The sequence below is a fragment of the Alosa alosa genome, chromosome 11 (assembly GCF_017589495.1).
Source record: "Alosa alosa isolate M-15738 ecotype Scorff River chromosome 11, AALO_Geno_1.1, whole genome shotgun sequence".
NCBI lineage: Eukaryota > Metazoa > Chordata > Actinopteri > Clupeiformes > Clupeidae > Alosa > Alosa alosa.
In genome coordinates this window covers 3,103,082-3,247,260 of record NC_063199.1, presented here as the reverse complement: position 1 = coordinate 3,247,260, position 144,179 = coordinate 3,103,082, and the positions used below count along the sequence as shown (strand labels likewise).

Sequence of the window (144,179 nt, the reverse complement as noted above, 5' to 3'; positions counted from 1 at the left end):
TCTGCAACACTGTCTATGTAAGATATGCCAGTTTAAATCATACAGTATGAATCCACACAATAAGCAAAGTGCAAAGACAATAAGCAAGGTGGTTCAGTGAGTAGGCCTATAGTGTAGACTAATTATAGGCTACTGTTGAAGTAGGTCTAATCTTTTTTTTTTAGCTAGGGTTAGTTAAGTGGTCCTGAAACTGAAAAAGTTTGAGAAACACTGTCGTAGACCAAAGTATTAATGTTTTACTCCGTCTCGCTAGATGGTGATATACGCCCAAACACAACACATTCCCCAAACAGACTCTCCATCTTAGCCATAGCTAACTTGCTAGCGAACTTTCCATATTAGCTTACTTGCTAGCAAACTTTGCATCATCAGTCTAACTAGTTAAATAGTTGACATTACATGATGAACATTTTCGTATGGACATTCTGGTGGATGTTAATTTGTATGAGAGAAGCTTCAACTTCTGGGTATGTAGCATTGTGGCATAAAGCTTAGGTAGTTAGTTTGCTAACTCTGGCAGAAATCTCCAGTCTTCTTGTTCCATGTAGTTTCGTGTTGCAGCCACAGGGTTGCAGCAACAGCACGTAGACTAGCCTACAGGAAAGCTGTTGCGTTTGAACTCATTCGGAATATTTTGAAAACGTAACAGCTAGATATTCTGTCTTCTCATTTTGTAGACGAAAATGAAGAGAGATTTTATCTTAGTTTTTATTTCATGCAAAACATTTTAGTCTCGTCTTTTTTCGTCAACAATAATGCATCTTAAGATAGTCTTAGTCAGTGTTTCAGGACAATACTGCTGTCTCGTCATCGTCTTAGTCATGAAAAAAAAGGTCGTTGACGAACATATTTCCTCTCGTCTCGTCTGACGAAATTAACACTAAAACAAGCGAATCAGAAAGAGCCCTTCCCAATGAATATGAATCGTGCCTGTGTTATTTGTGGCAATAACACATCAATGTTGCATGTCTTGCCTTAAAAACAAGAGTTGAGGAAGAAATGGTTCGGATTTATCGTTGGAACACCACCACCGAAGTAGTGCAACATTAGTTCTGTGTTCCAATCATTTCGACCACACTCACTGCCTACAGTTAGAAAGTGGTTTTGCATCGATGTTCTGAAAACCTGGTTCTGTACCGTCATGATGATCGACCACCAGCTCACAGGCTGTAAGTACAAACAAACTTTTCCACCTAACGTCTGTTACAAAATAGCATGTTCATATTCTTCACGTTAGCCTGCATGAAAAGGGTACAAGCTAGGCTTAGGCTAGCCTATATTACAGAAAGCTACACAGGCACGTAACTGAAGTGTTCTGTTCGTGACGTGTAAAATCAAGAGAATGTTTAATAGGAAGGGCTCTGGTAAAATCCATTAGAGGAATTGTCTATTTTCCCGAACGTAGCCTACAGGCCACTAACACGCCAGGTGTAGCTACTTCCATTGATTAGGCCTATTGGAAGCTAATTGTTGCAGTACATAACGCAAACGGAATGCTTCAGTTACGTGCCTGGTGTAGCTAACGTTACACTCATAAGAAACTGACCACACTACCCAGAGATTTAGCTTGTTGAACCTATAATCTTCTAACCTAAGCGTTAAACCACAAATAATAATATTAGCAACAATATCTTATGCTCAACTAAGTACAGGTATTGTTGTAGTCTAAACAGGGAAATCAAAAACACAATACCCGTGCACTATTAGGCTAAGTTGCTATCACTAGAGCCCAGGTATTTACACTTTAGTCTAATTTATGTCTTCTTGCCATTATTACATTGACCTTTGTAGGCCTACAATGATGTTTTGTTTGATTACTTGCTGTTTACTTAGTGTTTTGTATGTCTTCCAGAGCACATCTTCATGTCAGGCTACACAGTTTTCTAGCCTACATTAGGTCCCCATACAGAAAAATCAAGGGAAAAATATATTCACATATATGCAGCTACATCCAGCTTATATTTAAATAGATGGCTACAATATATTTAATACATATATAGTACAAGAATGTATATATGCAAGTATATGTGGGACCCAGCAATGTAACATATATGTGGATATCTTACATGAACATATATGGTGAATATATTCAATTAACTTATTTGCACACAGGCAGTGATGGGTGGGGTTTACAAAAAAGGCTACCTTCAACTTCAAAATACGTCACTACCAACATACTCTAAGGTCGTGGAATAACGGTTAAAATGTTTGCAGCTTTTTCACTACATTAGCATAACTAACAGCTACTAGTCCAAATGTAAAACGTTTGCTCTGGTTAAGTGGATTGGCGGGGAGTATGAGGGCAAAACCAGCATTTTGCTGACTGACTGCATTAGTAAACCTAACGTTAATGAGGAAGACTTTTTCAACGGCTCTGTAACGTTATGGGACAACATCTTGCTAGAAACTAGAATGTGGTGGAGGGGAGGAAGGCAGCCAAGAGGCCATGGTGGTCAAAATTGCTGGTAAGTAGATCTTCATTGTATGCTAAATTGCTTTCATATAACATTTGCAGGAGTTAATGTCCGAATTAAAAATGGTATTATTGGTGGAAGCTGGAAGCTAACCTTTGCTACTTTCTGTAACATTAACGTTAGCATAAATTAGCCAGCGCTAGCTTTATTTTTTTTACACCTGACAGGGGTTTGAAAAATAAATTCACTGAGAAACGTTTGGACAATTAATGAAAACGACTTGTAGACAGAGTGAAATACCAATTTAACCTGTCTCCCGGCCATATTTGGATAGTTAGTGTTAATTTTGTCACCTATTTTTAATTTAGTCTTAGTCTTAGTCTTGTGACGAAATGTCCTTTTTAGTCTTTGTCATATTTAGTCATTCAAATATCATTTTTGTTAGTCAAGTTTTAGTCGACTAAAAGTCTCGTCATTTTAGTCTAGTTTTAGTCAAAAGAAAACTAAAGGTATCTTAGTCTTAGTCAGTTTTAGTCAACACATTTTAGTCTTTTTTTTAGAACAAATTATTTCTGATTCGTAGACCAGTGTTCCTCAAAGTGTGGTCCGGGGATCACTGGTGGTCCGCAAGCTATCCCAAGTGGTCCGCGAGCAGACGTGGTAAAATATAATATAGATGAGTTGTTTGCAATATAACTTGTATGTAAATCCAAACAGTTCTGCAACACTGTCTATGTAAGATATGCCAGTTTAAATCATACAGTATGAATCTATTATAGTATGAATCTAATAATGAACCTATTGTGTAGACTAATTATAGGCTACTGTTGAAGTAGGTCTAATCTTTTTTTTATTTTTTTTTAGCTAGGGTTAGTTAAGTGGTCCTGAAACTGAAAAAGTTTGAGAAACACTGTCGTGAGGGCCAAACTATTAATGTTTTACTTCCCCGCTAGATGGCGATATATACCAAACACAACACATTCCCCAAACAGACTCTCCATCTTAGCCATAGCTAACTTGCTAGCGAACTTTCCATATTAGCTTACTTGCTAGCAAACTTTGCATCATCAGTCTAACTAGATGAATAGTTGACATTAAATGCGGAACATTTTCGTATGGACATTCTGGGGGATGTTAATTTGTATGAGAGAAGCTTCAACTTCTGGGTATGTAGCATTGTGGCATAAAGCTTAGGTAGTTAGCTTGCTAACTCTGGCAGAAATCTCCAGTGTTCTTGTTCCATGTAGCTTCGTGTTGCAGCCACAGGGTTGCAGCAGCAGCACGTAGACTAGCCTACAGGAAAGCTGTTGCGTATGAACTCATTCGGAATATTTTGAAAAGATAGCAGCTAGATATTCTGTCTTCTCATTTTGTAGACGAACATAAAGGGAGATTTTATCTTAGTTTTTATTTCATGCAAAACATTTTAGTCTCGTCTTTTTTCATCAACAATAATGCATCTTAAGATAGTCTTAGTCAGTGTTTCAGGACTACTGCCGTCTCGTCATCGTCTCGTCTTAGTCATGAAAAAAAAGGTCGTTGACGAACATATTTCCTCTTGTCTCGTCTGACGAAATTAACACTAGGATAGATAGAAGCTAACTTATGATTTGTCATGCAAGACAGAAAATGTAACGGTTAACATTACTAGCCTAAGGTGTAGACACTCTATGCACTGTGGTTTAGCTAGCTAGCTGCTATTGTTGCATCATGGACAACACTTAGAGCTAACATTAGCTTTTTTTTTTTTTTAGATAGGATGTAATGTGGTAACGTTATGTGCTGGAGAGTATTAGAGTGGACGTGTAGAAATTGAAGACACAAGTACTGTGCTTAATTTCATGGAAATGGTATTGCAAGTAATGTGTTTTGTTTTTGTGCACTATCAAACTACTTTGTCATGCTTTGTGCACTGACATTCTTGCAAAACCATTCACACCCATGCTAAATTATGGAAATGTAAAAGTTGAATTGTATCGAAAAGGACCATGTATGGTCATGTAGTGCATTTGAGCACTGACACCCCTTTTTTTTAATTTTAGAGAGGGAGGCAACACTCAAGCTACATCAAGGACATGGACCAGAAGACCTGAGACCAAGACGACCCAAGCCCAACCCATAGTATGCTTCACTGACAAATGTTGATGCTTCATCATCACATAGACTAAAGGTAATCAAAAATTAATGTGTACTTATGAATATAACTTTTTTGTTAAAGGTCTATTTTCGAATGCAGAACATAACCTTTTGTTTCTGAGAATTTATACATTTGTTTGAGTAGTTTTGATCTTTTGAATGACAAGAAATTAGCTTCAAGCTACTGGGGACACAAAGTGAACTGAAAATATACCTTTCCAACCATATCTTTCTATGATGGTTGGTACAGCTTCCCTACAGTCTCAGATAGCAGTCTCGGATGGGAGACACTTAATGAGTGGGAATATCCCAGGACATTACATATTACGCGAGTATACCCTTTACCAACGCCACTCTTATTCATGCTGTATATTCTGTTCACTTGCAGGTTTCAGAGAAGGCTGGTAGAGCTCTCTATGAGTGTGAGCTGTGGGAGATAACCAAGAACTGACAACCACCTAAAGAAGAGGTGGCGATAATGGCTCTCCAAGACGAGGTTGTGAGTCTGAAGGCTTTTTATTCAACAAGTTTTGTAGAGTGTTTTCATAGATGTGAACTTTTACATTCAAATTTACATGTTTAACTTTAATGAAATAGCAGCTTCTTGGTTGTACAAGTTTAGTAAAAATTTGAGGATGAAACTAACTTTTCCTTTCAGTGTGTATCTGTGTGCTTCTCTCTTCTGTGTATATGATGTATTAGTTGTGTTGTCTCATTTAAAAGTGTTAGGCTGTCTGTGTGGACTGCTTCCCATTTTCGCCTCACCATCATAGATCTTTTCTGTGTTAGTAAACTGTAACTATTTGAGGTCCTAATTGATTGTGCTATTTTTTAGGAGGCACTTAGAGGGAATGCCTGGACCCTGAGAGGATGTAAGACGATAATTGGTGAGTTTATTTTATTTGTATGTCTTTCTCTCCAACTCACTTTGTATTTATCTCCAATTATCGTGCTAACACAACAGTGTTTCTGCACTTTAGCATCTGTATTTGTGTCACTAATATTTTGCATGTTCTATTTGTATATGTTCTGTCTTATTCAGAGGCCACCCTGAAGCAGTTCCCAGGCCAGACACTCGCTCCAGATTGCTGGGCCAGGCAATAAATGCCAAAGTGACAGAACTGAGGTTCCATAACAAAAACAAATATTTTCAATAAAATAGAATAAAGGATAACAGAAGTGTTGTGTGTTTCTTCCTCTTTATACTGATACTATGGTTAATTTTAAGTAAACAGAATAGTGGAATATTTAATGATCAATGCGGAAAATATCAAACCATAGAAGAATATGAAATATATTAGAGAAATATGTCTGAAATATATAGATCATGTGATCAGAATCTTCATCAAGGGTCATGTGATCATGCTTCTTACTGCCATATATTTAAATATATTTAATTATATGCATAAAATATAAGAAAGTGGCCAATATTGAATATTTACTTATATTTTGAAATATATTGATACATACATGGAAATATATGTATTTCACATAGATGTAAATATATTTATTTAACATAGATGTGCTTATACTGGAATATGTTCAAGCTGCATATATGTGAATATATTATTTTTCTGTATGGGTCATCACGTTAGAAGAAAAGGTTTGTGATCTAACTTTTTTATTGTTGTGCTAGTTAGTTTCTAGAAGTCTTTTTCTAGTAGGCTAATACAGGTTCTTATGTGCTCGTCAATGTTTGGGAAAGTCAATTCATGAGTTTCTTCAGGTCACTTTCCACAGGTGTATAAAATCAAGCTCCTCGATTATGAATGCAGACTGCATGGTGCTTGATTAATACACCTGTGTAAATGGACCTGATGAAACCCATGAATTGCATAACAGATAGAATTGATATTACCGAATGTCTTCTTGTGGGTGTGCTACTTAGTACATCATACACCTTACCACAGTCACTAAAATATTTTTGTTTCCATTGTGCCAGTACAGTTTTGTGTGAGATAGTGAATGTCCTGTGTACTATTTGTATCTTGAAACTTGACAGTAATACACATTTATTTACTTTAGGTACCCAAACAGAATACTTCATGAAAAGTAAGAGTATTGATACAAGCACTTCGGATACACCATGGGCATGGGGGCCTGCTATCTCTACTGCCATCAAGCCTGTTCATCCAAGGCCAGCTAGAAGACCTCGGGTTGATCAAGAGGAGGAGGAGGATGAAAGCGACATCTCCACAATAACACCTGATGGCTCCACCTATGGTCCAGCGCAATCAAAGAGCAATGTAATAGAATCATCACAGCCAACGAATGTGTTTTGTGTGTTGTCCCTTCGGATCCCCAGGACAATACAAGCCGAAACAACAACTCAGACCTTTTCCCCTAAATAATCCCAGCACCATCTTACAAAGGATCTGTAGGCCAGATGTCTGCATCGTCTGGCAAAAAGAGGACATTGTTAATTCTGTGCATAGTTTGGATGTTCTTGTTTTGTGTTTACATTATTTAGACTATAATAGACTGCAATATTACTATTTGTCAGTGTTTCACGGACCACCTAGCAAAAAAAAAAAAACAGTAGACCTACTTCAACAGTAAATTACACAATAGGCCTTCTCACTGAACCACCTTGCTTATTGTCTTTGCACCTTGCTTTTGGTGTCAGAGGATTCATATGATTTAAACTGGCATAGGTTACATCAGTGTTGCAGAACTGTTTGGATTTACATACAAGTTGGTTCAATATTGCAAACAACTCATCTATAATATTTTACCACATCTACTTGCGGAACACTTGAGATAGCTTGCGGACCACACTTTGAGTACCACTGCTGTATGTAAATATAATAAAGTTATTTATTGAAAATTGACCTGTTTTGTATATTTGTTTTAGGAGTTACATCAGTTTTTGTCCCTTTTAAGCTAAAGGTTTATCTTACCTTTCATATCTTCTGTCTCACAGAGGGCCATAGTCGTCATAGTTGAATGTTAAGTGCATTTTGAAGGGAGGACATTATGCTAAGGCAGACTGGTTCTAATCCTGGGTACAGGGTCATCCAGACAACAGGGGTACTGGTGTTGCCCATTTTTCTAACCACATGAGCAATCCCCTTACGAAAAAGTAGTATGAGAATCTTATAGTATTTGGGACAAAATATTATAGTAATCTTATAGGAATAATTGGGACATACTGTAGTACTAATAACTATAATATCCTGTAACTGCTATAGTTTTTCTATAGTAGACTTATAGTACCTATAGTATGTCCAAATACTATAGTATTCCTATAAGATTACTGTAATATTTAGTCCCCAAATACTAAGATTCCTATAGTAGGCTACTTTTTCTGTCATACGTGACAGAAAACAACTTGAATAGGCTAACCTCTGCCAATGTCAGGCTATCAAAGCCATATTATAGCCAAAATATAGCTAGGTAGGTGTGTTTGCATTTAGATCTATATATATATTGGGCTATGACCAAGTGGTCTTTCAATGATGGTATCATGGAATTCAAACCATAACTATCTATTCCGATAGCATTAGCAGGCTAGGTCAATGGCTGAACTGCATTTAGGGTGCTTACCTGTGTTGTGAAGTAAAATATATACTAGGAAGATTGCAAAGACTTTTGACTGTGTAAAGAAATAGGTCTTTATTTTAAAACGTTTCCAACTGTTTATTACTTGAAAGCAAGATGACGATTGTCACAAACGTTCACCTCTTTTAGGAGAAATTTTAAGCTGACAGACAATTGTTACCATTCTATTAAACCAACGTTCACGACAAACGATCAGGAAGCGGTTCTTCTTCCTACTCGGATACTAGGATCAAACACATGAAGTTGTATCTCTGAAGACATTTTGTGCAACAGTTTTGACTCGAGTTTTAGCCAGGTTTTAGCACTGTAAAGTTGAATATGGAGCATAGCACAGGCAGAATCGGATGAGGACGCACTGGGGGAAGCATCATAGTACTGTTAGCCAATCAGAGGTGAATTCATTAGCATGTCATTAATATTCATGACTAAAGGCAAAATCCAGTCGTTCCTCTCCACCCACCTTCCCCACCAAACTAGAACAGCATGAAACAGACGCAGGACAGCATTTTTTTCACCAAAACCGGCTCACAGGGCATTCATCAATACTACAGACCACTGCAAAATTAATGAAAAAACGATGAGATGAGACCTTTAAACTTCGGATCTAGCTTACACATTAATTCACATCACTTGCACTACTCCACTTGTACACTTGCACACTTTGCAACTTGTTGTTGTCCTGAAAACACTTCTGAACACACTTCTGCTGCTCTTACATAACTTGCACAACTATGCCACTTGCATACTTAGGTCAAACAGAACTACCTCAGCCATTTATTGGTCTGACTTTTGCACTATTATATTGACTGTCTACTGTATGCACAATTGCACAATTTCAACTCAAATTTTGCTGCTCTTATTTTCTTCATTTTATGTGCCTTCTTATTTTTACTTTTTATATTGTTTACTTGAATGTTATGTTTGTGGACCTAATTGGTAAAATATGTCTTGTCTCCACCGTGGGATAGTGGGAAACGTAATTTTGATCTCTTTGTATGTCTTGACATGTGAAGAAATTGACAATAAAGCAGACTTTGACTTTGACTTTGACATCAATACGAAAATAGAAAAACTTTGATATCTTCATGTAAGGCATAAATAATTGTAATTATTTCAGATTAGATTGTTGCTCCGTTTTTATGTTTGTTGGAAGATATATGAACATACAGTATACTTAGGCTATAGCTTAGGCTACTCGGTACATCGGTCATGCAGTTCTTTACTTGTGAGAGTCCAACTGTGTGTGCTGCCTGTGCAATAATGTTTTGTGGTGTCACTTAAGAAGACGTCTGAAGGTAAGAAATAGGGCGAGTAAGAAAGTGAGGAAATGTGTAGGCTTAGGCTTAGATTTTGACACAGCACAGATTAAATGTTCCTTTCTATGCTTTTACCTCATAGGCCTAATAAAAGAGAGCCTACACTTACACAAAGACAATGCCAAACTATTCTGGCAACATCTCGTTTCATAACTTAATTGTATTTTTGTCCACTAATAAATCACATTATTATGACCATTAAATGTAAGCTATGCTATTTTGCACGCTAAAATCTGATTCATCACAAGTAATTACAATTAAGAATGAACGTAAGTTGGATAATTATATTCTAAGTTGTAATTCCCCTGTTTGTCCTAATGGTGACCTCAGTGAGAAGTACCTGTTAAGATGTTCTTAGCCAGTAACAAGAACTCTGGATCACTCATAGATCTATGAGTGTTTACGATGCTTTGGGGAATCTCTCCCAGATCTAGGAAGACTATTGGTTGTTTCAAATCTTTTCCATTTGAGAATGATGAAGGCTACCGTGCTTTTGGGCACTTTCAATGCTGCAGAAATGTTTATCCTTCCCCAAATCTGTCTTCACACAACTTTGCCTCGCAGGTCTATAGACAATTCTCTCCAACCTTGAGGCTTGGATTTCACTCTGACATACATACACCATCAGCTGTGAAACCATAGGCTATGTTTATACGTGGCCGGTTATTTTCATAAAGGGACATTTCACCCTCTCCGTTCTCAAAAATAACATTGTGCACACCTGTAAGTTTGAACTGCAAAAGCAACAGACAAGGGTTTGCACCAACATAAATGTGATTGCTACTCTGAAATCCATGATATCCGTAGAAAATGTAAACATAGGTCGCACTTTGGTGCAGGTGCAAGTTCTGGTGCATACTATGACGTTGGCTGCCTAAAACTCTTTTCAGTTTACATGCAAACGTACACACAAAGTTTTCCAAAATCTCCACACTGGCCGGAGTTTTTAAAAAAGAATCGTTTTCAGAGGCGTTTTTAAAAAAGAATCGTTTTCAGAGGCGCATTCTCTGTTTGCGTGTAAACGAAGGTCACAACGTAGCTCATTTGTTTCCAGTGGAGCGTTAGCTGTGTTGTAACGGCATCTTTTGTTATATTCTGCTCCTTACATGTTCACCCCGACAATGAAAATATTGTTTGCCCAATAATAACAATTTTAACGCACGCCACGCATTAATCCTTTTACATCATAATGTGGTGATTCACTAGGTGCAACAACCAACCGGGTCTGTGTAGACATTTATTACATTAACAATAGCTTATAGGTACAACACTCCTTCACTGGAAACAAATAAGCTACCTAAAAAGCCTTTTGTGCATAAGGTCTATTGCCAGCATCATAACAAAGGGTCTGAATACTTATGTAAATGGGATATAAATATATATATATTTTTTTTTTGCAATTTACAAAACACTCCAAACACCAGTGTTTTGTTTGTGGACTATTGGAGCATTGTGTGTAGATTGATGGGAAAATGAATTGAATCCATTTTAAGATGAAACAAAACAAAAATATGGAAAACTTGAAAGGGTCTGAAAACTTTCGGTTGCACTGTAATATTTGATGACATGCCAGAAAAACGATTTCCCCAACATTTATTTTTGGAGTAAAACTAAATAAGGTTGACTAACATTGCTATTCCAGCTGCTTCAACTGCTTTCTGCATAATAAGATAGCATAACACTACATGTACAGGCCTACAGTAGCCTAGCCTAGCCTACATAACAATGACAATGATTCTTACATGTGTGTCAAACATAATTGATAGAGCTATATACACAACTGCAAGGCTTAGTTGTTTTTTTTTTTGTACCTTTTAGGGCTATAACGACAATGCCATTCGCGACACTCCACAAACCTGTGTGGTGTGAAAAGGCAGAATACACTCTTTCTATAGTGTTTCACTCAGTGCTTTGCAGCTTATGCGGCCGCAAGCAACACATCTCCCGCTTTACTTAGGCCTACCGGTAGCCTAAGTTGTCAAAAAATAATGTAAACCCCCTCTCCTTGCCGCGCTCTCTCTCCCTCTTCTGCTACTCGGCCAACATAATCCAAATACAAAAAACAAAGCAAGGACGCATACTGTAGAAGACGACTAGCTAAATTACTATTAAATCCGCTTAGCATCATTAGCATGCTGCACATATTTCTTTACAACTCTTGCATTCTATTTGAGTAGCCTAATACTTGTTCTCTTTGGAACAGGTAGCCTACTTTTGTTTCCCAAAAGTGCCTGTCCCAAGGAGACCAAGTAGGCCTATTGCCTTGAAACGTAATCCTCTGGTGTTCTAAGGTAGGCTATTGAATTGTTGTAGCCTATAGTAAAATGTCGAATGAGAGTTCATTCGTGTCTCGAGAACTGTCAAATATTACCAGGGTCATTATCAGGGTCAATAAGTGGGAATAGTCCATGTTCATATGATATTTTTAGGCTTTGGGATAAGTTCATATTCTCTGCCATTTGCGTGTAAAATGGTCTGTTTATTCTAGCCGAAGAGGTGATGCGCCGCATCATCAGTAGGCCTAATGGACGTCTTTTAATACATGAGTGAGCGTGACATCTCATTTCTCATATCTGCCTCCCCTTGATTCGTCCATCCTCCTTACATTCCTGTTTTCTTCACAAAAAATATTAGAAGAAGGGGTTAAGACAGCAGGACGGAAGGAATTGAGGGAGGATGGACAAATCTGCACCAGAGAATGTCTAATAATGGTGCATTCATGGCACTTCGGAATGACAAGGACCGCCCCCGTGGCTACTTTGTTTTTCCCACAGCAAGTGTTCATGTGCTTTGCCGTCGGAATGTGTGAACACGGATGCCACAACAAAGGTTAAAACAAACACTCACTAATCCTAAATAAACAACTGTATTTACTTAAAATATAGTGTAAGACGCTTGTGAAAGAAAGATATGCAGCTTTCAAGTGACAAAAACGGCAAATTCCCAAGTTCACATTAAAACTGTTGGACATGAAAGGCCACATGGACTACACAAGAACTACAACGTGACGACAAAAGTGATGACGAGCCCCTAACTGGGCAACTCTGACTCACACATTAGCCTACGTGACGTGAATGATGCGGAATGATGATGTTTTCACTGGGAAAAAGGTTTTTCTGAAGCCCATGAAGGCTAGGTAAGTTAGGTTACAACATGGCATTAGTCACATAGCTCTTAACCAATCACAGCTGAAACTGAGTTTGCCAAACTTTCTCCATTTACGTCTCTGGTTGAGACACTTTTTGTCTGTAGCACCAAGGAACCAACCTCAGCTTTTATCCATACTTGTATCTCATCCTGACCTGGTATTGCACGATGTAACATTTGTCACTTTTTGATGCACTGCTGTTGTGTGCACTCCACTGCCCCCTGCTGCTCAAGCAGTGACAGTGCAGCAGCCATTTTTGCATGCACTACCACTGTAGATGGTGTGGATCACAGCGCTGTATGTGTCCACTTTCTATTTTTACTTTGGGGTAAGGTCACAAGTTTTTTTTTTTTTAAATACTGTTCAATTCATTCTTAATATAAGATCATGTCTACTATATTAAAATGTCAGTGTGTTATAGTAGAATACCTTTGTTTGGAGGAGGAGCTGGTGGGGGTCCTAGGAGGCAAAGAGACAGAATTTGTCATGACACTTTGTTACAGGCCACTAAAAAAAGTTTCACAATTATAATCAAGTTGTTAAAGTTATTCTTTGAATGTATTCCTCTGAAGTGTGGCCAAGACTGAGAAGTACTGTACTCATGCCCCAAGTCTATTTGAACAATGAAATGACTACAGCAGTAATCTAATCAAGTCATTATTACCTCTGTTTAAGTCTGAGTACTGGTGAGAATAAGTAGTGTACAATGAAAGATCTTTTCACAAAAGAAATCAAAAGTATATATTTTTAGATTGGGTGGGATATGATTCTTAAGGGGTGTTCACATGCAACTGCAAATAACTGCAACATTAGAAGCCCTATACTTGATAAAAAGAACATGCAAGGAAACTTAAAAAACGTAAACTACTCAACCAAAGTAGACGTTTCCAAATGTGACGTTGCCAGTGGTGGTGGTGGCAGTGACATTTGTCCCCATGTTGCCTAACACGGCGATGTTGCTCGAAGTTGGGGTCTGGGGTTCAGCTACCCTGTGGCGCACTATACAAGGAATCAAACAACACACACAGTGAGGATTTAGAAATGATTTAGTTTGTGACACACCAAGGATCAACATGGATGTCTTAGTATGGCATGATCCATATGTAAGTAAAATGGGACTTTCCTGTGCACGTTTTTTTGAGTAGTTAAAAAGAGGCTTAAAAAAATGACTACTAAGTTGATATACAATACGGTTACATATTCATTCATATTTTGTAATGGAAATATGAACACTTAAAAAGAACTAGAACATCAAGTAAGGGATAATGTATTGAACGCTTGTCATTATCGGGAAATTTGATCAATAATGTCCGGCGTTACATACATTATCCCGCTTATTATATGGCTACTAGCCAAAATAATTTTAAAAAAAAACTTCACTACTGGCTTCATTCGTCCTCTCTTTACATTAATTTGTTACCGTTTCGTCGTGGCCTTTGCTGAGAAACAAATAGTTCGCAATTTAAAGACCAGCTGGAGAAAACAGATAAATACTGTACCTGTGCAGTGTTATATGGTGAGCAACAGAAGAGAGAAGGGTTACTACAGTAGTGATAGATTTCAGGTTACGCATGTAAAGCATGTTGTATTAAACTTAATCTTAAACTTAAAAAATACCATAATACATACATAGTAGATATTTTGGCATCAACTCCAGCAGATAGTTATTTCTAACTGTCTTACGAATATTATTAACAAAGAAATATGTTAAAAGCAGCAGTGCAGAGCATAGTGTGAAGAAAGTTAGTACAGACCTATGTGTTTAGCACTGGAATTCTAGAGTTCCTGTCTCTTCTTTCTCTTTGAAGTTGTGATGATGTAACTCCTCTTAAAGTGTCTGTGTGTGTGTGTGTGTGTGGGGATTACACGTGGAACAGTAACACTTACAGAAAGACCAGTCTATCAAACATCAGATCGTCAAATGCCTTTCTTAGACTTTATTTCTCTACATATGTAATGTTTCAATAGCTGGAAACTCATGGACATTACATGTCATTACACAAAAACTGAATCTGAAATCTGAATATTCCAAAGTGGTTATCAATATCCTCTAGAAAGACAGGATCAAGGGAGTTATTATACAAACATAAATATACACATAATCCCTTTTTCTGTTCAAAACCTTCCATAATACCACCAGGAGCGGGTCATTCCGTGTCAAATCAGATATGGTAGATTTTGTTCAAACCTTGTCTATATAAATGGGTCCCAAAACCAAGCTTGTCAAGTATTTCTCTTTAGGTATGTATGTATGATTTCATATTTCAGCCCTGTTTCAGTTCGGTTTTACAGCCTGGAAAACACTTTATCTGGGAAGCAATGTTTGGCATTAATATCATGAAACGTTTTATTCATAGCCAGCCAAAACATTGTTGGATGGATGGCAAACATGTTCTTAATACCATTACAAGTTTGTACTTGATGACTTCAACGATTTTTCACAAATCCCTATACAGTTGGAAGAACGGCAAAAAGAGTGACATTACTAAACCTGTTTTGTATAAGCATTTGGTATCAATCATTTTTCATTTCTGTACATACAATATTGTATTAATGTTTTTTAAGTATTAAACAAGGGAAGGTGGTGTTTTTCAGTCATTTTCATTGGATTAAAATAGTATGTAGTAGGCACATAGAAATCTGTGTGGATGTAGCTCAGTGTTTGGGCATGCAGTAGCAATAACTAGTTTTGTTTTTGACCGGCTGGGAATAATACTTTGAAATACAGTAATGCCCAAACATGGCCACCAAAATAAGGCACTTCTGAGTGTGTAAAAATTATTTTTTTTTTTTAATCAAGGATCTAAATTGACCAAAACTATTTTACAAGTCTCTTCTCACTCCCTGTAAAACAAATTATCAGAACATAATACCTTGTGTCCTGCAAAAAGAGCAGCATGTTCTCTATTCTCCTTTATTAATGAACAATTCGTATTCCAAAAATAGCATCTACATCAATGCTAACATACAAAACTCGTCAGTTCAGTTGATTTAAAAAATACTATACGTGACCCACATACTGTATACTCTTATGTGTACGTGTTCCATTCAGTATGACCCAGGCAGGTGTTGTGATCAGGTGTTAAACGTTATGCCTCTCACCAGGTTAACAACATGATAACAATCAGATCTATGATCAAATAGTGGCTTTTACTCTGCATTGCATCACTAGATGGCATCTGTAAAATTATGTTTTATAATCCTTTTAAACATTTAATGGTCAGCCAAGTTTACACAAAATGCCTTTGTATATGTACTGAGGCAACTCAGAGGCTTCATACCTGAGAACCCTCAGGAAGAACAACCTGAACAGCGACCTGCTGTTAGCCTGAAGCATGGTGGTGGCAGCATCATGCTGTGGGGATGTTTTTCAGCTGCAGGAACTGGGAGACTAGTCAGGTTTGAAGGAAAGATGATGAAAGATGAATGAACAACTCTGTGAAGTGTGGCCCAGCCAGAGCCCAGACTTGAATCCCATTGAACATCTCGGCTATGCACCGACACTTTCCATCCAACCTGATGGAGAGAGGTTCTGTAAAGAATGGGCGAAACTGGCCAATGATAGGTGTGCCAAGCTTATGGTTTCATATTCCGAAAGACTTGAGGCTGTAATTCATGCCAAAGGTGCCACAGCAAAGTATTGAGCAAAGGCTGTGAATAGTAACTTATGTACATATTATATTTTCGTTCTTTATTTCTAATAAATTTGTAAACATTTTTAAAAAAATTCATGTTGCCATTATGGGGTATTGTGTGTAGAATTATGAGGGGGAAAAATAATTGAATCCATTTTGGAATAAGGCAACATAACATAACAGGTAACATAACAAAATATGGAAAAAGTGAAGCGCTGTGAATACTTTCCTTATACGCAAAAGCAAACGCACACATGCACACACTCATTTACATGCACAAAAGTTGCAAGAGTAGGCGATGGAGATGGAGACAAGTTGACAAGCGTGATATATTTTTGCGGAGAGAATGTGCAGGACTGAGCGGCGGTCATATTTTGTACCACTTTGTGGTACATTTAATTTATTTATTTATTTAGATGTTTATTTATTTATGTATATATTTATTTGTCTTGTATTTATTTATGTATGTATTTATTTTATATTTATATATTTTTCTCTCTATCTCTCTTGCTACTTGCCCCACACCCCTCAATACAGCTACACCACCCTCACTCACACACACCATTACACCATATCCCCAAACACACACACCACACCTACAGTTGCCACATGCACTGGATTTCCCGGGATTGTTCTCTTTTTTGAGTGACTGTCCCGGATAATTAATAATATTTCCCGGGACATGAATTGTCTCCGTTTTTGGTGAAAATGAACTTCTGATTATAATTTCTGCTAGTTTCAAACGGTTTTGTTCTTGGTTGTGTTTACCGTAGATCAAATACTGTGTATGTACACAGACATAAAAGGCATGATTTTTGTTGATTGGCAGCAAAAACAGAGTTTACAATATTACCTAGCAACTGCCGGGCAACCACAGACCTAGACCCCACATTGTAGTTACACGCGCGCGCCTGTCCTAGTTGCTCTGTACGCTGGTTGTGTTCAGCTAAACGGGCTGATCATCGTATATAAATGCACTCATCATCACCACTGTTTAGCTGATCACGTACAAGTTATGCTTAAAGACCCATGTCAAAATTAAAGAAAAAGTAGTATTGATGATGTGATGAGTTCCTCACCTAGTATAACCCCTCCCCTTAAGAGAAAAGTCAAATTCAATATGGCTAGTTGTCAAGACTGAAATTTAATTTCATCAGAGATGAAGTTTCAATTGGAATTGAAGCAGTAGTCCAAGGTCTAAGTTACCTTTTGAATGAATCTCAATTAGTTGATATTCTTTTTATAAGAGAGTGATGTCAAAGCCCAACCAGGTTCATAGGTGTTTGGTGTTTTAAGCCCCCATCATCTTCCAGTCAGCACTGCATGAAGGCACTAAGGTTAGGCAAGGGTTATGGTTAGGATAAGGTTAGGGTCATGTGCCTTGAAGTTGACGGTCGGAGCGCTGCCTTCAAGTCTACAGTGGGGGCTTAAAACACCATTGAGTGTTCATACTGGTGTAGATCACTGTCATGTTGGAAGTGTCACATGTGCAGATCTACCAAGCGACCAGAGTTACATGAATGTGTCATAAACATTATAAACATTTCTGACATAACGCTTCTGTCACTGACAAGTTAGAGTTAGTGTTGGGGTTATGACAGTGTCATGTCACTCTTATGTAGAAACCTAAGGTAAAGGGTTACCTTTATTTCTACAATTATTTTATATGTTCAAGGCTCAAAATTGATTGTGTTTGAACCCTTAGCCATGTCACACTTAAAGAGTCACCTTTATCTGTGGCTCGAGTGCAGATACTGCATAATCCTTTGAATCATGGTTTACTTACAGTCTTTCTGTCAAAGCAGAGATTGATTGTCTCTGTGCAGAGACATCTACACATTTTCCCTGTTTCACACTGCATGAACTGTTCTTCTGTTGTATGTGGAGAACGTTTTGATTTATAGTGATTTTCATTAAAAGTGATAAAAGAAAGTGCCTGAAATGTGCTTCGTATGCAGGCAGCATGGATTCTCTATCCTGATATGGGAGACAAAATAAAAATGAAAATCAACAGGTATCCTGCCATAAAACACAGGCAGTATGAAACGGGCCTCACTGATGGCTTCAGGTGTCTATCTTTCATACCACTGCTGATGATATCTCAAATTTGATGAGGCTGAAGTCTGGTAAGTGTAAAAGCACACATGTTCCAAGTTAATTAGTGACTAACCATCATGACGCAAACAACTTCAATTGTCATAATGTAATACCTTGCGTCCTGCAAAACGAGGAGAATATTCTCTTTTTTCCATTTTATGTAACTGTTCAGCCTGTTGTGTAAACAAATTTGCATGAACGCTTTGCAAAAAAGGAAGTATACCCCAGGCCTTAAGCAAGAATTTTCACCTCAGCCAACCGACAGAGAAGGGTCAATAGATTGTGAAAAAATAATGTTTTAATCAGGTTTTACTACCACACATGCACAGCACACTCCAAGCGGATGATGTCTTTGTTGTGCTAATCATTAAAGATTCTGTCACTGATGTCCTGGCAGTGGCACACTTTCTCTTTTATTCCCTGACATACCCTTTGCTCCATGTTATGGTCTAAGAAGAGGTCTAGGATAAGATTTATTGCTACAATTATATTGTATATATGTTCAAGGTTCAGACTTGATTGTGATTTATAGTACAGCGGCTAAGCATTTTTTTTCAATCTTTTTTTTTGTATGTGTTCTCAATTTCCAACGATTCTAATTTCTAATTTAACTTCCCCTTGGTTTCTCTATAAATGTTACAAAATGTAGGCTACTATTACTGAACAAATGGGCTATCCCTTATTTTCAAAGCCCAATATTGACAGATAATCTGATTTCCCACACGATGAGTTTAGGCAATGTACCGAGATGTAGCGGTTTAAGTCATAAACCTGGCAGGAAAGAGCGGCACAGTCAGTTTAAACAGCCTCTCAATGAGTCTCAATGACCGAATCAGTAGATTTACCTGTTGTTGAGTTCGTTTGGGGTTATCCCCATGTTCCCCAGGTCCTATGTTCCCCGCTCGGGGTTAGGGTTAGGGTTATGGTTAGGGTTTTAAAAAAGGGTCCTATGTTCCCCGGTCCCATACAAAGCGGGGAACATAGGACCCGGGGAACATACTGTAGGTACGCTTCCGTTCGTTCAATTCATTTATTGTAGGCTAGTAGCCTATAGGCAAATATGAAACGGAGATGTAAAGTGGCTACCGGCGGGATTTTGAACTTGCATGTTTCATGCATTTTAGGGCAAACAATACGAGAACAATGAGATTGATGTGTTCTCCATTTGAAGAACGCAATCAATTGCGGATGTGCACAGACAGCTCAGACACAGAGCGCGTAGGCCTAGATTAGGCTACTTTCACTTTCTAGAGTGCGCATTAATTAGCTTCATCAAAGATGCTTCATACCAAAACAACAATCAAACATTATCAAATGTATCATGACGTGTTCACAAAGACTTACTCCAATTAGAAAATCGAAACCAAAATCATGTGTAACTGTTCTCTCATTGACGCCTGTAGGCCTATAAAAAAAACCCCGCCCCAACTGAATTAGTCCCCCCTATATGAAGCACTGAAGGGGAGAATTCCCCCCATTTTGAAAAATTAACTTTAAGCCCTGAATAAAGCTTCATGTGTTCCATTAAACATTATAACAAGTGGGTTCACAATGTGTGAGGCTGTGCTAAACCTGACCAAGACTACTTTGGCCAGAGTTCAAAGTAAAAATGTATTGAGACAAGGTAGCATCCCATCAGGGTTATCTCAGCATAGTATACTAGTCAATAATATACAAACCATAACTCATAAAAAACGCTTAATTAACTAAGTGCCTGCTGATCAGATAGGCTATGCCTATAGAGCCCTCTTGAAAGATCCAAAGTGCCAGTCAGATATAGGCTACCTTGAGTCTCACATTTTTAAAGTCTCAATGTGGAAAAATAAATAAAGCAAGCACTCAACAGTATCGTTTACTTTTTAATTGCCTCACAAACGTTTCGGGCTAACACCCTTCTTCAGTGTGAAAAATTTCACCCTTGACCCCAAGTAGGTGTGTTTAAATAAACTAGATCATCACCTTTAACCCCCACAGGTACCCAGCGCTCTCCAACAGGGGGAGACCCAGTTTCAATGTACAAAAAACAAAAAACAACAGACAAAAGACAACAAACTATAACAGCATATACATGACAAACATGAACCACCTATGTCACAGTCCTGCACATTCCAAACATTACCATATACCACACGTTACAAAAAACATATTACAAAAAACAAGACAATATAATTTCCTCGTTCATCCCTTTGGGGATGAGAGTGTCCAGGGAGTGTATCCAATAAGCCTCCCTCTGAAGTAGTCGATTCTCTCTATCCCCACCTCTGCGAGGCATTTCCACAACCTCAATCCCCATGTATTTTAAGTCATTGGTACTGTGGTTAACCCGGTTAAAATGTCTAGCCACTGATGATTTCTCATCGTGGTTGCGTATGGAACATTTATGTTCACATATTCTAGTTTTTAGTAACCGTTTTGTTTTCCCCACATAATACAAGTTGCAAGGACACTTAAGAAGGTAAACCACATACTTGGTGTTGCATGTAATTCTACCTCTCACTGTAATCTTTTTTCCTGTGTTGGGGTGCAAAAATGTATTCCCCTTCATCATAGCATAACAGTGTACGCAATTATGACATGGGAAATTGCCACTGGGATCTGTGACAAAAAATGTGTGGGCCTAGTGGCGGGCAAATCAGATTTAACTAAAAAATCCCGTAAGTTGGATGTCCTCTTATAGAAGTGTCTGGGTGGTCAAGTAAAAGCGTTGGCAATTTGCGGATCTGTCTTCAATATGTGCCAGTGTTTATTGACTATGCGTTTTACTGATGGTGATATGGGACTATATGTGGAAACCATGGCTAACCCCTGATCAGAAGTGTTCCTGGACTTAGATGTAAGCAGCTCAGATCTATGAATCTGACGCACCTTTCCCAAATGTTGGTCAAGTAAATTATCACCATACCCCCTATCTCTAAATCCATCGCACAGGACTTTGGCATGGGACTCAAACGTCTCATCAGAGTCGCATATCCGCTTCACTCTAGTTAACTGGCTATAAGGGAGGCTTCTCTTTAAAGCAGGTGAATGATAACTGCTGAAATGTAAAAAAGTGTTCCTGTCTGTCTCTTTCTTAAATAGCTCGGTATGCAAGACTGTACCCACTTTTTTAACATCCAAAAAGGAAATGCGTTCAGAACTAAATTCTAGTGTGAATTTGATAGAATCCATTTTCGAGTTGAGATATTCATGGAACCTGTTTAAATCATCAATGCTGCCACTCCAAATGAAAAATAAATCGTCAATGTACCTCCAATATGTCTTAAGGAACTTAGAATAAGGATTGTTGTTATAAACAAAGTCCAACTCAAATTTACCCATAAATAAATTTGCGTAATTTGGAGCCATTGGTGAACCCATGGCTGAGCCCCGTTGTTGCAAATAATACCGATCCTGAAATGTGAAGTAATTCTTTGTCAGGATTTCTTTAGTTAAACTTAACAAAAAATCTGTGGTGGGATCTTGTACTGTTCTTTGTTTTAAATAATGTTCCATAGCGTCCAAACCATCCTTATGTGGTATACTGGTATAAACGAGACACGAACCAACACAAACTAAACCGAACTAACGAGAATAATCTATCAATAACTCAATAAAAGAAACCTGAACGAGAACATAAACCTGACCGGAGGGAAAACAATTGACAGGACAAAATCGAATGGATTGAAGACATCCAGAAGATAAAACTGCAAAGAGAACTGCAAACTTTCTGAACTGCCTGTACTGCATCGAATGCTGGCTTCGGTCAGGTTTTTTTTTAGTGGATAAAAGATCTGAATTGATGGCGAGCCTCCCAGAATCCCGAATCTGAACTTCCCTTCACCTTTCATTTCTCTTCACACCACTGTGGTAGGACTGTAAGACTGACCCAGACTGACCTTTTGACTATTCCTTGACTTAACCTCCTGATAACTTCTGAATGAACTGAATTAACTCATTGAGTGCCAAAAACGTAATATTGCGTTTTTCCTTCCCATGCGTTGAGTGCCAAAAACTTAATATTACTTTTTTAGCTTTTTTTTTTTAAATTACGAAACTAGACACTCTAACACACCTTATATGTGATTTTGGGAACTCTGTGATGAATGTAAATGAAATATATGACGATAGAAAACTTATGAAAACGCACAATCTGGACATTTTATCTGGACATTTTATCCTAACTCGGTTGTCGCTTTGGGTCGAATCAGTGACACATGCACATCAGGTCAAAACCAGGCCATTTTCGTGGGTCTATCACTAGGTGGCAGTCTCGCCAGGTCTCGCTGATCATTCCCGGAAAGTTTACACAAGTAAGTAACAGGCAACACTTCATATTTCATGAAAGACGTTATATCTCCATTTCTTCAAAAACAGCGATTTTGATGAAAACTAGCCACTGTTTAGCTTGGGATTTCTCAGGAACAGAGGCGTGTAGAAATACACGGTTTGCACCCACCGAGAGCTTCAAGTCTCACCTTTTAATCGAGCCATTGTATGTGTTCATAGCTATAACACAGAATATGCTGTGGCTGTACAAAAATCATCAACAATGGTCTAGATTGCTGGCACTCTAGGACAAAGCTCCCGAAAACAGCTTGGCATTCAATGAGTTAATTGATTGTGACACATTGATTGTTTAACCCATTGATATTGATAAAACACTTTGTTGAATTGATACACATACATACTATAATACACTGAATATTTATTATGATCGCCGCTAGCGAAGCTAGCAAAGTGGTCATATAATGATTGTCAAAGTTTTTTTTTTTTTTTTTTTTTTTTTCCCCGTCATCTACTTCCTGAATTTTTGGTCAACGATACCCGGGACACCGAACCACCGGGGCAAATGAAATTTGGTGGGTATGTAGCCCCACTAGACTTTTACGGAAAAATTTCGTTTGGTCCCCGGGGGCCACTCCCCCACCGCGCTGGGCCCCCCGAAACCCAAAAAATGCAGTTTTTCCTAAATAACTACCTGAACCGTGGCACCGAGGATGACATTTTTTACCTAGCCCATAATCACTAATTTGTGATTTGCACCCCCCGGTAAAAAATGAAAATGCAATATCATTCTGCTTTAATCGCCCCTCTCTTCAGTTAAGATGTTCAGAACTGCACCAAATTTTATTTGTATGATTAACCTGACATTCTCTGGGGGTATGCCAAGTTTCGTAGAATTTCATCCATGGGGGGGTCTAAAAAAATTAAGTTATGTGTACATTTAGTGACTGTACACTCATTGGCCTGTAGATGGTGGTGCCCACATATACACACGCATACACACACACACAGGTACGCACATACCATCAGTATCGGCAATTACAACGGCCGATACATAATTACAAATTCAGTAGGATTAAAGGAAAACCAAATATTCATCATAATAATTTGGCTGCATTTCCAGTATTGGCGTCACATAGTCGTTTGTCCACCTGATGGCGCATCGTTGCAGTGAGACGTAATTTTGTTGAAAGTTAATCTAAAGTGGGTTGGAAAGACACTACGCTTCCTACAAGGACAAGACTTTACCGCAGAGAACGTCTAATAAGGGTAGGATGATTTCTGCATGACATGTAATTCCCATTTCTTCTTGAAGCCGAAATAAATCTGCAAATGTTTATCGGACATGCTTGGTTTTTTACTGCAGGTAGGCTACGTTAATCTTAAGTTATATCAATAGCCTAGAGTAGGTAAAATAATGTTACCGTTAGCATTGGTTGAGTGATAGAGGCCAATTTGATTATTGATGTATTTGTAGAAAGCCATAAATGCGGTTATAGGCTACCAAGAAAATTGATAACAGCACTAATTGCATCTTTCGACTGTCATCTCATTTGCTTATAACCATAACCTAGGCTACTAACAGGAGCTAAGTGAGTTAGCTACAACACGTTCGCTACGTGATGGTTTTCTAAAATATAGGCTACCTGAAAGATAACCTGATGATGTATCCTAAACACCGGCTGGGACATTTAGCTCAAAGTCTCAAAAAGCATCTGAGTCAACGTTCATTCCCAAACACCCATATAGGCTACTTCAATCCTCTATTTTCAAAGGTGATTTAAGTAAGGAAGAGCATGGCTCAAAGTGAAGTAACTAGGACTGAAACTACATAAATGATGTGCTTTGATTCCAGCTTGGTAGTAGTAGTCTATGCGATTAAAAAACACGTGAAGGATCCAAACAATGATAACGCTTTCATTATGGCTGCTTTAGCCATAGACCTTGACCCAGGGGCGCAGGAGATATTTTGAAAGTGAGGGGGACCAAATTGTGAACACAAACCCATAGTGAGATCAGATTTCCAGATATCGGATCACCACCTCTGACCCACTTTCGACCATCATATTTTAAACATGCCAGAATATTAAGATAATACCATTGATTGTTTTTAAAATGTTTTTTGATAAAAATGGTCAAAACTGTGAGATGAGCACAACACCAGATCTGCCCTCAGACCAGCTTCTTGCTATGTGCAATTCTACTTTTATTACTTGGGCCAATGGTAGAATACTCTAAAAGCAACATGATGTTGATATTTTATGAAGCCATGAATGAATCATCATGCCTATGATCCAAACATAGACTACATGATCAAATAGCCTAGTTAGGCCTACAAGTACCTAAATTGTCTATAAACCAAATCAACTCTCCCACTATGTGTCTGCAGTTAATATTTATGCAATGTTAGAACATGTTGGCTCAACAAGTTACCAGTCCAGAACAAACAGAAAATTGCAACAGAAAGTTGCCTTTATAATCAACTAGGCTACTATTTGTTCCAACAGCATTTAAAGCCCCCCTGTGTAACGTTTTCAGTTGTTTGTTAACTAAATCAACATTTACCATTCATAAATGTGGCCTCATTCATGTTTAATTTTGACCACCACCAATTTGAAGCATACCTATTGGCTTAGAAATCCTCATTTAAATCTACATAGCACAGGGGCGACTAGCCATGTACATGCGCCATGTTAAAATACCGGTGGCCAGCAAGGGACATAACATGCGAATACAGCTCAGTCTTTGGCGTCTGGATGCATAGAAAAACATTAGCTTGGATTCATCTGCAGAATTTCCCTACATTTAGCAATGTAAGTTACGAGCCCATTTTCTACAAGTCATATCTTCCTAACAGTCCGACACTGACATTGCATTTTCCAACGAAATAAATAAAGAGAAATAACTTTGTTCATGATCTGTCACCAACTCACTTGATCTCTAGTTTCTAGACCCAGAGACAGTTGACAACCTAACCTAACATAGTTATGCTAGGACTAATAGACCACAAAGTTGCTGAACGTGTTATTTCAGTTTAGTTTGCAACAATATAGTTTAACCAAAGTCCTTAGCTGCAGTAGCCTACTACCTAGCCGTTCCCATTCACTTTCCGTTTACTGTGCTAACGATAGCTAGCTTCTTTCGGTCGAAAAGAGTTGCATTGGCATTGCACACAAGCAATGGCAATAAAATAGTACACAAAATGTTATGAATATGTTGTTATTGCTTATTCAAGCGTAACTCTCGCCAAAATGCATCCTAGGGTGTTTTTGTCAATGTACCCGAGTCAAAACTTTCGTGAATGGGAGTCGTATAGCCTATACTATTTTGATGTGTCAAAATCGCTATTTTAAAACACTAAGAAGGCTCAACACAACGTGAAACTTTAATCGAAGTATCATCAGTGTCTCTACACATGAACTTGAGCATTGAGAACATTGTTAGTGTACACATAGTTTACTAAAAGAAAAGGTTTTGGACAACTCACTCCTTGACTGATGGCAGCGAGCACAAAACCCAAGTGAGTTGTTCAAAACCTTTCTTTTAGTGAACACTGTGTACACGAACAATGTTCTCAATGCTCGAAGTTCATAATAGAGACACTGATGATACCGATCGAAAGTTTCATGCTGTGTCGAGCCTTCTTAGTGTTTTAAAAATAGCGATTTTGACGCGATCATGTATCAAAAAATAGTTCCCATTCAAAACTCCACAACATGGACAAGCTTGAAAGTGGCGCTTCAGACATAATTATGCTTTTAAACGAAAGTTTGACTCGTGTACATTCACAAAACACCCTAGGGTGCATTTTGGCGAGAGTTACGCTTTCAGAGAGAAGTTTATGCAAAGATTGTTAAGAACAATCTTTGTTTATACCTCACACTGAATGTAAGAAAGGCCCATCACTCTGGGGTGTGGTAGCCTACTCTCTGGGATGTATGCACCAAGGTAACTGAAGTATCCAATTTGTGTCTTGAAATTATTTTTGAAATACATGTCTTAGCACAAAAACGTTGGGTATAGACTTGTATTTTATAGTTAGGCTAGTAAAAACGAGTTGATCAGTAGGCTAGTTGAGTTTGTTATCAATAAACATAACAGCTAATGCCATATTGAGGAGGAGACTAGGCTACCATAAATCAAAGGGAGCGGGAAGGGGGGTGCTGAGGGTGCTGCAGCACCCCCTGCTGGCAGGAGATAGATTTTTAAAAATTATTATATATATTCTTAAATAATTACTAATTCGCTGTCTGACATTATTTATATTTTTGTATGTGAAATGATGAGTCAAATAGCAAAAAAGGGTTATGGATAGGTTCAACTAAAAATGAACAGTTATAGAGATCAACGTGAATGTGAGTCAATTACTGTAAGAACCGTTGCGTGGTTTCAGCTATGTGATAGCGATCAAGTGTGTAGGCCTACGGTTGATATAGGCCTACATATTCTATGCGATTTACACGTTCAAAAAAAGCATGGATAAGCTGAAAGAAACTTTAATTGTGTTTTACAGTTTTGCAAAATTAATAAATGTATAGCTAGTGAAATCATTTCACTATCCTAGTCGCTAAGATAGAAATTATTAGGACACATACTTGCTGTGGAGACGACACACTTTAGGCTATTCATCAGAAATTATTTGCGAGCTCATTGCAGCCTGATTATGAGGCTATATTTAAAACCTAACATCTCTGGTGTGGTTTTGACGATCAGAAAAGTAATTTTCCTTAGCCATACTGAAATAGGCTAATGATGTCAAGTACGCTTCTGTGGGGTTAGGGTGGGTGCAGTGGACTCGGAGTGTTGTCGCGGAACATTGGAATTTGTGGCTGCCCAGGGCTTTTCTAAAATGTCTCGCTATCACCCGCACACCGCACTAAAATTACGTATTTAGCACTCAAAATCCGAAACATGTCCGGGCGGGGTTAATCATCAGACATCCATTATTTTTGTTATTCAGCACCCCTGGTCAAAAATAGGTTCCCGCGCGCCTGCATAAATCCTCAAATTATGCCCGGGATTGATTCTATTTATAGCCCGACAAATAAAGGCAGGTTCCCATATTTGCCTATACCATACCAACAATTGCCATCAGTCCACCAGCACTAGAAGACATGGCTTCGATTTAAGTCAATGAAATAACACCTCTTCTTAATATTTTATTATATTGTTGGTTGGATTAATAAAGTCGTTTTCCTACCATGGGTCTCCAACACACGTTCTCAAGCTTATTGTCTTGCTGCCCCTTTCGAGCTAATTGCCAGAGGCTGAAACCTACTACATTTAAACACAATTGTTGCGTGACTCAAGGCATTCCAGCCTACGAATTTCATAAAATGTAGCCTACTAAATCATGTATAATTAAACAATAACTCAATTTAGGCTACTTGGCTGCGCAAAAAGGTTTCTATCCTCGCAATAAACAGCGGTGGAAATCCAGACACTTTTTCAACTGCATGAAACATAAGAGTGAACCATCAAATATCTCCCAGATTTCAGTGCCCATCAGTCCCAACATTTAGCAATGTAATCAAACAGTCAAAAAGTAAATTAAATCCCAAACCAAACATGTTATGCTTTTGATAGCCTACCAGTATGCTGCTCCAAACGAAACGCATCTCTAATGATGGATGTTAGTAGACAAACTGGCTTCAGATATCCAACAGAGTGAATATGAGATTGTGCAGTCTTACAGTACTGTAGATAGCTGTGGTTAGTGATGTGATGCTGTTAATGGGGAGTTTTACATAGTTAGCGCAAACCCTATAGGCTATTATTTATTTAGTGTACCTGTAAGGCTTTTTTCCCTTATCAAAAGTGAGGGGGACGACGGCCGTCTCTTCAGCACTGCGGGGGACATATCCCCCACGTCCCCCGTGCCCCCTGCGCCCCTGCCTTGACCTACTGTACAGTGGGTTGGGTTCCATTTAGAAGTGTCGCTTTCCGTGATTCACACATCTGCGTGACATATTACTACTGATATGCAAAACTATTAACTTTTTCGCCAAGAGGTGGCAGCTTAAGTCCGCTTGATACTGTAAGCTATTGGTTCCCAAAGGAGATTTTATTTGGGTCGCCAGCATAGCCTAGTGGCAATTTATGTTGTGTAATAGGCCTAGCATAGGGCCTACCTTATATAGCTTATAGTTTGTTAACAGTCACGGTTTTGTCATAACTCCCTCTATGCATTTTTCCATTTAGAATTGCTCTGAAACTGGGGGCGAACACGTCGCGGGCAGGTAGGGATGGCGCCAGTGCGTGGATATCTCAATTACAAAATTAACCAATATTTCTATCGGGCGCCTACAATGGACTAGGCTGGGTGAACTGGGTGAATTCCTTTTCGATTTCTTAAAAGATTGAGCTTGGCCAGACTAACCATGGACCTCATAGTTGCAAAATGCAAGGGAACATGAATCAGCATATTATTTACACAAACAATAACGGACAGTAGCTCTTCAACTTGGCCCGTTAAAATGTGTATGAACAGTCTAGCAACGCATTTCATGAAGGCCCCTTTGGACATGTCAGTTATTTGCACCACTGGGTAAAACGGCATTTTGTTTTAGACTACTGGTATTTAATTTGTGCATTGACAATAAAGCTGAATATCATATGAACTAGATGACTAAACTTATGCATATGTAGAAGAAGAAACATTCACAAAAATCCATGACATGACCTCTTCTTGATAGCTGTTGAAAACTGCATGGAACTGACAGGGATTGTTTTGTTTAATAATAAATAAATAAATACATTATGCTGCTACCTTCTGCTTTTCCCAAATACAATGTAGCCTACAGGTGTACCTTTCATCAGTCCAGTTGCAATGGATGGACTGTGATGAACTGCCCTACTTGTGATTGTTCAGATATTTTAAAGGTTTTATAACAATGCTACAAATTTTTTGGCAAGTGCTACAAATCTATTCGCCTTTGCAGCGCCAGTAGGCTACTTTGTGTGCGGCCCGCAAACACACATTCCAAACAAGCATACCAAAAGTTTCAAGAGTGGGGGATGGAGTAGAAGATGGAGACAAATTCATTTATATGATTTATTTTTGCGGAATGGATGTACAGGACTGAGCGGCGGTCATATTTTGTACCGCTATGCGGTACATCTAGTTGTATATATTTTCATTTTCTTGTAACATTGAAAAATCACATTAAATATTTTAGAATTTAGGTAAGATAAGGGTGCACCCGAATATAGAACCGTATATAGAACATCTGATATTGTTATTTATTGCACTGCACTTTGTACATTCTATTTATTTCAATCTATTCATTGTACTTATTGTTATTTATACCATTTTATTAATTCACTCCTTTTACTTATTAAATGTCATCATTATTCTAACCTAAACTTTAGCTTGTTGCATCCATCTACCTCCAGTAGTCTTATCTAGAAACTTCTGATTCTGGTCCAAGTAACTAGACATAACCTATAGTAAATTGAGCCGAGTACAATTATTTAAAGATGAACTGAACTGAAAGAATCAACATTGATAATGTGTTGATTATGACAATTAAAAATAAATGACACTAAAAAAATTAATTAAAAAAAATCAATACATAGCCTTTTTTAAGCAACACCAAAATTGCGTTTGTTAGTATGAACGCTGCCAGTTTCAATGACGTCACTGGCATGGTAGGACCTGAGAAGTTCTATAGGCAACAGCTGCAGCATATTATGTATACACGAAAATTAGTAATTTTAATGGCATGGGTTACACATTTGAGCCTGTGAGGGACAGGCCTGTAGTGTCTTGACTACCACTAGATGGGGGACGATCGGTTTCAGGCTCCAGCTCAACCTTCAGTAGGATCATTTGGTTGAAAATGACTGTGTGGGCGCTGCCGGAGCATGGACACTGAAATCTATCTGTTACAAAGCAGTGGCGAAACGTAGGGAAAATGTTCGAGGAAGCCAAAGTGACGGGAAAAATATGTTTATTTATGTATGTGTTTATTTCGGGGGGTATACATTTTGTGCAATGTACAACATAGATACATTTTGTGCGGCACAACATAGGCTATGTAGACCTAGCCTACAGGTCATGTAGAAAACTGGACGAGGGGCGCTTGAGACAGCAACACTGTCTCTCTGTCTCCCTCCATCCCTCACACACACACACACACACATTGCCTACTGTACATCCTCCACACTCCAACTGCATACTCACTCACCACCACCACTACATTAGGCCTATGCGAAGGCTACTGTGCATATACAAACTAGATGTACCGCATAGCGGTACAAAATATGACCGCCGCTCAGTCCTGTACATCCGTTCCGCGAAAATAAATCACACTTCAATTTGTCTCCATATTTTACTCCATCCCCCACTCTTGAAACTTTTGTGTATGCTTGTTTGGCATGCCTGAGTGTGTGTGTGCGGCTGCACAGAAAGTACCCTACTGGTGCTGAAAAGGTGAATAGATTATAGAATAGCCAAAGAAGATGTAGAATTGTTATAAAAACCTTTAAAATCTCTTAACAATCACAAGTAGGGCAGTTCATCACAGTTCATCCATTGCAACTGGATTGATGAAAGGTCACTTACACCTGTAGGCTACATTGTATTTGGGAAAAGCAAAAGGTATCAGCATAATGTTATTTTTTTTTTTTTTTTTATGTATTTATAAACAAAAACATTTCTGTCAGTTCCATGCCGTTTTCAACAGCTATCAAAAACAAAGGTCATTTTTGGATGGATGGATTTTTTGTGAATGTTTCTTCTTCTACATAAGATTTTAGTCATCTTTAGTTCATGTAATACTTTATTGTCAATGCACAAATTAAGTAACAGTAGTCTGAAACGTTATTGTTAATGCACAAATTAAGTAACAGTAGCTTAGTCTGAAACGAAATGCTGTTTTACATCTAACCAGTGGTGCAAATAACTGACATGTCCAAATGGGCCTTGATGAAATGCGTCGCTAGACTGTTCATACACATTTTAACGGGCCAAAGTTGAAGAGCTTTTGTCCGTTATTGTTAGTGCAAATATAGGCTGATTCATGTTCCCTTGCATTGTTTAACTGAGGTCCATGGCTAGTCTGGCTTTCATCAGACCAAGCTCAATCTTTTAAGAAATCAAAAAAATAAATAGCGGGCAGATCAGGCTGGGTTCACCCAGCCTAGTCCATAGGCACCGATATTGTTTAATTTTCGATTGAGATATACACGCTCTGGCTATTCTAAATGCAAAAATGCATCAGGGAGTTATGACAAACGGTAACTAACAAACTAGATCCTAATAGAAAGTTGTTAGCTTCCCTAAGCTACAGGTAGGATTATAAGGTAGGCCTATTGACAACATAAATTGTCAATAGGCTATGCTGGCGACACAAATAAAATCTCCTTTGGAAACCAATGGCTTACGCCTTACAGTATCAAGCGGACTTAAACTGTCATATCGTGGCGAAAAGTTGTAATAACATTCACGCAGCTCCATGAGTCAAGGAAAGCGCGAATGAAGTAGCCACTTCTAAATGGGACCCACTACACAGTAGCTTAAGGTGTTTTGCTAAAGCAGCCATAATGAAATGAAGGTGTCATTGTTTGGATACTTCACACACACGTGCTTTTTAATTTCACAGACTACAACTACCAAGCTGTAATCAAAGCACATCGATTCCCCTCTCACACCCTGCACGCACTTAAAACAAAATAAACAGGCGTCTCAGTCTCACGCATGTATAGGCAAAACTGTATCAGACCGGTGTAACGTTGGTAAATCTTCCATTGCACAGAATGATTTTGTAGCACGTGCAATAAATGACAGTCGAAAGATACAAACAGTGCTGCTATACATTTGCTTGGTATAACCGCATTTATAGTTTTCTACAAATGCAATAAATCAAATGCCTCCACTCAACCAACGCTTAACGGTAACATTACCTAGGTCCTTATTGATATTACAAGATTAACGCATTCTGCAGTAAAACCAAGCATGTCCGATAAACATCCTCAGATTTATTTTCGCTTCAAGAAGAAATGGGAATTACACTTCATGTGAACATCGTCCTATCCTGATTATATGTTCGCTGCGGTAAATTACAGTCCTTGTATGAAGCGTCCATTGTTTTTTCCAACCCACTTTTAACTTCCAACAAAATTACGTCTCACTGCAACGATGCGCCATCTAGTGGACAAACGACTACTTCTCGCCAATACTGAAAATGCAGCCATGATGATGATGATGAATATTTATTTTGGCTTTCTTTTAATCCTACTGATTTTCACTTTTTACCGGGGCAAATCACAAATGAGTGATTATGAGCCAGGTTGATGTGGGCCCTTGAGACCAACATACCATAAAAGATTCACAGAGAACTGTGTCTGCCCTACCCTCCTTTTCGGGGTCCAGTCCAGTGGGGGCTGCAGATGAAAACGAAAAATGACGGTTCCATGCTATCCATGTGGGGTACATGCTCACCAAGTTTGTGTACCCGGTCTTTCAGTGTCCCGAATCCTTGTTGGTGTCACGTCACTAAATGTACACATAAATTATTTTATTGTAAGGCCCCCATGAACAAAAGTACACAAAACTGGCATGCATTCAGAGGGTGTCATAATGATCCTACACTTTTAATTTCGTGCAGTTTTGACCTTGTCAGCCAGAGATATTGAGATGAAACACACCTAATTTTTGCTTTTTAATTTTTAACTAGGTGGCGCTATACATGAAATAAGTGGTAATGGGATGGGTTGACATGCCCCTTAAGACCAAACATAAAAAAAGGTGGACCTCCTAGGCCCCACGGTTCTCGAGATATTCACAGAAAACTGTCTCCGCCACCTACAGGCCAGTTGGTGTATAGTAACATAAATGAATTTATTGTGTGGCCCCCCATGAACGGAATTCCACAAAACTTGGCGTGCATACAGAGGGTGTCATAATGATCCTACACTTCCAATTTCGTGCAGTTTTGACTATGTTAGGTCACAGATACCTTCAATTACACCACCTCATTTTTACTTTTTTTGTGTTTAACTAGGTGGCGCTATACATGAAATGAGTGGTTATGGAATGGGTTGACATGGCCCCTTGAGATCAACATACAAAAAAAAATGGTCCTCCTAAACCCTACGGTTTTCGAGATATTCACAGAAAACTGTGTCTGCCCTACCCTCCTTTTCGGGGTCCAATTCAGCGGGGGCTACAGATCAAAACGAAAAACGATGCTATCCATGTGGGGTTACATGTCCACCAAGTTTCGCGGTACCCCGGTCTTTCAGTGTCCGGGAATCATTAACGGAAATTTGGGCATGCTAAAAAAAAAAAAAAAAAAAAAATCTGACTAAACCTATATGACCGCTTAAGCGCCGGGCGGCGGTCAAAAAAAAAAATCTGACTAAACCTATATATGACCGCCGCTTCGCTGCGCGGCGGTCATAATAAGCTATATAACACGCATTGTCAAGGCAATGTAGGCTAACGCAGTCTGGACTACTGGCACTCGTAACAGCAACTCGCACTCCCTCCCATGAAACTGTTAAAAACTTCGTTACCCCAAGTTGACCCCAGATACACGGAGGATACATGAGTTTGCCGTTTATTTTAGGCTAATGTTAGTGGTGAGTTTGCAGATTTTTACCTTGTGGATGTTGATATTGCACGAGTCTCTTGGATAGCAGCACTGCGAGTTAAACTCCCTCGCATCAACAATCTGCCCTGAGACGGTGAACAACTGGCTTCAGGGTGAGTAGAAAGGGACATTGGATTCTGTTTACAGACCCGCTGTGGTTTAGTTACCAGCTAGTAAACGCATTATTATCGATCTGTGATATCGTCGGAGTCATGGTTTATACTCTCTATGGTCGGAGTGCTAGCTTGTGGAGTTTGACAGAGTGTTTCCAAGGTGTTAAGCTGCTAGCACTTTCCTAGGTTGGATCGTAGTATGGTAGCCTATCTAACACTGGACCTCATCTGAGGCTACTTCGAGATTATTCCAAAGGGGACAGATAGGCTACTGCACTTAACTTTAAACGATTGAACGAACCTTCCCGGACTTTGTAATTGCGACCAGTGACTGCATTGGGTGAACGAAGCCGAAGTTGAAACTTAGGCTCCATGGCACATCGGGCTCGCCCTTCTATGAATTGAAAAAGACTACAAGCTGCCCCACCGAGTTTGCGATACAGTAAGCAAGAAAAGGTTTTTTTTAAGTCAGGATATGGCGAGTCAATGGCATTTATTCATCCAAAGTTACAGACCAGTTTCCATAGTGCACATCTTATCAATAGTTTGAATGTCGTGTGTGTTTCTGCTCATTGACAAAATAGCAGTTCAGTATGATTCATGCCCAATTAATTTCCCCTGTTAAAGTGTTCGCCTTTGTTTCACTAGTTTGGTTTCATTTTGTATGAGATTTTGTGATGTAGGCTAGCCTATGATAAACGGCTTATGGCCAATATGTAACTCAGCTAGGCCTGATGTTAGTTTCCTCAGCCATGTCAGCTAGCCTCAGACTCATTATCTGCTATGGCTGCTAGTGCTAGTGCAGAGTAGCTTACCATGTCAGTGACGTAGCCGATTGTTGAAATCCAACATGGCGGCGCCCGTGTAACAACAACAACACTTTCAACGTACAATTTTATCCCTTTTAATAAATTCAGCCATTTTAATCATTGTACCAATGAGAAGAAATAAAATACATCTGTTATATCACCTTTACTTCAAATTCCAGTTCAGTTAATCTTTAAGGGGTTATTTTTCAAAATTTTCTGCCGGGGGTGCATGCCCCTGGACCCTCCTAGCCTTCCTGTGTGTGACACTGGGCTAAGCCCCCAATGTTTCAAATGTCTGGCTCCGCCCCTGCGGCTAAGCACCAGAATCGTTCAGTTTTTGTAGAAAGCACAAAACTTGTGCACCCCCTAGTGGCCGCCATCTTGAATTCAAATATGGCCATACTCTTAATAGAATTGTTGATCAACTTCAAAAATAACCAAGATAAAATTTTAAGTTCTAACACTTCATTTCAGGGTCAAGAAAGCTATTGACAAGATTTCCAAACAAACGTGATGTTGGCCATTTTGAAATCCAATATGGTGAAGTACCTATGTCATCAGTCAAAGATATCAATTCATTCATCCTCCAGGAACTGCCTGCACACTCTCGCTACATGTGGCCGGCCATTGTTGTGCACCAGGAGGAACCCAAGGCCCACTGCACCAGTACAGGGTCACACAATGGGTCTGAAGATTTCATCCCGATACCTACATGTAAGAGCAGTGAGGGTGCCGTTGTCTTGCCCGTAGAGGTCTGTGCGTCCTTCCAAGGATATGCCTCCCTGGACCATCACTGGCCCACCACCAAACCGGTCATTCTGGATGATGTTGCAGGCAGCAAAACGTCTCATGTGCTCAGAGTGAACCTGCTCTCATCTGTGAAAAGCACAGGGCGCCAGTGTCGAACCTGCCAATTTTGTATTCTATGGCAAATGCCAATTGAGCTCCAAAGTGCTGGGCAGTGTGCATAGGTCCCTCTAAAGGCCATCGGGCCCTCAGGCCACCCTCCTCACACCATTCACACATTTGACCTGCTGGAGGTCATTTTGTAGGGCTCTGGCAGGGCTCCTACTGTTCTTCCTTTCACAAAGGAGCAGATACTGGTCCTGCTGCTGGGTTAAGGATCTTCTACCACCCTGCCCAGCTCTCCTAGAGCAACTGCCTGTCTCCTGAGTCTGCTCCTGAGACTGCGCTGGGAGACACAGCAATCCTTCTGGCAATGGAACGTATTGGTGTTCCATTCTGGAGGAGTTAGACTACCTGTGCAACCTTTGTAGGCTCCAGGTACTGGCTTATGCTACCAGTAGTGACACTGACCTTAGCCAAATGCAAAACTAGTGAAAAATCAGTCTGTCTCATTGTTGTCCTATAGTACACCTGTTGCTAATTTCGTTGACATCAAAGCAGGTGAAACTGATTCACAACAACTGATTCATTATTATGACCACCGCGCAGCGAAGCATATAGGTTTAGTCATTTAGTCATAGTAAATTACTAGTAAATCATAGTAGATTTTTTTTTTCGCATGCAATTTTCTGTCAAGGATATCCAGGACACTGAAAGACCGGGGTACACGAAACTTGGTGGGCATGTAGCCCCAAAAGGATAGCATGGAACCATTGTTTTTCGTTTTGATCTGTAGCCCCCCCACACACACACACACACTGGACTGGACCCCCTGAGAGGAGGGTAGGGCAAACACAGTTTTCTGTGAATATCTCGAGAACCATAGGATTTTAGCCTATAAATCTAGACGCACCCTAGCGGCTAGTCTAGCAACTCTCCGTTGGCTTGTAAGCTGGAAAAATTAAACTTCTATCAGGCCAATCAAATCATGTATAGATGTTAGGCGGGCTTAACATAATGATTAATGGCAGAGTTGCAACAGTTTGGCTTGAATTTCCTGCTACTTGAAAACAAAGAAGATGGATATTGCTGTTGTCAAACAGCGTGACACGAGTTAAAGGAAAATTCCGGTATTTAGCACTTTGAGTCCCTTTTCTGGTTTGTTTTGGATGAACTTGAGTGGTGGACACCGAAATTTGACGATTGGTCCTGTCTCGACCTTTCTTACTCGTTTTGAATCGCCTTTGACTTGTCAGAGTGGCTGCCAAATGGCATACTGTAGGCTACTCAAACATGTCCTAAAACAACCCTTAACGTTCGTTTTCAACTGTGCAACTCACCGAGTGGTTAGTGGTGTTCGTTGATGTTCCAAAACAAGTAGCGTAGCGAAATACATTTTCTGTCGTGTTTCATTTGGCATTTTGTAAAATCCCATTGATTTCTGTTGGAAGACTCATTGCATGTTGATTTAACTGCGCCACCGTCTATGCTTCAGGTTCAAATATTGAGCGGTTGTGAATAATTCCACAATAGCAAATAAGACGGCTGGAAATCATACATTGCACCGATATATTTGCTTTTAATAATCAACGATCACCACTAACCACTCGGTGAGTTGCACAGTCTTTCACAGTCTGGTGCAGTCTGGTGCGCTCTGACGAACACAAACTCGATGAGAGGGTGCTCTGTGGTAGTGGGAGAGGGGCATGAGAGTTGTAAACATTTAACATCTTGGCCCCTCAATGTCAGACTTGCCAAATGCAGTCCCCTCAATTTGTCACACTTGCCAAATGCAATTGCAGGTATGCAGGTTTAGGTATTTTTGTAGAACTCTAGAGTCGCGATGTATTTATATGTTACTCTGCTATTGTAAATAGCAAACTTGCGACTTATCCCCCCTGTACACAATGTAAATGTTTTTTGTTGTGGAGGTGAAGGATTAACAACAGGCAAAAACTATCTCCAAAGAGTCCTGACAAGGTAATGTTTCACGATTCACACGAGATTTGGCGGGCCGCCGTTCTTGGAAGTTGCATGGCTGGTTTTCACGGTAGGGACTTGCTACGTCTATGCTGTAGCTATGCTAGGTGAACATTTCCCTTACTACAAGTTTGTTTATGAAAACAAAAGATGGTGTCTCTGATTGGAAATCAGACAAGTGTCTCTGATTGCTGGAAAGTGTTGTCTATAGCCAGTAAGGTGTTTGCCCCCAGCAATATGGCGGCCGTGTTCACCTATTCCAGATAGTAGAACTTGACAGACTTTTGTGCGTCCTCAGGATGGGGTCTCAAGTCCATGTACAAGTCCATGCAGCACTTAACAACAGATCACAGCGGTGATGGATCACTGTGCCGCCCTCATTCCTCTGTAATGTCAACTGGTGATGGTTTTCCTGTTTGTATCTGTGTAATGTGATACGTGTGCTGTTTGTGTACTGTTGTGATATATGTGGGTGGGGTATGTGGTGGCAGGGTGGTGGGTGAAGAACCGTAACTGTGTGTATCTATGTATTTCAGGTCTGTGAGGCTTGTATGGTATGTGAAAACAAATTTCCTATGTAAGGACAAATAAACTAACTAACTAACTAGCGTACCAAGTTTGGTTTCGATATGTGTACGCATTGCTGAGATATGAGCCTACTTCCTGTGATTATAGCACCATACAGTGGTCAAACTTTACCAAATTTCTTGAGCCTCCTCCTAATTGGGTCCTGAGCACATGTACTAAGTTTAGTCAGAGCCTGTTTACGGAGAGCCGGTTTACTCCCTATTAACTCCATTGTACCTGCAATCTGTTGTAGTTCAGCTAGGGGCGATCGCGAATAAGTGCAAAAACAATGGGGGTCTATGGAGCTAGCCGGCTAAATGTGTCAAATTGATTGTGTATTAAAAAATATAAAATAAAATAATAATAATCAAGATATACTAAGACAGTGGTTCTCAACTGGTCTGGCTTTGGGACCCACAATTTCCCATGTTCATAAAGTCGCGACCCATATATTGTAGCGTTCAAGCCAATGGATATTGTGAGCTACGGTAAGCGAAGTGCCTGTAGGCCTACTTGTTTGGAACATGCGGATGTTTGGCATTAGCCTACATTTGTGAAGTCTTCAACTCTTGATGTCACCTTTCAAAGTACTCGACAGGTATCACTTTGACAGGGGTGCCTTGTTTCCATGTGGCATTGTACTGTAGTTTTGATGGTTTCATGCTCTCATGTGCCAGCCATCTACTGCACACCACACAATGGGATTTTTTGTCCTATTTTGTCCTCAGTTTAAGTGAATCCATATCCGAGCCTACTGTAGGCTACTTCAAATATTCAGAGTAGCAGCCTACTTGCGTTTACCACTAAAATTATGTCTAACATGACCTGTCACATAAACATTGTCTATGTCCATGGCAATGACTGATATGTAGGCTACGAATAAAGTTGATCAAAATAAAGGTTGAATATTAGATCTGATAAGGTAGCATTTTAAATTGGCGTTTTTTTTTATTTATTTTTAACCACAAGCTCTGCGACCCACCCAAAACTGTTCCGCGACCCACTTTTGGGTCCCGACCCACCAGTTAAGAAACACTGTACTAAGACACATGCACAGTAAGCGGATTATATCTTTGTTGTGTTAATCATTATCAAGATTAGCCTGTCACTGATGTCCTGGCAGTGCCACACTTTCCATTTTATTCCCTGACATACCATTGGTTCCATTTTATGGTCTAAAAGGGGTCTAACGAGATAAGATTTATTGCTACAATTATTTCATATGTTCAAGGCTCACACTTGATTGTGTTTGAACCCTTAGCCATGTCACACTTAAACAGTCACCTTTGTCTATGGCACAAGTGCAGATACTGCATAATCTTTTGACTCATGGTGTACTTACAGTCTTTCTGTCAAAGCAGAGATTGCTTGCCTCTGTGCATTGACATCTAAACATAGCCCTGTTTGCAATTGTTTGTGTGTTGTGTGTGGAGAATGTTTTGATTTTCATTAAAAGCCTGAAATGTGCATCTTACTCCGGTAGCATGGATTCTGTATCCTGATATGGGAGCCAAAACGAAAAATGGAAATCAACATGTATTCTGCCATATATATATAAAACACAGGCAGTATGAAACGGGCCTCACTGATGGCTTCAGGTGTCTATCTTTCATATCACTGCTGATGATATCTCAAATTTGATGAGGCTGAAGGCTGATGAGTGTAAAAAGCCCACATGTTCAGGTTAATTAGTGACTAACCATCATGACGCAAACTTGAGTTGTCAGAATTAAATGTAATGCCCTGGGTCCCTAATGCCCTGCAAAAGGAGGAGAATGCCCTGCAAAAGGAGGAGAATATTCTCTATTTTCCACTAGAATATTCTCACTATTCCATTCTCTATTCCAAAAATAGTCTCTACATCCATGCTGACATACAGAAATCTTCAGTTGATAAAAAAAAGCTATGTGTATACGTGACCCACGTAGTTCTTTTCATTATGCAAAGTGCAAAACAATGAATGTAGCCTCTGATTTGCCCAGAGTTTTTGTGATCAGAATATTTAGATTCAGGAAGATGATCCAGTGCAAGATAACATGTAGGTTGCTCATCACCACACAATACACTCCCTCGCTCTCACACCAACCTCGGGTGGGAAGCACCTTTACAGCTAAATACTGTACATGTACCGTGACTAGTGTGTAGGGTGTAATACCACACTCAGCTTTGGGACACTGCCTAGCGGAAACAGTTTCTGACGCAGCAGTTTTCAGATGGCCCTTCATATGGCGGACCCTCCGTGTGAAAGCACAAACGGAGTGTAAGTGGCTAGGGAGAGGGCCAAGTCACTCGTTTCAGAAAGGCCTCTCATTTCTCATCTCTGTCTCTCCTTGATTCCTCTATCCTCTTAACATTCTTTCCTTTCTTTCTTTCTTTCACAAAATTAATTAGGAGGGGTTAGGACAGGAGGAAGGAAGGAAAGGAGGATGGACAAATAAAGAAATAAGATACAGTACAATGAGAAATGAGTCTACTAACCAGGTAATATGTCATGCAGCTAATTGTCTGTTGTCCTCATCAGCATATCTGTGATATTTGGGGAAATGTATTTGGTGTTCATGATTTTCATGATTTCACTTTTCATGATTGTCATTAATTTGATGTGATTATCTTTTGTTGCAGTTGTTTCACATTTGGTTTGACACTTGTTGAGTTCAATCATCCAAGTTACAACAAATGTAGCAGATATTTCCATAGTCTGTTCAAAACTTTAGATGAAAATTTGCTGTTTTTAGACAAAATTATACATTTGACATTGTATCTAATCAGAGATATTTAGTGATGGGGACGAGACCGCCTATGCCGAGTCCGAGTCAAGACCGAGTCTTTGAAGGGTCGAGACCAAGTCTGTTGGTTTTCAAATACAGTCGAGTCCGAGTCAAGACCGAGTCTTTGAAGAAGCAAGTCCAAGTCGAGACCGAGTCCTTTAGGAGTCGAGACCGAGTCGAGACCAAGACCATAAAAAAATTTCAATTTTAATATTCATAATTTAATATCACCCCAGTTAATAATCAACAGTTAGGCCTACAGACTAAGCTAGATTGGGAATTGTTTAGATGAGCAGTCTTAACGTCTTAATATGGACTATGCTGACCTACAGACACTCACCGGCAGCAGAGCCATAGAGATAAATAAATGGCTCTGACGGCAGTATCTTTGCATTGCACCATGGGATGTCATTTTCAAATAATGCCAGTCAACATAGCATTTTATTATTATTGTTGTTATGTGTTGTCTGTTTTTTTATATGAACATAAAAAATGCGTTGGTCTCGAGGACTCGGTCTGAAATTACAGTCCTTCTCCTCCCACTGTGGTCGAGACCGAGTCAAGACCGAGTCTTTGAAGGAACGAGTCCAAGACGAGACCGAGAAAGCAGAAATTGGTCTCGAGACCGGACTCGAGTCCGAGACCGGACTCGAGTACTACATCACTAGAGATATTATTCTGGCTTTAGCTGATTTTTTTTTTTTTTTATTTATTCAAAGTTTGTCATATTTGCATTGAAATACACACATTTAGTAGTCTTTTTTGGTAGGATATCATGTTACTGTTTCAGGTACTGTATCTTTGTATTGGTGTAGAATTAATGGCAAACAGTGTGATAATCAGAGGTAACAAACTACACAACCAAATCCGGCTTTACCTGAAGAGGATGGAAAATAAAAAATGTGAACATGAATGTCTTCCAACTCTTGCTTTCTTCTCTCTATTTCTCTCTCTATCTACCTCTCTTCTTTATTTGTCCATGTTTCTCTTACTTTCTTTTTTTATTTATTTCTGGTCTCTTTGTCTTTGCCCCCCCCTCTCTATTTCTCTCTCTCTACCTCTCTCTCTTTCTTTATTTCTCCATCTAACATGTCATCATAGTGTTCTGTTTCTTTCTGTTCTCTGATTATTTCTCTCCACTGTCCCTCTCTGGCTTTATCTCTCTTTGCTGTGCTGTAGAGAAGCCCAATCGCTGGGCACCCTGTCTCTGTTGTGGTGTATGTGTATGTGTATGTGTGTGTGTGTGTGTGTGTGTGTGTGTGCGTGTGTGTGTGTGTGTGTGTGTGTGTGTGCGTGAGTGTGTGTGTGTGTGAGAGAGAGAGAGAGAAAGAGAGAGAGAGTCTGGAAAACTCGGATGGGAATATCAGTGAGAATGAGCTCCTCAAACACAGTCCAAGGCACACGTGACCTCACACACTGAGGTGTTTACTGTGGGTCCACAGCTGCACTTGTCTGATACACACACACACACACACACACACACACACACACACACACACACAGTGCCAATCTAGTAAGAAACAGATCAAAAGACAGCAGTAAACATTGCTTTGCTTAACCTATATGAACCCTGTTGTGAAACTGAAATTATGTGGTGTATGCATCCTCTCCTGTCCTTTGCCTGTTTGCAAAACAAAGACTTTCAGAGATAAGTCCATGCCCCAAAACATAACTTACATGACTAACTCCCCCATACAACCTATCACCACGCTGTGCACCCTCTCACACAGACACAGAGAGAGTGTGTGTGTGTGTGTGTTCTGGGAGTGTGTGTCCTTCTGCTCCTCATCACTGTTCTCACATTTGGTTCTCACCTTCATAATTTCATTTGAGCATCGACAAGTCATTGAGGCAACTTAATCTGTTTGTTAGAGTACATTTATTTCAAAAGATCATTCAGTACAAATAAAATCAGCAATACAATTTACTCTGAGATATTGGATAACCTTATTCAACCTAAAGCAAAATGTAAATGCATCTTATATAGCATTAGTGTGGTTACCTTATTTAGCAATAATATTATTGATTTTGTGGTCTAAAACTAGCTAGATTTCTCACAATTGTCTTGTGAACACCATCATCAGAAAATAAGGCACTGAGAAAAGCAAACTGATACATTTGGTGAAATATTTTGCAAAGTATATGTGCGATACTGGATCAACAAGATCATTGCCAGGTTACACCCAAGAGGACATCAGCCCATCACAAAAGTTAAACAATGAAACAACAAATTAACAATCATCACAATAATTTGTATTCCTATAATTTAGAAATGCAAATTATTATTAGATCAATTATAGTTTTGCTTCGTTTGATTAAGCACTGTTTTGAAATATTTTGTGTGTGTGTGTGTGTGTTAGAGATGCGCGGATGGGTTATTATTTCAACCGTAACTGCATAGCAAAACTTATCATCCATCCGCACCAACGTTTTTTGACCAATTTTCAAAACCGCACCCGCCCGCCATCCGCTGGTTGTTTTAATGTATATGGGTGATGCGGCGCTGCTGACATGAGGCTAGAAAGCTCTTGTCTGTTCTAGAAAGACTGATCCAATGCAGCAAATATATTAAAAGGCTAAAGTCCTACACTGGCTATGTTGTAGCCTATCCCCAGAATATCAGCAGCAAACTCAGTCTCTGTCTCGCAAAACAGTAAAAAAAAAACATAGCCTACAATTTTATCATTGTAATAAAAAATGCAATTTGGCACATCATTTCAACATGCTGCTATTTAGCCTACTAATTAATGCCTATTGTACTTTATTTTTTGCAAAAAGAAAGAAATCTTCAAGTCATTCACATTATAGGCTACGCACTGTCATGTCAGGGTGACACTATGACAAGCCTGCTCTGAAGACTCCCATTCATTTTGACTGCATGGGAAGACAGCGCAATTCATTTTATACCAGCAGGCCGATCGGACAAACTATGGCGCCTCAATATTGAAACGCAGACTCTATTCATTCCGAAAGTCCACCGCACAACAGTGCAACGTGCATGTTCACATTTTTAGTAACAACCGCAAAACTCGACTTTGGCGGAAAGCTGAAGGTGATTGCTGATAGGCTGTCCCAATCAGTGGCGCCTGCACAATCCAATCACGTTTGAGAGGGAAACAACAAATTGAGGGTTTCCTAATTTTTTTTTAAAATGCGGTTAACGGGTACTCACGGTTATGGATAGAAATGTAGTGGAGTAAAGAGTACAATATTTTTTCTTAAATGTACTTGAGTAAAGTCATGAGTACTCCCCAAAAATGATGCTCAAGTAAAGTAAAGATCCCTGAAAATTGTACTCAAGTAAATGTACTCCGTTACTGTCCGGCTCTGACTATAATATTAACCAAATTGGCCACATTATAACACCTAAGGAAATGTTATGCCAGCTACCATGCCAGACTTTAAGTGATGTCTAACCTTACAAACCTGTAGTGATAAGAGTGTTCATATTGGGTGTTTACAGTTACTAGTCATTTACCAGAGTTTCTCCCACTTGCAGTTGGTGTTCTTTAACACACTGCTGAGTGCAATCGCTCCAGTGGACCCTAGGCTGTTGTCACTCAGATTGATCTCTCTCAAGCAGGAGGTCGCCAGGTTTTCTACCTTCAGCTCAGAGGAGATGAGCTCACAGGTCTTCTCTGTCAGTGTGCAACATGCAAGACTGCAGAGACAGGCAATGGAGAAAGAATGAGACAGCATTGGGCTAAATTGACAAAGAAATATACAAAGGTGATGCTAGACGCTTTGTACCTCATATGCAAAAACAATGCGACTGATTTCAGCTGGTATTCTGTCTATGATGGAGTGGAATGGAAATGTCTAAGTGACCCCAAACTTTTGACCAGAAGTGTGTATATAATATATGTAGATGATGTTGAGCTCTGTTCATATCATCTAGTCATCTACTTGGATATTGTGATTAGGTGATGAACACATATCTGTCATAAAATGAAATGTGCATTTGAGTAGGGAGAGGTGTGGCTGAGAAACCATGGCCTTCACCAGTTGCTCCTCCTAACCTCAGTCTCTCAGTCTTGCTGGATGCGTCCACTACAGCCACAATGACAGCCTTTGCTCCAGAGTCCAGTAGATAATTGTAACTCAGGTCCAGCTCTCTCAGGTGACACTTCTCAGACTTAATGGCCACGGACACAACTTTAGAGCAGCTCGCATCTTTCAGCGTGATCCCACATTTCTTCAATCTACATGGAATTTGAAATTGCGGTTACAGGACATTTTGTGTGGTAAATTAAACTATTATCTCAATATGTAAAGCTAAGAAAGATACATATGCATATTATTCAGGCACGGCAATGATGCATGGATACAAGCCCCATATATCTTCTCAAAAAATATCTTAAAGCTTTGCACTTTGGGCTTTTACCAATATAGTTTTTCCCATTAGGATTGAGAATTACAGTACGTCCCTCTCAAGTGATGTAATGTTTAGACCTACATAATATCCCAAGACTTCCTGACTTAGATGATTATACTTCCATCAGATGTTCACTGACTTACATTAACTTCTCCAGTGTGCAGTCTGCACTTGCCAAGCCTCTAGAGAGGAGCTGCTCCACTCCGGAGTCCTTCAGGTTGTTGTTGGTCAAATCCAACTCTTTCAGGGTTTGAGACTGCAGCAGCTCACCGATATACTGGCCACTCCCCTCTGTAATGTTGCAGGAGGCCAGTCTGCAGTAAGATCAGTATTACAGACTGTTAATCTACTACTGCATATAATAACAATAATAATCAGTATTTCTGATTTTTGAAAATAAAAAAAAATGTGTTCTTCAAAGGAACATGGATGCTCTTGCATTCAAAAACCAGCTGTCAAGGTTTAAAACAGTGTAGGTTGCTAATGATGAGCAATAAGATTCAATGGTAATAGTTAGCCTAGACCTACTTAGTAGACCATAGTTTCCCAACCTTGGGGTCGCCTGAAATCCAAATGGGGTCGCCTGAGATATCTTACAATTGACCAGTACATTACATTAAAATACACATAAGGGACTGTTCGTTATTTACTTAAGGGGCCACCAGAGGGATTTGAGTGCTTCAGTCAAAAGTTGCATGACCCTCCCTTGCCTGCAAGAAATGTTTCAATGACCCTCGAACAGAATTTTCAAAAAAGACACAACCCTCCCCTGCCCATTCTCAATGTCTTTAGTTAACCTACATGTATTTAAGTTAACGGCGTGGTTGTCATGAGAGCACAATTCATTTGCGCTTGCATAGTGTTCGGCTGTATGTCTACGTGCGCACCTGCCTACCATCAGGCTACTCAGCTATGAGTAGAGAATTTCCCGTGTTTGTATATTCACTCCAAGTTGGCCTACCATAACTTACCAACTCTGCATTGTAGACCATAAACTGGCTATTTATATTTTTCTGTGAAATAACCAAATGTATTTGTTCAACTTTATGAAGCTTTATGAGTTACGCACTAGGCTACTTGGAACGTAACACATTTTTGTTTGTACAGGAGAGAGAATGACAGCAATTAACAAATTGCACTTGTTGATAGTGACCAATAAATACTATATATTTTTTGCAACCAACAAAAACAGAAAGGATGGAGACAGCAAAGCTATTGGTAGATATGCTTGTCAAAACGTTAGGAGCTAACGTTACATCAAATATCATTTCTAACCTCATAGAGTTGTTCAACACACTCTCCTGTACACCATAATATTTTTTTTACCTGGTTTAGCCTTCTTGATTAGAAACTTTTTACAGATATGCCTGGAGCATTCAGCACATGGCCATTACTGTCAGCCATGTTGAATTGATGATGTCATCAAGCAGTCAATATTCCAAATATAAGATGATACATATTGTTAATATATTGCAATGGATCTATTAAAACTGCCCTCAAGTGGATTTGGAGTATATTAACATGATAAACAGAGTTAATAGTTAATAGAAATCAGAGTTAAAGTTACTGTCCACATATCATTGCGCATGAAAGGGCTAGGCTACTCTGCAAGAAAGAAGGAAATGACGGGTAAATGTGGTGTGCAGAGGGGTTCCCAAAGTGTGAAGACTGAGACTGAGAGTTACATGGAAAATATGCACCAAACAAGCCACTTTGCTGAATAAAAAAGTTGGGTGACCCCCCAGACTAAAACAAGTCGGGTGACTCTCCCCTCAACAAAGAATAAAAAGACATGACCTTCCCCTATTTTCCTTCAGTGGTCCATTCCATAAATACCAAACGGTCCCTAAACTCAATTAAAAATATGAAAAACCCCATGATATCCCAGTTAACTAACAGATCCTTCATTACAATTGAGATAAGTAAAAACAAGTAACAAGTAAAAACTGTTTGAAAGTAGCAAAACAACCAGACGCGCAAGGACATTTGGGGGAAATCAAAGTTCCACTCGTCTGGATGTTAGAGGAGATATAAGTTGCACTCTATCGCTACACGTAATTGATTGGGGTCGCCAACATTTCATGACATAAAAATAGGATCACCTGCCAAATAAGGTTGGGAACACCTGTAGAAGACGCTTTTATCCTAAATAAATGAATCATTGATATCACAATATTCTCAATGTAATGCCATGCAATGCTGATTGCAAGCAGCAATGAGACGGCCAAGCAGTTAAGCAGTTGAGCAGGAGTTGAGATTGAGATTGAATTGGACTGGACTGGACTGAATTAGACTAGATTGGATTTGACTGGACTGGACTGTATTGGACTGGACTGGACTAGATTGGACTGGATTGGATTGGGATTGGGTTTGGTTTCAATACATGAAAGCGTTGCTGAGTTATAAGGCTACTTCCTGAGATTAAAGCGTCCACCTAATGGTGAAAATAAAAGTGCATGTAACAAGTTTTGTTTCGATACGTGAAAGCGTTGCTGAGCTATGAGCTTATTTCCTGTAACTGTAGCACCCCTTTAGTGGCCGAAGGTCACCAAATTTATTGTGTGTCCTCAAGATGTGCTCCTAAGTCCACATACCAAGTTTGGTTTAAATTAGCCCAATTTGGTGACCCAATTAGGAGTAGGCTCAAGAAATTTGGTAAAGTTTGACCACTGTATGGTGCTATAATCACAGGAAGTAGGCTCATATCTCAGCAATGCTTACACATGTCGAATCCAAACTTGGTACATGGACTTGGGACCCCATCCTTAGGACGCACAATAAATTTGGAGTGTTTTGACCACTAGGGGGGCGCTATAATCACAGGAAGTAGGCTCATATCTCAGCAATGCTTTCACATATAGAAACCAAACTTGGTATATGGACTTGGGACCCCATCCTGAGGACACACAATAAATTTGGTGACCTTTGACCTCTAGGGGGGCGCTAGAGATACAGGAAATTAGGTAATATCTCAGCAACGCCTTTACGTATTGAAACTGGTATAAGACTCGAGACCCCATCCTGAGGACGCACAATTAATTTGGTGTGCTTTGACCACTAGGGGCGCCATATTTATTAACACTTTTACCAATTGAAACTAAACTTGGTATATTTTAATTCCAAACACAAGAACAGCTACAGGCCAAAATGCATATTTGTGCAAGTACATAGACTCATGTCCCTATGGGGAGGACACTCAAGAATTGTTGTGACCTTTTACCTCAAGGAGGTGCTGCAATTGGCAAAAATACATTTTGGCCTCTAGCCATACCTGTCAACACTCCCGATTTTCCCGGGTTTCTCCCGTATTTCAAGATCATCTCCCAGCACCCTCCCGTTTTGTTATTTCTCCCGGAAAACTCCCGTAATTTGCATGGCCATCAAACTTCATTTTAAAATCATTGATCCATTCAGGTTGCCAGGTTGTGTATGAAATACACCCTACACATACATGATCACTTAGTTTCAATTTAAACTGTTTTGTCAAAGGCTAAAACCTGGCAACCCAAAACCCAAATAAGGAAGCGGGTGCCTTCTGTGCAGCCTGAGTCTCGTCGTAAGCAAGCAGACTAGTTAAATGGCCTATTCCAGAACTAGCTGTTGTGAAATTGTTGGGAATTTAATTGATTAACACATCACATAAACTGAGTGTTGTTGATACACTGAACTTCTTCCCTCGGAACCAAATCTGACAGCAAGCAGCTTTGGAGTTTTGGAAGTAGGCTGCAGGCAGGCAGCTGGATACATAACTGGCATGCGTAAGGTAATGGCAAGGTAAAAACAATGACCGAAATGCAGTGTTGAAACACGTGTATGAAACGTATTAAATATGCAAACACAGATCTGGTATAAACACTGCCCCCCCCCCCTTAATGTTGAGAGGTATGGTTATGGTGTGTATGAATTACAGATTGCACAGTTTGTTGCCACTTACTTTGCTCGATTTGACATTTTTACCACTGGGATCAATGTTGTCACATCTGCATCTGATTTCATGTAGTCCTTCATTTCAAACACCTGTTGAATTCCCTTATGTGTCTGCAACAATACGATCAGATCCTGATCCAGGTTTTCTGATATATTGTGACGGATGCACCTTTTGATTTTCTCCAGCAGAGAGTCGTCATCCAGTTCGTGGAGACATCTTAAGAGTATGGCACTGATGTGGTGTACCTTCATATAAAGTCTTTTGATATATAGTTGATCATTTTCTCATTGTCTTCCTTCAATGCAAGTGTTGTGCTTTGTGACTGTGACTTTGTTATCCAACTCATGAACTTGTTAACAATATCCTGATTCAACTTCTCACAGAGACCGAGGAAAAATATCACAAAAGTGTCAAGATGTCCTGTTTTGGGTCCTTTTTTCTTTAAGACCCTTTTCACTGCAGACTTCTGGACATCAAACAATGTTGGCTTTGCTATCCATTTCATACTAGTTGGTTCCTGAATTAGATTCTTCTTGTCACATGCAAATGATAAGATCACATACATAGCTGCAAGAAACTCTTGAATGCAGGGATGAAAAAAACAAAACCTGGTTTCACTGCTCTGTGTGTCTGACTCTGGGCATATCCCAGAAAATTCAACTAAGCCATCAGCCTCAATGTTACAGTCTTTCAGATTATTTTCATCAAAGTCTTTTTCATCCTTTTCGAGTAGGTCCCATGCAAGCTTCCCCAGGTTGAGTAGTATCTTTTCTTCTACATTGGTGTCTGCTTTTTCTTTCAGCTGGTCGATGTGCTTGTACAGGAATTTTCCTAATAACCCAGTCCAGCTTCTGAAGGGCTTTTTTGTGTCTTGCTAGCCTAGAAATCTAGACGCGCCCCTATTACATTTGCTGCCAGGGCTAGTCTAGCAACTCTCCGTTGGCTTGTGAGCTCCAGAAATCGAAACTTAATCAGGGCATTGAAGAGTCGTTTGGTGGGCTTAACATAATGATTGATGGCAGAGTTGCAACGGTTTGGCTTGAATTCCCTGCTACTTGAAAACAAATATCCTATTGCGTCCTATTGCGTGCAGAGTGAAAGACAACTGATTATCCCACCCCTCGGACTGAGGACTGCGAACGGTGAGTGCCCAGACCCTACATTTTAATGTGGGTCTGGCTCGCCAGGCTAGTGTCTTGCAGCACCTTGGACAAAATCTGCCAGAAGGCTGGGATGTCGCACAAGACACTGAGGGATCTTGACTTCTGCAGGTATGAGATCACCTCTTCAGCCTTCCCATCATGTCCGATATGGATCTTTTTGAAATGCTCCTCCTTTTGTTGGTCGTTAAAACCCTTCAGCTCAGTCACCATGTCAACACTGTCACGAGGAAGCTTACTGGCTGCTGCTGGTTGTGAGGTGATCCAGAGGAGTGCACTATCCAGAAGATTTCCCTTGAGGAGGTTGACCAGCAGCTCATCCACAGAGGCTTTAGTCTCTACATTATTAAAGACCTCACTTTTGGAGTCAAGAGAAGAATGATACTCATTTAACCCATCCAAAATAATGACTGTCTTGTTTTTAGGATCGAGGAAAGACTTGTGAATATTAGGGAAACAATCTTGAAGCAAGACGTGTCAACATTAAACTCAACATTTTGAGAAGTTAGTTTGGAGAGAGAACGACCGCTCGGGACGATTGAAAGGGAGGACTAGGCCTAATGAAACAATGCAACAAGTGCAACAATAATTCAGAGTGTTCGAGTGCAAAAATGATTAGACATAGGCCTATATCATGTGGACAAAACATAGAACATATTAACCTACGTTGCTCAGCCAAATACTTGGTTAGGTTAGGTCCTTATCACGGAGTTACAGGCGATAAATGCGATGGTCAAAAGTAGCCTAAACGTCATAGCAGTTTATTTATTTATTGTAGGCCTATTATTAAAGTGTTGTTTTTCATCTAAAGGTTCAACTTCATGCTTATGCACTAGAGGCATACTAGGCGCTCTCCCCAATCCTAGACTTTCACGTTTCTTTGTTTGTAATGGATGCTAAACAGCCTATTGCTGAATGTCTATGGAGGGACGAATGAAGCTGTCCTCCCGACCACTGTAGGCTAGTAGCCTACATGCACACATATGTACACAAAGTGCATAAATAAAGTGCATGCACACATATTCTCTCACGGGATCAAAATAGTATATATGCTTAGGCTATACCTGTGTTTCTAGCCTCCTATACGTATTGCAGGTGAGACATGGAAAAGCAGTTTTAGAATAATGAGTTTTGCCATGTTATCCTATGGAGAGTGACGCCTGTGGGTCATAAAGGGCAGTTACTTGGATGTGCAGTGGCCTTAACCACATAAAACAGAGTGAAATAACATTTTGTATAGAAACATTATATCATTGGATACATATATTTTTCTAGCTATTTAGCCTAAACGGCATAGTGCATGGTATTTCCATAACCGCGAGACAGCACTTCACTTCATTTGAAGCCCATTTTTCATGTAACATATTGTGTATTAGTGTTGGCTACATAGCTTAAACTGTGTTTAAACAGTAGGGCCTATTGTGAGTTTAATGTCAGCATGTCGACTTTAAAGTCGACACGTCGAGATTAAAGTCGACATTAAATTTCAACTTTATTCTCGAAATGTCGAGTTTAATGTCGACATGTCGACTTTAAAGTCAACATGTCGAGTTTAATCTCGCCATGGCAAAAATATTTTTTCTCTTCATGTGTGGCCCTAATACTCCGTCGTACTGATGTCATGTAACTGAAGCCGCAAGATTGTTTATTTTATTGTCTATGGGGTTAGCTGAAGATGGAGAGGAATGTGAGGAGCTTGTAGGCGAAAAGTTTCTGTTTAAAAAAGCTGCCTGATCAGTGATCAGTGGTGCCGCTACCACCACACGCATCACGGTAGGGCACCAAAAGACAGAGGGACCAACATTTAGGCAATAAATAGTAGCTTTACTGCAAACTGGTTTTCACTCTTGTTAGAAAAAGTTTACAATGTCAACATGCAGTAACAGCATGTTACATAAAGATTATACTTTTCGGGTCCTTTCCATTAAAATCCACTTGAACGTATCGTATGCTACTCCATTTAACGAGCCTGAGCGCACATGAGAGGGAGAGAAAACGAGTGGCAGGTTCCAGCTGGCTTGTCATTGTTGATGATAATTGATATGTCCTTTTTAATATAAGAAACTTATAAAATGAAATCATGAAGGCAAAAAAAATTGTGGAAATTCTGATTTTAGAAAGTTACCAGCCACATTGGCTGGTGATCAAAAAAGTTCATTTAGAACCCTGTTCCTAACTCTATAGAACCAAAATATGAACACTATGGTATGACTTTAGCAAAAGCCTGAGGTTAAACTAAATTAGCTTACGTAAGCTAACAGGCTAACGGTATAAATTAGTTTTACGGGTGGCAAATATATCAGACCAGACACTATTAATGGTTATAACAATGGTATTATATAATCTACCCCTGTTGTTAAAAACCTTGGCATTCAGCTTGACTCCACCCTTATCCTCATATCAGATCACTCACTAAGACTGCCTTCTTTCACCTCCGTAACATTGCCCGCCTCCAACCCTTCCTCTCTGTTAGTGATGCACAGACTTTTCGTTCACTCCTTCACTATGTCCCGTCTAGATTACTGCAACTCACTTTTCCTTGGTCTCCCCACTAAAACCCTTCAAAGACTACAATATATTCAAAACTCTGCAGCCAGGCTCCTCACCCATACCAGACGATCAGCACACATCACCACCATTCTCCATCAACTCTCATTGGCTACCAGTTCCGTCCCGGATCAAATACAAAGTACAACTACTCACCTTCAAAGCCCTCCACAACCTTGCTCCCCCCTACATCCGCAATCTCCTGACCCCTTACACTCCTTCCCGCCCACTCAGATCCTCTGACCAAAATCTCTTGGCTATCCCCCGCTCCAGACTCACCACCCTAGGTGGCAGGTCCTTTAGTGCCTTGGCCCCCAAACTCTAGAACTCCCTCCCCCAACCTCTTTGTGCCTGTCCCTCTCTTCCTTTCTTTAAAGCACATCTCAAGACCTTTCTGTTTAATGATCACTTCTCCTCCACACCCAACACATAGCTCCATACAGATAACTTGTCTTTGTTGTATTGTATTGTTTGTTTGTTATTGTGTTTCCCTGCCTTTGTCTTTGTTGTATTGTTTTGTTTGTTTGTTGTTGTGTTTCCTTGCCTTCCTACTAAAGCGACCTTGGGTTTGAGAAAGGCGCTATATAAAATAAACGTATTATTATTATTATTATTATTATTATTATTATCAGATAATAAATTGTTTATTTCTCATCTCAAATCTGCAAATCTAAGCAAAAGAATGCCATCTTTGTTTACTTTTCACAGCTGTTTTGGGTAGGAGGGAGCATGAAGTGTGCATCAATGCTGCCTCCAAAAATGACAATTTTTCAATCAATCTAAGATATCTTAGAAGGCAGCAAAATTACTTTTTTGGTTTCGAACTGCACTTGCTGCCTCACTCCCCAGATATCTTAAAAGGCAACAGTTTTTCCTGTTTCGAACAGGAACACAAATTTTCACTTGTGGTGATGTTGTAAACAGGCCTGATGAGGCTTGTTTTGAGTTTATGGAGGCATGCATGGCACCTTTGACATGCGCGGCTCCTGAGGTTTTTGTTGAATCCCAACTGAGCACATCTCTGCAAATTTGGGAGGGGTGTGACACTTCTGAGGCATCTGATGAACATGAGTTTGACCTGGCTGATTCATGTTTGCATATTTTGTTTAGTGAACTTGAGATGGAGCCATGTTCTGAGGATGTCTGGATAGATGAGGTAATTAATGAGTTACTCATTGAAGACATGGACCTCCTAGTCGAGGGTCTGGATATTACCTTGGAAGAAATAAAACCTTGCCCTGCAGGTGAGTTACCTGTGTTAGCTGTGGATGAGGCTTCAGAGGTGCCATCCACTTTGCCAGTGCACAGTGGTAAATCGGAAGATCATTGTGCTCAAGATAAACAGTACAGGGCTACTTTTGGTGAATGCTCTGAAAATGACCAGGGGTATTACAGACCACTTGGGCAGCAATCACTTGACTCTGTTAATCAGATTTTTGGGGAAAGCCCATGGATTGGAACCAGTTTGGGGGCTAAAGTGCCTTGTGGGTTTCTCCCTGAAGCCTACTCCTGTAGAAAATATCAGGGCTTTTTGAAAGCCATTGGAGCCATGCTGTTGCAGGATGCGGGTCTGCCATCCCTGGTATCAGGTGTAGCTGTCCCTAGGAGTGGCTCTTTTGGACCATTTGATGAGGTGACATCTGTGGTCAGGATGTATGCCTCTTGCCGCCTGATGTTTAGGAGCTTTGTGCTTCAGCTGCTGGTGCTGGGCATTCAACATCACGCTCACATTGGATCTGTTGACTCTCTTGCGTGACTTGAATTATGTTGGTCTTGGTCATGGATTTTGTGAGGTCTTGTTCTATTTCCTCAAGGTTACCCACAGTTGCTGTGGATGTCCGAGGGAATAGGTCTCTTCTTAGTTCTGTTTTAAAGAACATGTACATTTTGTAAATAATAAAGAAAATTTAGGAAAAAAAAAAACACAAAAAAATTATGAAAAGAATATAAAAATTATAAAATAAGAATATTTGGTGGTGTTAGCTATTGCATTTGTTTTGCCATTGTGTTTTTTTTTTTGAGGGGGGGAAGTATGTTACGGTAGGTTAGGGTCACATTGTAGGGCAAGCACTGACTTACAGGCGGGGTTTCAGTGATGTCACTACCTGTGGCTAATTGGTAAATTGAACACCTGTCGTAACCTTTTGAGGAGAAACTGGGCAGCAATTCGTTATGCAAGGCCCAGCGGGAGCTGTGGCCTGTTTGTCCCCGCACGTTGCCGCCATTTGTGGACTATATATATATATATATATATTTTTTTTTTTTTTTTTTTGAAAAAGCACCATCAAATTATAATAAAAACCTTGAACATGTACGAGAACCATCGCTTGGGCTGGCCATAGGGCTACAAGTATCGGAGTACCAGGCCGGGAGCGCGAGGATGCCACAGGTAGGTGACCGCTCTCTGATTCTCCTGCCAAGCTGACATGCGCACACACACACACACACCACAGTTAGGACCTACTTCCAAGTTTGTGCACCACACGTAGGGTGTTTCTCAGGTCTTTCTGTGTTTGTTTCTGTTGGTTGCGAGTTGCGGTAGGCTTTTTAATTTAATTGAACATACCTTAGATAATGAAGAGCTTGAGCCAGGACCGCCTCGTAACACACGCAACGCCAGATAAAAGCATTTCTATATACCACTCACAGGCTCATAAATATCTGTTTATTGTTTCTGAGAACATGTAAGAACTCATACAAAAATACATCTTTGTCTGTTTATCCCAATAACTGTATAAATCAATATTTGTAGAGTTTATTTGTGATTTACTGTAACTTTGTTTGTCCTATAATGTGCCAATTCCATAACAAAGATTAAATTGGAAAGTTGAAGAACTTATGATCGACTCGGACAATGAGCAACAGTACAACCAGAAAGTTTCAGACTCTTTCAAGTTTTGTTATTTTCTCATCAATCTACACACAATGCTTCAATAGTCCACCAAAAAAACAGGTGTTTGGAGTGTTTTGTAAATGTATACAAAATGAAAGACTGAAATATCCCATTTCCATAAGTATTCAGACCCCTTGTCATGACACTTGCAAGTGAGCTCTGGTGCACCCTACTTATATCAATGGTCCTTGAGATGCTTATACAACTTGATTAGAGTCCACATCTGCCTAAATGAATTCATTGGACATTATTAGGAGAGACACACATCTGTCTATGTCTAGGGTCTTACACCATGTCCTAACATATTGAACATTGGGGAGGTGGGTTGTGCCTTAGGCTGTTTAGAGATTGTGTGTAACTGTTGGGGGTGGTGGGTGTTTGGATTGTGGGGGCAATAGACAGAAAACTATTAACTTGTGCCTAATAGATATTTTAGTAACAATTTACAAATATTAACAAAGGGTTAGGTAATGACTAGTTTGCTATTATGGCACCTTATTATAAAGTGTTACCAACGGGCCTACTGGGCCCAGGCCCATGGGCTCAGAGGGCCCTGAAGCTCAAGCCTCTGTGTGAAGTCACTACTACGTTCTCCAACCCTGATATCTGAATAAGATATTTTATGTCCTCAGGGCTTTTCGTCAGTTATAATTACTCATTCTGACTTTTTGTCAGACAGTACGTTTACATGCACAGTTAAGTCGAGCTACAACAGCTCAGCTAGGGGATTTGACTGGACCATTGAACCAAACGGCACACATTCCGCAAACTTCCATTTAAGCTTCATTAGCTTAGCAGACGATACACAACTATACCTTTCTATAAAACCTGATGAATTAACTCTGTTAGCCAAACTTGACACATAAGAGACATAAAGACATGGATGACAAATAATTTCCTGCTTTTGAACTCCGATAAAACAGAAGTCATGGTTTTAGGTCCTAAAAAGATGAGGGATATCCTATCCTCATCACATTTACTGATCTACGACTATCCTCATCCTCAAGTGTTAAAAATCTAGCAGTTACAATTGACCAAGACCTATCACTAAATAATCACATAAAACAGATTACCAAAACTTCATTTTATCATTTAAGGAACATTTTAAGGATAAGGAAGTCTTTAACCTTGCCAGGCGCTGAGAAATGAATCCATGCTTTTGTCACTTCAAGGATTGATTATTGCAATGCTCTACAGTATACCCTGGCTGCAATAACACCTGTCTAAAGAGCTTACAGCTTATACAAAATGCAGCTGCTCGCACACTCACTAGAACTAAAAAATATGAACATATTTCCCATATCTCTACACTGGCTGCCTGTTAAAAGTCCCCCCCGAGAGTCGTTCTGATGATTCTACAACACTTTTTGGGTCGTTTGGTAGGTGCTTTGTCTCCCCCTAGTGCTTCTCCGCAGAAAAACCGAATATGCAACTTTCTGGTCAAGTTTATTTATATAGCGCATTTCATACACAGAGGTCATTCAATGTGCTTTATAGGGATCAGCCGATATATCGGGCCGATATTTGCGTTTTTTACGTGTATCGGCATCGGCCGATAAGCGGCTGCATTCGCCAATAGTTTTTCCCCCGCATTATTTACATACAGGCGTCTACGGCAGCTCTGTGTTGCTGGAGAAACTGCAATTCACGTGCAGACTGCCCCTCCCCCACGAGCAGAGTGCTGAAAGCCTGCTCTTCAAGACAACAGTAAACTTTAAACTTTCAAAGCATCTTTTAACTGTTTGACTTAGCTGAAATATTGCCATACACTTTGAAGGTGGAAGCAAGTTTGTGGGTCCAAATGGAAAACACGAATGATAGATAGGTAGGCTACTTTTTTAATGCTAATGATCGTTTATAAAACTGCTTGCCATTGTATTTAGGGAGCTGCAAATAGCTAAGTTGTAGGCTATCCATATTCCTGCGGTAGCTGTACTGGTCATATGATTAAGTAGCCTAATGCCAACGTTCCGTGGTATTTGTGGGAGTTTTATTCAGCGACCACCTGGCTGAGTGTTGGACGCGTGTGGTGTGTGTGTGTGTGTGTGTGTCTCCCTCCCTGAATGCCTGTTCTATAAAACATGCTTGCCATTGTATTTAGGGAGCTGCAAATAGCTAAGTTGTAGGCTATCCGTATGCATGCGTTAGCGGTAGCTGTTACGAACACTGGTCAATCATATGATTAAGTAATGCCGACGTTGTTCCGAGATATTTGTGGGAGTTTTATTCAGCGACCACCTGGCTGAGTTTTGGACGTGTGTGGTGTGTGCGTCTCCCTCCCCCTCTCCTTCGAGCTGGGTGGAGTTGCCATCGCAGTGATATCAGAGCTTTAAAAATGAGAGACGTGTAGTTGAATATTAATTCGTGTTAACGTTTATCATGTACCAGACATGCCTTACTTGTTTAGAGCCGTTTGCTAACATTATCATTAGCCAGTTCAATGGTGGTTCGTCAGCTACCAAACAGAAGTTTGTGTGTGCGTCTGGTCTGTCTCACTCAGTAGGACACGCATCACAGCGATATGAGAGAGCTGCGCTACCTGAAGGAGAGATTTTAAAACTTTGAGAGATACGTTTTTATACCTTTTGACGTTGATGCAGTTTAGAACAGAAACATCTGACACCACGTTATAATATGTCAGCAAGCAATGCATCATCAAGGCTGTGTTGTAAGATGTTGATGAAAGCATTTTGCACAGTTAACCATATCCAGTGCACCCATCCATAAGTTCAATAAATGTTCCTTTTTTAAATTGAGACTTATAACATTTGTTATCATCATTTGTGTAATTATGTGTCATTTGTATGATGTAAATTGAGGGAGCAAAATAAAAGCAGTTTTTATACCTTTTGACGTTGATGCAGTTTAGAACAGAAACATCTGACCCCACGTTATAATATGTCAGCAAGCAATGCATCATCAAGGCTGTGTTGTAAGATGTTGATGAAAGCATGTTGCACAGTTAACCATATCCAGTGCACCCATCCATAAGTTCAATAAATGTTCCTTTTTTAAATTGAGACTTATAACATTTGTTATCATCATTTGTGTAATTATGTGTCATTTGTATGATGTAAATTGAGGGAGCAAAATAAAAGCAGTATTGGCTCCAAATATCGGCTCAAGAAAATCGGCCGCCTGTATCGGTCATCGGCTAAGGCTGATGGAAAAAAATCGTTATCGGCACTAAAAAAATCCATTTCGGTTGATCCCTAGTGCTTTATGTAACCTGCGTTGTGTTGAACCTGCGTTGTGTTGAACCTGCGCGATTCAGCCCTGCACACGCCCGGACTCGAACCCGCGAACAGCAGCACCTCGGATCGGGAGGCGAGTGCGCTAACAATTGAGCCAATAGCCCAGGCTATTGCATGCCAGCAGTACTCTTGAGGCGTCGGGGAGTGAGGTTTACCAACGTTCCACAAGCACAGCTAAGCTAGCTGGCATCCGTTACACTTTCATAAACAAAACCAATCAATAATAACAAATAAAAAGCATAGAAAGGCAATATAGTCAAAGAATAGCTAAAAGGTAAAGATCATAATAAAAAGAAAACATAAAACACAAGGTAAAATCATTTAAAAATAAAGGATAATTAGTAAGCAAAAAAAAGTCAAAAGTAGTAAAAAAAGTAATAAAAGATAAAGTACAATAATTATAAGGAAGTATCCAATCGCGCCTCGAAAATGTAGTCAGATTGTAGTTTCTAAGAAGACTGCAAAACGGACTCCAAAACGACTTTGCTTTGTTGCTGTTGTACCTTAACCTGACTCTCGCCAGATGAACTTCGTTCCGCTTAGCTCCGCCTAGCTTCACTCACATCCATCTGGGATCTCTTCCGTTGAGAGTGATTTCGGCACCAGATTTTATGGTAGAGCCAATCAGGACGCAGGGTGGGAGTTTCATAGATGTGACGTAGCGTAGAAGCCACTGTGAGACTGTTCTCAGCGTCACGGGTTGGCTTCGATGTGAGTGGTTGAAGTAGCACGTCAATAGATGACGGACAAGTGGCTTATCCAATCATATGCAAGCATTTTTTGATTAGGCCCAGCCTTCTGAAGCACCACTCCAATGGATTGATCCCAGATGAATGAGTGGAGCTAGGCGGAACGAAATTCATCTGGCGAGAGTCAGGTTAGTTGTACCTACCCTTGGGTGAACTTCGTTTTTGTAATGTGGTTTGATAGTCTCTTGAACAATGTGTTTGCTCGACCGTTTTATTGTGAGCCCTGTATGTGTTTAGCTTGGTTTATTGATGGCTAGCTCACTTGCTACCGAAGCTGCAGGGGGAGCTATGTCGTGAAAAATGCGAGCCCAAATCAGGCGAAAAACTAGCCTGACGAGCCAGACCCACATTAAAATGTAGGGTCTGGGCACTCACCGTTCGCAGTACTCAGTAGTAGTTCAAACTTTTGCCAACTTAAACAAGCTTAACTCATGTCACACTGTTGGCCAACAGCAACATCCATCTTTGTTTTCAAGTAGCAGGGAATTCAAGCCAAACCGTTGCAACTCTGCCATCAATCATTATGTTAAGCCCGCCTAACTCTATACACGATTTGATTGGCCTGATAGAATCACAGCGATATGGACTAAGAAGTGTAGGACCTACCGTGAAAACTTGATGGGAATTGTCGTTGATTAGGTTCATGTCACATACAAATGGTAAGTTAAAACATCTTAACGTTAGTCACGTTCCCTAACTTAATTGTATGTTAAACGAAGGCATTAGAAGAACACTTTGTTCATCTAATTGGTTGATTTGGCCCGTCGATAACCAACAAAGGTGGTGATAGACAGATGGTTTATCCAATCAGCTATCCAGTATTTCCGCCCCTTCCCAAAAGTTCTTCAATGAAAAGTGATGAAATGCGGAGCAAATCCATCTGGCGGAGTCAGGTTAATGGGTAACAGGGGAGAGGAAAAACTCCCTAGAATTGGAGATACATATAGGATGAAACCTCGAGCAGATCCACGAGGGGATGACCCATCTGCCTAGGGTCAAATACAGGACAGTAAGGTCTGTATACATGACAAATTCATATGATAGTCAGGTGTAGAGAATAGGACATGGTGTTTAAAGCCACCTGAGGTGAAAGTTACAAGAGGTGGGATGATTACATATCCGGTATGATAATGCATTAATCCTAATTTAGTGTCAGAAAGTTCAAATAGTCCAGTCGGGGGATGTTAATTCGTATATGTATGAGAGGAGCTGCAACTTATGAGTATGTCACATTGTGGCATAAGGCTTAGGTAGTTCTTGCTTCATGTAGTTTCGTGTTGCAGCCACAGGGTTGCATCAATTGCACGTAATTCCCCGCAAAACTGTCACATCCTTAACGCCAACATAATGCCATGGTAGCCTATTTAGTTGGCGTTACGGATGTGACAGTTTTGCGTGGCATTGCCCCCGTATTGTTTTATAAAGCTCTGTTCTCGCTGTCTAGCTTTCTCCTCTTTGAGCAATCGATGATTTGAAAATAACTTATTTATCCTAACTTAGATATCCATCTGATTGTTTCTCGTCCCGTCTCCTCTCCTCACTCGTTTCAGGCTATCAGTGAGTGTCTTCACCATAGTAACTTTACTCACTGACTCAACTTTATCAGAATGCACAGATTTCACTGGCTGAGTAGCAGCTAGCAAAATGATGGTTCCTGGAGCTACTGAACTAAATGCTGTTATCATAACCTACGAAACATTTAGAGCAGCTTTGAAATCTTACGTGAAAACCTAAATTAGGCTATTATGGTCCGGGTCCGGATAGGATCACGTCAGGGTCCGGACTTGGACCGCGGTCCGCCATTTGACGACCCCAGATTTAGACCTTGGTTGCCTGACTGACCTGTCCCCAATTACTCAGTTTGACTGGGAGACCAGGGCCTGGTTTCCCAATAACGATGGATAAATGCATTTACAAGGGTTTTCTACGATCTTAAGATCGTTTGTTTGGTTTTCCCGATTGTTTCCCGAAGATGCTCGTAGTGTGAACGTGCCTGCACTGTTCTCAAGATGCTCTTGAGGGGAACTGTCCACGTTAATAGTTCTGAAATATCTTTTCATTTCATGGTGTTATGTCAGGTGACTGCACGTCACAGGCACAGCTAGGCCTACCGTTTAAACTTCGGATCTAGCCTACACATTAATTCACATCAATACGAAAATAGAAAAACTTTGATCTTCATGTAAGCATCCCAAGTATGCTATATAGGCTACCACACACGGGCATAAATAATTGTAATTATTTAAGATTAGATTGTTGCTCTGTTTTTATGTTTGTTGGAAGATATATGAACATACAGTATACCTAGGCTATAGCTTAGGCTACTCGGTACATCGGTCATGCAGTTCTTTACTTGTGAGAGTCCAACTGTGTGTGCTGCCTGTGCAATAATGTTTTGTGGTGTCACTTAAGAAGACGTCTGAAGGTAAAAAATAGGGCGAGTAAGAAAGTGAGGAAATGTGTAGGCTTAGATTTTGACACAGCACAGACTAAATGTTCCTTTCTATGCTTTTACCTCATAGGCCTAATAAAAGAGAGCCTACACTTACACAAAGACAATGCCAAACTATTCTGGCAACGTCTCGTTTCATAACTTAATTGCATTTTTGTCCGCTTTTCACATCACATTATTATGACCATTAAATGTAAGCTATGCTATTTTGCACGCTAAAATCTGATTCATCACCAGTAATTACTGTACAATAAAGAATGAACGTAAGTTGGATAATTATATTCTAAGTTGTAATTCCCCTGTTTGTCCTAATAGTGACCTCAGTGAGAAGTACCTGTTAAGATGTTCTTAGACAGTAACAAGAACTTTGGATCACTCATAGATCTATGAGTGTTTACGATGCTTTCGGGAATCCCTCCCAGATCTAGGAAGACTATTGGTTGTTTCAAATCTTTTCCATTTGAGAATGATGAAGGCTACCGTGCTCTTGGGCACTTTCAATGCTGCAGAAATGTTTATCCTTCCCCAGATCTGTCTTCACACAACTCTGTCTCGCAGGTCTATAGACAATTCTCTCGACCTTGAGGCTTGGTTTTCACTCTGACATACTGTACACCATCAGCTATGAAACCTAAGGCCCTGTTTAGACGACAACGAAAACGATGCAACCGGTGATGTTGTTCTGCGCTTGACTCTGTCATTTAGACGCAAACGGAGGTTTTATCCCCCAGCAAACAGAGTTTTTAAAAACTCCGGGCTGATCGTTTTTTTGGGAAAACTCTGTTTGTTCGTTTGCGTCTAAAGAGGTACAAACGGAGATTTATGTGACGAGGCGGAGATTTTTAGTCAGTTCAAAAGAGAAAGAGGAAGTGATTTGTTGCTGTTGTTGATATTTTCAGGATTCTGATTGGTTAACATGGGCTTGAGCTTCTCGTTACACTGCCACGTACAGGTTTGGCATGCTTTTGAAGGCATATACCAGGGTTAAAGGAAGATTTTTCTAAAAACTGACAGGTGTGCACAATGTTATTTCTGAAAACGGAGAGGGTGAAATTTCCGTTTATGAAAATAGCCAGCCACGTGTAAACATGGCATTATATAGGCTATGTTTATACCAGGGTTGTGCACAATTCGAATTGCAATTCTGCTTCCTGTTTGCTACCTCAATTGAAATCAAAGTGAAATTCAAGAATTGAATTGGAATTTAAGAGCCAGTTTCAATTCAATTCTGGAATTTTGCACAAGCCTGGTTTATACGTGGCCGGCTATTTTCATAAAGGGACATTTCACCCTCTTCGTTCTCAAAAATAACATTGTGCACACCTGTAAGTTTGAACTGCAAAAGCAACAAACAAAAAAGGTTTGCACCAACATAAATGTGATTGCTACTCTGAAATCCATGGTATCCGTAGAAAATGTACATAGGTCGCACGTTGGCTGCCTAAAACTCTTCTCAGTTTACATGCAAATGTACACACAAAGTTTTCCAAAATCAGATATGTGCCTCTCCTAATCATGTCCAAAGAATTAATTTAGGCACAGGTGGAAGTTGTAGAAGTATCTCAAAGACCATTGATAGAAGTAGGAGGCACCAGAGTTCAATAGACCCTACGTACGAAAGGTAGCTCATTTGTTTCCGGTGGAGCGTTAGCTGTGTTTTGGTGCGTAACCAATAAAAGCCATTCTGAGACAACTTTGCAGTTTGTTAAATTGGTGTCAGAAGTGGGATGTCGACCCCTACTGGACGGGAGGAGAAAGCTGCAACCGATATCCCGGCGATGATGAGTTTCCTGCCAAGGCGACTCTTCGACAGCGTCCTCGCCCATGGCCACCTGCTGGGCCCAGCAGACGGAGCCAGCCTGCAGCGTGACCGTAACGAAGAAGCCCGCCCCAGGCCACAGGAGGAGACAAACCGGGCTGATGGCAGCATCCCACCACTGGAACCCGCTCCACACGGGAGCAAGGGAAACGGCGGCAGAAGGGCGCTCCAACGCCAAGTTGCGGCGCTACAATGGTGAGAGGCCGCTGGCGACATACCTGGTGCAGGTAAGGCTGGTAGCCGAGCTGAATGGCTGGTCGGCGGAGAGAACGGGCGTACAGGTGGCGTTGGCTCTGGAGGGGGAATCGCTACAAGTATTAGAAGACCTGCCACCGGCAGAGCAAGCAAGCTGGACCGCAATCGAAGCCGCTCTGCAACAACGACTCGGCCAGAGAATCTTCACCAGCGATGCTCGAGAACAACTCGCTTCCAGACGGCGACACAAGGACGAGAGACTGGGCAAGTTCGCGGCTGACCTGCAGCTGTATGCCTGGCGGGGCTACCCAACGTACAGCCAGAGTCTACATGAAGAGATGGCACTGGAAGCGTTTGTTTGAGGCATCCACCCGGAGCGGCTGAGAGAACACCTTCGACTGAGTGCCCCCAGCTCGCTGGCCATGGCGCTGGCGGAGGCCGAACGGGTGGAAAACATCTTCCACACAACGGAGTCGATGCATTGCGTACGCCAGACATCGATGGAGGAAGACTGGGAGGAGTTGGAGACGACGCGACAGACCACAGCACAGCCACCACAACGCCGCCTACGCGAGTGGAAGAGGCCGGCCAGTGGAGACGGATGCTACCGGTGTGGCGAGCCGGGGCACATCGCGAGGTACTGTCCCGGCCCAGCACCCCTCACGCGCGTGCCCCAGTCAAACTAGAGGGAGGTGGCACGGCGGAGGGATGCCACCTTCAAGTTTCACTACCTCCCTGGCTATGGACTGCATAACGGCTGGGCCGCTCGCCAAACAAGAGGACTCTATGTGGACTGCACGCTAGACGGGACTCGGTTTCGCCTTTGATTGATACTGGCTCCACCATCTCGCTGGGCGCCCCGTCTCTCTTACCCGCACGCTGGTAGCCAGACCCAGAGGCTGGGAAGAGACAAAACACGCATTACCACAGTTACCGAGAGCGAGCGGAACTGTATGGACAAAAAGTGGTGTGCGGTCCATCAACGCTTGAGACGGCGAGCCGCCAGCTTTGGTTGGCTAGCATTCAGGATGATTGCATTCTCGGCCTGGGCGATGCTAGAGAAATGGGGGCTGTGGTGGACATTTCCCGGTTCACACTACACTTAGGGACGAGCAGCGTAGAGTTGCACACGGGCGGGAAGACAGAGCACGGCGCGGAGAGCTGGCGCCGACGAAGAACCTCCAACTTGCTCCACAAGCCCGCAGAAAGCAAATTTCGCCGAAAAAGAGTGCTCGCCATCCAAGACTCGCCCCTCCCCACACAAGCCCCAAACTCAAGCCAAGCGAAAACAACAGGTCTCATCCAGGTCCGCTTGCTGGAGTCCGGCCACTGCTCAGCTCAACCCACTAGAGAGGAGCCAGGAGGCGGGTTGAGCAATCACCACTCTCCGCCAGAGAGCTGCCCTCTGTAGAGACGCAGGCAAGCCGTAAATTAACTCTGCACTCGTGAGCTGTGAGGGGCTGAGTGAAGCACTGGGTAGCCAGGTGCGGAGGCTACTAGCAGCGCATAACCGACATCTTCGCGCCAAGAGATGAGGACTGCACCGAACGAGCCTGGTCCAACAACGATATCGACACCGGAAATGCCGACTTCAACCTCATCGCTTACCGTTCGCCAAACGACAAGCAGCTGAAGAAAAGATAAAGGAAATGGCCGCAGCAGGAGTAATAGAGCCAAGTAGTAGTCCCTGGGCTGCGCCAGCTGTACTCGTCCAGAAGAAGGACGGCTCGTGGCAGTTCTGTGTTGACTACAGGCGCCTCAACCAGGTTACTCAGAAAGACTCCTACCCGCTCCCCCGCATTGACGATGCGCTGGACAGCATTGCCGGCTCCTGCTGGTTTAGCTCGCTGGACTTCCGCAGTGGCTACTGGCAGATTGAGCTAGCCCCGGAAGCTCGGCCGAAGACAGCGTTCACCATCGGGCAAGGGCTGTGGCAGTTCCGGGTACTTCCGTTCGGCCTATGCAACGGGCCAGCGAACTTAGAGCGGCTGATGGAGCATCTCCTGGCGTGGTTTACCTGGACGTGCTGCGTGGTTTACCTGGACGACATCCTGTGTCATGCAACGGACTTCACTGGTGCAATAGGACATCTGGAGAAGGTGTTCGACGCCATACGAGGTGCTGGGCTCAAACTGCACCCGAAAAAGTGCCACCTGTTCCGGAGGCAAACCGGGTTCCTGGGCCATGTCGTGGGGGTGCAAGTGGTCGCATACTTCAGCCGCTCATTGGACCGAGTGGAGAAGAATTATTGAAACGAACTCGCTGGTGTGTGTGTTGATTTATAGACCTCCTAAGCCAGATAAAGATTTTATTGCTGAATTTTCAGGCTTCCTCTCTCATTTTGTGTCATTGCATGACCGCTTACTAGTACTGGGTGATTTTAATATTCATGTATGCTGCCCAGATAAACCAATGGTAAAAGAGTTCTGTGATGCTGTGAATGCATTTGGTCTCACTCAACATATTGATCAAGCCACCCACATACTAGGTCATACCCTCGATCTTGTTTTGTCATGGTTTTTCTGTAGGTAATATTATGGTTGAGGAAACATCCTTCTCTGACCATTTACCTGTTTTATTTAACTTTGCCATCTCTAACCCTATGCAGGCGGCTAAAGCTAATGGCCGCTACTCTCGCTGTATAAATTCTCAGTCAGCAGCTCAGTTCTCTGACTTTTTTGTCAAAGAGGCCATTGCTACTACCATGTCCTCAGCCTCCTCTGCCTCAGCATGTCATGGATCGAAGCCGGTCAGTGACCGCCATGGACTGACGTATCAGCACTCGATCCAGAGACCAAAGCGATTTATTCACAGTGGCCGGGATTAGTAGCACGTCAAGGACTGTTGTATAGACACTGGCGAGCTCCCGATAGACAATCTGACATTTTCCAGTTGCTGGTTCCTGCTGGATTACAAGCCTGTGTACTGGAACATGTGCATGGGGCAGTGGGGGCGGCTCATTTCGGCATTGCAAAGACTCTTCGTCGGCCGAGAAGCCACTTCTATTGGCTGGACGTTGAACTGCATGTTTACTGCTGTGACGCCTGCACAGCGAAGAAGGGCCCCACGCGACGCTCGCACGCTCCGCTGCAGCAATATGCAGTCGGGGCTCCCATGGAGCGGGTAGCCGTCGATCACATGGGCCCACTGCCAGTCACAGAGCGGGGAAATCACTACGTGCCCGTGGCCATGGACTATTTCACTAAGTGGCCGGAGGCGTATGCGGTGCCAGATCAGAGCGCCCACACGACAGCGGACAGACTGGTCACTGAGATGTTCTGCCGGTTCGGGGCACCGGAAGAGCTCCACAGCGACCAAGGGCGGAATTTCGAGGCGGAGGTGTTTGCCAGCGCATGGGCATCCGGAAAACGAGAACGACACCTCTGCATCCACAAAGCGACAGGCTGGTGGAACGGTTTAATCGGACTCTAGCAGTGCAGCTGGCCATATTGGCCGACCGCCGACAAAAGGACTGGGACTTATACTTGCCCCTGGTGCTCTGGGCATATCGCACAGCGGTGCAAGAGTCAATGAAATGCACACCGGCAGCTCTGATGTTCGGGCGAGAGCTATGCACGCCAGTGGACTTGGTGTTCGGTTCGCCTCCGGAAGCAGAGATTGGAGGTAAGCCAGGGCTGGAATACTACAAGCTGCTACGCGAGAGACTGAAAGGAGTACACGAGGCTATGCGTGAAGCTGGAATACGTCAAAAGCGAGCTTACGATACGCGCTGTCGCGGCCAGGAGTTCCAGCCCGGCGATAAAGTGTGGGTGTACTGCCCGGAGAGAAAGAAAGGCATTTTCCCGAAACTCACTAGCCAGTGGGTCGGGCCGTGCGATGTCTTAGAGAAGCTGTCTGATGTGGTCTATCGTGTGAGACTGATTAAGGGTCGGAGAGTTGTGGCTCTCCACCGTGATCGACTGGCCCCGTATCGACCCCTGGCCTCAGCTGAGGGTCGTGGAGACCTGGACACTGACTCTGTGGAACTTGGTGACAATGGAGCTGTGGCTCTAACACCGGTCACCGTGCAGCCTTCACCGTAAGTCACCGCCGCGACAGCGGGGTGCCCACAACGCCAGCGTCGCTTCCCAGCCAGGCTCATGGACTGATGTAGGGTAAGACTTGAGTCAAGGGGACATGGACTAAGTCTCGGGGGGCTGTGTAACGAACTGAGCCTAGCTGGCTTATGACTGTGCTCCCATGATGCTGTTCAGGTGATGTGTTATGTTGAATGTTAATGTTAACCATGCAAGTTACCAATGTTGTGCGTCCTGTCTGTCGTGTTTATGTTTATAGTTGATTACAGTGTTCATAACCGGGTCTAACTAGTGTGTGTTGTAGATACAGCCTCATATAGATGTTTAGTGCTGGAGCATAAGGGCCAGGTCTGGCCCGGAATTATGTGTTCGTGTGTTTTGGTGCGTAACCAATTAAAGCCATTCTGTGACAACTTTGCAGTTTGTTACAATATTGTTTGCCCAATAATAACAATTTTAACGCACGCCACGCATTAATCCTTTTACATCGTGACATGGTGATTCACTAGGTGCAACAACCAACTGGGTCTGTGTAGACATTAATTACATTAACAATAGCGGTACAGGTTCAACACACCTTCACTGGAAACAAATAAGCTACCTAAACAGCCTTTTGTGCATAAGGTCTATTTCCATCATAATAAAGGGTCTGAATACTTATGTAAATGGGATATTTCAGTCTTTTATTTTATTTTATTTATTTTTTGCAATTTACAAAACACTCCAAACACCAGTTTTTTGTTTGTGGGCTATTGGAGCATTGTGTGTAGATTGATGGGAAAATTAATTGAATCCATTTTAAGATGAGTCTGAAACAAAACAAAAATATGGAAAACTTGAAAGGGTCTGAACTTTCGGTTGCACTATAATATTTTATGACATGCCAGAAAGACTATTTCCCCAACATTTATTTTTGGAGTAAAACTAAATAAGGTTGACTAACATTGCTATTCCAGCTGCTTGAACTGCTTTCTGCATAAGATAGCATAACAGTACATCACATACAGTAGCCTAGCCTAGCCTACATAACAATGACAATGATTCTCAGATGTGTGTCAAACATAATTGATAGAGCTATACACAACTGCAAGGCTTAGTTGTGTTTTTTTTGTACTTTTTAGGGCTGTAACGATAATGCCATTCGTGACACTCATATCCACAAACCTGTGTGGTGTGAAAAGGCAGAATACACCATTTCTATAGTGCTTCACTCAGTGCTTTGCAGCTTATGCGGCCCGCAAGCAACACATCTCCCGCTTTACCTACCGGTAGCCAGTCAGTGGTTTTCAAAGTGAGTTTCAAATTATTAGAAGGAGGGGTTAGTTAGGACAGCAGGACGGAAGGAATGGAGGGAGGATGGACAAATCTGCACCAGAGAATGTCTAATAATGGTGCATTCATGGCACTTTGGAATGGCAAGGACCGCCCCCGTGGCTACTTTGTTTTTCCCACAGCAAGTATTCATGTGCTTTGCCGTCGGAATGTGTGACAAACACGGATGCCACAACAAAGGTTAAAACATACACTCACTAATCCTAAATAAACAACTGTATTTGCTTAAAATATAGTGTAAGACGCTTGTGAAAGAAAGATATGCAGCTTTCAAGTGACAAAAACGGCAAATTCCCAAGTTCACATTAAAACTTTTGGACATGAAAGGCCACATAGACTACAAACAAACTACAACGTGACGACAAAAGTGATGACGAGCCCCTAACTGGGCAACTCTGTTAGCAAAATCTAGCCCCAGTTTTCCGACCTCTGACTCACACATTAGCCTACGTGATGTGAATGATGCGGAATGATGATGTTTTCACTGGGAAAACGTTTTTTCAAAGCCCATGAACGCTAGGTTACAACATGGCATTAGTCACATAGCTCTTAACCAATCACAGCTGAAACTGAGTTTGCCAAACTCTCTCCATTTATGTCTGGTTGAGACTCACTTTTTGTCTGTAGCACCAAAGAACCAACCTCAGCTTTTATCCATACTTGTATCTCATCCTGACCTGGTACTGCACTATGTAACATGTCACTTTGCTGCACTGCTGTTGTGTGCACTCCACTGCCCCCTGCTGCTCAAGCCGTGACAGTGCAGCAGCCATTTTTGCAAGCACTACCACAGTAGATGGTGTGGATAATCAGTCCAGTGCTGTATGTGTCCACTTTCTATTTTTACTTTGGGGTAAGGTCACAAGTTTTTTTTTGTTTTTTTTTAAATACTGTTCAATTCATTCTTAATATTAGATCATGTCTACTATATTAAAATGTCAGTGTGTTATAGTAGAATACCTTTGTTTTTTGAAGGCGGAGCTTGTTGGGGTCCTAGGAGGCAAAGAGACAGAATTTGTCATGACACTTTGTTACAGGCCACTATTGTTTCACAATTATAATCAAGTTGCTAAAGTTATTCTTTGCATGTATTCCTCTGAAGTGTGGCCAAGACTGAGAAGTACTGTACTCATGCCCCAAGTCTATTTGAACAATGAAATGACTACAACAGTAATCTAATCAAGTCATTATTACCTCTGTTTAAGTCTGTACTGGTACTGGTGAGAATAAGTAGTGTACAATGAAAGATCTTTTCATGGACTTTTCACAAAAGAAATCAAAAGTATATATTTTTAGATTGGGTGGGATATGATATATGAAGGGGTGTTCACATGCAACTGAAACTAACTGCAACATTAGAAGCCCTATACTTGATAAAAAGAACATGCAAGGAAATTAAAAACCGTAATTTACTCAACCAGAGTAGATATTTCCAAATGTGACGTTGCCAGTGATGGTGTTGCCAGTGACATTTGTCCCGATGTTGCCTGTGACATTTGTCCCGATGTTGCCTGACACGGTGATGTTGTCCCAAGTTGGGCTCTGGGGTTCAGCTACATCATTGCCCTTTGACGCACTATACAAGGAATCAAACAACACACACAGTGAGGATTTAGAAATGATTAAGTTTGTGACACACCAAGGATCAACATGGATATCATAGTATGGCATGATCCATATGTAAGTAAAATGGGACTTTCCTGTGCAAGTATCTTTGAGTAGTTAAAAAGAGATAAAAAAATTACTACGGAGTTGATATACAATACGGTTACATATTCATTCATATTCATATTTTGCAATGGAAATATGAACACTTAAAAAGAACTAGAACATCACGTAAGTGATGAAGTATGGAACGCCTGTCAGTATTGGGAAATTTTACTAATAATGACCGGTGTTACATACATTATCGCGCTTATTATATGGCTACTAGACAAAATAATTTAAAAAACTTCACTACTGGCTTCATTCGTCCTCTCTTTACATTAATTTGTTACCGTTTCGTCGTGGCCTTTGCTGAGAAACAAATAGTTCGCAATTTAAAGACCAGCTGGAGAAGACGGATAAATACTGTACCTGTTTTCCTTTTTCTGTGACATGGTTAGCTGAAATCACCTGAAAGATATGATGGTATATCAGTGTTATATGGTGAGCAACAGAAGAGAGAAGGGTTACTACAGTAGTGATAGATTTCAGGTTACGCAGGTAAAGCATGTTGTATTAAACTTAATCTTAAACTTAAAAAATACCATAATACATACATAGTAGATATTTTGGCATCAACTCCAGCAGATAGTTATTTCTAACTGTCTTACGAATATTATATGAAATATGTTAAAAGCAGCAGTGCAGAGCATAGTGTGAAGAAAGTTAGTACAGACCTATGTGTTTAGCACTGGAATTCTAGAGTTCCTGTCTCTTCTTTCTCTTTGAAGTTGTGATGATGTAACTCCTCTTAAAGTGTCTGTGTGTGTGGGGGGGGGGGGGGGCGGGATTACACGTGGAACAGTAATACTTCTCAAAAAAGGAAGACCAGTCTATCAAACATCAGATGCGTCAAATGCCTTTTTTAGACTTTATTTCTCTAATGTTTCAATAGCTGGAAAATCATGGACATTACATGTCATTACACAAAAACACTTTACATCTGAATATTCCAAAGTGGTTATCAATATCCTCTAGAAAGACTGGATCAAGGGAGTTATTATACAAACATAAATATACACATAATCCCTTTTTCTGTTCAAAACCTTCCATAATACCACCAGGAGCGGGTCATTCCGTGTCAAATTAGATAAGGTAGATTTTGTTCAAACCTTGTCTATATGAATGGGTCCCAAGACCAAGCTTGTCAAGTATTTCTCTTTAGGTATGTATGTATGTTTTCATATTATTTTCAGCCCTGTTTCAGTTCGGTTTTACAGCCTGGAACACTTTATCTGGGAAGCAATGTTTGGCATTAATATCATGAAACGTTTTATTCATAGCCAGCCAAAACATTGTTGGATGGATGGCAAACATGTTCTTAATACCATTACAAGTTTGTACTTGATGACTTCAATGATTTTTCACAAATCCCTATACAGTTGGAAGAAGTGCAAAAAGAGTGACATTACTAAACCTATTTTGTATAAGCATTTGGTATCAATTATTTTTCCTTTCTGTACATACAATACAGTATTGTATCAATGTTTTTTAAGTATTAAACAAAGGAAGGTGGTGTTTTTCAGTAATTTTCATTGGATTAAAATAGTATGTAACAGGCACATAGAAATATGTGTGGATGTAGCTCAGTGTTTGGGCATGCAGTAGCAATAGCTAGTTTTGTTTTGCCCGGTTGGGAATAATACTTTGAAATACAGTAATGCCCAAACATGGCCACCAAAATAAGGCATTTCTAAGGGTGTAAAAAATATTATTATTTTTTTTTTTTAAATCATGGATCTAAATTGACCAAAACTATTTTACATGTCTCAGTTTTGAGACCTAAACATTATGTAGATTTTTTTTTCCTGGATTCTGTTTGATTTGACACAGAATAACTCAGGCCTAAACAGACACCTCATAGAAATAGGTAAAAATTGTATGAGGCTGAAGTCTGATTTATGTAGAAAGTGAAAGCAAACACATTCAAGTTAATTAGTCACTAACCCCTGTAAAACAAATTATCAGAACATAATACCTTGTGTCCTGCAAAAAGAGCAGCATGTTCTCTATTCTCCTTTATTAATGAACAATTCGTATTCCAAAAATAGCATCTACATCCATGCTGACATACAGAACTCGTCAGTTCAGTTGATTTAAAATACTATACGTGATCCACATACTGTATACTTTTATGTGTACGTGTTCCATTCAGTATGACCCAGGCAGGTGTTGTGATCAGGTGTTAAACGTTATGCCTCTCACCAGGTTAACAACATGATAACAATCAGATCTATGATCAAATAGTGGCTTTTACTCTGCATTGCATCACTAGATGGCATTTGTAAAATTATGTTTTATAATCCTTTTAAACATTTAATGGTCAGCCAAGTTTACACAAAATGCCTTTGTATATGTACTGAAGGCTATTATCAGAGGATACGACTAAAATAATAAGACTCCTCTCTTTAAAGAGCTTTGTTTTTAGTATTGACCATAAAGTCTTGAAGATAAAGTGCCGTATGAAGAGTATTCAGTCGGCATCTACATCAACAACGACCGTGTGGAGAGGGAACACTCCTCCAAGTACCTTGGCCTCCTCATCTCCGATGACCTCACCTGGACAGCCAACACTAACGCAACTAAGGCAACTCAGAGGCTTCATACCTGAGAACCCTCAGGAAGAACAACCTGAACAGCGACCTGCTGTTAGCCTGGCTGTTGGCCTGAAGCATGGTGGTGGCAGCATCATGCTGTGGGAATGTTTTTCAGCTGCAGAATGAAAACCTGCTCCAGATCGCTCTTGACCTCAGACTGGGGCAACAGTTCATCTTTCAACAGGACAACGACCCTAAGCACACAGCCAAGATATCGAAGGAGTGGCGTCAAGACAACTCTGTGAATGTCCTAGAGTGGCCCAGCCAGAGCCCAGACTTGAACCCCATTGAACCCAGCCAACCTGATGGAGAGAGGTTCTGTAAAGAGGAATGGGCAAAACTGGCCAAAGGTAGGTGTGCCAAGCTTGTGGTTTCATATTCCGAAAGACTTGAGGCTGTAATTCCTGCCAAAGGTGCCACAACAAAGTATTGAGCAAAGGCTGTGAATTAGGGCTGTCAATCGATTAAAAAATGTAATTGAATTAATTACATACTCTGTGATTAATTAATCTAAATTAATCGCATATATAATTTTTGCTGTGAAAGTATTTTAAATATTTCAATTCAAATGAATCATTGAATAATCAGCATTAGTGACATTAAAGTTCAAAAACTCTTTTATTATTATTTTCACTGTTCAAATAATGGCCATAATAATCTATGATCTGAGCTAATATGCTGAGGAAATAAATTCAAAAGTGTTTCGGGAAGACGTTTTTTTTTTTCACATACAAGGCATTTCAGGCCACAGATATAACCTAGGGGACACAATGAAAATAAATTAACACTCCTCTCAATGTCAACACTATTTCATTGCATTGATGTGCGACTTTAGAGTTGACGAACTCCGGTAATATTTTTTAGATTTTTATCAACACCATCAGGCCGTTTTTTTTAAAGTAAATGTTCCAATCAATGATCTAGGCAGCACATTTTCTTCTCTCCCCTTCATTTTACAGTCTAATGGTTACTGACTAGAACGGCTCGGGGTCAAAGGTCATACGGAATTGATTAATCTGCGCTATTTTTTTAATCAGTTATTTTTTCTCAAATTAATTAATCAAACTTAATCAGTTATTTTGACAGCCACTGTGAATAGTAACTTATGTAAATATTATATTTCTGTTCTTTATTTCTAATACATTTCTAATAAACATTTTTTTAAAAATTCATGTTGCCATTATGTGGTATTGTGTGTAGAATTTTGAGGGGAAAAAATAATTGAATCCATTTTGGAATAAGGCTGTAACATGACAAAATATGGAAAAAGTGAAGCGTTGTGAATACTTTCCTTATACACAAAAGCAAACACACACATGCACACACTCATTTACATGCACAAAAGTAGCAAGAGTAGGCGATGGAGATGAAGTTGACAAGCGTGATATATTTTTGCAGAGAGAATGTGCAGGACTGAGCGGCTGTCATATTTTGTACCACTTTGTGGTACATCTAGTTTATTTATTTATTTAGATGTTTATTTATTTATTAATGTATTTACTTATTTATTTATTTATTTATTTGTCTTGCATTTATTTATGTATTTATTTATTTTATATTTATATATTTTTCTCTCTATCTCTCTTGCTACTTGCCCCACACCCCTCATACAGCTACACCACCCTCACTCACACACACCATTAACCCCCCCACACACACACACACCATTACACCATATTCCCAAACACACACACCACACCTACAGTGGTTAGGGTTGCCACATGCACTGGAATTCCCAGGATTGTTCTCTTTTTTGAGTGACTGTCCCGGATAATTAACAATATTTCCCGGGACACAAATTGTCCCGGTTTTAGGTGAAAATGACCTTCTGACTATAATTTCTGCTAGTTTCAAATGGTTTTGATTTTTGTTGGTTGGCAGCAAAAATAGAGTTTACAATATTACCTAGCAACTGCCGGGCAACCACAGACCCAGACCCCACATTGTAGTTACACGCGCCTGTCCTAGTTGCTCTGTAGGCTAATAGAAAGGGAATGCCGCAGGGAAAGGAGTCCAAAGCAAGTGTGTGTGCCTGCGTCAATGAGTGCATCAGGGCATATATTGGTAAGAAACTGTAGGAAATGTTTCAACATTGTATTCACCACGCGCATCACGCACAAGGGCACCAAGGGACAGAGGGGGTACCAAAATATAGCCTATAAATAGCTTTACTGCTAACTGCTTGTCTCTCTTCGAGAATGTTTACGATGTCAAAATGCACCAACTTTGTGTTACATGCAAGGATGATCATGCAGCAGCATCTAATTTGAACGTTACTACTCTAATTAATTGGGAAACGCATCTTGAGTGCGCATCAGAGAGTAAGAGACAGACTGGCAGGTTCCAGGTGTCATTGTTGATATCCCCTTTTAATATATGAAACTTATAACTGCTTGTAACAACTTAAAATTATGCACAGCATAGTATTGTATTGTGTTATTAATGTGGCACAAACAAACAGTTTTTGGATTAGCCTTACAGTATATCTTACAAGAGCTGGTGAAAGGGTTTTATGAGAAAGCTTAGACTGAGCGACCTTAAAGTGACAATGCACGTACAAGTTATGCTTAAAGACCCAGTCAGTCAAAATTTAAAAAAAGTAGTATTGATGATGTGATGAGTTCCTCACCTTGCATAACCCCTCCCCTTAAGAGAAAAGTCAAATTCAATATGCCTGCTAGTTGTCAAGACTGAAATTTAATTTCATCAGAGATGAAGTTTCTATTGGAATTGAAGCAGTAGGTCTACCTTTTGATTCAAAATAAAGTGTTGTAATCAATCTCAATTAGTTGATATTCTTTTTATAAGAGAGTGATGTCAAAGCACAACCGGGTTCATACTGGTGTTTGGTGTTTTAAGCCCTCGTCATCTTCCAGGCAGCACTGCATGAAGGCACTAAGGTTAGGGTTATGTGCCTTGAAGGTGTAGATCACTGTCATGTTGGAAGTGTGTCACATGTGCAGATCTACCAAGCGTTTTTGTGCTGGTCATTAAGATTATCCTGTCAGTGTTGTCTTGATCAAGGCGGGTGTTGTTGTCAGGTGTAAGTTACAATTAGGTCTGTTATAAATCGGTTGCCTTTACTCTGATCTTGTACAAATCTATAAGGCAAGAATTGGCATTCAACAATAGTTTCACCTTAGCCAATTGATAGAAATAGGTCAAGATTGTGAAGTAAAAAATCTCAAATAAAACAATAATAATCAAGATATACTAACACACATGCACGGCAATCGGATAATATCTTTGTTGTGTTAATCATTATCAAGATTAGCCTGTCACTGTTGTCACACTTTCTCTTTCATTCCCTGACATACCCTAGGTTACACTTTACTTGCAGGTATCTACATAAGAGTGACATGATACTGTCATGAACGTGTCATAAACATTATAAACAAGTCATAAACATTTATGACATAACGCTTCTGTCACTCTGACAAGTTAGAGTTAGTGTTGGGGTTATGACAGTGTCATGTCACTCTTATGTAGAAACCTGAAGTAAAGTGTTACCTTTATTGCTACAATTATTTTATATGTTCAAGGCTCAAAATTGATTGTGTTTGAACCCTTAGCCATGTCACACTTAAGGAGTCACCTTTATCTGTGGCTCGAGTACAGATACTGCATAATCCTTTGACTCATGGTTTACTTACAGTCTTTCTGTCAAAGCAGAGATTGATTGTCTCTGTGCAGAGACATCTACACATTATCCCTGTTTCACACTGCATGAACTGTTCTTCTGTTGTATGTGGAGAACGTTTTGATTTCCAGTGATTTTCATTAAAAGCGAGAAAAGAAAGTGCCTGAAATGTGCTTCGTATGCAGGCAGCATGGATTCTCTATCCTGATATGGGAGACAAAATAAAAATGAAAATCAACAGGTATCCTGCCATAAAACACAGACAGTATGAAACGGGCCTCACTGATGGCTTCAGGTGTCTATCTTTCATACCACTGCTGATGATATCTCAAATTTGATGAGGCTGAAGTCTGATGAGTGTAAAAGCACACATGTTCAGGTTAATTAGTGACTAACCATCATGACGCAAACAACTTCAATTGTCAAAATGTAATACCTTGCGTCCTGCAAAACGAGGAGAATATTGTCTTTTTTCTATTTTATGTAACTGTTCAGCCTGTTGTGTAAACAAATTTGCATGAACGCTTTGCAAAAAAGGAAGTATACCCCAGGCCTTAAGCAAGAATTTTCACCTCAGCCAACCGACAGAGAAGGGTCAATAGATTGTGAAAAAATAATGTTTTAATCAGGTTTTACTACCACACATGCACAGCACACTCCAAGCGGATGATGTCTTTGTTGTGCTAATCATTAAAGATTCTGTCACTGATGTCCTGGCAGTGGCACACTTTCTCTTTCCTTCCCTGACATACCCTTTGCTCCATGTTATGGTCTAAGAAGAGGTCTAGGATAAGATTTATTGCTACAATTATATTGTATATATGTTCAAGGTTCAGACTTGATTGTGATTTATAGTACAGCGGCTAAGCACCAGAATCGTTCAGTTTTTGTAGAAAGCACAAAACTTGTGCACCCCCTAGTGGCCGCCATCTTGAATTCAAATATGGCCATATTCTTAATAGAATTGTTGATTCAACTTAAAAATTAAGCAAGATAAAAAAAAATATTTTAAGTTCTAACACTTCATTTCAGGGTCAAGAAAGCTATTGACAAGATTTCCAAACAAACATGATGTTGGCCATTTTGAAATCCAATATGGCGGATACCAAATGTGAAAATACTGACCCTCTCTATTGTTATTCGTGATTGAAATTGTTTTAAGTTTGAAAAGTCATTTGATCAGATGACCTCAAAAATATCAGAGGCATCAAGTATAATCTGTTAAGATTCCAATATGGCCACCATGTGTATTAGAATAAGACAATTATTCTATATTTTTGTTGATGGTAGTACCTATATAATCAGTCATCTTGAATTTAGTCACGATAAGTCGAGCGACGAGTAAGAATGAACAGGTATGATAAGGGATCAGATTCCAAAAATAATTCAGTGGAAATGCATGGATTCCAGTTGCTGATTCATTTCCACTGAATTATTTTTGGAATCTGATCCCTTATCATACCTGTTCATTCTTACTCGCCGCCGAATTTATCGGACTAAATTCAAGATGGCTGCAAACGCTTAAACTTCGCGGATGATACTGTCTGTATAAATCGTCTTGTAAGTAAACTACCAGTGCATTTTCAAAGTTCTCAATGTCTCGTTTTAAATGTCAGGGCCCTCGGAAGTCTACCAATGAAGTGTGGAGATACATTGAGCCTCGTAAATGGTGTAAAACAGTGATTTATTTGCATGGCTAGCCAGATGCCGAAGCACCACCATTGAAAAAGCTGTTGGTAGCTTCGGCTAACTAGCGCCAGATTTTGGAGTGCAGGGGACAAGCCGAGATGGGCTATGAGACATACGTTCACATTCGGTATCATGTTTCAATACACTTTAGGTCAATATCACACCGGAATTCTCCTTTAAAGGAATTGTTTGAAAACACAGAAGATCTCAATGGAAAAAACACCATGCTGGATATCTACAGTATACTGATATGGACTGGGTAATGCGTTAGGAACAAAAGGATGCCACAATGTTTTTTGGGGATGAACATAACCAATTTACAGAGGACTGAATTCAAAGACCTCTATAAAAACAAAGTGAAAAATAATGTGGCAGGCTAGTCCATTTTGCCTAAATTTAATTGCAGCAACACATAATGGTACTCAGTAGTATGTATGGCCCTGACATGCTTGATGGCATGTGGCATCTCCTAATGAGATGGCGGATGGTGTCCTAGACCTAGGGGATGTGATCTGATGTGGACACAGCCATCACTGAGCTCTTTGACAATCTGTGGTGCAACCTGGTGGTGTGGATGGACCAAAACATAATATCCCAGATGTGTTCAATTGGATTTAAGTCAGTATGTGTTTGGGGGGGCAGTCAAAGATATCAATTCATTCATCCTCCAGGAACTGCCTGCACACTCTCGCTACATGTGGCCGGCCATTGTTGTGCACCAGGAGGAACCCAAGGCCCACTGCACCAGTACAGGGTCAGACAATGGGTCTGAAGATTTCATCCCGATACCTACATGTAAGAGCAGTGAGGGTGCCGTTGTCTTGCCCGTAGAGGTCTGTGCGTCCTTCCAAGGATATGCCTCCCTGGACCATCACTGGCCCACCACCAAACCGGTCATTCTGGATGATGTTGCAGGCAGCAAAACGTCTCATGTGCTCAGAGTGAACCTGCTCTCATCTGTGAAAAGCACAGGGCGCCAGTGGCGAACCTGCCAATTTTGTATTCTATGGCAAATGCCAATTGAGCTCCAAAGTGCTGGGCAGTGTGCATAGGTCCCTCTAAAGGCCATCGGGTCCTCAGGCCACCCTCCTCACACCATTCACACATTTGACCTGCTGGAGGTCATTTTGTAGGGCTCTGGCAGGGCTCCTACTGTTCCTCCTTTCACAAAGGAGCAGATACTGGTCCTGCTGCTGGGTTAAGGACCTTCTACCACCCTGCCCAGCTCTCCTAGAGCAACTGCCTGTCTCCTGAGTCTGCGCTGGGAGACACAGCAATCCTTCTGGCAATGGAACATATTGGTGTTCCATTCTGGAGGAGTTGGACTACCTGTGCAACCTTTATAGGTTCCAGGTACTGGCTTATGCTACCAGTAGTGACACTGACCTTAGCCAAATGCAAAACTAGTGAAAAATCAGTCAAGAAGGATAAAAAATGGAAAAATTATCAGTTGCCACCACCTGTAAAACCATTCCTGTTTTGGGGGCCGTCTCATTGTTGTCCTAGTACACCTGTTGTTAATTTTGTTGACACCAAAGCAGGTGAAACTGATTCACAACCTCTTATGACCGCCGCGCAGCGAAGCATATAGGTTTAGTCATTTAGTCATAGTAAATGACTAGTAAATCATAGTAGGCCCTAGATTTTATTTTTTTTCGCATGCAATTTTCCGTCAAGGATATCCGGGACACTGAAAGACCGGGATGCATGAAACTTGGTGGGCATGTAGCCCCAAAAGGATAGCATGGAACAATTGTTTTTGTGTTTTGATCTGTAGCCTCATTCTGGCTTACAATGGTCGCCGGATGAATAAGGCGAATTGCTCAGTGCATAGACCTTTGAAGTTCGCCTATAAAAATGCTGCCATTTTTGAGATCCGGTATCTGCCGATTTTTTATATGGGAAAATAACATGAATAACATGACATGAATTATCGCACCTGTTAAACTCTCGCGGGGATGAAAAAGTAAAAAATGTAGACGTTTTCCTGAACACACTTTTGCCCTCTGCCTTCGAGTACTGTGATCTCTGGTACGTGAAGGCGGCACACTTTGATTTTTGCTACCCAGAGCTAGTTATGGGCAAAAATGGTAGCTTTTTTGTAGGCGAACTTCAAAGGTCTATTCATTTCATACCCACTCATCACTTGACACCTGCAGCTTCAGGGAATTATAGAAAATCACCCAACACCACCATCTAGTGCTTAATAATGAAAACCATCCAAGTAACTGAAAATTGAGGTTGCAGCAGTAATTGAATGCAGCAATTTTAAATAGATCTCCTCCTGTACATTAAATACTGTATGTAAGGAAAGGAAATGAGAAAGGAATATGTTTGAGAAATAAGAAAGGAATAAGTTTGAGAAAGCAGGAGGAACGATAAATTGCACTCCACCCAGGGCTGTAGTGGAGGTAACAACAATAACCTCCACCATCATCAAACATGTTCTAAATGCCTCTGCACATGGCACAGTCCAACCTGATCACATAATTCAGTTGCCACCTCTTATTATGTATGACCTCCGCTCAGTGAAGCGGCGGTCAGATAGGTTTAGTCAGAGTTTTTTTCTTCCGAATCCCCCCTCCCTTTCTCCCGTAGGGCCCCCCTAGGTGAACCACAGTTTTTTGTATGTTGGTCTCAAGGGGCCATGTCAACCCATCCCATATAACCACTCATTTGATGTGTAGCGTCACCTAGATAAAAATGAAAAAGCAAAAGTTAAGTGTTGTAATCACTGGTATCTCTGGTTGGCATGGTAAAAACTGCACAAAATTGGAGGTGTAGGATCATGACCCTCTGAATGCATGCCAAGTTTCATGGAATTCCGTTCATGGGGGACCATACAGTAAATTAACGTGTACATTTAGTGACACTACTACACTATGCATGCACACACACACACACACACACACACACACACACACACTCATGAACACATGCAAACACACACATAAAGATGCATGAACACACATGCAGGCATACATACACACACACACATACTGTACTGTAAACACACACACACAAACAGGTACGCACACACTCACACACACACACTAGTCAGGACCAGATTTCAGGATTCTGTAACCCTGTAGGCATTTTTGAGGAAAAGTTGTTATACAGCATTTTTAGATAGTTCAAATTGTCCTTAATACAAATCCACCATATAACATTTTTTTTAGGTCCCCAGTTTCTCAGAATTTTCCTTCAAAAATAATGGTGTGTGTGTTTATGTGTGTGTGTGTGTGCATGTTTGTGTGTGTATGTGTGTGCATGTGTGCGTGTACGTGTTTTTGTTTAATGTGTGCGTGTGAGAGTCTGTGCGTGCGTGCCTGTGTGTGTGCATGTGAGTGCGTCGTGTGTACGTATGCCTGCATGTCTACTGTGTGGTCTGGACCAAACATTGTAAAAGGCCTCAGAAAAGAGGCAGTAGGCATTTTTGAGGAAAAGTTGTTATACAGCATTTTTAGATAGTTCAAAGGGTCCATAATACAAATCCACCATATAACATTTTTTTTTAGGTCCCAAGTTTCTCAGAATTTTCCTTCAAAAATGGATGCCTTGCTCTCAGGCGAGAAAATACTGGTAGATAGGGTAAAATTTTAAACGTTTATGTATCATCACAAAACTTTCCCAGTTTGTCACTTACATTAAGACAAGTATTTTTTGTAAATGAGGCTTAATCTGCTGAAATATGTGCACACATTTCCAAATTTGACACGTACACATTGGATGAAGCCATTTGAGGGGAAAAGTTGTTATACATCAGGGGTATTCAATTAATCTTCAGCGAGGTCCAGTTACGGAAAATTTCCTCAAGCAAAGGTCCGGAGCATCATAATGTTTAACATGCGTGTTTAGGCTATGTATATGTATGTATAATAGGATGGATGGATGGAGCATAGTTGTAGATAGATAGATAGATAGATAGATACTTTATTGATCCCCAAGGGGAAATTCAAGAAATAGAAGATTGTAGGCCTAGGCCTAAAGTTTAATGTGAAATAAAATAAGTAGCCTAAAAGGCAACATTTGAAATGAGGAGAAATAAGGCAAGATAAGAGTTGCTAAGAATAAGAAGATAAGAAAAACTGAGTAGGCCTAGCCTTGGCTATTTTTAAGATCTTAACGTGAACTTAATAAAATAAAATTTGAGCTGAGACAAGGATGGATATTCCACAGCTGGTTCCTTGAACCTATTAATCAGCAAGTTTAATTTAATTTTTTTAGTTTTTTTATGCCAATAGAAATCCCTATGGTTTGATACTAGACGTACAGGCTGAGCAAATTAATTTGCCTGATTTGAAAATAACTTACTTATCGTTAACTTGGATATCCATCTGATTTTTTTTTTCTCGTCCCGTCTCCTCTCCTCGCTCGTTTCAGGCTATCAGTCTCTTCTCCATAGTAGGCTACTTTACTCACTGACTCGACTTTATCAGAATTCACAGATTTCACTGGCTGAGTAGCAGCAAGCGAAATAATGGTTCCTGAAGCTCCTGAAGTAAATGCTGTTATCCTAACTAACGAAACATTTAGCGCAGCTTTGAAATCTTACGTGAAAATCTAAATTAGGCTATTATGGTCTGGGTCCGGATAGGATCACGTCACGGTCCGGACTCGGACCGCGGTCCGCCATTTGGTGATGGCTGTTATACATGATATTTTGAAGGTTCAATGTCTCCTGAATATAAATCCACTATATAACATTTTCATTAATATTTTGTACAGAAACAATATGCGTCTCAGACACTTTCAAAACACCACCGTATGAATGGGGGGGGGGGGCATAGATATCAACCGTAAAACTCAGTTTTCTGAAATGTTATTTTTACTTATTATTGATTCATACACAAGTATCACATGACATTCTGCATTTGCAAGCAGCAGTACATGGGTTAGACTTACAACTGCATCTAGCTGTCTTGCATCCTTTGGTGCAACCACAGGAGATAAACTCCTCACAAGCATCCGGAACCAGAGGTAGTGACATGAGTTGAGGAACAAGTGAACTTTCCTCCATTTTCCATCCCATGGTCTCAGGGGGTGGCAGAATTGGCTGCTGCATGTGGGCCTGCCGCCAGACCAAAGCCTAGACGTGAGAACACTGAATGTGGAAGTAGAGAGAATCTCTGGTTGGTGGCAGTCTTTCTATTGTCATGCCCTTCACAAACATGCTTACTCAAACGTCATTGATGTTGTCAACAATCATTGCTCCATACAGTTTGCAGAAAAAACTTTCTACATTCTGAATGGTGAGTTCACTAAGATCAGGACCTTCACCAAGCCCCTTTAACAGATGATGATGCTGTACAAATACATCCCAACATGACTTTTTTGTGTGTCACTTCCAGTCAGCGCATGAAAACCTGGAAGCAGATCGAGGATCCATCTGCAAATATTCCACTATGGCATGAACTGGAATGTACTTTCTGTCCTTTGCTGTACCTGCCTTCATCCAGATCTTTTGGCATGACATCATGTGGAAATGGGCAATCAGCAGATGTCGGTGTCTCGCTGAGACAACAATGTTTGATGTGTTGCTTCTAATGCAGTGAAGAACAATTCTTGTGTCTGCTTCTTCATGCTTGGCTTCCAAGCAGTCCGTGTTAAAGGTTGAATTAGAGGCTTCAACTCTCTCTTCATCACTGAAGCCACCTGCAGCAACTATGATATTATTTGCTGGAGCTCCAACAATCAGCTGTTGGGATAAAAAGTGTGCAAGATCAGCCTTGTTGTCTGCATGAGCAATAAAGTTATCCCACTTTGCAGGAAGAGGCAAATCTCTGCTCTCAATTGGTCTTCTGATTGCCACCAAGCCTCTTCCACGGCGCTTTCGTAGTACGGAGCCCGGGAGAGCTCACTTTAAGTGATATTTTTGTCTGGTCGTGATAATTTGTGAGCACGTTTTCCTTTAATTGAGCCCTTGAATTAATAAAACGTATGCACGTTTTCCTATAATTGAGCCCTCAAATTAATAAAATGTGACCCCGTTATAGGCCTAAATTGAGCTCTGGAAATATGTATTTCGTGCTCACATTTAGTAATTCCCGACATTTTCTCACCGCTCGCTGTGCTGTGGTGGCAACTTCGTGTTACCTTGGCATGGACTAGGCCTACAGCTGTCTGTAACATTACAGTTCATATTAGTAATGTGATGATAAACGTAGGCAGCTAATTAAAGCCTTTAGGTGGTCAGGATGGTTTATAGCGGACTTCTACTCTTTGTAGCAGGGTCACCTGTGGTGTCAACCGCCAGCTATGGAGACCCATAATGGGGAAATTCTACTAGGCTACATAGGCTACTCGGGCTCTGTTGTAATGGCCGGTTTCCACTACCTACTGGAGTGGCGTACACGATGCTCAGCTTCTCACGCTATGTAGCCCACACCGTTCGCGATAAACACCACAGCTCTGCATAAACTTGGACCTCAACAAACACTCAAAACTTCGGCAAACATTCAGCTGGACGAAGATGGCAAGGGGCCTGTGCAAACACACACACAATCATCTGCTCTCCCACCTATAGCCTACCTAATGGGGCTATATCCAGGTGCACTGCTATCAATGAGATTCCCCCTACGTCACTACAAGCGACACACCTCCCGACCAGAGCCATAGAAAAAGAGAGTTGCGACACTCCCATAGACTTCCATAGGAAACAATGGCGGCGCTTTTTCTAGAAGCGCTTTCAGATATAACCTCCGGAGTATATGAGGAGGTTTGTCAAACGGAGGTCCTACCCTTCGGATGATTCAGATATGATGCTAACCTGCGGACCTAATACTGACCTTATACGGACGTATGTGTGAACGACATACACGCACATTACAGAATCTCCGTGTGGTTGTCGAGTGAGGGGTGGGGGCTTGTAGAGTTCACAAGATGCGAGATATGACGCAGAATATATGCGGCCGCTGCCTGTCACAGCTGCATTTTGTTAACAAAGTGTAGCCTATGCATTATGTAGGCTAAAGAAGAGAAATCTATTGTGCATAGGCTAATACTTGAAGTAGGCTAGTCACGTAAGTGCGCACTTGAAATTGACCTAGCCTACAGTATTTGTATGTGTGCTTCAAATAAACACATTTATCTGTTTTCAACGTTATGTACCAGAATTAGCTATAGAACCCCAAATCTGGTTTGCGTTGGAGAGAGAGAGCATGCACACACTTTATGGGAGGCTACCAGCCAATTCAGTAGGCTAACTCAAGACTTCAAGATCATACAACGTTTTTAAGCAACACACAAAATACTAACATCAATAACAGTGAAGTTGTTCGTTTTTTCATGGTTTATTTTTTCCAAAAGCATCCTCTCCCCATGTGTCGCATTTACGTAAGGAGCTTGGAACAAAGTTGGGTTTTCTTCGTTTTCATTTTCTCTAGGCATATATGCTCAGCAAATATCAGCGAGCTCAGCAGGTCATGAAGGCTATCAATGAACAGAAAACCGTGTTGGCTAACAATTTATTAAATACTCCTGTTATTGTCGTCAACGACGTCGCTGTAGGCTACTGCCTTTTCAGCGCCTTCTGCTTATGATGATTCAGTCTTCTGAATTCGTTTGTCTTGCCATGCAGTTGTAGGCTAACGTGTCTCTAACGTTGCCTTCAGGTGTTCTATCAAAATGTTGTATGCCCTCATGGACAGTAGCTCCGTGATGTCTGCATTTTTCCAGGTCGGAGATTTTCTGGACAGCATGCCACTGACTTAAATGCCATCATAACACTGGCATTTAAGTCAGATCTAACCACATGGACGTACGAAAGAAACGTCACCAACACGCCCTCTCACTAGGTGTTAATTTTAACAGCATGTTCTACTCCTCGTTCAGACACAGCACATTTACATAATGTCCGGAGGAAATACTAAGGGGGGAGTAGTATAAACACCAGGTAAATTCGGACTTCCATATGACCGGTTATGTCATTCAGATATACGGCCCCACCATTTAACATCGGCAGAACCTCCAGTCTTACACGTATGTCTGAAAGCGCTTTAGGCTACTTCCGCGTTATGCTGAGCTCATAAGTTCCTAACTTTGACATTCACGGCTTTAGCCCCATTCACTTCCATTGCTTTCTGCCTGATATTGTCAGTGGTAGACGAAGGTACGACGTTTTTTCAATTGGCATATGCATTTCCTATACCAACTGCACTAGTAGATACTGGTATTGTTCTTTGAGGATTTTGTGCTGCTTGTTTAACTGATATTTATAGCTTAAATGTTGACCGAAATTTCGAAGCTAAAAGTTAGCCTGCAAACCTTGATGTGGAGAGAGGTTAGCTTAAAGATAATGTTCCTACGTCAATAATGAATTTCAGACAAAACACATTTGGTTAGCCTATTGTAGTAGGGCACATTTAGATGATAGGTTGGTTGTCAACAGGTTTTTATTATGTTTATAATGCTATATTTATCAAACCTGATTGATTGTGTTTAGCTTACGTTAGCTAGTCAGCTCATTGACATAATAGTGTAAACGTTAGACATGCTATGAGGGGGAACACGAAAAATTACAGTTCATTCAGCATGGTAACTCTATATTTAGATGTGCTGGTTATCAATGGGTTTGTGATTAACGCTCTTCTGGTGAAAAATGGAGCAAATTAATGTGATTATTGTCTTTAAACCTGATATAGATTAGCTTGCTAGATGGCGAGTTTTATGGCGTTATGGACTGAACCGTGGCCTGAACATGACATGAAATGAACCGTGGCCTGAACATGACATGAAATTCATAACTGAAATCCCCTCTTTCACGAGTCGTGGACCTACGACTCGTGAAAGAGGGGATTTCAGTTATGAATTTCAGGGGAAGCAGTAGGAGCAAAACCTAGACTATTATAAGTTATTGTTTTTGTTACTGGTGCGTGGCTCTTGTGTCCCTTGCCAGCCCAGTCCTGTGCCACTATCACTGTTCCAAATGGGACAGTGGCACAAGCGGTAGGCGAGTGTGGCACGAGCATGGTCGTGGGACAGTGGCGTCTTTATAGTAGCCTACAGTAGGAGTTTTTGCTCCAACTGATAATCGGTTTCAGGTTAGTTCATTTAGTTTTCAGTAATTATACATTTCGTGTTGGTGTTCTTGGTGTAATAATTAAGTGTGCTTGCAAAGCAGCACACTTATTGTTCTTCTTAAGTTTTCTTATTATTATTAAGTGTGCTTGCAAAGCAGCACACTTATTGTTCTTCTTAAGTTTTCTTATTATTATTATTCCTGTAAGCCCGATTTTGGGCCAGCTCCTGCTCCTAGACCTTTTGAGATATCACCACCGATCCAACTCTGGGACGTCCGGCCGGAATCGGTGTAGTGTGGAAATTGAAAATGACGTCACTGACCCTTGTCATTCTTCCGCCATATTGGATTGAATAGAAAGCGAAACTAAAGTTTCACAGGTCACAAATTTGGTCAGAACTTCACGAAACTTGACGTACATGATCCTTGGACCAAGCCTCACAAAAGGTACAGAAAAGATTTTTGATTTTCAGAAGCGTTTGCCCGTCACAGCCAAACGAAATCGGCGGCGAAGCTCCGAAACAGGAAGTTGTCCATATCTCAGGAACACTGTCACATATCGATACCAAATTTTGTATATGAACTCGGGACTCCAGTGTGAGGGTGCATAAGCTAAAAACAAAAAAGAAATATTCCAAAAGTTTCCATCATTTGGCAAACCACCCACAGGTATACGGTAACTATCACCTTTACACTTATACTTCTATCTCAATGCCTTCCAAGTATGCATAATGTCTCCGGGCAGCCTTGCCCATTCATGAAAACCTTGCTCTGCCATGGGACAGTATGGACTTAAGAACTGAAATAGCGAAGGAGAACAGTAGCTATATATAGCTTACATAATAGAGTTGTTTTCACATTGACGGTATTCAAATTAAAATCTTCCTTATTGTTAAATGTCATGATGGGAGAGTATTATTAAAAATGTTACAAGTATGCAAATGCATATGTTTACGGGAAATTAGGTTTTACCGGGTTGTTTTGTTGTAAAGACATGCAAGGCATTCTGGGCCGTAATGAACAGTGGTCGGCAGCACTCCATAGGCTACGTATTAATAGGTGTTTCTGTAAACTGTGTTTCTGTAGGGACAATAAACAGCTATCTCTGTTACAAAAACGAGCTGGTAATCGCTCATTGAAGAGGGAACTATGATAAAAAGATTGTTTTCCTAAAAGCATGGAGTTGACGAAAGAATAAGCAAGCAATGTCACGTTAATGTTAAATACATCTGAAGGTGGCAACGTTGTATTACATTTTACTTAATACGGTGGCATTAGTGAGCTTCATAAGTAAGGAAGGTGTAATTTATCATCGGAAATTATTGGAAATGTTATTTCTTGTTTATTCTAATAGCAAACCACACACATCCATTCGTAATCACTCGTACACTTTTGATACCATTGGTATCAAAGACTGTAATTTCATTTATTTGTTGTTGCCTAGCAACTCTGGGAACAACAGAGCAAAGATTCTAGAACAGAGCTTCAGAGAGACACGTTTTGAGTTCGTGGCCAAGTGCCTAAAATATCGGTTTCCATGTGTATGTGCTGGATGGTGTGCGTAAAAGTGTTTTATACAGATATAATGAGTCATATGGTAGTGGTCAACATAAATGTGCCCCTTCTGTTATTAGAATGCTAAGCGGAGAAGCATGCTAAGCAGAGATTTAACATTATTCATTTCTTGTGTGGCTATAGCTAGGGAGGAGATGTTGCTGTATGGGATTTATGTTGCTTAGCGTGATGCCATGGTCATTTGATATGAGATGCTTGTACTCGTAACTTTAGGACTCCTATTTTTTGTTTTACTAAGAGTAATTCAGGAAGCATTTTAGCCCTAAAAGTAGCGCCTGAGTCTGTGATAGCTTAAAAGAAGTCGCGAAGACTCCTAACTCACTAAGACCGAACAATTTTTTGTGGTGGCATTTCACGTCGCGATGTTTTGAAATGCGTCTGCAGGAGCTAACAAACAATTTTGCATTGTAGGCATAACTAAGGGATGCAGTAACCCCACCAACAACAACCAAAACTAGCCTACTCATTGTCAACATGTACATTAAATGTAACGTTTCATTGTGAATCAAATTAAAATGTTCTCCTTGCAAACATTGGCATAGGCATATGGTGACAGATTAATTTAATAATGTTGCTGCGTGGATCACGGTAAGTGTGAATGAAGTGGCCACTTCTTAATGGGACTCGCTGTATGGAAGTAGGCAAGTAAAATAGAGATGCTTCAAATAAGATAAGGTTAGGATATGCCCGCTTGACAACGGCAGAGATAGAACTGGCCTTTGGCCAGAGCAACCATCCATTTAGAACGACTGGCCTTCATAGCAACCAAAGATCTTAGCTGTGATTCATGTAGCCTACAGCAGGGGTCCCCATATGTACCATCAGTGGTGGAGGAAGTACTGAACCTCAGTACTTAAGTAAAAGTACAAATACACAGAGAAATATTTACTTTAGTAAAAGTAAAAGTACCACAATGACAACCCTACTTAAGTAAAAGTAAAAAGTACCTGCTTTTAAATGTACTTTAAGTATTAAAAGTAAAGTATTTGCATAATGATTTATTCTCTTAATATCTATATTCTAAAAGGAAAAATCAGTATGGGCTGTGGCATTTTAATTAAGCTAGTTTTAGGTTATACTCGACTAGATAGTTTTAAGTTAATGCAATTGTGCTTACCATCTGTGGCCCAGTTTACATTCTGACCTACAATTCTAGAGACTGTAATTCTGGTTATCTACTAGGGTGATCTGCTGAGTAATATCATTCAGCAAAACACGAGAGCCTGAAGTTTAACGGGTAGACAAGGGAAACGCCGGGTGGATCGTAATGCCAATTATGCTGATTGAACAGAAAAGTTGCTGAGAACGGTGTCTTTATGATTAAGTTCAGTTTCACTGGCGCAGACGCATAGACATTGAATGAGCCACGTTACTACCCCCAATTGTAGGCTATGCATCTTTATTTAATCACACACAATTAAGGAATATTTCCTAATCTGGAAAATGTTACTTTTTTTCCGCCACCGGTTCATTAATAGTCTACCATTAATTTGTGCCGCAAATGATCAGACGTGTGACAGAAGCATGGGCATAGCCTGTAACTTCGCTGATCCGCGGATAGCAATCTCATCCCTCATGCCCTAACGCTGCAGATAACAGACAGAGAAAGGCACAGAACACAGTTGCATGTACAGTGTAGCCATGGGTCTGGTGAATATAGCCTACCGAATGCAGATGGCTACAAGCTCACGCTTTGCCTGGTCTAGAAGCTTATGTTTCTAAGAATGCACGTAGCGCTCCAGAATCTTTGGGAGCAACCCCCCGGTAAAACAAACGTGTTTGTCAGAGAGAAAAAAAAAACTGATCATAAAATGTATCGTAAAAAGGAACGATGGTGTTGTAGAAATGTGGGGGTTCCATGTTGGGGGTTCCATGTTCCATATGTGTTGTGCATGCATTACTTGAAAAGAACTAGCTCCAGTTATGTATGAACAGTGAAGGTAACGATCTCTTGTGAAAAACGTGAACTTGAAGAAGTGAAAATTGAACAATATGAACTACTGTATGAATATTGAACAACTTGAAGCTACATCTATAAGTGTGAACATGCGTAACAAAATATGGGAACAAAACATGGGAACTAAACGTGCATTACGAATATAATCAGTGGGAGCCCTGCTTTCCCTGCAACAAGAAGCTTCCATCTGGGGGTGATGGAACACAGTGACACCCTCAGTGTGTTTGAAATGTCCAGTCGATTGCGCAATTTGTCTAGTTGCAGTCATTGCCGAAAACCCGGCCTCGCATAGATACGTGGTGGGAAACCACTCGGGATATTCTGCTTTGGTTTTGATCCAAAAACCCGCCAGAGAGGTTTCCTGATACACACTCTTAAGACCACCGTCATTTGCAATTTCGATCAACTGCTCTTCCTCCTGCGCTGACAAGTTAGGATATTGACAAATGGGTTGCGGACCCACTCATTGGTTTGCCGTGAATCTTTGAAGGATGGGAAGTAACGCTCAAACTCATTTGAGAGCACAACAAGGTGATCGCGCACCAGCTGCGAGAGAAAGGGCCCTGCCTCACTCTCTCCCAAAACCCCCACTACTTTTTGGAACATATCAAATACACCCCGGTCCACTCGTCGTCCCTACAAATCAAGCTTGGCTTTAAATGCAGCGACTTTATCTGCCAGTTTAAAGACAGTCGTCATTCTCCCCTGGAGTGACAGGTTGAGGTCATTAAGCAACCAGAATATGTCACACAGGTAAGCGAGTTTTGACACCCAGTCCTCATCACTAAAATGTGCAGCTAACGGTGACTTTTTTTCTGCTCTCGCAACTCAAACACTCTGGCCAGTGACCTGCTAAAGATGCTTGTTTTTTGTTGCTCATTCTAGCAGTTTAGCTAACTTCGTGTGACACTACCGTTCGCCAAGAACTGATCAAGTGAAGTGAGCTGACCTGAGGCTGCGCAGCGCTGAAGGCAATATGTAAAAGTGTTGAAGGCGGGACAGACAGACGTAAGAAAATAGACCTTGCAAAATGCAAACATGCTTGCAATCAAACAACTGCATATAGGCCTATGCCATGTAAAAACGTGACATTATTGCGAATTAAATTTAGTTTAGTTTGCATGCATTTTTTTTTTAAACTCATGTCGTAGGCTACCCGGTTAGGAATGTCCTGCGGCCCGGTGGTTGGGGACCGCTGGCCTACAGTATGCATTCAATGTGATGCAAAGTATAGAAAGGTGATGAAATATACAGAGACAGGTCAAGAAATATAGTGCAATGTAGACAGTAGTATACAGTTGATTTACAGAAGGTGGTTTAGAGTAATATGAATTAAATATAAATTTGTGCAGTGTATTAGCAGTTACCTCATACAATAAGTAGAATAATGTATGTAGATGAAGCAGTAACAGTATAATAGTAGAAATAATAATATAGATATATGCAGTGTATTAACAGAATATAATAAAACAGAATAATTATGGATATTCAATATGACAAATATATAACAGATATGTACATAACATACAGCTATGTACAGTGTGGAAACAGTGTCATGGTGCAGAAACAACATCATAAGAGTAGTAAGAATAAGTCTATGTGCAGGATGAATAGTATAAAGATCAGTAGAATAACTATGTATAAATGTACAGTAGGCCTATGTACATTTGTAAATAAATAGAAAACTATGGGTGAGAGGGATAAATTAATTTTATTTAATCGTAAAAGTAAATTGAATTAAATTAAATTGCAATTAAAAATCTTTCCAGTAGGCTTTAATGTCACGCAAAAAGTACAACCAAAGCTGAACGTCTAAAGAACCAGAACTTCAGTGTAGTTTTTTGCTGGGTCCCAGGCCATGTTGGTCTGAGGGGAAATGAGAAAGCGGACAGTGCTGCTAAGCAAGCCCTCAATGAAGAAGTCACAGAATGTCAAATCCGTGCCCCAGACCTTAAACCTATACTGAACTCTTACATCACAGATAAGTGGCAATCTGAATGGGATTAATGTACCAACATCAAGCAAGGAATGTGAATTATGGCACGTTTTCATGATCCACTGGGTCGTTATGGGCCACACAAAATACGGTGTTGCTAAAATTACTCCTATTGTGGCTATTAGAGACATGCGTTCATGAGTATTCAGCTACATTCAATGAGTTAAGTAAAATACATTCACACACAAAAAAAAACATCACTAATGTTGTGAACATTACTTTATTCTGAGATACATCAATAGGCTCTCAAAACAATCCTAAACAGACATAAGGTCTTTCATAGAGCAAATCCATATAGATTATTTGTAAAAAAAAACAGTAAAACAGAATTAGGGGATGGAATATATAACATTCACACTCATAGCTCATATTTTTAAAATAAATCAGTGAAAAAGTATCCTGACAAACAAGCAGCATTTGAATTCCTTAGTCATATTTCATAATTTCAATTCTTCTAGGTTACCTGATAGCCCAGTTTGAGAGGTGCAAGACGCGTGACATTATTTATTTTTGCAGCCAATCACTGCTGTTGTTTTATTTTATGGATTTGATCTTAGTCATAGAAGCTAAATTCAAAGGCAGGCCACAGGTAAAATCCAACGAACCGCATTCACCCCGCAAGCCAATAGTTGAATAGCCCTCTCCTAGAGCTTTTGCGGTATTGATACTGCTCCAACACTGAAAGGCACTGTTACAATGCTTGGATCAAGCCAGGTTCAGCATAGCGTATGCCACTGTCTGCTCACGTTGGTGACCGGACCAGGGCAAGCACACTTTTGCAGTTCCCGCCGGAAATGCAGTCTAGTTTTGATTGCTTTGTCTGTCAAGTAATTTGTCAAATACATAGCGAAGTTTCCATGGAAGTGACTGACGTGACACGAGGGCATTGCCTTTCATTAGGTCAGTGATCTTTGTAAGTAGGACAAATGTATTTTTTTTGGATAACTGAAAAGTGTAGTCAGGTTAATAGGGCATAGATCACTCTGAAAGTAATTCCCAACATTCTTCATGTTGTTATTGTTATAGTTGTTGTGTGGACTTGTGGCACCCCCAACCAGCCTTGCAAATAGTTGGCTGTGTATGGGTAGCCTATGTAAAACTCTTGCTGGCCTCTTGCTTAGGTTTCTGTTACTTACTTAATGTGTTGTCCCAAGTATACACGGAGTGTTACCTGCTCTGTTCTCTCCCTCTATTCTCCACTGTGCCTGTTCTGCTTATCCAGGACCAAGGATGCAGAGTAAAAGAAAGGTGTGCGATATATGACTGGAATGGTCAGATAAGATCATTTTTTATGTTTGAGGTCCACACAATGGGGCCCTTACACAAAGGGAGTTGTGTTGATCCAGCATCTTCCACACCTCCCATAACACTCCTGACTCCAGCCAAATGTGTTGCATCCTCCTTACCAGATACATAGATAGATAGATAGATAGATAGATACTTTATTGATCCCCAAGGGGAAATTCAAGAATGTCACCATGTCCCTCTTAGAGGTGTACAGAGTATATGGAGAGCTATCCATCCCTTCCACATTGTGTCTTTTGTGTAGTTCACACACAATTGTTGTTTAAACTTTGGATACTGAAATCTTTTTATTTTTTGGAAACCTAAATTAGTGTCAGACCTCCTTTTTATGTTGCAGTGTCACCATACCTTCCTCCCAGTCTTTTTTGCATTTGTTCTTGTTCTTGTTTTAAACACATATTGAAAACTTAATAAAAATTCTATTGAAAATCTAACATCAGTCATCCTTTTCATGCTGTAGTCTCACCAGGCGGCTGAAATATAAGTTAGGCTATAAGTATTTTATTGAAACAGTTGATTGCTTATTGCTTAGTGTGTTATTGAAACAGTGGGTGTCTTGCAGTATTGATCAAACTTTTCACATTTAAGTTGTTATTGATTCTTATTTAGCATATGTGTTTTTGACATGTTTATGGCTAGTCTTAAAATGTTACTACCAAGGCCACCTTTAGGCTATTTCTCTAAAAGAACTGAACAGATTTAATGCATTGATGAAACTTTTAAAATGTAAGCTGTTAGGCTACTGAATGCTATTTATATATTTGATAGATGTTTATTGCTAGTCTTACAATGATCAAAGCTGTAGATTGGGGGTCTGGGCACCTTCATCTCACCAAACGAACTGAGAAGGACACTGGATCTAATGTCCACACACAAAGGGATACAAAATGCATAGCCTACATTTTGACAATGTAAGTAAAGTATATGTAGCGTGATACAGGCAAATGCAGGAATCCAATAACAGCTTATGTCCAGCAAGGAAACAAACGTCCAATGTTAGAACTATCAAAGAACATATTTTAGATCGATGTTGCAGACCAATACTCGCAATATGTAATTGACACTATAATGTAAGCATGCTAACACGTAATAACACTCGTTTTTGTTTTGTTGTAATGTTTTCCGTCCAATAACGCACTTGCTGCTGTCTATCCCATTGAAATAACACTACACGCAAAGAGCTGTTTGGAACTGTTGAAGTGTACGTGACCGCGTGGCGGCGACTTCAAAGAGTGTCGCAACTCTCTTTTTGTATGGCTCTGCTCCCGACGTCATTCCAGGGGATACACCTTGACACCACACTACATTTTTGTGCACACAATTTAATTTCTTCGAGCCCACGTTTTAATTATTCGTGGGTGCGTTTTAGTAGATCGATATCTCGAATATACTATAACGTGCTCATGTTTACATGTGTCAAGACAATATTGAGTGCACGTTTTACAAATTGTGGCCACGTTTAAGTAGATCGTGCACACAATGTTCTATAACCATGTTCACAACTTGTGCTCTCGTTTTAATAAATCGTGCCCTCGTCTTAGTAAACCGTGCGCTCGTTTTAGTAAATAGTGCACTCGTTTAATAAATTGTGCCCTTGTTTTTAGTATGCTTAAAATGAGAGCTCGATTTAGTAAAATGAGCACACACTATAGTAAAACGAGAGCACAATATAGTAAATTGTGCACACTATTTAGTAAACCGAGAGCACAATTTAGTAAAACGAGCGTACGATTTAGTAAAACGAGTGCACAATATAGTAAAACGAGAGCACAATTTAGTAAAACGAGCGCACAATGTAGTAAAACGAGCGCACATTCTCTCAACATGCAAAACATTTTGCGATGACACCTCTAGGGCTCCGTATACTTTCGTGTTCCACTTTTGATAGAATATGTGTGGTAGCGATCAAACAAAACATCAATTCGCTGGAATTGTGCTCCACTTCTGAGAACAGATTCCACAAAAACATCAGCAAGGTCCCCAAAACTCTTTCCTGCCTGTGGTTTTCCAATGGCAATGACCAGAGCTTGACCATCAATGATGAGCATTGGTTCATCCCGAAGGTCTCTGTTATCAAGTTGGTACGGACATGGAATGCCAGCAGCTAGAATCTTAGTAAACACTGCCTTTGAACCTGAACGAAGCTGTCCATTTACATCTGCCAGAGACAAGGGCACAACAAATAGTTCATGCATCATAATGCTTGAAGATTGACTGGGTGCCCATCATATGCAGCAATGAGGCGTTGCAGAATGTTTCGGTCTGCCTTGACAGTTTTCACCTTTCCAGTTTTTGGATCTGACTTCTTAACTTCAAACAAAGACGCAAACGTCAAATAACCCCCAGCCTCTCACCAACAAATGTATCTAATTGACTTTGACCTTTCTGTGGTGCTGTCAACAGCTCGCTTTCAATATCCTGCGTGGCCAAGTCTTTGTTTGCAAAGTTTTGCAGGGTCTGGGACAGGTTGGCAGAGAAAAGGTCAAACCTCTGCAAGACTGCAAGCAAAACATCTTCATCTGCATTGTCCTGTTTCATTCTGCCTTTTGTCGTTTCACTATGGATGTAGTTATCATCTGGTCCCTGGCCAAAAGCAACTTTAGTGTCATGTGCAAGACTGGATCGGAGGTTGAAAGACAGAGCCCATCTACTGAGTGCTGAAGATGTCTTTGTGATTCCAACAATGCCTCCGCCTTTCTTTCCAATACACCCTAGCCACTCTTGACTATGATCCGGGTCCACTTGGTTGAAACGGTGTAAAGAGCATTTGACTACAAAATTTCCGGCATCAAACTCCGTTTTTACCGGTTCAGGTGCATTTCATTTAGGTAGATAGTGCCCCACCGTGCATAATTAATGTGGTTATACCGCATGAAAAAGGGCAACAATTTCTGGAATGCACAAAGGTGCAGATCCCAGATTCCATCCCTCTGTGCATGAATGAATGAAAGAAGAATATATACCATCTGCATGTAGCCCCACCAAAACCTGAAGTTTGGGTTAGTGTTAGCTGCAACAAAGGCTTCTGTGATCCCTTTGAATTCTTCAGTAGAAAGCAATGTCACAAGATCTTCTACAAAGCTATTCTATCTACCAGTATTTCTCGCCTGAGAGCAAGGCATCCATTTTTAAATTAAAATTCAGAGAAACTGGGGACCTGACAATTAACAATTTTTCCTCAAAATTACAATTGATGCTTCAGCCAATGTGTACATGTCAAGTTTGTAAATTTGCATATTAGCACATATTTCAGTAGATTAAGCCTCATTTGCATATTTAAACATTATATTTCAGAAAACTTGTTCAAAAAAATACTTGTTTTAATGTACGTGACAAACTGGGAAAGTTTTGTGGTGATCCATAAAGGTTTACATTTTTACCCTATGTACCAGTATTTTCTCGCCTGAGAGCAAGGCATCCATTGTTGAAGGAAAATTCTGAGAAACTTGGGACCTAAAAAATGCTGTATAACAACTTTTCCTCAAAAATGCCTACTGCCTCTTTTCTGAGGCCTTTTACAATGTTTGGTCCAGACTACACAGTAGACATGCAGGCATATGTACACATGACGCACTCACATGCACACACACAGGCACGCACGCACAGACTCTCTCACACGCACACATTAAACAAAAACACGTACACGCACACATGCACACACAAACATGCACACACACACACACACATAAAAACACACACACACACCATTACCCCCACTCACAAGCGAACACACACACATGCAGGCAAGCCGACACGTGCACACACACGCACACAGAGAGAGAAGCACACATACACAAAAGCAAACGCACACATGCACACACTCATTAACATACACAAAAGTTGCAAGAATATAGGGGGTGGAGACATATTGACTAGTGCGATTTATTTTTGCTGAGAGAATGTGCAGGACTGGGCGGTGGTCATATTTTGTACCGCTCTGCCGTACTGTACATCTACCACTAGCTACACCCCTGATCCCACCTGCTGCAAATAGCGTAGGCTAGGCCTTCATATACTCTGCTGAAAGGAAATATGATTGATATGGGATGCTCTCAGGGGTGGTAAAATAAAAGGTGGGTAAAATATGAATTCTGTGATCATGGTGAGGTGGACTATTGGGCCATGCGGTATCGGATTTGTAGATAAACTCTATTTCTGAAATTTCAGAGGTGGATAAACTGCGTTTACTTGCGTTTAGCCTCCACTACAGCCCTGGATGCTCTGCTAAAAAAGTTTCATAGGAGGGTTTATTATCTAATCCTTTTTTCATGAACACGGTTGTGGTTTTGTGCTGTAGCTCCAAGCAAAGACGCGGCGTATTGACATCTGATATTTTATTCTGCGAACTGCTGCTGTAGCAATGCACTCCGGAAGTCGAATTTGACATTTTGGTCACGTGGCCTTCTACGATTGGCAAGTTGCATGAGCTGCTTGCTGACGGTGATGGTACCGTATCATTGTAGTAGATTGTGTACGGTTCCTTACAACAGATATCTCAGGGACGACAACATCAGGTAAGTTGTTAAGATCTACTTGTATGGTGCAGGTGTAAAGGTACAAACTCATTGTGATGTTCGTCATTGATATCTCGCGTACATGGCCAACTTGATGCTAACTTGCCTGGCTAGCTAACTCATTTTGGGATCTTCTTTATAACGTTACAGTCTATGGTTAGGAGGATACATTTTATCTGACAGTAGATAGGACATAGAAATTGTAAAACTGGTCGACCCAATAGCAAGATGGACAATTTATCATGTTGTTTCACTGGCGAAAAAAATCGGTGAATTATCTCTTGACAGGCTTTCTTGAGCATTACTGTACCTTGTATCTATTTAGAATGCATACCTTTTCCGCAAATGTACTCACTGTTAGCTGAGCCTCCAGATAGTGTCTTCTGCCATTGTGGTTGTTCACTAGACTAGCGTTACCAAAGGGATCCTGTCCTATCGCCTGTCTGCATGTTAGCTGAGGCATATGTAAATGTGCAGGTAAATGAGATATACTGTACACGTCTCTTTTGAACAGGAGTTGAAATGAGAGCAATATTAACGTTAATAATTGTGTACTACACATCCTCGTCGCTGGTCGGTGCCACCTTATCCAAAACAGATGGCAAAAGGGCCTCTAAAGCACAAAACACAGAGGTGAGTTTTAAACTTGATTGGTTTGATTTTGTGTGTGAATGTCACTTTAAAATAGGATCTGAGTGTCTGACTGTTCTCTCTCACTCCATGTGTGTTTCAGACTTCAGTAGCTGACCGACCGGTTCTGGAGCGAGGTCTCATCGTGAACGACCCTCAGTGGAGAGACATTGTCCGAGAGGAGAGGAGGTTCTGTCCTCAGGATGTAGCCAAACGCCAGTTCCAAGGATCAGTTCTAGGTTACATCACCCCAGTGAGTCCACACACAGATAGGGAACACAATTTGATTGAAGGCAAGTTATGGTGTGTGTGTGTGCGTGTGTGTGCGTGTGTGTGTGTGCGTGCACACATTTGACATTTGGGTGCTTTTACTATGTCATTGGAGTGATAGGTCTTGAAGAGAGTGTTGATGTGATGCCCTGCTTCTCTCTCTCTCTATCTCTTAAACTCTCAGTGGAATTCCCATGGTTACGACATTGCTAAGCTCTTTGGTCCCAAACTGACTTCGGTGTCTCCGGTGTGGCTTCAGCTCCGACGTAGAGGTCCTGAGAGCTTCCACATCACCGGCCTTCATGACCATGACCCTGGTACGTACACACACACAGATACACTATTTTTCTCTACTACTCTTAGCTACACTACATGCAAGTCTTTGCACTTTATTCTACTGTAGACTCAAGTGCTCCTGAATCCAGCTGTGGTTTCATCCCCTAGGCCTAGACTATACACTTCATCCAGTTATATTTTTACTTTCTCACTGGCCTCATTTCCACTGTTCTTTTTCTGGGTTTCAGGTTGGGTTAAAGCTGTTCGAAAAGCCAACAAAAAGAACAGAATATGTGAGTATGGCTGTAGTGGAATACTCTGAGGTCGAACTCCAGACGTGAGAAAAGAAATAAGTTACTCGTATTTTCAGTTGTCATGCACAAATTATTAATCTTTCTCCCTCTCTCTCTCTCCCTCCCTCTCTCTCTCCCTCCCTCCCTCTCTGTCCCAGTGCCTCGTCTGCTGTTTGACGGCTGGTCCTACCAGGACTACATGAGTGTGCTGGACAGTGAGGATGAGATTGAGGAGCTGGGCAGAGAGGTGGTGGAGGTGGGGAAGGTGGGTGTCTGAGAACCGTTTGGTTCCTATATAAATAGTTCCTGTAGGTGTATAAAGACAGAAACATTTGGTTTTGAGTAAATGGTTTCTGCAGGTGTGTGAAGACAGAACCCTTTGGTCCTGTGTAAAGGCTTGCTGAGGAGTGAACTGTTTGGCTCCTGTTTTAAGGGTTCCTGTGGGTTTCTTGAGGATAAACATATGTCCGGTTACATATGTCTAGACACATTGTGGACTTAGTTGGGCTGTTTGTAAAATGAGAACTGTATGAAGGAATAAGTGTTTTATACAGACATATTATATGATGGCGATGCTGATAGTATAGTGATTATATATACATGAAAGCATAGCAAAGCAAAGTGCTCCACAAGAAAAGCAGAGAAGCTGCTTTTATCCATTATGCATCGAAGCTATGGAACACCCTGCCTTTATACATCAAACAGGCAATTTTGTAAACATCTTCATAAAAGACTTGAAAACATACCTGTATATGAACGCTTTTAGTTAACTCACTTTTATCTTGTAGCCTATTTCTTCACATTATTTTACATGCTACTGTTGGTATTCACAGGTTCTTCCTATTTTCATTGCATTAGTTGTATTGTATGTGTTGTTGTATCTATCTCCTTACCATCTTGTGAATTCTCATTTGTACTTCATTCTAAATCTCTGTTTTATTTGTTGTTTTGTTTGTTTGTATTATTACAATTTGTTCTCTATCACTGTGCTAAATGCTCCAAATGTAAAGCACTTTGAGCTACATTCTGTGTATGGAAGGTGCTATACAAATAAAAATTATTATTATTATTATTATAGGGATGATAGCTGAAAACATAGGGGTGAAAGCTTAGGAATAATGTTATTTATATTTTTTGACTTTGCAGGCAGAACATTTTGATGGCTTTACGCTGGAGCTGTGGAGTCAGCTAGGAGGAAACCAGAGGAAGTGAGTACATGTGTGTCTGTGTGGACATACAGTATTTGTGTTACTGTATGAAACATGGGTCATTCATATTTAGAGTTTGTGAAATAATGTTAACATGTGTAATACAAATAAAGGTTTGCAGCTGTGTAAAATTCTATATATGTGTGCAAAGAATTTTTTAGCTGTAGAAATATTTGTCAATTCATGCAACATTGCAAATTATGTATGTATAAATACAAAACATTTCCACACATGCACAATATTTATACAGCCACAAAACGGACTTACACGTGCAAATCCTATCTCCATGCACAATGGTTTTTCACACAAAATATTTCTAAAGTTATCTTTTTCTACTCTTATTCGATTCTTATGCACCTGGTGAAGCAACCTCAAAGGGAACATTCTGCTGCCCCATCGGCAGGATTTTGTTAATGTTTGTGCGTGTGTGTGTGTGCGAGTGTGTGTGTGTGTGTGTGTGTGTGTGTCTGTGTGTCACAGAGAGCTGGTGCACCTGATTACACACCTGTGTGAGGCTCTGCAGGCTGGGAAGCTGACCTGTGTGCTGGTCATCCCACCTGCTGTGGCTCCAGGGTAAAACTCGCACTTCCAGATACACTCAGAGACACTGCTAGCCTGAGTGAACCCAGACAAACCTGTTAGCCAATTTGAATTGGCTCTGCAGGTCGGTCTGGAAAAGAGCCCATTGATATCTGCTTTTGAATCACCAAAAACCCAGGAATGTGTATTTTCTTTGGTAAGATGTAATTTCTCTGCTGGTTATGCCCCTGGAAAACCGGAAGTTTGGAAAAGGCGTCAACGGGATCCTTTCCAGACGGGACCTGCAGAGCAAATTCAAATTTGTTAACAGGTTTGTCTGGGTTCACCCAGGCTAACACTCTGCCTATTTTGCTTATGCACTTAAATATGGGTCACACTATGGTCTTTGGTACATACATAGTAATGCTCATGTTCATTCTTTGCATATATTTAGAATCACATCTTCAGTCAAAGGATGCTGTATATTGTGTGTGTGTGTGTCAACAGGTCAGGCCAGCCAGGAATGTTTGGGAGGGAGGAGTTTGAGAAGTTGGCCCCTGTGGTGGACGGCTTCAGCCTTATGACATATGACTACTCTAGCCCCGACAGGTAAGACACACACACACACTCCAACTCTATTACTCACGCACTCACATTCAGGCCCTTTCTGAAATGAATCCCTACCCACTCCCCCTCGATTACCGAGTGAATGCGGGTGGGAAGCACCTTTGCAGCTAAATTAAATTCCCTTAGCACATAGGGTTGTAATACTGCACTCAGCTTTGGGACGATCTACACTCTCCCTGGCGGAAGCTGGTAATCACCATGGATTTGTTTACAGGCATGGCCTACTCACGCGGAACTAACAATTTGAAACATCCTCCATGACAAGCGGTATTAATTGGCACACACCCTCGACAAGTGACCATCGGTGTTCACTTGGCGTTGAAGGCTTTATAACACACTAGCACTTAACAGTAATTTGTTTGGGATGGCCCTTCATATGGCGGACCCTCCGTGTGAGCGTGCAAACGAGGTGTAAGTGGCTAGGGAGAGGGCCAAGTCACTCGTTTCAGAAAGGGTCTCATTCATTCATTCACTCACTCACACACACTCACTCTCCTCTCCTCCCCTGTGTGCTTTGAGGCAGGCCGGGCCCCAGTGCTCCACTGCACTGGATGCAGGACTGTGTGCTGCAGCTGGACCCGCACAACCAGTGGAGACAGAAGATTCTGCTGGGCTTAAACCTTTATGGCCTGGACTTCTCTACACAGGGCGGAGCAGAACCACTGCTGGGGAACCGGTTAGTCTCTCTCTCATTCCTACACACACACACACACACACACACAATTAGGGTGGGGGTTAGTCTCATACATTTATACAGACATACATACATACATACATACATACATACAGCGGGGAAAATAAGGAGGGTCATGTCAAAAAAAATTCAGTAAGTATACTTCCAGTGAGGCTATTTGCATGAAATTTTCACCAGACATTTGACACCAGACAGTATTAACTTAGGTAATCCACACATATAAAAAAAATCTAAACATTAATGTTCATAAGTAGAGTTATGAGTAAAAAAGTGGAATGGTACAAAAAAGTATTGAACACGCTAAGAAAAAGCAGTACACAAAGGCAAGGAATGAGCTGGAATCTATACATAGTTAGAGTAATTATCCCTCCTATCAGTGCAAATTAATGTAAGCTGGGTTAGTACATATTGATGAGCTATAAAAAGGTTTTTTGTTACCAAGGTGTCACACAAGAAACATTTCATGATGGGTAAAAGCAAAGAGCTCTTCCAAGACCTTTGCAACATTATTGTTGCAAAACATATCAATGGAACTGGTTACAGATGCATTTCAAAACTTCAGAATCATCCAGTAAGCAGTATTGGAGCCATTATCTGCAAGTGGAAGGAACATCACTGCATCATCAATCGGCCATGCACAGGATCTCCTCACAAGATTTCTGACCAGGAAGTCAGAAGGATAGTCAGATGTGTAGCCTAAGGACCACTCTTGGAGGCAGCAGGTTCAATTGTTACAGAGAAAATACTGTAGGTAATGCACTCCACCACCATGGCCTCTATGCACGCTCACCCCGCATGACTCTATTACTGAAGAAAAACATGTCGAAGCTCATTGAAAGTTTGCTACACAACATTTGGACAAGCCTATGAAATACTGAGAGAATGTATTCTGGTCCGGTGAGAGCAAAATTTAACTCTTTGGATGTCATACTACACACCATATTTGGAGGAGAAATGGCACTGTGCATCACCCTAAAAATACCATACCAACAGTGAAGTTTGGAGGTGGAGGCATCACGGTGTGGGGCTGTTTTTCATCTCATACTGGCAGACTTCATACAGTTGAAGAAATGATGAATGGAGCCATTTTTTCTGGGAGAATCTTGCCATCCACCAGGACAATGAGGATGAGACATGGCTAGACCTTCCAGCAGGACAATGATCCAAAGCATTCAGCAAAGGAAACTCTCAATTGCTTTCAGAGAAAGGAAATCAAGGCCCTGACTTAAATCCAATTTAACAGTTTTGGAAGTTACCTAAAGATCAGGATTTACAAGAGGGACCCCTGGAATCTTCAATATTAGAAGACTATCTGTTTAAAAGAATGGGCACCTGAACCAAAATTACACCTGAATACTGCGACTGATTAGTTTCGTCATAGAGGAAATGCCTTGAAGCTCTCATTACAAATAAAGGGTTTCAGTAGGCGTGTTCAGTACTTTTTTCCTGTGGCACTCCACTTTTTTACTCATAACTCTACTTAGGGACATTAATGTTTGGATTTTTAAATATGTGTGGATTACCTAAGTTAATACTAATGTCTGTAGAAAATTTCATGCGAATAGCCTCACTGGAAGTATACTTACTGAAAAAAATGTTGACATGTTCAATACTTATTTTCCTTACTATACATACATACATACATACATACATACATACATACATACATACATACATACACACACACACACACACACACATACACACACACATACATACATACATACATACACACACACACACTCACACAAGCACACACACATACACACACATACATACATACATACATACACACACACACTCACACAAGCACACACACATGCATGCACACTCAGGGAGGACAGTTAGTCACATACAGACACACATAGTTGCGGTAGTGGGAGTTTTAACAGCTGTCACCTAAAATGGAGTTCTACATTTTTACAACTTTGCATGTCAGCTCTATTGACATCCTCAAATCATCTCTGAAAACTCTCTGTCTGAATGTACTTCTACAGATACATTGAGCTGCTCATATTGACATCCTCAAATCATCTCTGATAACTGTCTGTCTGAATGTACTTCTACAGATACATTGAGCTGCTCAGAGAAATCCGACCGAAAATCCAGTGGGACGAACAGGCAGGAGAGCATTACTTCAACTACAAGAGGTGTGTGTTTATTTGTGTGTGCGTGTGAGAGAGAGGTGTGTGTGTGTGTGTGTGTGAGTGACAGAGAGAATCTGACCTGACCTGCTCGTTTTTTTTATTCTTCACATTTTAGCAGTAACGGGGTCAAACATGTGGTCTACTACCCAACACTGAAGGTAAGAGAAACACTCATTTAAGAAAATGTATACACTAAAGGGAACTTCTCCATTATTCTTGGTGAAGAGAAAGATAGTGCAAGATTGAGAGTTAGAGATTGCGAATTGCGATTGTGGCATACTGTAGCTGCAGGAAGGTGTGAACTCCATTATGTATCTTATGTGAGTAGTCTTCACTAGTAGAAGGCTTATGATTAATGTAGCCTCATCAACCTCATCGGATGTACAAAGGAAGTGTCCTAAGGATGCCAGGTCATGTAGAAGAGGATTCCATTTTCTCTTTCTTTCCTTTTCTCACATCCCTCTCCTCCCTTCTCAGTCTTTTCATCTCAGAGTGAAGCTGGCCACCGAGCTGGGCACTGGCATCTCCATGTGGGAGCTTGGCCAAGGCCTGGACTACTTCTACGACCTCCTTTGATCAGTGGTACAGGGACCAAACACACGTTAGTGGTGTGTGTGTGTGTGTGTGTGTGTGTGTGTGTGTGTGTGTGAGAGAGAGAGAGAGAGAGATTGTTCAGGGATTACCACGGCACCCTAGCTGTCAGGGAGGCCAACTTGATAGCTTCCATGAAGGACAATAAGAAATCAAGACTTGGATACAGATATTATGTGTTGTCATCACCCTCACAAAGCATGGTAATAAAACAGCAGCTGGGTCATCCAGGAAGTTATTTTCCTTCAGAGCTGGAGCATACCGATTGCAAATAACCCTCACATCACATCCAGTGCTGTTAGAGGAAAGATGTAATTTTGAGTAGGAGTTGTTCCGGACAGCTCAGCCAATCATGTTCCAATATCTATGGTTACCTTGGAAACAAGTCATACATCAGGATGGTCATGTTCATTTTTATTCATTTGAATAAAAATCAATGTTTTACATACAGTGTAATACTGTGAACATGGAGGAAATGAGAGCACATGTATTTAGGTGGCAAACACACATAACTTGATGACACTGGGTGGGGTACTGGGTGACACATAGCGTGATGGTTAGTGAATGTAAGGCTTTTAACGATACTATTAGCTCAAAAGGAAGCTGGTCATCACATGGTTTCCTGTGAAATGGTCATGTCATACCTTTCTTTGCGGTTTTACACCATTTACTCAGCTACGCCAAATATGTATCTTTCAGGCACTTAACAGAAGAATGGTTGGAAACCTTTCTCTCTCTTTTCATTTAAAGATACAGTTGGCAGTTTTCTTCTAGATAAATAATGCACCATGAGGAATAGTATAAAGATGGTCCACGGTATGGCTGTGCAATGTATGTTTCTTGTGTCTTTTGGAGTGTTTTGAATATGACTAATACAACGCAACCATAAATCATCAACAGTCTAGAATCGCTTTCACTCACTGAAGAAAAACTGCCAACAGCATCGTAATATGCTGATTCAACAATTCCACCTAATAAGGAATCATAACTACAATACTGTGGAATACGTGACAATGTCCAAACATGACAAAATTGGTCCTCATATCGGTGTGCGATTGGTCCTGTCTGAATCCGCTGTGCTGTACTGAGTCTGGCGGGCGCAAGCTAGCGTTAGCGTCCGCTATTGCACAGGAGGATGAGGTTGTGGATGGCTGCAGTGGTGGACTGGAGATTCTGACCGGTCACCAGGTGCCTGTCCAGAACTACGTGCAAAGCATTCTCTTGGCTCGCTATGGAAACAAGGTAAAGTGATGAGAGTGATCAGTATAGGCTGAGTGGGTGTGGGGACAAGAACTAACATCTGCAGGGCTTATAGCCTAGTTCTCAGGTACTGTGTCTGAATTCAGCCATAAATGGTGTAGGCCATTTAATATCTACTTGTAAATATATATTATATAATGCCTTTGAATATTTCTTTAAACACCTCTGATTAACTGAAATGCTCCTTTTTTGAAGCCCTGCGTCTGAAACTGACAACATATTTGCTAGTGGCGGTGTATTAACTTCAGAAATGTTTTACAGGTCACTGGCTTTAGCAACACAGAGCTGACTCAGGTTTCCATAGTAACAAAGCTGAAAACAAAACTTTAAAAAGTTCCTCTTCCTAATGAACTACAATTTATTTGAGGCATAAGGAGAAATTTGTATCCAACTTGAGCAATTAAAAATGATGGGAACCGATAACAAATTCCCTGCCTTTTACCTATACAAAAATAAATAACGAGGAGGCTATTAGATTCCTTGCAACACTGCAGCAGTTATAGCCTACTACACCTCATTGAGTTGAGTCCCTCCCTTACCTGTGTAGGAGCCCCCACTGTCCTTCACAAAGTCTTCTACAATGAGGGGCAGGTTGGCAAAGTCTGGGGAGCGAACAAGCTCAAAGACGGAAGGCTAGAAGAGATTACATCAACACTGAGTGGTTATTTAGACATCCATAAATATAGATTTCCTATTTACTAATGACATCTCAGTTTTCAACCAAGTGAGAGACAGGCAGGTCAATCATCTACAGTAGACCAGTGTTTCTCAAAGTGTGGTCCGGGTGGTATATATATATATATATATATATATAAGTATATATACTCTTTTGATCCCATGAGGGAAATTTGGTCTCTGCATTTATCCCAATCCGTGAATTAGTGAAACACACTCGGCACACAGTGAGGTGAAGCACACACTAATCCCGTTGCAGTGAGCTGCCTGCAACAACAGCGGCGCTCGGGGAGCAGTGAGGGGTTAGGTGCCTTGCTCAAGGGCACTTCAGCCGTGCCTACTGGTCGGGGTTCGAACCGGCAACCCTCCGGTTACAAGTCCGAAGCACTAACCAAATAGGACACTAACCTGACTCTCGCCAGATGAATTTCGTTCCGCCTAGCCCCACTCATCCATCTGGGATCAATCCATTGAAGTGTTGCTTCAGAAGGCTGGGCCTAATCAAAAAATGCTTGCATATGATTGGATAAGCCACTTGTCCATCATCTATTGATGTGCTACTTCAACCACTCACATCGAAGCCAACCTGTGACGCTGATAACAGTCTCACAGTCGCTTCTACGCTATGTCACATCAATGAAACTCCCGCCCTGCGTCCTGATTGGCTCTACCATAAAATCTCAACGGAAGAGGTCCCAGATGGATGTGAGTGAAGCTAAGCGGAACGAAATTCATCTGGCGAGAGTCAGGTTAGTAGGCCACGGCTGCCCCACAAAGCTATCCCAAGTAGTCCACAAGCAGACGTGGTAAAATATAATATAGATGAGTTGTTTGCAATATGTTGATCCTTAATGTAAATCCAAACAGTTCTGCAACACTGTCTATGTAAGATATGCCAGTTTAAATCATATGAATCCTCTGACATAATAAGCAAGGTAAAAAGACAATAAGCAAGGTGGTTCAGTGAGTAGGCCTATTGTGTAATATACTGTTAAAGTAGGTCTACTCTTTTATTAGCTAGGTGGTCCGTGAGGGTTTTTTTTATTGGTTAAGTGGTCCTTGGTCTGAAAAAGTTTGAGAAACACTGATCTAAAACAAAGAGGAACTCTACAGCAGTGGTTCTTAACTGCTCTGGCTTTGGCACCCACAATTTCCCATGTTCATAGTCACGACCCATATAGTTTTTTAGCGTTCAAACGGATATGGTGAGCTACATGGTAAGACACGCAAAGTGCCTGTAGGCCTACTTGTTGAGAACATGCGGATGTTTGGCATTACATTTGTGAAGTCTTCAACTCTTGATGTCACCTTTCAAAGTACTCGACAGGTATCACTTTGACAGAGGTGCCTTGTTTCCATGTGGCATTGTAGTTTTGATGGTTTCATGCGCTCATGTGCCAGCCATCTACTGCACACCACACACTGGGGTTTCTGTCCTATTTTGTCCTCAATTTAAGAGAATCCATATCCTAGCCTACTTCAAATATTCAGAGTAGCAGCCAACTTGCGTTTACCACTAAAATTATGTCTAACATGACCTGTCACATAAACATTATCTATGTCCATGGCAATGACTGATGCAGGCTACAAATAAATGATCAAAATAAAGGTCCAATATTAGATCTGATAAGGTAGCATTTTAAATTGGCGATTTTTTAAATTTATTTTTAACCATAAGCTCCGCGACCCACTTTTGGGTCCTGACCCACCAGAAAAACTGCTCTACAGCATGCTGCTGCCCTCTGCTGGTCATCGGGAGGTAATGACTCACCCCAGTGAGGCTGTAGCCGTTGAACAGCCATCGCTGCCCCTCAGTGGCACAACACAGTGCTGACACTCCCTGCCCTATGGCACACACTGGCTCTGGACACACACACACACACACACACACACACAAACATGTCTATATCACAGTATCATTGTTTCAGTAATCTCATAATGTGAGGGGGTAACAGAAAAAGCAAGTGTGTGTGAATGTGTGTCTGTGTCTTACTCTGTTGGGAGGTGAAATGAGTGAGGATCCGAGCCAGAGAACCGCTGTGCGCAAGATCAGTAAGAGCACCAGGGCAATCTGGGATCAACAGGGCCTGGTAGCGAGCTCCTACACACACACACAGACTAGATCAGTTACAGCACTGGGATACTCTGGGGTCAACAGGCCCCATGAAGTGCCCTCTTATTTAATGGATTCAGTGGAGACAGACATACAAGACAGTCGCTCGCCCGGATCCTATTAGGACATGGTATTAGCACTGTGCACTATGAAGTGCCCTTGTAATAGAAAGGAACAAATCCTAGTAAAATGAGATGCAGTGCCCTACAGTCTTCCATACCATGTGCCCTCTAGGGGAGGTTTTCCCAAAGTCAGTGCCATGACATGAGTCTAGGGTGTCACCAAATACCTTTTCTGTATTTCTGCAGGGGGCAGATCAGTTAGCTGATATTTTGATGTTCTCTCATCTACACATTGTATCTATTTTCAATGAGGCCAAGGCATTCAGATTTACAGTAATAACACAAACAGTCATGTCACTGCAGACCCTGACCCCTATCTCACAACAGAAAAGAAAGGATCCTGAACTGTCTCAAAATAATCATGTAGGAAGACTGAGATATGGGGTCTCTCACACGGGTATATGTGATATGTCTTAATAGGACCCCTCAATCATATGGTATTCACCCCTGATATCTGAATAAGGCCCCTCAGTCAAATAACACAGTTCATGCTGAGGTGTGATAATCATGCTGAGGTGTGATAATCATGCTTTGTACGGTAATTGGTATCTTTTTTCACAGCAAGATGTCTTAAATATGTTGATGTTTATGTCATATTTTTGTCGTATCTCTCAGATCTCAATCTATCCATTTTATTTCCACAAAACCCGGCAGAAGTAATCATTTAAGGGGTTATTTTTCTAAATGTGCTGTGCACGCCACTGTGTATGAAGACTCTTTCTGTCCCAGTGTTGTATGCTTGACTACAGTGAGAGTGCTGTACTGTAGTGTATTACAGGCAGTGTGTTCTGTGGGGGGTCTCTCACCGTCTATGGACTCCAGCTTCGCTGGGGTGGCGTAAGGCTTCACACTGAAGTCCTGCACCCACCGTGCTGTGCTCTCATCCACACCCACAAAATCAATGGGCTTCCCCTGGTACAAACGCAAAGACAACACACATGCATGCATGAGTTACTGTTGAGGCATACAGTGGACTCCCCAAATACAAACAACACATGTTACACAAATACACACTGACTGTTTCATGCCAGGGCACCTAGCTGCAGAGGAACCGGTGTCTTATGTACGCATGATTATGCCTGGCTGGCTTTGATTAACTTCTTTAAGAACGGGCCCTTATTTTGTCTTTCCCCCCCAAAATTGCACTGTGCCTACTTCAGAGGGTACTGTTCCCACCTCTTTTGGCCTACCATCAAATTCTTGACCATTATAGAATATAGAATATATTCTCTGGCAATATGGTTTAGAATATTGGGGGGAGGTGTTCCAATTTTGGAACTGTTCTTTAAAAGGTTAAATGAGTTCTGTGCTCCTCACCCCAGGAGTAGCAGTTTGCAGGTTAAACACAGGGCTGCACAGCGTAAAAGCCTGATGAAACGAGCGAGCATTCACCCCTGGTGGGAAGACAAAAAAAGTCACTGAAAAATTACCTCTAAGCATAGAAAAACACATAATGTACATTTATTAACATTACCTTGCTGTCTTTGTATGATACATTATGTATAAATAAATAAATACATATTTATATCTAACAACAGAAGTTGACATTCTATATTCTATACATGCTGATTTAGGTATTTTGCCAGCACTACCTACAGTTAAGGACAAAATTATTCATACCCCTGGCAAATACTGATTTAAAGTTGATTTTCTCTTGATTTATGTTTCTTCTGACTGAAAATTGCACTGCCACAAGACAAAAGGTTGTAAGACAATGTGGTAGAAGCATGGAATCAAAAAAAGAAGTGTTTTTGTCTTTTTTAACATGTTTATGAAAAATGGTGTGTCTAAAATTATTCATACCCTTTTTAACAATAACTGGAAACATCTTTATTTGCATTCACAGCTCTCAAAATGGTTCATATAATACCTACCAAGTCTCTCTATGTCTCCACAATGATTCTAGACCACACCTTTTAGCAGCAACCCAGGTTTTGAGGCAGGAAAGATTATTTGCCATCACTCTGGCCTCGTGCTCACTTTTTTGACGGATTGAGGTTTGGACTATGGCTAGGCCACTCTAAATGTTTATATTGTTCTCTGTTAACCATTTCTTGCCTTTTTTGGCTGTATGTTTTGGATCATTGTGTGATTTAATGGTCAAATGCCGCCTATTGTGTCAGGTCTCTCGGCACACTGCCTGATCTTTCCCTCTAGAATCTTAATGTAGCCTCTTGTTTTAGTGTTACCGTTTACTCTGAGAAAGTCACTAGGTCGCCCTGGTTGAAAAACATCCCAAAAGAATCATTTTCTCACCCCCACAATTGAAATAGTCATGGCGTCATTTGGGTTTAATGCTTCCTTTTTTATGCCAATCTTAGGCCATGTCCCTGGGTCAAAAAACAATCCAGTGAAAGCTAAATTCTTTGTCCAGGTGTACCCATATAAAGGTTAAGCTGAAGTGTGCATGTTTGGAGAAGAGTGATCCATGATCAGTATCCATGATGACCAAGTGATCCATTTTGGGATGGGGTGAAATTTTCAACCACCAAAACACCATCCAAAGTGGAGAGTAGCTATAAATGTATTAGTTTTGGGTGTTTTTCAGACAATGGGACTTGGTAAACTTCTCAAAGTAAACGGTAACACTAAAACAAGGGGCTACATTAAGAATATTGGAGGAAAAGATCAGGCAGTCTGCCGAGAGACCTGCCAATAGGCAGCATTTGACCATTAAGCCACACAATGATCCAAAATATACAGCCAAACAAGGCAAGAAATGGTTAACAGAGAACAATATCAACACACTAGAGTGTCAGAGCCAGAGTCCATACCTCAATCTGTCAAAAAAGTGAGCACAAGGCCAGAGTGATGGCAAATAATATTTCCTGACTCAAAACCCGGATTGCTCTTAAAAAGGTACAGTCTAGAATCATTGTGGAGCCATGAGAGGCTTGGTAGGTATTATATGAACCATTTTGAGAGCTGCGAGTGCAAATAAAGATGATTCTATTGATTATTTGAAAAGGGTATGAATAATTTTGGACATACCATTTTTCATAAAATTGTTAAAAAAGATGAAAACACTTCTTTTTTTGATTCCATGTTTGTCCCACATTGTTTTGCAACCTTTTGGCATGTGTCATTTTCAGTCAGAACAAACATATTGGTCAAGAGAAAATCAACATTAAATCAATATTTGCCAGGGGTATGAATAATTTTGCTCTTAACTGTACTAGACCCTAAACAGGTTTAGGTTAGCATTATGGCGAATCACAGACATTGGTGCTTGCTTGCAACATAGTCAATGTATTTAAGATAGCAAAACGCTACTCACCTTGAGGTGCAGCACTTGCCACAATAAGACAAGTAGGTTTAGCGGACATGTCAGTTGCCGGAGTGTTAATAAACCAATATAATTAATATATATATATATATATATATATCAAGTTGACTCTCTTGCCAGCGACGTCTCCAGCACTCTCATATAGGGGACCTGCCTGTCAACCAACCTATAACGTTAGCTCAATAATTTCTTCCGTTTTGACGCAGTAAGATAGCTGCCGCCAGATTCACTATTTACTGCCCAGAGATAATTATATTCATATTCTATTATAATCCTAAGAGTTAAAAATACAGTCTTAAATCAATTCATACTGCCCGTTCGTTCGCAAGGACTGCTTTGTGTCAGCTGACAGTGTTATCACTGGTGTTATGATAATGTGATTGCAATGTCCGTCAATAAATGTCTTCCCCTATGAAACCAAATAGATATATATTGTTCCGTAAACGGAGTTGGTCAAACGCGGTTGGGTACTTTGTAGCTACCAATACCTCCATGGTAGCTACAGTGTAGCCTAATGAAATTCCACCGCGGTTGAAATAACTGTTAAAGAAACATTGAAATACACAACTAAAATTCTGTAGTGTATGAAGTCACAGCATGATTACCTACCTTCATTTCGGTGCTTTGTAATAATCCTTATGAAAAAATGAGACACATTTCAGTAAGAGCTGTTTGTATTTCTGTATTGCCATGATCCTCACTTGTTATATACATGTGATACAAAAATCCTAGGATGCATTATCTAAAAATAGAAAGGAAAATGTATAATTTTCTGTGAATTGTAACAGTAAGAATGACAGTACGCATCCTGTAACATTCAAGCAAAGCATTCACCAGATACAGTCAATATATGGCTCAGAGGCCAAGTATCTAGTGGGTTATAGCCTAGGCCAGTGGTTTTCAAAGTGGGGGCCGGGGCCGTGAGGGGGTGCCAGGGGGGCTTCAGCAAGTTGGAAGGAAAAATAAAAGGAACAAATAAACACATTTGAAAATGTAAAATATACCTATTACTATGAGGGTTGTTATACAATGTCATTATAATATTGTGTCGCATATCTGGACATTATATTTTTCATGATAATGACTGTGAATAATAGTAGAGTGATAGCTCTCATATAGCAGAAAGCCCCAAATACAATTTTTACACACTGTATGCTCTATCGCAAAGTGCTTGTGGCTAAAATAATTATTAGGATTAGCTTAATGTATTTTTACATTTGCCGTGGTATTGTCGATGGGTTTAATAACACATCAAGGGGGTCCTTGGCCAGAACTTAGTGGTATTTGGGGGGCCTTGTCGTGGAAAAGTTTGGGAACCCCTGGCCTAGGCTACTACAGTGTATCCCCACGACTCCATTTTGGATTCACTTGTACTATGAACTTCCTGTTTACGTTAAAATATTGGCAAATATGGCTTTTTTTCTATAGTTATTGTTTTCAGGACCTCGTCTCATTGCAATGTAGACCAACTTTGTGAAAATGTTGTGTGCCACTCCCTCCAGCAAACATGAAAAGGGATTAAAATGTTCTTAACCTTAATCAAGCAACTAATGTTACTGAACTGGTTGGATAACTTAAGCTACTGTATGTTGTTCAATAAGAAATAGCCTACTACTGTATAAATAAACTGACAGGCTAGTAATCTGTCATTTTCTGTCATAGCCTACTGTGTACAGTATAAACAGGAAGTTGACTGCCCAATAGGAAGGAAATCCAAAATGTAGTCATGCATAGAGTCCATTGCTGTCTCTCATTACCTATTTAGAAATGATTCCTGTTAAGCAGCCTTACATGTCTGATAGCAAAAGGGGAATTTTTTATTTAAAGTTACAGAAAGCGTGATTAGTCGTCCAGCAGCTACAATGTTTCATTTTCCTCCAAGGCTTCTCCTCTTTCTGCTTGGGGATTTGGATTTGCTTATTCATGCTGGCCCATCTTTTCCTTCATCTTCCTTTTTGTTATGTACACAACACATTCAGACAAAGAGAATGCTCCAGAAAAGGGGGTTGTCCACATTCTGGAAGGGTCAGTAGGGGTCCTCCTTCAGGCTTTGGTAAAGACAGCAGGTGAATATCATCCCCACCAGCTGACAAATACAGAAGACACAACAGACGCTCAGAAATGGGCTCATATCAGCAGCTAAACTCACACACAGTGATACAAAGTATAAAGTATACAGCAGTGAAAAAAATGGAAATTGAAATTATAGCCAGAGGATTGCAATGAATCACTCCTTTTTCCAAGAATATCAAGAATGTAGTAACTTGTACAGAATGCCTCCCTGCCACTGACCAGTATCGGACTCCAGCATAACATAACAGTCGGGATACACCGGGTGTGCAACTGAAGTACTCTGCTCACTGTTTCTAGTGCTCTGCTAATTTTTTCAAATCTACGCGCTGCTCTCGCGTCTGCTGTAGCCAGTTCTATTGATGGCAGTGGGAGCTTTTGTTGCAGCATATACTATGGAACGCTTCAGTTGCACATCTGGTGTGGCATGTCAGTGCAGTATATGGCTTACATAACACCTCCATATCAGGGTTTGGGTTTGTTGTTTGTGATGTCACTGGTTATAGGCCTACTTCGTTTATGCTAACTGTACTATTAGAAGTTACTGTGCACAAAGACAGGTTCTCATTGGTTCTGAGGGGATGTACCTGGATGAAGGCAAGGCCGATGCCAACGCCTCCCAGAATCTGCAGGTGCTGCAGCAGGAACTCTTCCAACTTACCAATACAGCCTCCCTGTGGAAGACACGGGAAGACATACAGTACAGTGTGTCATAGTCTCCAGTCAACAGCAACAAAGGAGAAGAGTGTGAGCGCAACAACCACAACAACATACATCCAGACTGACATTTCCACAGTCAAAGATTAGCTCTCATGTATGTGCAGTGTGCAAACTGATTCAGCACATAATGGGTGAACCATTTCTCCATAATAAATTGTTTACGATTAATAACAACCTCATTAGCTGATAATTAATATTCACTCTTAGCTTCCACACCTCCACATTGTAGATGTTGGAAGGGTGGTGTCTACGCCCACAGCGATCTGATGGGGTCTTGCAACAGCTGTCAGGAACCACCCTATCACCAGCCCGATCCTTGATCCATGCCCCATCCCTCCAATCAGTGTAGTTGATACTGCCACAGCACTTCAGCTACAAGCAGGAAAGCAGAAAGAAAGAAAGAAAGAAAGAGGGATTGGGACTTCATTAACAGAAAGTAAAAGAATTCCAACACCTGGCTATGTTGAATTGAGGTTGGAATTAGCCATGGTTGATCTAGTTTACACAACTGACACTAAATCAGTTATTCTTCAATCTTTCAATGACCTGTTCCTTCAAAAATGCTTATCAACAGCATCTGTTATTGTAGAGGCTTTATAATATATGAGGGTTTGAATATTGGGTTTAATAAATATTGGGACAATAAATATTCATCATTTTGATATTGGGTAAGCTTTAGTTAGTGTTCTGTATATTAAGTGAAAGATACATTAATTGTGTTAATGATATGGTCCACAACAGACGTATATTGTGCTTGTGAGTTTTGAAAATGTGACTACAGATTGGACAAAAGTATGTCAGCATTGTAAAAATCTCTACATATTTAGAAAACTAGGTAAATACATCACAGACGTTATCTAACATGTATAAGACAACATTTAATGCATATCCTATGTGAAACATCCTATGTGACTAGTAATGTGTATTTATGATATTATGATATTTATGTGTATCCTAGGGGTCTGGTCATGTACATCTTATGTGTACAAGATCAATCAAAAACTTTGAGAAAACTCCATGCACTAAGAAAACACAATGCAACATGTATTGAGCAAACCAGCACTCTAACACTGGTAATATGTATGCTGTGGTGTTGGTAATGTGTAGTACTCACATCCTGGTGTAGTTTGTCCACTGCCTTAGTGACATGCTCCTGACCAGGCTGATCATATTTATTCACCATAGTCTCCTTCAGGTTCACTCTCAGCTCATCGCTCAGCTGGTGGAAACACACACACACACACACACACACACACACACACACAAGCATGCACATACACAATGCACAACCATGCAGGCACATACAAACATATACATACATACACAAACACACATTCACAGCACCCACACAGACAAACACAGTGACATTTTGAAGAGAAACAATGCACTTCTATAAGATACATGCACAATCAGCTACAATCCACAAATCACAACATTATCATAATTATATTTCTAATTTCCAGCACTGCCTCCAGAGAACTAGTTCTAATAACAGACACTGTATCTTCCCCTGTCACACTAACTCCACATACCTGCCTGTCACCATTACCACACTGAAACCAATCTATTCAGCTGCAGCTAACCAGATAGCTCAGGGCTCTCTTACCACATGCCTCAGTCACCTTCATGCAGCATGCAGGCTATCAGATACGCCACAACACCCCTGACTACCCTGGACAGGATAGGGATGGTATCCTAGCAGGCTTTTAAATTATGGCTGCTGCTCTCCTTATCCCCTGTGGAGATACCTAGACTTCTCTCTGTTGAGGTTATCTTAGCCCTCAGTTATGTTCCCCTGTATGGACTTACAGTCATCAGTCTAAATGGATCACACACCCCATACATCTTTCACTGTCATTCCACAGCCTCAGGCATCTCGAGCTCTGAAGCCTTTTTAAGTGAGACATCACCATCCAACCTGGATGTGTCACTTCATGACATGTGGTCTAAAACTGCACCTCTTCTCTTGCATGTTATCCAGCAGAACCAACGTATGACTCACTAATATAGTGTACAACTTCCCACACATTCCACTGCAAATCTATGCAAACTACTTAAGACCAAACAGCAAACAGCATGTTGGAGATTGAGGACAGATGGAGGACAGACAGGGTGTTTACCTGATAGCAGAGAGGGAAACACTGGATGAAGACGGGGAGGAAGAGAGAGGGGGATGTAGAAGAGGACGAAGAGGAAGAAGAAGAGAAGTGTTTATAAGAATGGAAAGAACGGGGAGCTGGTTAATGGAAAGCATGCAGATTATGTTAAATGCACAGAGAACAAAAAAAAACATTGCTGTGGCATGCATGCATATACATTTTTGTGAGATTATTAAAAAAAAATCTATGATAGTTTTTTTCAAAAACAAAACATGCTATTCATAGAAAAAGATATTCCTGGCTCAGAGTATTTTTTCAAAGGGTGTTAAACACAGTTTTATGGGAGTGATTAAAAGCTTGCAGACACTGAATGAAAAAGGGGGGAGGGGCTGAAACAAAATTCAGAAGAAAGAAATTTAGAAAAAAATAAATAGACAAGAATGTGCTTAAAACCAGAGGAAGATTCATTGTACATTCGCGTAGCAAGGTGGGGTGTCTCATGCTGTGCCTAGAAAAGACTGAGATTTCCTATTGCTTAGGAAACAAAAAAAAACATCTGGAGAAACTGCCCAGTCACTGAGCGACACCTCCCTTCTGCAGCAGGCTATAAATTTATATTATGACACACAGTTAAGCATTCCGAGAGATTCAGCAAACTCCACCCAGAGAGTTCCTGCCACACAAAAGTTCTGTTCCAGAGGAAAAGTCAGGACAGCAGTTGCTATACAGGATGAATGGCTTTGTCTTATGGGAGCAAAAGTGACTTTGGTGACTCAGGGTCTATTGGAAAATAATGTATACATAACTTCACCTGCACTCTTCATGTCCAAAGGATACTAACCCCCTCTATACGCCATTATTACAGAACGAAATCACACTATACAAATAAGGTCACTGCCTTTTTTTCATTACAGGACAAATACAAAACAAATCCAGTGAAACACTTCAAATGGACAAAACATTACATCTATCATGCAGAATAGTTGCAGACAACACACTCCATATGGCACCCTAAAAATGAAATACTGAGTGTAAAATGTAATACTACTAAAATGTTATACTGAGTGTAAAAATGTAATATACTCAAATGTTATACTGAGTGTAAAAATGTTCAATACTACACAAATGTTATGCTGAGTGTAAAAATGTTCAATACTACACAAATGTTATGCTGAGTGTAAAAATGTAATACTACTCAGATGTTACACTGAGTGTCTGCTCTGTGGCACTCTGAGCCCAAATGACCCTGTGCTGAAGGCAAGCCAGAGAGAAGCTGACTGGAATGGGTCAGGCCTTCACCTACTGTGGATCCAGCTCGTTACCGTGGAGACAGGGAGGAAGGGGAGGGAAAGAGAACAATACCTCCTGGTAGTAGACATACGCCAACACCCCAGCCGTGATCTCCAACAGGAAAATAAACAGGAGCAGGATGAAGTACTGCCAAAGAGAAGCGCATACGAATACGCACACGCACACACACACACTTATAAAATGCTAAAAGAAACAATGGCAGGAATACTTGCTCATTCAATTGAATGCTTACATAATTACTCATCATATGGGCTACAAACAGTTCCTATATTTTCATATTGTACTCATATTCATATTCACAACAGATATGAGACACTGAGATAAAACCTCAGTAGTGAGGCCTGGATTTGTTTGACCTGAATGCAGAGAATAGCAGAAGTACATACAGTATGTGGCTCAACGTGCTCTGACAATCTGTGTGTGTGTGTGTGTGGCCTATCAACTGTAAAAAAACAGAAACACTTGTGTCGCCTCCTCTCAGACAAAATAGCGCATTCATCACACGCCTTCTCACGTCTCCCTAAACTACTCACACACACACACACATTGAAAATGACACTCTCCTTCTGTTCTGACCTAACTTCTTTTCATGTCTGTGGTCTCAGCTGTAGCTAATTTTCAGCTCATCCTTCCTGTTTTGGACTCTCCCTTTTTCTCTTTTTGTGTATGCCTCAAACACTTTCTCACCTCTATTTCTGTTCTCTCTCACACACTCTCTCTCTCGATTGTTCTAACACTAACTCAACCCTTCTCTGCCTCTCGCCTCTCTCCTTCCTCTCTCTCTTCCAACAACTTTCTCTCTCTCTCCATGCTCTCTTCTCTCCTTCTCTCTCTCCACTCCCCCACCCCTCTCTCCTCCCCTGACTCCCTCTGATACTTTCCATTCTTTCACTCTGACTCATTGCCCCAATGTGAGCTCTTAAAGACACACAGCTTATAATATCATACACTAAATCCGCTCTACGTGTGTGGAGTGGACTGTACACAGACAAGGGTGTTTAATCCCCCTGCCCCCTCAGGACCTCTGCTTGCTCAGATGAAGACAGAGTGCAGAGATCTAACACCTCACTGATAACGCATGTGTAGTAGAGCACACACTCTCTCTTTCTCTCTCTCACACACACACACACACACACACACACGTTGCTATGGGAGAACAGAACACAGAATGCGTGGCATATACCCAATCCTGTCTGCTTGATGTTTTGGGAACAGATGGATTAGATTTGGCCTCTGAGGGTTTTTTGTGACCACTCACTCATGCCATCTTAAAAAAAACACTCCCATGCCAACTTTTATTTTTTTTGAGTCAGAGTCATCTGGAGGAAAACCAGTGAGGCAGTGTTCCAACGTTAGAATAAAGGCAGTGTGTGTGTGTGTGTGTGTTTGTTGTAGGGGGTCAGCTGCAACAGCAAAATCTGTTAAGAGCTGTAACTCTAACCCCCACAATCTGTGCCGAGATGGTAAAGTATGATTAAACCTGTAGAGCTCATTAGTAAAACACAAGCTGTCATTAATTGCAAGGGGAAAATGTCCCTTCTTATTGCAGGAAGGGAGGGGACATCAAGTGTGATTATGAATGTTTTCCACGACTATTTTTAGTGTGAAATCTGGGCCAGTTCCTGCTATCCCCATGCCCTTTCCTCTGCTCACAGATAAGCACAGAGACAGACTCCCTAACGGACAGGGCACATTCTCACCCAGGGGAATCTGAGCTGAGAGTGACACAGCACATTTCAGGCTATGTGTTAAACTCATGCTTTTGTTAGTGTTTTTACAGAGTTGTTTAGAGGAATAGTAGTCCTGTTTCCTGTACTATCTGCTGCTTGTGGTGTATAGTGTCTGGGCAGCACAGACACTACTGTGTTTTCCTAGTCAGTGAGTCTACTCCTGTTTCAGACTTTCATCACAGGGCAGGACACATGAGTCTCTCTCTCTCTCTGTGTGTGTGTGTGTGCATGTGTGTGTGTGTGTGTGTGTGTGTGTGTGTGTGTGTGTGCATGTGTGTGTGTGTGCATGTGTGTGTGTGTGTGTGTGTGTGTGTGTGTGCATGTGTGTGTGTGCGCATGCATGTATGCACGTGTGTATGTGCATGTATGTAACTGTGTGTGTGTGTCTGTGTATGTATGTAACTGTGTGTGTGTGTGTGTGTGTGTGTGTGTGTGTATGTGTGTATGTGTGTGTGTGCACATGTGTATGTGTGTGCACATGCATGTGTGTGTGTGTTTGTGTGTGTGTGTGTGTGTGTGTGTTTGTGGCATTGCTCTGTGTCTCCACTTGGAGTGTTGAATGTCCTTGTACACTCCTGCTGCTATTTGTTGAGATATTTAAGCCCATACTGACATACATGACTGCATGGTGACATTGGATGTCAGTTTACTCACTGTGTGACTGCATGTGCATGTGTGCATGTGTGTGTGTGTGTTGTGCAGATTAGTTGCTAGAGCAATTCTTACCACTATCAGGAATCCCTTGTGCTCCTTAATGGTGGCACAACAACCAAGTATTCCTGTTGCCACGACAACAACCCCTGCCAAGATGAGGACGTAAGCAGAGGCAGAGTACGCACTGGAGGCCAGCAGGCTGATGTACTCGCTCTTATCCACCAAGGTCCACACACCCACTGCAGCCACAGCACCCCCTGCCAACTGGGAGGGCACAATGCAGGAAGATAAATCACAGACCAGGCCAAACCAGGGTCAAGTTCATATGCATTCAAAAAAGCTGCGGTACAGCTGGGGTATTCTGTGAAAGTATTCTAGCACTGACATTGTGTTACATTTGAATTTTGTGTTTCTGTGCAACAAATTGATTTTGTTGAGTTCCTTAAGTAAAATTAAAAGTCTTATAATTTTAGTTTGGAGCTGCACATTGACCTTACAGATTGCCAAAGAAGTATTAGAGATTAGTGGAATCAGCACAACCACAAACACTGAAGTTGTTGTTGTCGTTGTATGCCTTGGATGCAGATCAAACGCAAGATGGTGATGTCAGAGTGCCAGACATGCATCACTCTTGACATTATAATCACTCAGAGACTTCAGCACCACAACGTCATCATGTTTGGTCTGGTAGATGTTTTTGAAATATTCTGATTTTGGTTATATAAACTGGGATGCATAGACTGCTGTTCAAAAGTTTGGGGTCACATAGAAACTTACATTTTACTCCATTATAGACAGAATACCAGTTGCATTTTTTTTTTTTTTTTTAAATCTGGGCAGCAGTTTTCTGATTATATTATATGCTTACATAATTGCAAAAGGGTTCTCCAATGTTTTTTTTTTTCAGTTAGCCTTTTAAAATTATATCAGATTAGTAAACAGAATGTGCCTTTAGAACATTGGATGAATGGTTGCTGATAATGGGCAACTGTATAGTTATGTAGAGATAAGCCATTTCTTTCTACAACAGTCATTTACAACAATAATGATGAAAACAAAAGGCCTTTCTAAGTGACTCCAAACTTTTGAACGGTACTAACTCCAATGCACATACATTTACTCTGCTTCATGTGGTATGAATTGTTCTGATGGCACCATATCAAAATTTGTGTTCTATATACTCCCTGTGCTGCATGGCCTACCACCACATGTGCCCATGTGTGCCATCTTTGCGGTCATGTCAACAAGCCATTTTTACTGAAACAACACCAGTGTACTAAAATGCCCTCTATACCTCTCTCTCTTACTTACACACACACAAAATCTCTCACTTACCCAAAAGATAAAGTTGAATGTGAAGAGTAGATATTTCAGGCAGATAGTCCCACATGTGTTTGTCTTTTCTTCCGCCCCCATGCTGAGAGGTAGACAAGATTATTGGACACACAATAACCGCCACATGTGTCAGAGATGGACCATCCCATGAACATATAACCCTACATATCCCCTTAACAATGATGCATGCAGACATTAATATTCATTTATCGTGTTGAATGCAGGATCATTCGGTTCTGTATTTTCTTTCACACCTGTCATACCATTTGGTGCACTGGGTCATGATAAAGACAAATACTTCCATGGTCTCTGGAATTACATCTGAGAGGCTTTATAAAAGGGTACACATTTTCAACATCAGTCAGTCTAAAGAGTCTCTCCCCTCTCTCTCTCTTTCTCTGTGTGCGCGCACTCAACGGGAAACGAAGGGCAGATCTCGCGGTGGAATCACTCTTTCACGCTCTGCGTCACATATACTCTGCGCTGTCATGTTCTCTTCGCGCGCTCCCCCGCCCTCACCTACAGTATGTAACGGGATATGGGAGTCATGCCGAGTGAGACATTAAAATAACTTTACAACCGTGACCTCACCTTGAATTTAGTCTCTGTGTGTGTAAATTCGTCTCTGTCCCCGTAACTGTAGAACATTTCCCACGCAATAAAGATGCACTACAACTTTCTACGGTAGGGTAGCCTACACCGCGGATACCTACAAATCATTGTGTCTTTGTTGTGTTCTGCCAGTTCCGTGGTTTCAACAAGCAGGCTGGAAGTCCACGACAGGTAGCTCATTGATTTGTGTCTCTCACTTGTCTGTAATGTCTGTCTCATGACTCACAACGGTTAGGTAGCCCACCCACACCTCTGCTTCGACCTAGACCAAGTTCAATGCTAACAGTCGGTTGAAGACAAAGTTAATTGATTTGAATCTAATTTGTCATTTGTGCAGGAAATCAGATTAGAATCAGAAAAAGGCCAAGAAAATGCTTTGAAACGTTTAAACCCGGACTGGCTACTTTGATTTACAACAAGAAATAAGGCCGGGAGGTCACTGTTTACCACAATGACCAGTTAATAGTCAAGTTGGCTGGAAAAAACAGTGAAGTTTACCCAAAACAGAACGGGATCTTTTAAAGCATGATATGTTGTTTTTAAAAGGTTTCTTTATAGGCTTAGGCCTACTTAAGTCGCATGTTTGCCAACTCCTTTAAGCAAATGTGTTGAACGGCAAGATTTGTCAGGAAAAAACACACTTTTGTAGTATACCTCCCCTCACACCACGCCGTGTCAGGAATCCGCGGAATCCAGCCTTGTAATTCATTGCAGATAGCGGGCTGCGCTTTGGAGCGGATCTGCCTCGCCAAATCCTAATAATATATGCCTTCACGTCACGGAAATATGTCAGTCTCTAACATCAAACCGAACTGAAAGTTTACATAACAAAAAAAAAACAGTTTTTGTCACATAACAGGCACATTACATTAACTGTTTATAGGTTCGTTTTGTATTTCTTTCCCCCTGTTTCCGCTGCAACAGACTATTGTGATACCTCTAATATAAAATAGGCTACATTTCAAGTGCCAAAAGAAATATCCAATGTTAAAGCCGCCTAACACGTAGAATAGTCCTAAATAGGACTTCGCCCACAAGCGTACGAGTCAGTTTAAGGAAAAACATATGAGACAAATAACCGTTACCTTGGTCCAAACAAGTATTTCTGTCGTGTCTTTCCAAAGAGGCTTGTCAGCGTGCGTATCCGCCTGTGTTTGTTGTGGGAAGTATCCTACGTCTGACTGTAGCGCAACCCAGCCCAGGAGCGCGAGTCTCTCTTCCCCCCTCGCGCTAAAAAAAGCGCATTTCTGCACCAGACTGGGCAATGCTGCTGTTGACCTGTAGGCTGTGGCGCCAGTTGACTACTCTGGTGGGGAGACATGAACAGCATTATTGCAGCTTGTTTACAGTTTGTTGTCAGATGATGGCGTTTCACATTTTATTTAGTTGATAAGTTATTACAGCCCATATTCTTCTAAAAGGGTTTACGATAAAGCGGAATAAACCATAGGGAATTGGAAAAGTTTTTAGGCCCACGTCAATATTTGCTACATGTCCTCGGGTCTGGAGATTTTGAAAGAATTAACACTAGAGGCTGGTTCTGCATTGACCTTACTTCAACCTATACGCACTAGGCCAATAAATACTACAATATAGTTATATGGTAGTGTATATGATGTTCTGTAATATCCTATTACCGATAGTCTACGTAGAACGCAGGTATACGCCGTATTTCAGTATACCCACCTAAAATGTTCAGTATACCCACTTAAAATTCATTTTTCAATATTTAGAATAGCACAGCCACGTTTCATCAACAGCCACTTCTCATGGAAGCCTTGTAATTTAACAACACAACGATATTACACTTTACAATATTCATTCGGAGATTGCGGCAGTCAATCTCCCATGGATTCTCCGTCAGTTGTTTCCAGATATGAAACCATGCAGCGTTGACCACTGGCACTGCTTTCTATGGGGACGAATGGCTGAATGTCAGATCACCGCCATGTTTAACCGGTATCACATATTGCCAGCATAGTGAAGGACACTTTGTTCAGACCAATTTGTTCGTTCAATTTTTTGGGGGATTTGTAAAACTATATATTTTTGGAATCCTTACAAACTGAAGAATCAGAAAATCTTTGGTTGACAATTTTTAGAAGTCATTACTGCAGTCATTTTAGGACCTGAAAACGGTGTACTATTACACTAAAAACGCCATAGGCTAATTTGCTGATATCTTGCAGAGTTGAAATTAAAGTAAATCTGTGTTAAAAAAAAATTGAGGAAAAGTTGTTATACAGCATTTTTAGATAGTTCAAAGGGTCATTAATACAAATCCACCGTATAACATTTAAATCAGGTCCCCAGTGTCTCTGAAGTTTCATTCAAAAATGGATGCTTTGCTCTCAGGAGAGAAAATACTGGTATAGGGTAAAAATTTTAACTTTTATGTAGGCCTATCACCACAAAACTTTCCCAGTTTTTCACTTACATTAAGACAAGTATTTTTTGCATTACAAGTTTTCTGAAATGTAATGTTTAAATGTGCAAATAAGGCTTAATCTACTGAAATATGCACTAATGTGCACAAATGTCCAAACTTGACACGTACATATTGGATGAAGCCTTAAAAATTAGCATTGCTGTTTAATGATATAATAGTAGCCAGCAAGTAAAGAAGGTCCCTCTAAACACCATGGAGGTGTTAGGCAGCATAATGTTAACAATCATGAGTTTTAACTTAGCTTCGGGAATCCTGGATATTTTGTTTTATTGTCTTAATGAGATGCTTAGCTGAAAAATTGTGTACTTTGTTCAGAAAGCATGTTCAAAAATATATTGACCCATCGTGAATTTTCAACATGGTGGCCGTGGCAGCTATTTGTCAACATGGCCATCTGTGCCAACTGTTTTCAGCAAGGCAGTTGGCGAATATCCGGAAGTGGAGTGCAGCAACAACGAGGCAAATCCTCAAGTGTACACACTACAAGCATTCTTTGCGTGCCCATCGACTCATATGTGGCTCTGTACAAATTGGTTCTGGAGGATTTCTTAATGGAAAACCCACAACTGAGAGATGTTTGCTGGCGGGCAACAGAGCAAGTTGAATCGGCATGCTCTGAGAAGGACAAATCCACTAAGGTTGAGTGCACAAATGCAGGCTAACGGTACATTCCTTGAAGCTTTGACTAATGCAGAATTTGTGAAATCATTAAATGAGTGGGAAGCAAAGAAAGCTAAAAATGCAATTTTCAGATCCATCATGAACTACTTGCATCGAAAGTGGAGACAATCCTCTTTTTTGTGGCAGCTTTTCAGACTGCTGATCTTGCACTCCATCTTCAGGCTTCAGAAGGACTTAGCAAACTTTTCTTTGCATTTGACAGAATCAGATACAAGCGACTGTAGCCAAGATACATTGCTGACATGCATGACCTCAAAGCTAAGCATCCTAAGACCTGGAAGGAACATCAAGAGGATAGTCTCTCAGTCACAAGGAGTGGCATTCCGTTTGTGTCAATCGGTGCAGACCATGCATGGAAACATCTCAACTAGGACCTAGTGAGATAAATAGAAACCATCAGGCAATAAACAAGATAAAGGCTGCCATACTCAGTCATGGCAATCCAGTTCCTGCTGAAGGTGACCGGTTGTACAACATGATCACACATGCCTATGTCCCACAAGAATTTGTAACACAAATCTTGAGTGTTGATGCAACTGGACAGAAATTGTATGAAGACTATGTTGAAGGCAGAATCAATGGTGACAACAGCCTTTGGTCACCTGTCAAGAAACAAAACAACAATATGTTCATGTCAGGTAAACTTAAATCCTCTGTAAAACTGTGGATATGATAGCTTCAGCGAAAGTTCTACTAGGAAGACTCGTAGTGTAGCTTACTCCTCCCATGCTTACACGGAGCCAATCTTAGCTTTGCCTACTTTTGGGAAAGCCCTGCAATCTGATCATTCACTCATTCAATCAGCTTAGCCTATAGGAATTCAGTGGGCTCTTTAAATATGTACCACCTAACACTGCTTCTGCTTCTCAGTACGCTGACTTTGACGCCCTAGCTCAGGCTTCCGCGGACCTGGGCTCTCTGCATTTTTACATTGGCCCTTCTGCCCTCAGTGGCGCATTTGTTACAATCCTAACCGGCTCATTTTGGGCGCTTGTTCAGACCTGTGCGCCCTTCAGTCAGGGCCACTGCATGTCGCTTCATCGCTAATCTCTGCATATCGGAGCCAGTCACGCCACGCTGTTGCAGCCTTCAATTCACGATAGCCTACTGCCGGTCGCTGTCCTCGCGCAACTCTGTTGCAGGCCCATGTCGCGGCAACAATTTCTCAAGCTTCAGCGCCTGGTTGGTAAGGTTATCGTGTTTCTCTTCCCAAGCTCCTCGAGCTGGGCTACACCTCTACCCACAGTCATGCAACCTGCTTGCCAACGATATTCGGGCGGGCAGCAAACAAACTGACTTGTCTGACACGGTTTAACTTTCACTTAAGCCTCCTTACATAATTCCTGCTGATTTTATAGTCCTTGCGATTTGTGCTGTAAATTGCTGGCCTGCACCACGCTGCCGTTGAACCCAACCCTGTATTAAGACCTGTTTAATTGATGTTCTACACTCACTGTGGTTATCTCGATGTCTACCTTGGTTGAGCGTCGTCAAAACCAGTTGTCTTTTTGTGTAGCCTCTTAATTTGCCTTGCTGCTCGTTGGGCTGCATAGGCTTTAGGCTAGGCTACTCGTCTGCTGGACCTTCGGTTCAGGTATCACTCCTTGTGCATGGCTGCGGGAAGCCAGTTCATCGTTGCATTCGTTTAATCATCTGGGACGTATCACGTATTGATCACGACTACCAACGTAGCCGTTGGCTGGTTGTTTTACCAATGACTATGCTACATGTCGCCTGTCTAACCACTCCTTCCTTCTCGCAGGTCAAACGGAGCGGTCCATCATCACTGGCAGACTCAAGTCTCCTTCAGGCCAACGACGCGCCCTTCATGCACTCTCTTTAGACACAACGGGTCTCTGCGTGTCCATGTGATTTCAGCCCATCTAGTCACGCCATCAGTCACATTGATTGCTGACTCGAATTGCCGTTTTAGCAGGATCCTCTGCAAATAATGTGTATTGTGTATCTCTAATTTCCATTCTCCTATTTTGCCTTGGCTGTTTTGTTTTTGGCAGATATGCTCACCCAGTGATATGCCAGGGAGGACGGCAAGTTCCTTTTACATTCTCCTCCCAATCTTTAATTTGCTAACCCCTGCAGGTGCATCATGCCTCCCTCTTCCGTTGAGGGGATGCAACCAATGGAGAAGCAGTTCCACATATCACACTAACATCTACTTTCTTACAGGGATGGCAGTGCCGGTTCACGGAATCATGCAATCGTGTGGATCATGTTTCCAGTTCATACTGGAGGGGGGTCATCCCTCCGTCTTCACAAATTTCCCGAAGGCCAGCGCTTTCGAGGATATCTCCTCTTGTAGCACGGCTTAAAACTAGCCTTCCTAATCCCAGCACTTATCACCTGTCTAGAACTGACTCTTGACTGTGTAAAACCGCACTCACTGATGCTCTTTTTTATTGTTATTGTGCTCTACCTTCTAAATTGTTTTTTTAATTGCACTGGCATTGTGGGAGAATTGTTTTAGCTTTTAACCTGTTTGCCGTCACGCTGGTCTAGGTTGCCCTAGACGCTGGTTGCCCAGCTCACTGTCCAGGTTGCCTTGGACGCTGGTTGTTCGCTCATGACGCCGATCTAGGTTGCCCTAGACGCTGGTTGCCCAGTTTGGTCCAGGTGGTTCTGGATGCCGGTTGCCGCCGTCATGTCTGTCTGGGTTGCCCTGGACGCTGGTTGCTCATGGTTCAGGATACCGCTATACGGTCAATGTTAACTGCCTGATTCCGGACTTCGACGCAATTGGATGACACTACGTCTGTCATCTGTTTAGATCGCCTCTGGCCCGCTATACCAGCTACACAGATAGTGGTTCCCTGCGATGCAAGGGGCAAAAGTTACGTGCATCATACTCCTTGCCAGATTCAAGTCTCTCCCTGAGCAAACGCTTCCGTGAGAACTCTGGATTCCCAGGGTACATTGTCAGTCGCTTTGATTTAAAAATGTCCTGGCCACATGGAATGTCACGTGAATGCACACCCCTCCACTCACTCAGGGGCCAGTGCTTGGCGCATGACTGCTATAATTTCTGCATCCAGTTGGGCGATATGTATTGCTTATTCTCTCCTCATTGCTACCTTTACTCATTGTCTCTCCAGCAGCCAGTTCTAAACTGTACTATCCTGCCACAGTGGTGCAGTTGGTATAGCAAGGTCTCAGCGTTAAGTCATTCTCAGAGCTCCTCTGCACTCTGAGATGCATAAAGCACCATGGTGGTACCCCAGCACTCATCTGTTTGTTGTCTTGTCATATTTCAGTTACATATGTTTCTTCCTCCTGTCACATACAGGCATGAATTGTCCTGAAGTCCTTTGTCTATGTCGCAAGGTCATGCTTCCCTCGCATTACTGATGCTGCTCATCTTATTTTTGGGGGCTTTCCAAGAGCAGGTGCTAGGTGTGTAGCTCACACGCATCCATCTTGGCCTTGGGTCTGCAGCTCAATGCATTCATCTCACTCTAGCGCTGCAGGTGAGCTATCGAACCAGAACACACATCTGGCTTCACAAGCACTAGTCTTCTACAAAACTAGTCATAATGCTATCTATCCTAAATATTAAACCACATGACTTCGATCTTGAATTTACTCAAGCACCCATATCAACTAACTCATTGCTCGGGTCCCAAGCATCTGCAACCACAAGCATTGATCCTGAGTACATCATGTTTAACCTTTTTAACCCTAACCATGTTTTGCTTCCCTGGTCCCCGTTCACTACCTTAAACTCCGCTCCACGTTACCTGATTTTCAGCAGCCATCTAGCTAACGCGTGTTGCTTAAATGTAACCTCTCTTCAAAGAGGTTCACTTCTCACTCATTCCGCGATCGGGCGCAGCCAAGACTGCCGCCAAAAAAGGGCTATCCACGCCATCCATCAGGATGCATCAAACTAACTCTTGACATTTTCGATGCTCAGAAGTTGCTCTCCCATGTTAACTCAGGTACCTCATTTTACCTTCACAAATCCTGGTGGCGGTGGTTAAATTTCTGGCATTCGCCTTGCACTAATCGCTGAAACATATTGGGGCCCAGCATGCCGGGAGCTTGTGGTGATTTAGTCTCAGCCATGGGCATGTTGCCCTTTTCACTGGTTGCCCAGCTCGCTCGGACGCTTATGGTTCAGGGTCAGTTCTGCCGGGTCGCCCGCTCGTGATGCACGCCTAGGTTGCCCTAGACACTGGTTTCCCAGTTTGTCCAGGTTGCCCTGGATGCCGGTCGCCCGCCATCACATCGGTCTAGGTTTCTAGACGCTGGTTGCCCAGCTCACTGTCCAGGTTTGCCTGGGACGCCGGGTTGCCCGACTCATGACGCTTCGCCTAGGTTGCCCTAGACGCTGGTTGCCCAGTTTGGTCCAGGTGGCCCTGGATGCGGTTGCCCGCCGTCATGTCTGTCTAGGTTGCCCTAGACGCTGGTTGCCCAGCTCATGGTTCAGGGTCGGCCGACGCCTGTTGCCTGCTCGTGGACGCCGCCTAGGTTGCCCTAGACGCTGGTTGCCCAGTTCGGGTCCAGGTTGCCCTGGATGCCGGTCGCCCGCCGCCACGCTGGTCTAGGGTTGCCCTAGACGCCTGGTTGCCCAGCTAATGGTCCAGGTTGCCTCGGACGCCAGCCCCGGCACGCCTCGCGGGTCTAGGTTGCCCTAGACGCTGGTTGCCCAGCTCGCAGAAGCACTAAAGTCCAGGTTGCTCTGATGCCGGTGGCCTGGCTCGCCACGCATGTACCAGCTTGCTAGTCACTGGGCCAGATCGTGAAGTGCTTATGGTCCAGGGTTCTGGACTGCCGTTGCCCGCCGCCGCATTGGTCTAGGGTTGCCCCAGACGCTGGTTGCCCAGCTCGTCAAGCTTCTAAATCCCACTAAAGCGGAAGCATGCTGCGGGCCCCACTACAACCCTAGGTTTATGGTTAACACCTAGCTACTTTAAAATTCTGTCGGGCGCCCTGGCAAAACGCTTCACCCCGCCCAGTCATGCTGTTTAATTCATCTTGTATGTATACTAATGTCTCTCCTCTCAGAACCAGATTATTGAGTCACCGCCTCTGGCGGCATCACTCATCCTTTGGGGTAGGTTCCCCGCCTGCCTTCATCCATCGGCAGGAGACGATCCGCCATCGCTGGACGGATCCGAGACGGGGGCCTACGCCAAAGACTGTTACCTATTCAGGACTCCATCATGCTTGCATCCAAGCCGCTCTTTACTAATTAAATTGTTAACTGATTCTATTCTGTCTACTGAGTCTTTCTGGTAGAAATGATAGCTTCAGCTTAAAGTTCTACTAGGAAGACTCAGTAGTGTAGCTTACTCCTCCCATGCTTACACGGAGCCAATCTTAGCTTTGCCTACTTTTGGGAAAGCCCTGCAATCTGATCATTCACTCATTCAATCAGCGCTAGCCTATAGGAATTCAGTGGGCTCTTTAAATATGTACCACCTAACACTGCTTCTGCTTCTCAGTACGCTGACTTTGACGCCCCTCCACCTCCCTCCAGCCACCTCTGCCAGCAGTCCACGCCCATCGGGCACGGCCTGCCTACCACATCATCTTCCTTCAGCCACCGCCACCAGTTGGTCCCCGCTCGTCGGGGGGGTAGGCTCCCCGCCCCTGCCTTCATCCATCGGCAGGAGACGAGATCCGCTCATCGCTGGACGGATCCGAGACGGGGCCTACGCCAAAGACTGTTACCTATTCAGGACTCCATCATGCTTGCATCCAAGCCGTTCCTTTACTAATTAAATTGTTAACTGATTCTATTCTGTCTACTGAGTCTTTCTGGTAGAACTCAGAGAGACCAAAAATCTCTATGGGAGACTACTGGTCCTTGCCATGTCTAACAGACATGTTGACCAAAAGCAGGCTGTGGGCAACTACAGTATGAGTTCACGCAAACACCACAAGCTCTTTTTGCCTCCAGTGGGGATGCACTTCAATGCTCAGACAAATCTAAATTGATACATCTTTTAGAAAATTTGGCAAAGGAATACAAAGATAATGAGGAGCAACTACAACCTGGATGTGAGGACATAGAATGTCAATGTAGAATGTCTCATCCCACTCACAAAATTGCCCTTGTAGATGGCATGGTGGTTGTTCAAAAGTTGACAAAGCCAGCAACCGTAGGCACAGTCAAAGATCTAAGTGAGTGGTTCTATGACAGACTAATGTCACTATCCAGAGACTATGATGAGGTCATTCTGGTGTTTGACACATAGATAGATAGATAGATAGATAGATAGATAGATAGATAGATAGATACTTTATTGATCCCCAAGGGGAAATTCAAAATCAACATACAAGGCTGATTCTTTCAAGCATATCACAACGCAGAAAAGAAGACGAGGAATCCCTATCCAGTACCAAATTAGAGATGATACAAACATCAAGAACATTCTGATGAGCCGTTTACTCTCCCATGACCAGACGAAGTAACAGAGGATCAGCTATCTACTTTGGCTAAGTTTATATGTGCTGCATACTTACCAAAAGGGGGTCCAGATTGACAATATCCCAGAATTGAGATGGTATCTTTTCTGCAAGCACATGGCAGAGAGTGACAAGCTTCCACCCACATGTGCTGCTCTGAAAGAGCATGTCCTGAGAGCCCATGTTCAGGCTATATAACTTTTCAGTTACAGTGATGATGACAGCAAGGATGATAGGGATGTGTAAACTGTTTTTTGGTGCTTTGGATGAGTACGAGGAGTAGGGGAAGGGGAATGTTAGTATCCCGAAAAAAAAGCGAGTAGAGTCGAGTTGAGCTAATACCATGCAGTGGAAAAGCCCCATCCCAGATAGCAAAATCAGATTGGCAGATAGCGGACCGCTGGTTTTGGTGAAAAAAATGCTCTCATGCGTCTATTTCATGTTGTTCTAGTTTGGTGGGGAAAGTGGGAGGGGAGGAACGACAGGATTTGACTCTTGCTCATGAATATTCATGACATGTTAATGACCTCGCCTCTGATTGGCTAACAGTACTGTGACGCTCCCTCCAGTGCGTCCTCATCCGATTCTGCCTGTGCTATGCTCCATATTCAACTTTACAGTGCTAAAACCTGTCTAAAACTCGAGTCAAAATTGTTGCACAAAATGTCTTCGGAGATACAACTTCATGTGTTTGATCTTAGTATCCGAGTAGGAAGAAGAACCGCTTCCTGATCGTTTGTCGGTGAACTGTTGTCTGTATGACCCTGTGCCCAGGATTAGAACCAGTCTGCCTTAACATAATGTACTCCCTTCAAAATGCACTAAACATTCGACTATGACGACTATGGCCCCCTGTGAGACAGAAGATATGAAAGGTAAGATAAACCTTTAGCCTAAAAGGGACAAAAACTGATGCAACTCCTAAAACTAATATACAAAACAGGTCAATTTTCAACAAATAGCTTTATTATATTTACATACAGCGGTGGTACTCAAAGTGTGGTCCGCAAGCTCTCTCAAGTGTTCCACAAGTAGATGTGGTAAAATATAATAGATGAGTTGTTTGCAATATTGAGCCAACTTGTATGTACAGTAAATCCAAACAGTTCTGCAACACGCATGTAACCTACAGTATGCCAGTGTAACCGGCAGACTAACTGCTGTACCAAGTTTGTCCTCCTGTTCTCACCGTAGCTCCTCTCCTATCGGTCACGCCCTCCAGTTAGCTTGCAGGTGGCTATGTACTCATTAGCGTCAATGGCACTTTCTATAAGACCGGCACCGGAGGTGGGCTAGTAAGTGATCCCTAGGCTCTGTACGTCCTCCCTACACTGTGTTCGCTGTGCTGTCACCTATGAAAGGTATTTGGCTGTGTACCAGACGCTTTCGGGTAGTGTTTTGTTGATCTACCGAAGGTCTTGACTGAAAAGACGCCGTTTACGCGCAGGTTGCACTGTCTATTGGGAGATGCGTTAAGGTTTGCATACTGGAGAGATACCAGGGAGTCCCATTTCCATTCATGTTGAGTGGTGTATTCCTAGAGAAAGATTGCCACTGCTGCTTTGCCTCCTGTAGATTTAAGTAATTGTAGCTCTTGCCTCATTTTGTTTTCTTTATTTTGTTTTGTTCGTCCGATTGATTTGGCCTAAACATAGGCGTGGCTGTGTTCATTTATCTGCCCTCCGTCGTGGTGTGTCGGCAACAGGTGTGGTATTGGCTGCCCAGTATTTTGCTGTGGTAATGTGTTATGGTGGTAATGCTAACATCTAGCTTTCTTGACCCAGCCAGTTATTGCCAATAGCAACCATATCTTCCCTTCTCCCCTCAAGAGAAACAGAGTGTTGCAGCTGTTCCTTGGGGCAGGTGGCCGGATCTGAGTCCTCCCTCTTGATACTTCACACAGTATTTGTAGTGGTAGCGTGCACCTCACTATTTGCAGTGATCACTCTTTGTAGTACCTGTGCCTATGCGAGTGTGTGTGTGTGTGTGTGTGTCTGTGAATAGGCAACAGAATCAGCAGCACGGGTGGTGTGTCGGTCTCACTCCTCTTCCAGGACAGGTAACCTCTCCCGAACAGCTGATCAAATTAACCCTACGTGATTACATGTAATATTCCTAGTGGCAGCCACTACCTTCCTCTTGCTGGCCTATTGGGCCTAATATGTATTGCACTCCATCCTGAGAAACAAACCCAAGACTGACTTTTTACTGAATTGCTTGTGAATAAATATTACTCTTGTCATCTGACTCCCGTGGTCACAATCTGGCGTAGTCGGCAGGATTAGTATACAGAGACGTGTATTTCATTTGTTTTGTTTTTTTGTCTTCCCTCCTTATATGTTTATGTGTTGTGTTCTTTTTTGCTATTGTTTGAGAGGCAATATACCGTAAAGCAGGTAATAGAGGCAAAGCAGCAGCTGGCACATCGGGGGACCTGACAATTCTACCTTGAGGCACCATATCACCGCACCCTCTTGTGGCCACCCCAGAAGTAATCTAGCCCTTCTGTTTCAGCTATGGCGGAAGAGTTACAGGAACTGAGGGAGCAAGTGCGGCAGCTTCAAGCGGACAAGGAGCGATTGCTGTATCTCCCTAGGGAAAGGAAATGTCCTGTGTTCAGGGGCAGATCAGGTGTTGGTATTGATGAATGGGTGGAAGAAGTGAATGCTTGTGTGCGTGCAAGACATTTGGGTTCACGTGACCAGGCCTATTTTATGTTTGATCATTTGGATGGTGAAGCAAAGGATGAGATACGCTATAGGCCTAGGGCAGAGAGGGAAGACCCAGACCAAATTGTATCTATCCTTAAAGACCTTTATGGATGTTCAACATTTTATGTTGCCTTACAAGAGCAGTTTTTCTCCCGGAAACAACTTGATGGCGAGTCCCTACAGGAGTATTCTCATGCTCTTCTCTCTTTAATGGATAAGGTTAAACAAACTTCCCCTGGATCAGTGCCCCAATCTGACTTGCTGCTGCGTGATCAGTTTGTAGAGCATGTCATCGACTCTGATCTTAAAGAGAGAATTAAAGCTGTTGGTACGTCAGACTCCAGGGCTGTCCATGTTGGAGGTGCGGGCTGCAGCCATTCGGTGGGAGCGTGAAGGTAGGCCCAGCGACTTCCCCCAAGGTAGAAGTTATTCAGTCCCTTCCCTCTGTGCTATGCAGACCTCTAGAGGTCAGTATATTCCCCCTCCCCCGGTGAACCCGGCTAGTTCAGAAATGACAGAATTGAGAGCGATGTTGCTGAAACAACAGGAACAGATTAATCTGTTAACTAGCAGTGTGACTGCTTTGCAGGGACCTGCACGCAATGTCAGGTCCAGTCGCCCTTCCCCAGTCATCTGTAGGCGGTGTCAAAAACCTGGTCACTATGCAAGGGAGTGTGACAATGAGCGAGTGGTTTCAGCACAGCCCTTAGCTCCTCAAACCCATCGTCAGTCTGACTCCGTTTCCACTTCTCAGCTGACGGAAAACTAGCTCCCTCCAATGTGCAGAGCCACACGTTGGGTGGGGGCAGTGTGGGCTCTCAGGGTCACAACCCGGCACGCCATACTGTGTCGTCTCTTGTTGGACAGTGTCCCAAGGTAGCTGTTAGGGTAGGGGGAGTAATTGTTAACTGTTTATTGGATACAGGGTCCATGGTGTCCACTATGGTGGAAAGTTTCTTTGTAGATAATTTTCAAGACCAGCTCCAGCATTGTCATTGGTTGCAGCTTCGCGCTGCAAATGGTTTAGAAATACCCTACACAGGCTATGCAGAGTTCACGGTTGAGTTGCTGGGGAGGGTAATCCCTCATCGTGGCTGGTTAGTAGTCAAAGATCCACCAGGTCAGTCTCTTTCATCAGCAGTGCCCGGTGTGCTGGGAATGAATATCATTCGAGAATGTTATGATGAACTATTTGGCCAGCATGGCCCCGCCCTGTTCGATCTCCCACCAGTGGTTCATGCTTCACCTCCATGGCAGAGAGCCCTGCAGCATTGCCACCAAGCCCAGTTCAACATCCCTGGAACTAAAACGGGGATTGTTAAAGTTAGGGGTCGGAGGCCCATCCATATACCTGGCGGTACTGTCAAGTTGGTGCCCGCCACCTGCTCTCCCCAGTTCTGTAACGCCTCTGCCGTTCTTATTGAACCAGCTACAAATTCGTTACCTGAGGGCCTTCTTGTGTCACCTGCCCTAGTTCATGTAGAGCGAGGTACAGTTTTTATTCCGATTGTTAATGTTGGGTTTACTCGTGCTACACTTTACCCCCGTAGTTCAATAGGTGTGGTGGTCCATGTCACAGTGGAAAGCCTCCCTACAGGGATTACTGGGGTTGTTCAGGGCACTAATACTGTTACGGCCACCCTTAAGGCCCACACTGGACAGGTTAACTGTGTGACTGAGCAGATCCAGGCCATTGACTTATCCGTGCTCTCAGAGTCTGAACAAGAACACGTGAGGGCCTTCCTGCTGAAGCATGAGTCCGTTTTCTCAGCTTTTGAGGGTGATCTTGGCTGTACCAACCTGCTGTCACACGACATTCCCCTGTTAGATGACAGGCCTATTAGGCAGAGGTATAGGCGTCTCCCCCCTTCTGACTATGATGCTGTGAAGGCCCACTTATGGCAGCTTTTAGACAGTCAGGTTATCCGGGAAAGTAGTAGCCCCTATGCCTCTCCTATTGTTCTGGTGAGGAAGAAGGATGGCAGCCTTCGCATGTGTGTGGATTACCGACAACTCAATCACAAGACACGGAGGGATCTGATCTCCACGCTAGATCTGACTAGTGGCTATAACCAGGTACCAGTAACGGAGAAAGACCACCCAAAGACCGCCTTTTGCACGCCATTTGGGCTATTTGAGTTCAATCGAATGCCCTTTGGGCTGTGCAATGCTCCAGGCACCTTCCAGCTTAATGGGAGGATGTTTGGGGCTCAAAACTGTCAGTCCTCCTGCTGTACCTGGGCGACATCATTGTTTTTTCGTCTAGCATAAAATGACCACCTGTCCCGCCTAGATCTGGTGTTGAGCCCGACTCCAGAAAGAAGGCTTGAAGGTAAAACTGGAGAAATGCTGCTTCTTCAGGAAGGAGGTCCAGTATCGGGGCCACTTAATCTCCCGCGTGACGGCGTGTCACGGATCCAGCCAAGGTGTCTGCCGTTGCCAACTGGCCTCATCCTACCAATGTCTCAGAGCTGAGGTCTTTCCTTGATTTTATGAAGTTACTACAGGCGGTTTGTTGAGGGGTTCTCAAAACTAGCGGGCCCCATTACATCGTCTGGAAGCTGAGCTAGCAGGGACTAAGGCGAGGGGAAGGGCCATGGACCACGGCTAGATGGAGCCTGGACAGACTCTGAGCAGAGTTTCCAGGAGTTAAAGAGGAGGTTGGTGAATGCACCTACCTGGCTTTGCTAGCTTCACTCTTCCCTTCATCCTTGAGGTGGATGCCAGCCATATCGGGCTTGGGCAGTGCTCTCTCACAAGAGCAGGAAGGCAAAGTTCGGGCCCAATTGCCTCATGGCCGGAGTCTTAGCCCTGCCGAGAAGAACTACAGTTCCATGAAGCTGGAATTCCTGGGCATGAAATGGGCAATGACTGAGAAGTTCGGAGTACTTGTGGGGCCAACAGTGTACAGTCTGGACTGATAACAACCCTCTAAGCCATCTGGATACAGCCAAATTGGGCGCTGACCGAGCAGCGATGAGTAGCTGAGTTGTCTGCCTACAACTACACCATTCGATACCGTTCTGGTCGATCAACAAGAATGCAGACTCTGTCCAGACAGCCCCCTGCAGAGGGCCCCAACCCTGTTTCAGGGCTATTAGTGTCGAACTGCTCTACCTGTGGCGCACAACAAGCTGCTCGGAGAGAGGAATGTCTTCAGGTGACCCAGGCGGCCATGTCTGTCTTTCCTTCTCATACCACTGGAGGATCTGCAGGCACTAGAAGGGGCAGAACCGACTATCAGGCCTTCCTCCCATTCTGGCGAGAGCAGAAACCACCTAACTCTACAGCCCGTGAGCGTCTACCTGGACCAACCAAGGTACTGTTCCGCCACTGGGATAGATGGTGGAAACTGCTGGTCTGGTTTACCGCCCGGATTCACCCGGCCTGGCGGGGTGAGGAACTTTATCAACTGCTGCTGCCAGCATGCCTAAAGGGTGACGATGCTGAAGCAGCTGCACAATGATCACGCCATCAGGGCATCGAGGAACGCACTCACCGACTTAGTGCGGCAGAGGTGCTATTGGCGGGGAATGAGGGAAGACATCAGACAGTGGTGTCTAGACTGTGTGCGATGTACCCTCGCCAAGTCCGCTCATCCCAAGCCCCATCGCCCATGGGACACTTGCTAGCGTCCCGCCCAAACCAAATCCTAGCAGTGGACTTCACCTTTCTGGAGCCCCTCCAGAGATGGTAAGGAACAGGTTTTAATTATAACTGATGTGTTTTCTAAGTTCACACAGGCGGTGCCCACCGGGACCAGAAGGCGGCGACAGTGGCCAATGTGCTGTTCGGGGAGTGGTTTTCGATACGGGGTCCCTCTTCGTCTGCACTCTGACCAAGGCCGCTGTTTTGAGAGTGCTGTTATTTATCAGCTGTGCAGCCTGTAATGCGGGATCCAAAGACCGGACGACACCTTTTTACCACCGGCAGGGGCAACGGTCAGCGCGCGGTTTAACCGCGACTATGCATGATCTGTTGCGCACACTCTCGGCTGAGCAGAAGAGCCATTGGCCTGAGTATCTCCCTCAGTTGGTGTTCAGCTACAACACCACAATCCATCAGTCAACGGGTGAGTCCCCGTGATTTCATAATGTTTGGTCAGGAGCCTCAACTACCTATTGATTTCCTTTTGGGCAGGGTACCAGAACCAAAAAAGGTGGCAGAGGAGTGTGGGTGCAGGAACACCAGAGACGATCTAACCGTGGTCTTCCATGGTGCTAAGGAAAGGTTGCGGGTGGGCGGCTGCCCGACGGAGGAAGGAACGGCATGACCAAGGAGCCCAGAATGTTCCATTGAGGTAGGACAGTTCGCCTATCCCGAGACCACGGAGGAGAGGGCGCACCAAGATCCAGGACGCCTGGAGCCCAACCCTACATCAAGTGGTTCTTGTGCCCCCCCCCTGGTGGTGTGGTATACTCCGTGAGCCCCGCGGCATGACCTCAATGGAAGTCGGCAAGTACACCGGTGATGCTAAAGCTTGCCCGCCAAAATCACCGCCAGAGCCTCCCGATGTACCTTGGAGCCCATGACAGCAGCTGATCATGAGACTGAAGATCACACCTGGGTCAGTGGGTCGTGGTGGGGCACACCGGAGTCCAGACACAGCCTGCCCATTTTGACCCAGTGGCCCCTCCCCTGAACTGTCGGATCCATCTAGCCCCTGGTGCAAGTCGACCTGCCTGCTCCGGCTCCATTAACTCCTACAGCAGCTAGCCTGATCACGCCCCTAGCTCCACGGCCCGGACCTCCCGACCACTGCTGGAAGACATGGAAATCTCCATCGCTCCCCGGTATCAGTGGTGAGGTAGGGACAGGCGGGCTCTTAACTCCCAGGTTCAGCAGTAATATGACAGCAGTTTTCAGACCCTGGTGTTAATAGGACCCTGTTTTATTTGTTGTCCTAGATCCAGTGCTTTTATTATATTTTTATTTATCTGCGGGGCCTTGATAAAAGAATGGGGGGTAGAATGTAACCCGGCAGACTAACTGCTGTACCAAGTTTGTCCTCCTGTTCTCACCGTAGCTCCTCTCCCATCGGGTCACGCCTCCAGTTAGCTTGCAGGTGGCTATGTACTCATTAGCCAATGGCACTTTCTATAAGACCGCACGGAGGTGGGCTAGTAAGTGATCCCCTAGGCTCCGATACGCCCTCCCTACACTGTGTTCCGCTGTGCTGTCACCTATGAAAGGTATTTGGCTGTGTACCAGACGCTTCCGGGTAGTGTTTGTTGATCTACCCCAGGTCTTGACTGAAAAGACGCCGCCACGGCGAGGTTGCACTGTCTATTGGGAGATGCGTTAAGGTTTGCATACTGGAGAGATACCAGGAGTCCCATTTCCATTCATGTTGAGTGGTGTATTCCTAGAGAAAGATTGCCACTGCTGCTTTGGCTCCTGTAGATTTAAGTAATTGTAGCTTTTGCCTCATTTTGTTTTTTTATTTTGTTTTGTTTGTCCGATTGATTTGGCCTAAACATAGGCATGGCTGTGTTCATTTATCTGCCCTCCAATGTGGTGTGTCGGGCAACAGGTGTGGTATTGGCTGCCCCAGTATTTTGCTGTGGTAATGTGTTATGGTGGTAATGCTAACATCTAGCTTTCTTGACCCAGCCAGTTATTACCAATAGCAACCATATCTTCCCTTCTCCCCTCCAGAGAAACAGAGTGTTGCAGCTGTTCCATGGGGCAGGTCAGCCGATCTGAGTCCCCTTCATTACTTTCACACAGTATTTGTAGTGGTAACGGCACCTCTCACTATTTGCAGTGATCACTCTTTGTAGTACCTGTGCCTATGCGAGTGTGTGTGTGTGTGTGTGTTCGTGAATAGCAACAGAATCAGCAGCACGGGTGGTGTGTCAGTCTCCTCCTCTTCCAGGACAGGTAACCTCTCCCTAACAGCTGATCAAATTAACCCCTACATGATTACATGTAATATTCCTAGTGGCAGCCACTACCTTCCTCTTGCTGGCCTATTGGGCCCTAATATGTATTGCACTCCATCCTGAGAAAACAAACCCAAGACTGACTTTTTACTGAATAGCTTGTGAATAAATATTACTCTGTCATCTGACCCCGTGGTCACAATCTGGCTGAGTCGGCAGGATATCAGTATACAGAGACTTGTATTTCATTTGTTTTGTTTTTTGTCTTCCTCCTTATATGTTTATGTGTTGTGTTCTTTGCTATTGTTGGAGAGGCAATATACCGTAGCAGGTAATATAAAGCAGCAGCTGGGCGTTAATGGGGACTGGACACCTTCTACCTGAGGCACCAGCATTTACCTGGGCACTTTGTGGCCAATTCTGGTAAAGCAATCTAGCCCTTCTGTTTCCAGCTATGGCGAAGAGTTAAGCAGGAACTGAGGGAGCAAGTGCTGCAAAGCCTAAGCGACAAGGAGCGACATGTATCTCCCAGGGAAAGGAAATGTCCTGTGTTCAGGGGCAGACTGTGTGCTGGTGCTTGATGAATGGGTGAAGAAGTGAATGCTTAAAAAGGCAAGACATTTGGGTTCACGGACCAGGCCTATTTTTATGTTTGGATCATTTGATATGAAGCAAAGGATGAGAGCACGCTTATAGGCCTAGGCAGAGAGGGAAGACCCAGACCAAATTGTATCTATCCTTAAAGACCTTTATGGATGTTCAACATTTTATGTTGCCTACAAGAGTACAGTTTTT

At 41.7% G+C, this 144,179-nt stretch overlaps 5 protein-coding genes and 1 long non-coding RNA gene across 13 annotated transcripts in view; 2 read left to right on the top strand and 4 right to left on the bottom strand.

Annotated features, from left to right (window-relative positions):
• Positions 1-14,363, bottom strand: part of LOC125303129 (NACHT, LRR and PYD domains-containing protein 12-like) — a 90,852-nt gene extending 76,489 nt beyond the window's left edge. The window contains exons 1-3 of one of the 2 annotated variants that reach the window (XM_048256657.1): positions 14,330-14,363; positions 13,449-13,574; positions 13,005-13,034 (exon numbers count right to left, since the gene is read on the bottom strand). In XM_048256657.1, the coding sequence (XP_048112614.1) occupies positions 13,005-13,034; positions 13,449-13,512 (94 nt within the window). In that variant the 5' untranslated portion in view covers positions 13,513-13,574; positions 14,330-14,363. Of the gene's footprint in view, positions 1-13,004; positions 13,035-13,448; positions 13,958-14,329 lie in introns of those variants that run through there. The other variant, XM_048256656.1, reaches the window with a different exon arrangement.
• LOC125303132 lies at positions 3,956-5,682 on the top strand. Its single transcript, XR_007195021.1, has 4 exons — positions 3,956-4,584; positions 4,939-5,046; positions 5,386-5,437; positions 5,593-5,682. It is a non-coding gene; the product is annotated as an uncharacterized LOC125303132 (long non-coding RNA).
• Positions 14,364-44,448: 30,085 nt separating the features above from the next.
• On the bottom strand, positions 44,449-72,464 carry LOC125302903 (ribonuclease inhibitor-like). The gene is made up of 7 exons (XM_048256246.1): positions 72,373-72,464; positions 72,068-72,106; positions 71,410-71,567; positions 70,952-70,984; positions 45,769-45,916; positions 45,270-45,452; positions 44,449-44,911 (listed from the first exon to the last, which is right to left on the bottom strand). Exons 2-7 carry the CDS (start codon positions 72,088-72,090, stop codon positions 44,725-44,727), a joined length of 732 nt encoding a protein of 243 aa, XP_048112203.1. The 5' UTR covers positions 72,091-72,106; positions 72,373-72,464; the 3' UTR covers positions 44,449-44,724.
• A 27,359-nt stretch (positions 72,465-99,823) lies between these two features.
• Positions 99,824-107,690, top strand: chid1 (chitinase domain containing 1). Of its 3 annotated transcripts, none has more exons than XR_007195012.1 (13): positions 99,829-99,987; positions 100,502-100,620; positions 100,721-100,870; positions 101,072-101,204; positions 101,412-101,456; positions 101,615-101,721; positions 102,603-102,664; positions 103,145-103,237; positions 103,691-103,792; positions 104,330-104,486; positions 106,574-106,654; positions 106,767-106,809; positions 107,129-107,153. XR_007195012.1 is itself a non-coding variant. In XM_048256567.1 (13 exons), the coding sequence occupies exons 2-13, from the start codon at positions 100,510-100,512 to the stop codon at positions 107,225-107,227; spliced, it is 1,179 nt and encodes a 392-aa protein (XP_048112524.1). In that variant the 5' UTR covers positions 99,851-99,987; positions 100,502-100,509; the 3' UTR covers positions 107,228-107,690. The 3 variants fall into 3 exon arrangements, 2 of the variants coding, with proteins under 2 accessions (XP_048112525.1, XP_048112524.1); XM_048256567.1 differs by having other exon boundaries at positions 99,851-99,987; positions 104,334-104,486; positions 107,129-107,690; XM_048256568.1 differs by lacking the exons at positions 106,574-106,654; positions 106,767-106,809; positions 107,129-107,153 and adding an exon at positions 106,502-106,518 and having other exon boundaries at positions 99,824-99,987.
• gatd1 (glutamine amidotransferase class 1 domain containing 1) lies at positions 107,640-115,074 on the bottom strand. The gene is made up of 7 exons (XM_048256569.1): positions 114,690-115,074; positions 112,730-112,806; positions 112,219-112,324; positions 111,171-111,278; positions 110,949-111,040; positions 109,042-109,135; positions 107,640-108,471 (listed from the first exon to the last, which is right to left on the bottom strand). Exons 1-7 carry the CDS (start codon positions 114,736-114,738, stop codon positions 108,353-108,355), a joined length of 645 nt encoding a protein of 214 aa, XP_048112526.1. The 5' UTR covers positions 114,739-115,074; the 3' UTR covers positions 107,640-108,352.
• Positions 115,075-116,494: 1,420 nt separating this feature from the next.
• cd151 (CD151 molecule) lies at positions 116,495-126,437 on the bottom strand. 5 transcript variants are annotated; one of them, XM_048256563.1, is made up of 9 exons: positions 126,315-126,437; positions 124,618-124,699; positions 123,355-123,546; positions 120,950-121,024; positions 119,609-119,629; positions 118,603-118,707; positions 117,705-117,860; positions 117,356-117,442; positions 116,495-116,784 (listed from the first exon to the last, which is right to left on the bottom strand). In XM_048256563.1, exons 2-9 carry the CDS (start codon positions 124,696-124,698, stop codon positions 116,725-116,727), a joined length of 777 nt encoding a protein of 258 aa, XP_048112520.1. In that variant the 5' UTR covers position 124,699; positions 126,315-126,437; the 3' UTR covers positions 116,495-116,724. The 5 variants fall into 5 exon arrangements, with proteins under 5 accessions (XP_048112520.1, XP_048112518.1, XP_048112522.1 ...); XM_048256561.1 differs by lacking the exon at positions 126,315-126,437 and adding an exon at positions 124,881-126,289; XM_048256565.1 differs by lacking the exons at positions 120,950-121,024; positions 126,315-126,437 and adding an exon at positions 124,881-126,290.
• Between the last annotated feature and the right edge of the window lie 17,742 nt (positions 126,438-144,179).

Coding starts and splice junctions, on each gene's coding strand:
- LOC125302903 (XM_048256246.1), bottom strand. CDS start 72,090: ATGTCACAGAAAAAGGAAAACAG. Junction 70,985..71,409: donor ATTTGGAAATATCTACTCTG/GTTGAGTAAATT, acceptor TTTGCCTCCTAG/GACCCCAACAAGCTCCGCCT. Junction 45,917..70,951: donor TCCGCCTTCAAAAAACAAAG/GTATTCTACTAT, acceptor GCAACATTACAG/AGGGGAGTGGCCAGTATATC.
- chid1 (XM_048256567.1), top strand. CDS start 100,510: ATGAGAGCAATATTAACGTTAATAATTGTGTACTACACATCCTCGTCG. Junction 101,457..101,614: donor CAACAAAAAGAACAGAATAT/GTGAGTATGGCT, acceptor TCTCTGTCCCAG/TGCCTCGTCTGCTGTTTGAC. Junction 101,722..102,602: donor AGGTGGTGGAGGTGGGGAAG/GTGGGTGTCTGA, acceptor TTGACTTTGCAG/GCAGAACATTTTGATGGCTT.
- gatd1 (XM_048256569.1), bottom strand. CDS start 114,738: ATGTCCGCTAAACCTACTTGTCTTATTGTGGCAAGTGCTGCACCTCAA. Junction 112,807..114,689: donor GGCAAGTGCTGCACCTCAAG/GTGAGTAGCGTT, acceptor TCTTCCCACCAG/GGGTGAATGCTCGCTCGTTT. Junction 111,041..111,170: donor TCATTTCACCTCCCAACAGA/GTAAGACACAGA, acceptor GTGTGTGTCCAG/AGCCAGTGTGTGCCATAGGG.
- cd151 (XM_048256561.1), bottom strand. CDS start 124,921: ATGGAAGTATTTGTCTTTATCATGACCCAGTGCACCAAATG. Junction 124,700..124,880: donor ATGACCCAGTGCACCAAATG/GTATGACAGGTG, acceptor TCTACCTCTCAG/CATGGGGGCGGAAGAAAAGA. Junction 121,025..123,354: donor ACAAGGGATTCCTGATAGTG/GTAAGAATTGCT, acceptor TCTCTTTGGCAG/TACTTCATCCTGCTCCTGTT.